Source organism: Falco biarmicus, chromosome 16 (assembly GCF_023638135.1).
Source record: "Falco biarmicus isolate bFalBia1 chromosome 16, bFalBia1.pri, whole genome shotgun sequence".
NCBI lineage: Eukaryota > Metazoa > Chordata > Aves > Falconiformes > Falconidae > Falco > Falco biarmicus.
This window is the reverse complement of record NC_079303.1, coordinates 8,187,231-8,329,531: the sequence shown is the minus strand read 5'-3', so window position 1 is coordinate 8,329,531 and position 142,301 is coordinate 8,187,231. Positions and strand designations below refer to the sequence as shown.

The following is a 142,301-nucleotide window of genomic DNA, read 5'->3' as shown; positions in this document are numbered from 1 at the left end:
CTCGGCTGGTGACAAAATGTTCCAAACACACCCCATGCACAACTCGACCGGGGAAGGTGCCAGTAAGGAGTTCTTTGGTAGTTTTTACATTGCTATGGTAGGCAGCTGAAAGGCACCACAAAACTTGTTCTATCTGCTTTCTTGGGTTAGATGGGGAACAGCTGAGTTTTGGACTCGGCTGGTGACAAAATGTTCCAAACACACCCCATGCACAACTCCACCGGGGAAGGCGCCAGAAACGAGTTCTGTTGGTAGTTTTTACAGTACCCCGGTAGGCAGCTGAAAGGCACCACAAAACTTGTTCTACCTGCTTTCTGGGCTGAGATGGGGAACCGCTGAATTTTGGACTCGGCTGCTGACAAAATGTTCCAAACACACCCCATGCACAACTCCACCGGGGAAGGTGCCAGAAACGAGTTCTTTTGGTGGTTTTTACACTACCCCGGTAGGCAGCTGAAAGGCACCAGGAAACCGGTTCTATCTGCTTTCTGGGCTAGAGATGGGGAACGGCTGAATTTTGGACTCGGCTGGTGACAAAATGTTCCAAACACACCCCATGCACAACTCGACCGGGGAAGGTGCCAGAAAGGAGTTCTTTGGTAGTTTTTACATTGCTATGGTAGGCAGCTGAAAGACACAACAAAAGTTGTTCTACGTGCTTTCTTGGGTTAGATGGGAAACCGCTGAATTTTGGACTCGGCTGGTGACAAAATGTTCCAAACACACCCCATGCACAACTCCACCGGGGAAGGTGCCAGAAACGCGTTGTGTTGGTAGTTTTTCATTGCTCCGGTAGGCAGCTGAAAGGCACCACAAAACTTGTTCTACCTGCTTTCTGGGCTGAGATGGGGAACGGCTGAATTTTGGACTCGGCTGGTGACAAAATGTTCCAAACACACCCCATGCACAACTCCACCGGGGAAGGTGCCAGAAACGCGTTGTGTTGGTAGTTTTTCATTGCTCCGGTAGGCAGCTGAAAGGCACCACAAAAGTTGTTCTACCTGCTTTCTGGGCTGAGATGGGGAAAGGCTGAATTTTGGACTCGGCTGGTGACAAAATGTTCCAAACACACCCCATGCACAACTCCACCGGGGAAAGTGCCAGAAACGCGTTGTGTTGGTAGTTTTTCATTGCTATGGTAGGCAGCTGAAAGGCACCACAAAAGTTTTTCTACATGCTTTCTTGGCTGAGATGGGGAAAGGCTGAATTTTAGACTCGGCTGGTGACAAAATGTTCCAAACACACCCCATGCACAACTCCACCGGGGAAGGTGCCAGAAAGGAGTGCTGTTGGTAGTTCTCACACTACCCCGGTAGGCAGCTGAAAGGCACCACAAAAGTTTTTCTACCTGCTTTCTTGGCTGAGATGGGGAAAGGCTGAATTTTAGACTCGGCTGGTGACAAAATGTTCCAAAAACACCCCATGCACAACTCCACCGGGGAAGGTGCCAGAAAGGAGTGCTGTTGGTAGTTTTTACACTACCCCGGTAGGCAGCTGAAAGGCACCACAAAAGTTTTTCTACCTGCTTTCTTGGCTGAGATGGGGAAAGGCTGAATTTTAGACTCGGCTGGTGACAAAATGTTCCAAACACACCCCATGCACAACTCCACCGGGGAAGGTGCCAGACAGGAGTTCTTTTGGTGGTTTTTACACTACCCCGGTAGGCAGCTGAAAGGCACCAGGAAACCGGTTCTATCTGCTTTCTGGGCTGAGATGGGGAACCGCTGAATTTTGGACTCGGCTGGTGACAAAATGTTCCAAACACACCCCATGCACAACTCCACCGGGGAAGGTGCCAGTAAGGAGTTCTTTGGTAGTTTTTACATTGCTATGGTAGGCAGCTGAAAGGCACCACAAAACTTGTTCTACCTGCTTTCTTGGGTTAGATGGGAAACAGCTGAGTTTTGGACTCGGCTGGTGACAAAATGTTCCAAACACACCCCATGCACAACTCCACTGGGGAAGGTGCCAGAAAGGAGTTCTCTTGGGAGTTCTCACACTGCCCCGGTAGGCAGCTGAAAGGCACCACAAAACTTGTTCTACCTGCTTTCTGGGCTGAGATGGGGAACGGCTGAATTTTGGACTCGGCTGGTGACAAAATGTTCCAAACACACCCCATGCACAACTCCACCGGGGAAGGTGCCAGAAACGCGTTGTGTTGGTAGTTTTTCATTGCTCCGGTAGGCAGCTGAAAGGCACCACAAAAGTTGTTCTACCTGCTTTCTGGGCTGAGATGGGGAACCGCTGAATTTTGGACTCGGCTGGTGACAAAATGTTCCAAACACACCCCATGCACAACTCGACCGGGGAAGGTGCCAGAAAGGAGTTCTTTGGTAGTTTTTACATTGCTATGGTAGGCAGCTGAAAGACACAACAAAAGTTGTTCTACCTGCTTTCTTGGGTTAGATGGGAAACCGCTGAATTTTGGACTCGGCTGGTGACAAAATGTTCCAAACACACCCCATGCACAACTCCACCGGGGAAGGTGCCAGAAAGGAGTTCTTTTGGTGGTTTTTACACTACCCCGGTAGGCAGCTGAAAGGCACCAGGAAACCGGTTCTATCTGCTTTCTGGGCTAGAGATGGGGAACAGCTGAATTTTGGACTCGGCTGGTGACAAAATGTTCCAAACACACGCCATGCACAACTCCACCGGGGAAGGTGCCAGAAAGGAGTTCTTTGGTAGTTTTTACATTGCTATGGTAGGCAGCTGAAAGGCACCACAAAACTTGTTCTACCTGCTTTCTTGGGTTAGATGGGAAACCGCTGAATTTTGGACTCGGCTGGTGACAAAATGTTCCAAACACACCCCATGCACAACTCCACCGGGGAAGGTGCCAGAAAGGAGTTTTGTTGGTAGTTCTCACACTACCCCGGTAGGCAGCTGAAAGGCACCACAAATGTTTTTCTACCTGCTTTCTTGGCTGAGATGGGGAAAGGCTGAATTTTAGACTCGGCTGGTGACAAAATGTTCCAAACACACCCCATGCACAACTCCACCGGGGAAGGTGCCAGACAGGAGTTCTTTTGGTGGTTTTTACACTACCCCGGTAGGCAGCTGAAAGGCACCAGGAAACAGGTTCTATCTGCTTTCTGGGCTAGAGATGGGGAACAGCTGAATTTTGGACTCGGCTGGTGACAAAATGTTCCAAACACACCCATGCACAACTCCACCGGGGAAGGTGCCAGAAATTAGTTCTGTTGGTAGTTTTTACACTACCCCGGTAGGCAGCAGAAAGGCACCACAAAAGTTTTTCTACCTGCTTTCTGGGCTGAGATGGGGAAGCGCTGAATTTTGGACTCGGCTGGTGACAGAATGTTCCAAACACACCCCATGCACAACTCCACCGGGGAAGGTGCCAGTAAGGAGTTCTGTTGGTAGTTTTTACATTGCTATGGTAGGCAGCTGAAAGACACAACAAAAGTTGTTCTACCTGCTTTCTTGGGTTAGATGGGAAACAGCTGAGTTTTAGACTCGGCTGGTGACAAAATGTTCCAAACACACCCCATGCACAACTCCACCGGGGAAGGTGCCAGAAACGAGTTCTGTTGGTAGTTTTTACACTACCCCGGTAGGCAGCTGGAAGGCACCACAAAAGTTTTTCTACCTGCTTTCTGGGCTAGAAACGGGGAATCGCTGACTTTTGGACTCGGCTGGTGACAAAATGTTCCAAACACACCCCATGCACAACTCCACCGGGGAAGGTGCCAGAAACGTGTTCTGTTGGTAGTTCTTATACTACCCCGGTAGGCAGCTGAAAGGCACCACAAAACTTGTTCTACCTGCTTTCTGGGCTGAGATGGGGAATCGCTGAATTTTAGACTCGGCTGGTGACAAAATGTTCCAAACACACCCCATGCACAACTCCACCGGGGAAGGTGCCAGAAACGAGTTCTATTGGTAGTTTTTACACTACCCCGGTAGGCAGCTGAAAGGCACCACAAAAGTTGTTCTACCTGCTTTCTGGGCTAGAAACGGGGAATCGCTGAATTTTGGACTCGGCTGGTGACAAAATGTTCCAAACACACCCCATGCACAACTCCACCGGGGAAGGTGCCAGAAACGAGTTCTTTTGGTAGTTTTTACACTACCCCGGTAGGCAGCTGAAAGGCACCAGGAAACCGGTTCTATCTTCTTTCTGGGCTAGAGATGGGGAACGGCTGAATTTTGGACTCGGCTGGTGACAAAATGTTCCAAACACACCCCATGCACAACTCCACCGGGGAAGGTGCCAGACAGGAGTTCTGTTGGTAGTTCTTACACTACCCCGGTAGGCAGCTGAAAGGCACCACAAAACTTGTTCTATCTGCTTTCTGGGCTAGAGATGGGGAATCGCTGAATTTTGGACTCGGCTGGTGACAGAATGTTCCAAACACACCCCATGCACAACGCCACAGGGGAAGGTGCCAGAAACGAGTTCTGTTGGTAATTTTTACAGTACCCCGGTAGGCAGCTGAAAGGCACCAGGAAACCGGTTCTACCTGCTTTCTGGGCTAGAGATGGGGAACAGCTGAATTTTGGACTCGGCTGGTGACAAAATGTTCCAAACACACCCCATGCACAACTCCACCGGGGAAGGTGCCAGAAAGGAGTTCTTTGGTAGTTTTTACATTGCTATGGTAGGCAGCTGAAAGACACAACAAAAGTTGTTCTACGTGCTTTCTTGGGTTAGATGGGAAACCGCTGAATTTTGGACTCGGCTGGTGACAAAATGTTCCAAACACACCCCATGCACAACTCCACCGGGGAAGGTGCCAGAAACGTGTTCTGTTGGTAGTTCTTACACTACCCCGGTAGGCAGCTTAAAGACACCACAAAACTTGTTCTACCTGCTTTCTGGGCTGAGATGGGGAAAGGCTGAATTTTGGACTCGGCTGGTGACAAAATGTTCCAAACACAACCCATGCACAACGCCACCGGGGAAGGTGCCAGAAAGGAGTTCTGTTGGTAGTTTTTACATTGCTATGGTAGGCAGCTGAAAGACACAACAAAAGTTGTTCTACGTGCTTTCTTGGGTTAGATGGGAAACCGCTGAATTTTGGACTCGGCTGGTGACAATATGTTCCAAACACACCCCATGCACAACTCCACCGGGGAAGGTGCCAGAAAGGAGTTCTTTTGGTGGTTTTTACACTACCCCGGTAGGCAGCTGAAAGGCACCAGGAAACCAGTTCTATCTGCTTTCTGGGCTAGAGATGGGGAACAGCTGAATTTTGGACTCGGCTGGTGACAGAATGTTCCAAACACACCCATGCACAACTCCACCGGGGAAGGTGCCAGTAAGGAGTTCTGTTGGTAGTTTTTACATTGCTATGGTAGGCAGCTGAAAGACACAACAAAAGTTGTTCTACCTGCTTTCTTGGGTTAGATGGGAAACAGCTGAGTTTTAGACTCGGCTGGTGACAAAATGTTCCAAACACACCCCATGCACAACTCCACCGGGGAAGGTGCCAGAAACGAGTTCTGTTGGTAGTTTTTACACTACCCCGGTAGGCAGCTGGAAGGCACCACAAAAGTTTTTCTACCTGCTTTCTGGGCTAGAAACGGGGAATCGCTGACTTTTGGACTCGGCTGGTGACAAAATGTTCCAAACACACCCCATGCACAACTCCACCGGGGAAGGTGCCAGAAACGCGTTCTATTGGTAGTTTTTACACTACCCCGGTAGGCAGCTGAAAGGCACCACAAAAGTTGTTCTACCTGCTTTCTGGGCTAGAAACGGGGAATAGCTGAATTTTAGACTCGGCTGGTGACAAAATGTTCCAAACACACCCCATGCACAACTCCACCGGGGAAGGTGCCAGAAACGAGTTCTTTTGGTAGTTTTTACACTACCCCGGTAGGCAGCTGAAAGGCACCAGGAAACCGGTTCTATCTTCTTTCTGGGCTAGAGATGGGGAACGGCTGAATTTTGGACTCGGCTGGTGACAAAATGTTCCAAACACACCCCATGCACAACGCCACCGGGGAAGGTGCCAGAAACGAGTTCTCTTGGTAGTTTTTACACTACCCCGGTAGGCAGCTGAAAGGCACCACAAAACCTGTTGTACCTGCTTTCTGGGCTGAGATGGGGAACAGCTGAATTTTGGACTCGGCTGGTGACAAAATGTTCCAAACACACCCCATGCACAACTCCACGGTGGAAGGTGCCAGAAACGCGTTGTGTTGGTAGTTTTTCATTGCTCCGGTAGGCAGCTGAAAGGCACCACAAAACTTGTTCTACCTGCTTTCTGAGCTGAGATGGGGAACGGCTGAATTTTGGACTCGGCTGGTGACAAAATGTTCCAAACACACGCCATGCACAACTCCACCGGGGAAGGTGCCAGAAAGGAGTTCTTTGGTAGTTTTTACATTGCTATGGTAGGCAGCTGAAAGACACAACAAAAGTTGTTCTACGTGCTTTCTTGGGTTAGATGGGAAACCGCTGAATTTTGGACTCGGCTGGTGACAAAATGTTCCAAACACACCCCATGCACAACTCCACCGGGGAAGGTGCCAGAAACGAATTCTTTTGGTAGTTTTTACACTACCCCGGTAGGCAGCTGAAAGGCACCAGGAAACCGGTTCTACCTGCTTTCTGGGCTAGAGATGGGGAACGGCTGACTTTTGGACTCGGCTGGTGACAAAATGTTCCAAACACACCCCATGCACAACTCCACCGGGGAAGGTGCCAGACAGGAGTTCTGTTGGTAGTTTTTACACTACCCCGGTAGGCAGCTGAAAGGCACCACAAAAGTTGTTCTATCTGCTTTCTGGGCTAGAGATGGGGAATCGCTGACTTTTGGACTCGGCTGGTGACAGAATGTTCCAAACACACCCCATGCACAACGCCACCGGGGAAGGTGCCAGAAATGAGTTCTGTTGGTAGTTCTTACACTACCCCGGTAGGCAGCTGAAAGGCACCACAAAAGTTGTTCTACCTGCTTTCTGGGCTGAGATGGGGAACAGCTGAATTTTGGACTCGGCTGGTGACAGAATGTTCCAAACACACCCATGCACAACTCCACCGGGGAAGGTGCCAGAAATTAGTTCTGTTGGTAGTTTTTACACTACCCCGGTAGGCAGCTGAAAGGCACCACAAAACTTGTTCTACCTGCTTTCTGGGCTGAGATGGGGAACAGCTGAATTTTGGACTCGGCTGGTGACAAAATGTTCCAAACACACCCCATGCACAACTCCACCGGGGAAGGTGCCAGAAACGCGTTGTGTTGGTAGTTTTTCATTGCTCCGGTAGGCATCTGAAAGGCACCACAAATGTTGTTCTACCTGCTTTCTGGGCTGAGATGGGGAACAGCTGAATTTTGGAGTCGGCTGGTGACAAAATGTTCCAAACACACCCCATGCACAACTCCACCGGGGAAGGTGCCAGAAACGCGTTGTTTTGGTAGTTTTTACAGTACCCCGGTAGGCAGCTGAAAGGCACCACAAAAGTTGTTCTACCTGCTTTCTGGGCTGAGATGGGGAACGGCTGAATTTTGGACTCGGCTGGTGACAAAATGTTCCAAACACACCCCATGCACAACTCCACCGGGAAAGGTGCCAGACAGGAGTTCTGTTGGTAGTTTTTACACTACACCGGTAGGCAGCTGAAAGGCACCAGGAAACCGGTTCTATCTGCTTTCTGGGCTAGAGATGGGGAACGGCTGAATTTTGGACTCGGCTGGTGACAAAATGTTCCAAATACACCCCATGCACAACTCCACCGGAGAAGGTACCAGAAACCAGTTCTGTTGGTTGTTTTTACATTGCTCCGGTAGGCAGCTGAAAGGCACCACAAAACCTGTTGTACCTGCTTTCTGGGCTGAGATGGGGAACAGCTGAATTTTGGACTCGGCTGGTGACAAAATGTTCCAAACACACCCCATGCACAGCTCCACCGGGGAAGGTGCCAGACAGGAGTTCTCCTGGTAGTTCTTACACTACCCCGGTAGCAGCTGAAAGGCACCACAGAAGTTGTTCTTCCTGCTTTCTGGGCTGAGATGGGGAAAGGCTGAATTTTGGACTCGGCCGGTGACAAAATTTTCCAAACACACCCCATGCACAACTCCACCGGGGAAGGTGCCAGAAAGGAGTTCTGTTGGTAGTTTTTACACTACCCCGGTAGGCAGCTGAAAGGCACCACAAAACTTGTTCTACCTTCTTTCTTGGGTCAAATGGGAAAGAGCGGAATTTTGGACTCGGCTGGTGACAAAATGTTCCAAACACACCCCATGCACAACTCCACCGGGGAAGGTGCCAGAAAGGAGTTCTCTTGGTAGTTGTCACACTGCCCCGGTAGGCAGCTGAAAGGCACCACAAAACTTGTTCTACCTGCTTTGTGGGCTGAGATGGGGAACCGCTGAATTTTGGACTCGGCTGGTGACAAAATGTTCCAAATACACCCCATGCACAACTCCACCGGAGAAGGTACCAGAAACCAGTTCTGTTGGTTGTTTTTACATTGCTCCCATAGGCAGCTGAAAGGCACCACAAAACCTGTTGTACCTGCTTTCTGGGCTGAGATGGGGAACAGCTGAATTTTGGACTCGGCTGGTGACAAAATGTTCCAAACACACCCCATGCACAGCTCCACTGGGGAAGGTGCCAGACAGGAGTTCTCCTGGTAGTTCTTACACTACCCCGGTAGCAGCTGAAAGGCACCACAGAAGTTGTTCTTCCTGCTTTCTGTGCTGAGATGGGGAAAGGCTGAATTTTGGACTCGGCTGGAGACAAACCGTTGCAAGGCACACCCCATGCACAACTCCACCGGGGAAGGTGCCAGAAAGGAGTTCTGTTGGTAGTTGTCACACTGCCCCGGTAGGCAGCTGAAAGGCACCACAAAATTAGGACTACCTGCTTTCTGGACTGAGATGGGGAACCGTGGACTTTTGGACTCGGCTGGAGTCTAAATGTTCCAAACACACACCATGCACAACTCCACCGGGGAAGGTGCTAGAAAGGTGTTCTCTTGGGAGTTCTCACACTGCCCCGGTAGGCAGCTGAAAGGCACCACTAAAAGTAGGGCTACCTGCTTTCTGGGCTGAGATGGGGAACTGCTGACTTTTGGACTCGGCTGGAGACAAACTGTTGCAAGGCACGCCCCATGCACAACTCCACCGGGGAAGGTGCCAGAAAGGAGTTCTGTTGGTAGTTTTTACACTACCCCGGTAGGCAGCTGAAAGGCACCACAATATTAGGACTACCTGCTTTCTGGGCTGAGATGGGGAACCGCTGACTTTTGGACCAACACGTTGCTGTATCAGCTGCAAGGAAGATGACAGTTAACACGCCACCAAAGGAATGGGAAGCAGGAGTGCTCTTCTGGCATTAGCCCACAGTTAGAGCAGCCCAAGAGCACTTCAAAGCAAGATATTCTCATCTTCCTTACACAGCGCCAACTATAAAGCTTTCAGGCCGATACAAAACGTTTGGAATAATCCTGAGGGCTCAGACTTGTCTTGGGAAAACTCAGATCCCCTCAAGGAACGTTAGAAAGAAAGAAAACACGTTCTAGGTCTTTTCAGCAGTATTATTTTCTAATTGGCTCTCACCTACTCATGCAATCCATTTAAAAACTGCGTAGCTTGTGAATTCTTTTTCAGGATACAACTGACAAAAATCTTACTACCAGGTCTTGCCTCCTTTGCACAAAACTAACAGAATACTCTAGTTTATCACTTCACATGACTCACTGTTTTGCACACATTTAATGACAGCTTATTAAGCACTCCTACTGATGGGAATTCTTACTGACGGGCAAGAAGCATTAACGTTCATCTGATAGAGTTGTGTCAGCTCCACAGAGATCGGGCAAGGGCGTTCTTAGTGTAGTACGCAATGGAGACTGTACTATAGTCTACAGGCAGCCTGAAATACATGTGAACCATGCTACTCGTGCTTACTGGCAGCAGATCTACCTGCATAAACAACGACAGCTTCCCTACACCAGGTGAACTGAGATGCCACCGGCAAGGACAGGTAACCCTTCTCCCTCAGGGGAGTGCTGATTTTTGAAAGCCATGCCACCCAGCGCTTCTCAAAAACCCACCAAGGCCCCACATGGCCCACTCCGACTCACCAGGCCTGTTGGCATTGCTGAGTGTCGAGGGCAGAAGCAGTGGTTGCCCATCCAGTGGCATGCCAAGCAAGCGCTGGAAGTGGTTGGGTGGGCGGCTGGTCACATCCAGGCCCGCTGCCATCTTCGCCTTGTTGCCTTTCGTCAGGCGTTTCAGGTGGATGAGGAGGTCATGGCAGTCGCGGCAAAAGTAGGGGCTGCGGAAGTGATGCAGGGGCCTGGTGCAGTTGCCACCGTTGCCTTGTCCACCCTCTGGGCCCTGCCCAGGCCCGGGCCCCAGCACACTGCTCCCCGGCAACATCCCCACCTTGCGGAAGCCATAGAGATTGAGCTGTCGGATGAAATGCTGAAATTCTTGGTCTTGAAGAAACCGGCGGCTGCCGCTGCCCCACGGCCACCCGGCTGCGCGGCGACAGCCGGCCCGGCGCCCAGCAGCTCGCACTCACAGCGCAGCTGGTTGATGACCAGCCCCTGGCTGGAGGCATCCCAGCGAACGGAGCGGCAGCGCGGGCTGTTGACCAGCCGCCGCAGCCTGGCGGGGAAGGTGTCGGCACTGACGGGGACAGGCTGCTGCGACGCGTCCGTGTCGGTATGTGGCACCAATGCCGCGCTCAACCGCCGCCGCTCTCCTCCGCTTCCCCCGCCACGCGCCAAACGGCACGTGCCCCGCCTGCGAGGCGCTGCCCGCCGCGTGCGGCCCCCGGCCCTCAGCCCCGCCGCGGCGCTGGTCCGCGCAGCGCCCCGGTCCCTCGGCACGGCACGGCCGCAGCCCCGCCACCCCCTCAGCTCGCCGGTGCCCTCAGCCCCGCCACCCCCCTCAGCTCCCCGTCCATTCAGCTCCCCAAGTCCCCTCAGCTGGGCCATGTCCCTTAGCCCCCACCATGTCCCTCAGCCATCCCCCTCCGCCCCGCCAGTCCCCTCATCCCGCCGGCCCTTCAGCTCCGCTGCCACCAGCATCTCCCGTAGCTTCCATGAGCGACTGGGCGGCTGAGGCCCGGGGCCGAAAGTTGCCGCTTGGGGCAGCCCTGCTGCCAGCCCGGAGCCGTCCCGGCAGAAGCCTGGAGGTCCTTGAACCACGGTGTGGGTGGGCGCCAGGCCATGGAAAGCGGCTGCAGATGGGGCAGAGCAGGGAGCATCCATTCTGCAGCCCCGCGCCCCGCCACCCGCACACCGGGACCCGCGCGAGGAAAAAGGGGCAGGGCCACAGGGCCACATGACACAAAATCGAATCCCAGGGAGGGGAGATCTCGGGAAGGGCGGGGCGGGGGTGGGTTCTGCTGAGCAGCTGAACCTTCCCGGGCCGCTGCGCTGTCGCGGGGTGCGGGCAGCAGGGACAGAGGGGACGGACGGGGGCAGGGGTGGCGGGGATGGATGGGATGGACGGGGGCACGTGGGTGGCGGGGACGGAGGGGACAGAGCGGGGGGTGCGCGGGTGGTGGGGACGGAGGGGACAGAGGGGACGGAGGGGGGTGCGGGTGGCGGGGACAGAGGGGACAGAGGGGGTGGGGACGGAGGGGACGGAGGGGACGGGGGGGGTGGGGACTGAGGGGACGGAGGGGGGTGCGGGCGGCGGGGACGGAGGGGACAGAAGAGGTGGGGACGGAGGGGGGTGGGGACAGAGGGGACGGAGGGGGGTGCGGGCGGCGGGGACGGAGGGGACAGAGGGGGTGGGGACGGAGTGGACAGAGGGGACGGAGGGGGGTGCAGGCGGCGGGGATGGAGGGGACGGAGGGGGGTGCGGGTGGCGGGGACAGAGGGGACGGGGGGGGACAGAGGGGGACGCGGGCAGTGGGGGACTGGGGAGCTGCTCCATGTGCCGGGGGTGCACCGGGCTGGTGCTTACCCCGCCGGGAGGAATGCTGCCGGCAGAGCAGGTGTTGCAAAGTGTCGGCTTAAAAACCACTGGCAGTTCACAAAAGGAAAAGCAAATTTATAAGGAGCACAGAGGAACGTGGAACAAATCGGGAATTGTGTCACGTTTGCCCTAAACCCCCCCAGACCTGTGCAGTTCTGATCCCCACACCAGAACAGATCAGGTGGAGTTAAAATGGGGCAGAGAAAATCAGCAGCGAGGATAAGAGCTAGCTTCAGCGGAAGGAAATACTGAAGAAGGAATCTTTAGAGGGGCGGTTATTGTATAAAAAGATAGGTAGTAAAGTTGTAGTTAGTGTAAAGGAGGCAAGCACGACTAATGGAGGTTTTCAAATAGGAGAAATCAAATCAGGTACTTAATCACAGGGAAACCGGGGAACTAATTGTCACAGGATGTTTTGGGTACCACAGTGTTACTTGGCTAAGGGAGGGTGTGGGGGTGTGCGTGTGTGTGAAGAAAAAAAGAGAGGAAAAAAGAAAAAGAACAAGATTAGCTTTATTCACAAAGACCAGAACTCTTAAGTGGCACATTTGTCACTGCAAGTGCTTGCACTGTGCACTGGCACAGCTCTGAGGTGGTGCCTGAGCTGCACTGGTGCAGATCTGCCCTCTCCTCAGCCTTGTGCTGCCAGCTGTGACTGCAGGCAGACTGTAGGAACCAGCAGAACCATCCTTACCGCTGCAGAACAGGAATCTGCTATGAACCAACAGGCAAAGAAGAGCAGGGAGCCGGGGAAGGAAGAGTGCGGTGATCTCTCTCTCTGCTTGAATCTTGCCCACAGGTCACCAGCAGTGGCGGAAGAAAATGACATTCCTCTGTCTTGGCTGCCCTCAAAGCAAGACAGTATTGAGAAGACTGAGCACCTGTGTGTTTTGTGACCTCAAATACATTACCTTGGAGTTGTCGTAAGATTTCTTAGCAAGAAGGTACAAACCCAAACCTCTTCTTTAACTAAAGTCGTCCTTATTGCTTTGTTTTACAGCACAGCCCCTAACCACCAAGGCAAGTAAAAGGGCAGTAAGTTCCAGAAAGGTGGCAAAATTGAATAAACTGATGGGAAACTGTTCCTATTTTTAAACTGAAAGTAATATCCCTCTGCTCTTCCGCATAGCTGAATTGAGGAAAATGATGTTTGGGTGGGGTTGCTAACAGAGTTTCACACTTCAAATTAAACCAGAAGCAGAAATTTTGTCAATGTTGTCATCAAAGCTAAAATCCAGCACCACAGAAGGATGTTGCTTTACCCAAGGAATTAATGGCCTACGATTCTAGTAAGCTCATGCTGTCGTATTCCCAAGAGGCTTTGCATTTTTTTTCCCCTCGGTAATAATTTACTAAGAATTATGTTGCTCAGTGTAAACAGCCAAAACTTAAGTAAAGCAAATCTGAAAAATCCAGAAAAATGTCCACTTCACAAAAAAAATTCTTCTTGGCATTCCTGAGGTTGTCTTTTGCATTACTTCAGTGAAATGAATTTGGGTTTCTCTCTCCCTGTGCGGCAAGAGTGCCAGAAGACCATGACTACCTGATGGTGGGACAGGTGAGGTTTTTAGTGTATCATCCGTAACTCAGGGCAGAGCCAGCAATACGTAGTCCATAACTGAAATGCAGAGCATTATTCCCTAAAACCAACACACAGAAACATCGGTCCCTTTGGTACCACTGGCCATTCTTGACTTCAGCCACAAGAGCGGATTCATTTGCCACTTCTTGGTCAGTGGGTTAAATTTGGTCCTGAGGACTTTAGTTGTTACTTTACTGTCAAAGATTGTTATTAGCCAAAGGTGATGGGAGCTGCAAGAATAAATAGCGTATTACTAATTTGTGTCATTGACATATTAACTCAGTGCTTTCCTTCTTTTTCACCCATGTGAACTCAAATTGCTGTTAGCCCTCACGCCCCTGTTTGCCATGTACCATGGCAGTTACCCTCTGGTGTCTGCCTCTCTCACAGCTGTGCCTTTCTCTGCAGCTAGCTTTCTTCCTCCTTCCCTGCTGCGGGACACCAGAGATGTGCCTATTTTACAGATGAGAACGTGGGCCTTTGCCAGAGATTCATAATCCTCTTCTCCTGCCAGTGCTTAATCTCCATTCCAACCTTTTGTAATAACCTCCTAGTTTTCTGTGTTTCCCTTGCTTATACATATATATATAGTAAAAACCCCTACAAACTGAACAATGTAAATTACACATTTTGCAAACTGATTCTGCAGAGCTGAACAAAAATGTTATTGTTAGCTTGTCTACTGTATGTCAGGGCAAGGACGGCTGCATTTCCATGCAGTGTGCTGACCCTGACTACCATCCAAGGACATATTACTGTTAGTAAAGGCAGCACTTAATCCCTGGAAGGTTTTACCAGGTTAAGTGGAGGATTTTTCATCACCTGGAAAATTTAAATCGATGTGTGCTTTTGTTCAGCTACCAGTTAGTTGAGGAAGTGACCAGTTTACATTATCAAGCCTGTAATTTGCAGAAGGCCAGACACGCTACATACAGTCACCATTCCTGGGCTGAAAAAGTCCACCTCTAAATGCATAAGAGGAATGTACATATATAATATAAAGCTGGAAAATAACTGCTCTTACCATGATTATATGCATGTTAGATCTGTGAGTGGTAAGAAGTGTTGCTGTAATTATTTTCAGTTTTGTTATGAAGATAACAAAGAACAGTTGAAAAACATTCCCTAGAGAATTAACATTTTGGAAGAAAACATGATTTTTCTTACATTTTTTTTTTTCTAGCTAAAGAAATAATCAGCTAGTACAGTAGATTGGATATTATTTTCTTGTTGATGTATAGCAGTGTTGTGACGGAGGGAAGACACAGTCACTCAATATGAGTGATCAGCAGACTTCGTTTATTGTCTCTTACAGTCACCTTTTATGCCTTCTTATAATTAGCTCATACATATTACAAAAGTTAAGCTCATTATTGGTTAGTTGCCTAAATACCAAGCCCGCCCCTAGTTTCTCTTCTGTAGTTATCTGTTCCCACCTGCAACATTATTTTCCCACCAAAATCTTCCTGGTATTGTGTAACAAGAACAGCCAAGGACAGTGTATTTTGCTTTACTTCAGATGAGAGCGATGTGCATTTTTGTCCAGCCAGCTAGACTATGTTTATGTGAACTTTTTCAGCTAGCCAGTTATCCACATAGCAGTACAAATCTTTGAGCTCCAGACCTCTTGTAACACAGCTAAGACAGAGTCTCATACTACTACGTTTTACTTTGTTCTGAATCAACATAAGTAAACGTTGAATATTTCTATCCATGTCATCTTAGTTAGGAAGGAAAGAAGGACCTAGATGCTTTGCTAATAAGTTAAATAAGACTAAACTCAAAACTGTTTTCAGATCTGACAAATTTTGGCAAATAATCTCTATTTTTAATTATGGATGGGATTAGGTCCAGAAGCACAAGCATAGTACAAGACAACCAACTTTCTTACTCAGCTGACTCATCTGAAATTATGGAACATGACAATTTTAGAACATAAGCCTAAGAACATATCATCAGCCCATTTTTCTCAGTTCTGTTTTAAGTGTTCTTTGAAAAGCATAGTTAACCTCTGTTTCATGTGTTAATACCATATTAAATTGCCTTATTGCTTTGTGATGTAGAGAAACTTTGGTGTTGAATTCTGATTCATTTCAAGAATGTTTTTTTCTTGTAAGCTTGGAAAAAGAATATTCCACTGAAGTAAGTTGATTGCAAGCAGTTTCAGTAATTGAATCCCTAGATAATTGTCTTTATGCTGGGAGGTTTTGTCCCACTTCTAATGGAATTTTAATGTTGAAACAGTTTCATTTAAAACTGTTGCCATAAAACATGTTGGAATTTTCTATTTTTGTTGCAGGTTTTTTTTTTCCCCAAAAACCTTTTTAAAAGCTGAGGTTGAAGATGATATTATTACACTAAGAAATACTGCCAAATACATTCTGAGAAATTAGAAAGATTTCTACAAGATAGGACTGTTAAGACTATCATGCTGTCAGTCTGTTGCAGTGTTCACCAGTACTAAAATGACTGCATTTAAATATTACAAGTAACTGCGGTGTTTTTTTCAGTGGGAAGGCAAAGAGGGTCCCCCATGGAGAGTCGGCCAAGTCACGACAATCACATCAATATGGCTGTATGTCGTGCTCAGTTTATTAAATAAACAGGTCATATTTATAACTTAAACCGACCGCCCACCCAACTTTACACACAGGTGATTGGATAAAAGTCTCTGGCCGCGTGGGTGTCTGTGCCACTGATCGGGGGGCATGCTGCAGGCGCCTGATCAGAGTGTGCCGATGAGAGTGTGCTGATTTCGCGGTTCCCAGGACTTCTGCACCTGGCTTCTTGTCCGTGCATAGCTTGTTTTCTTTCTCACACTGCTTGTTCCCAGGACAATTTAAAGTTGCTCTGCAGCTTCAATTAACAGGCCTCGGTTGTCTAACCCGGACAATGGTAACATGTCTTCTCGGTACTTTAAAATTACCTCTACAGGTACCCAAGGTCACACACAAGCAGAAGTTTTCCTGCAGATCATGTTGGGGTGGTTGGCAGTTGGCACTGTAAAGGTGAAATGAGATGCCCTTAAGGAGTGCAATCCATGCTGTTCTTGGGACCAGAGACATGCAGGGCTGGTCTGTGCAGTGCTGGCAGCAGAGGGCATTGCTACCAGTGAATTCTCTGCAGCCACAGAAGACCTGTGGTGCAGGTGAACCTTATATCCAGGAAGGACAAAGTGCTTTGGAAAGTGTCCTTGGCTATGGAAATATCATGATACAGGAATACTGTGAAAATCATTGCTTTTTTCCTCAACTGTTTCACCACAGCGATGACTATCAAAAGTCCTGTCTAACTGAGAGGTCCCAGAACACTGAAGGTTTTTCAGAGTGGTGCCTACCTACAAGAAGTGTAAGAAGGAGGATCTGGGTAACTACAGGCCTGTCAACCTGATCTTAGCACCAGGGAACGTTGTGTAGCAGATCGTCCTGAGCGCCATCACACAGGAGGCACAGGAAAACCAGGATGTCAGGACCAGCCATCATGGGTTTATGAAAGGCGGGTCCTGCTTGATGAATCTGATCTCCTGCTGTGACAAAGTGACCTGTCTAGTGGGTGAGGGAAACAATGTGGATGCTGTCTACCTGGATATTAGGGAAGCCTTCGACACCATCTCCCACAGCAATCCCATTCGGCATTGGATGCCCACCTTCCATGGTCCCCAGGAAGGGCCCTGAGCCCTGTGTGAGGGACAGCACCGACCTTCCCACAGGCTGCAGGTCATGGCTTGGCCTTTCTGCTTCATCAAGCAAGCCAAGGCTTTGCTCAGCAGCAGAGCTGCCTGCACAGCGCCTTTGCCTACCTGTACTCAACAGCCTCCAAGGATGGGCTCTAACAAGGCCATGGGGCGGCTTTCTCAGCCATGGCCCTCAGCGGGGCCCATTAACGCTTCCAGGGACTGTGGGCTTTGCTCCTGACTTGGTGTTCTTGAGAGGTTTCTTCAGTCTCCTCTGAACACCTGAAGTCCACAACACTACAGACACCCTGGGCTCATGACGAGGGAGAACGCCCTGACAAGCCATGTCTCTTCCATCAGGGACATCTGGTCTTCAAGTTTGGCTTGTACACTTAATGAGATACGTTTCAGCAGCACAGTGAAAGGGAAAGGCAGGTAATGAGCACTTTGGGGAAATGATAGAAGGCTTTCCCAATTGCTATTGATGCAGAGTGTCTCCTGAGGAGGTGCGGACAGGTAGGAAAATCAGTCCCTGGAGCTAAACACCATGTGGACAGCCTTGCTCCTCAGCTCTCCAGCCTCAATATTTTTGTCCTCAGCCTCATGAGACTTACATCACTTTACATCAGACTTCTTCAACCAACTCTGCAGCTGAATATAGCAAGTGCTTGGCAGTAATTATTGCCTGCTTTCCTTAGAGAACGGGGTGTAAACAGGAATAAAAGAGGGATTACTTGTGTGTGTATGGGGGTGTATGGGGGGGGGGGGGCGTGGGATAGAAATTAATAAATAAAAAATACATTTCTCAGCTGTATAATTGTTAGTTCAAGCAAATCCCCATGAGGTCTATTGCCACAACTGAAGAGTTACCCATAGGGAAAATTACAGACACTACTGAAAGACAGTCTAACTTTTCTTCTCTGAACCTTAAAGCAGAAGCTACATAGGTAAAATGGATTGGAGTGGTCAAAGAGAAAGAGGAGAAAGGCATCTAGAGATGAACTTCTTAACCCAGAGCTGTAAACCAGGAAACCAGGACGTCAGTGTATTCCAAATGTCTTCAATTTCATAGAAGGCGTGAAATTTCTGGAACTCATGAGCAATATTGGGATGTGTTCTTTTATTTTTTTTACACATATATCTGTAGAAATTCTCCCACTTTGATCTACGTATATGCAACAACTGGTATTAAAACCAGCACAGACTCTGCCTTCAGATGCCAGCTTCATATCTAATGCCATTCCATTTTGCACAGCTATAGGGGCTATTTCTCACACTACTTCCTGAAAAGCCTTCATGGCACCTGCAGGGTCCTTGGCCATCTCTTCGATTCCTGTGCATCTCTTTGTCACTGCCTTCTCCCATTCAGGAACCACTAACCAAGGAGTAACCGAGGCCACAAGCAGACTGATGATCTGGGCTATCATTATGACATCCATGACATCTGAGAAGCTCATAGGCCACTAGGAGGCACGTGGCTATGAAGGCAAGTTTGAGGTCCCTGGAGTCTCCAGTTTCCTTCGGGGACTGGCCATCAGCAGCCCAGCTGGTTATGGCTGCAGTAAGAAAGGCACTTGGACTCTGAGACAAAGTGTCATTTCAAATGGCCTTGGTTAGAGCAAACTCTCCTCACACAGAGACAATCGTGTCAGCTGTATTCCGTCCCTTCCGACGCCGGGAACACGGAGTTTACAGCGTTGGGAGAGTGGTGCAGCAAGTTGTGCAGATCCTGCCTGCAGAAGGCTTATCCCACATTGTCTCCTGTGAGACCTTGAAGTGCTTTCTGCCAGGGAAACCCATTCTAGTCATCACTTCTCGTGTTCTAAGAGGAGATGTTCACTTGGGAATTGGTAACTGCCGTCCCAGGTAAAGCTAAGGGCGTGCAGTTGGCCATTCACCAGCAGCTTCCTGCAGATTTCTTCTTCCAATATGGCTTGTTCTGCAACCCAGGGGCACACTCAGCACAGCTCAGCCTGAAGGCCAAGAGGTACGTGGAGCACAGCACAGGCCTGCTCAGGTTTTCTGTGACACTCATCACTAACTCCTCCATGTACAAAGGTCTTCTGCTCAGATTCTCTCAAGCTCCTGATGAAGGTTAGGAGAACAACATCTCCTTTAGAGCACTAGAGAAAGGGACCTTTACTTGAAGGCCTTTGTTGAAGGGAAGGTGGAAGATGATCCCTGACCAACATAGTTCAAAAGCTCTCCTGGACTTGTTTTGAACAAAAAGACAAGGCAGGAGTGGTGAAAATGTGGATGGCACGTTTGAGTCAAGTATGGGTGACGTTGGTAAAGTAGAAATCAAGGGCAAGTCAACAAGACAAATTGTAGCAGGGCTGAGTAGAGAGGAAAGATCACCTCTACCAACCCTTGGGCAGAGCTCTTCCTAATGCAGCCCAGGATGCCATTGGCCTTATTTGAAAGGTGCAAAGCCAGGAGAAGAGGAGGCTTTGGGGACACCTAATAACAGCCTTCCCATATCTTTTTGGGCCATATCAGCAAGAAAAGGCAGCCAGGTTCTTGCCTGTTGTGCATGATGGGACTGTGAGGGCCAATGGGCATCAGCTAAAAAGCAAGGGAAGACAATGTCCTTCCCTATGAAGACAGTCAAGCAGTGGAGCAGATGTCCCACAGAGCTTGTGACATGTCCATCCTTGGAGCTTTTCAAGCCCCACTTGAAGGAAAGCCTGAGCTACTTGCTTCAACCCCATAACTGATCGCTCTCTGAGCAGCATGTAGGCCTGGACACCTCCTGACGTCCCTTCCAGCATGAATGATTCTGGATCTCCATCCACCATGGATCTTTCCTTCATAATGGGAGGGAAATCACTCAGGTTTCCAGTGGTGGTTGAAGCCTAACAAAAAGTTGGTCAGTGTGGCAAATGAAGAGATGGGACGCAGCTTGATGAAAGCAAGTTGTCGGTTTATTAGTGATTAGCTGCCCCACACTCCGCGGTCAGTTTCCCTGTATCGGTTGCCCCTGGAAGTCATACTTAGATCAACATTGATTAGCATAATGTCACCCTTTCCGACATTTCGGACAAACTCCAGGACCAGGAGGTTGTTGTCTATTCCCCGCAGCCCGAGCAAGACAATTTCTCTTTAGATGACCAGGCTTACCACAACCATAGCAATTCCCCACACCACGCATCGCTGCAAAAGCAGCAGCCATAGTTTCAAACTTATGGTCAACCGTACCGATTCGGTTACATGCTTCCACCATTTCCACCAAAGTGGGGTTCGGGTTGGGAAGAGACTTCACTAGCCTTTTACAATCAACATTAGCATTTTCAACAGCTGGTTTTGTTAACAGTATATCCCGAGCTTCCGCATTATCTACTTGACGTTCCAAAGCCTGTTTTAGTCTATCAATAAACTGCATATAGGGTTCTCGAGACTCCTGAGTGTTGTTAGTAAAAGCTTTTTGTGGGTTTTGTAAGTCAGGGGCCTGGAAAAAAGCCTTTTTCGCCTCTTCTCTAATTGCCTCGAGAGCCGCACGGGGGCAGTGTTGAGCCTGCGCTACCGGATCAGCACGTGCACCGGTGCCCGTACGGTGCTCTATTGTCAGTGCAGCTAATGCAGCATCATTATGATTAACGTACGTGAGCAGGAGTGCTTGCAGTCCCCCTCTCCAGTGCGACTCCCATAACGTGTACTGAGTCGGGGTTAGTAGCAATCGTGCTAAAGATTTCAAATCATGAGGAGTCATGACATAAGTATCAAACACAGAAGATAACAGACTTAAAAAATAGGGAGAAGAAATACCATGTTCCGTAACCGTGCCGCGCAGTTCTTTAACAACCGAAAAGGAAAGAGCCTCCCATCGTGCTCCCCCTGCCCGACCCTGAGAATACAAGACTGGAGCAACTATAGTTTTAGCCATTTCTAAATCCCCCTCCTTTAAGGCTTGTTTCTTTATTTTTGTCCACACATCACGCAGATCAGGAGGGTATAAATCAGGTTCTTGTTCAGGCTCTACTGGTCCCGGGTCAAAGGGGTCTTCTTCTGGCAGATACTCCACTACGTTAACACCCAGGGGTTTAGAGCACTGTGACTTAGAGGCTGATAAGGACAGGGCTATAGGAGCTTGCGACTCCTCCTCCTCTCCTTCCTCTGCCTTTTCTTTTTGTGCTTTCAGAGTCTCAAAAATAACTCTCCATGAAGAGAGCAGACGGTGGGACTCAGTTGCAGACTTTTGTTGCAGAATCCCACAATTTCACCCCTGTATCGTCCCAAAGTTCCCGTGTGAAAATTGTAGCTGCAGTCACTGCAGGCATATTTACTTGCACCCATTTGAGCATTGCTTTATGGTCATGCCCAGAAATACTTTTCTTATGTTTGTTAAGGAGACCTTTCATAAGCTCATATACGTCTCTTTCTGGGGACGAAGCCTGATTCCCCATTATGCATTTCCCACAGCTCATCTCTCAACTCCGGAGGGATTTCAGGCCGGCCGGCTCCCGCTTCCTTTCAGCGGATCATTCAAAGTTCTGTGGGATTTGCTGCATGTCGCTCAGTTAGGTGATTTGAGAGTCCCTCCACGTCAGATCCTTCACCGGATCACGTTTGGGTCACCAATTTGCGGTGAATGAAGAGACGGGACGCAGATTGATGCAAGCAAGTTGTCAGTTTATTAGTGATTTTCTTACAATTATATACGTTTCTACCTTCTACATATTACACACTGATTGGTTAAATCTTAAGTGTAAAAAACACTGATTGGTTGACATTTAAGGCACACCCTTAAAACAATAGGAACTTATTAGTTTACCTTGACATAGCAACAGTTTCTGTTCCAAAATTAGGGAGTTTCTTTCTACTCGGCTTTCTTGATTAACAAAGTTACATATCGGCGCCATCCGTTCCCTTATCTGGCTACTTGTTTCTCTGTCCGTCTGGTTGCCTCCTCAATTGTGACGGCTCAGGGGTCTGCAGTTAGCTTGTTCCTTTGTTCCCAGGGCTTGTGCCCTACAAGTTCTAAGAAGTCTCTATTCATCAGGCTATCAGTACTTGGACTCTTGTCCTTGAGGCCTTGTCCTACAGGGGAACACAGACAGACAGGCTGACTCTTTGCACCAGCACTCTGCTGCCTCTTGGCACAGTTCTTTGTGTGAATTTGTGGGTGATGCAAGGTGAGGGGGTCTCTCTGAGCCAGCTGGCATTTCCGCACCAGGCCAGAGGTGCAGGCTCTCTTTCGGCACAGCTGTTCTCTCATCTTCTGTTTGCTGCTTAGATGTAGTTTAATGCCCTGTCCTATCCTCAAACAGCGTGGCTGTAGCAAACTAAAGAGGAAATGCCCTGCGGTCCCTGGCTCCCTGAGCTTGTGAAATGACCTGTTGCTTTGGGGAGGGACTGAGAAATTGTTTTACATCATTCGTATGGAAGGTTAAAATGATGTTGGCCTAGGGCAGTTCTCCATACTGCCCAAGTGACATAAGAGCTTAATCTCACCGAGGCAGGCTTTGCAGAGGACGCTGCTTCCTTTAAAATGTGATTTATTAGTATGAATTAGCATTCATTTTGGGTGTGGAAGTAAATTGGTTCCCATGAAGGGCAAATTGCTGCTCTTCAACTAGAGAGAAGCAGCAGAGCAGCAGATGAACATCACCACAAACAGAAGTAGGGTGAGATAACTCCCAGGAGCACTCATGTCCAGTACTTTGTCCCTTGTCTTGCCCTTGAACTGGTGAGTGTGTGGCATTAGGGAGCTGTGCCAGCGAGGTCCTCTGCACAGCTTCAGCGACACCCTGGCGGTTTCTGCCAAACTGGGTTTTGTGCTCCTTGCAGGGCGTTGGGGGAGGGATGTGGGCTGCTTGGTGAGGAGCACATGGGGATTATACAGCAGAACCAGAATGTTGTACAAATCAGACTTTTTGTCTTGTACTTGATGGAGTGTGAGTCAGCAAAGTGCCGGAGTGCTGTCGCTCAGCTAGAAATGCATCAGTAGCATGGTCAGGATGTGCAGAGCACCTTGCAAAGCCCTTAGCAAAGAGGCAGGCTTTGGGAAATGGTTCTGTAAAGCCACCTGTGCTGGGCTTGCAGTTGCTTGCCTGCAGAGTATCTGTGTGTTAGTTGTGGAAGGCTCAGGAGTGCTGCCTTTGAACAACCTCTACATCCCTGATGCTGCACGATCCACAGGGACTGTGGGTAACCCAGTGAACTGGGATGCGGGTCTTCCTGATGAGGAGTTGGTTTGTATAATTCTCTTGCTTTGAATCTGTTCTTCCCTGGGGTAAGTCTGACTTCAGTGAAGTCAGTCCTGATTGAAAGGAGTAAAATTGTGGCTAAGCCCTAAGTAATAGGGCCATGTGAGTTGTTAGTGGCTGAAACGCCACGTAGCCCTTTCTTGGAAAATGAGCAGTTTCCTACTGTCTCACAGTCATTTGGGAATGTGCCACGTGTTGGACTGTCAGAAAAGAAATAGCTGGTGTGCCTCTTGGTTTATTGGCACTTGTGTTATAAATGAACTGCTAATTTTTCTGCTGGGCAACATTTCCAATTTGTTACTCTTGCTGCTTCTGATTTGCACGTTTCTGTTTTATGGCTCCAGTTGTACAGCGTGGGTGTTCTCGTGCCAGCCCCTGTTCCCATGTGTTCTTGCGTTATGGTCTGACGGCCTCTGCTGAATTGGAAACCATTGTGGCACTGACTGGCAGATAAACAACAGACAGAAATACTTCCATTCGTGCGTCCTACAGGCTTATTAATAGTTTATTGTGGAGGAAGAAGGAAGTAAGAAGCACATAAAAACAGCCCAGCTTATTCTGTGTTGTCCTCTTGCTCTTTTCACTGTAGCCATACATTATTTTACGGCAATGCCAGCTCAGTCTGTGAGGTTTGTGAAATTCATTACTGATGCTCGGTGGAGACTGAATTAATGCACATTGATTACTATGAAATACGACAGGACAGCAAGTTATTGCATTACTGAAATGAAGTCCTTTAAAATTCAGCCCAGCCCTGTTAGATGTTTTGTTGTGCACAGAAGCTATTCCACGAATACTTTTAAGATGACTCTTGTGAGGAGGAAAGGGGCAGAAGACCAAGGCAAATGGCCCGGCGCCACATGAACGTGAAGCCAAGTGACTCATTTCAAAGACTCCTGTGAACTGGCAGCTGAGGGGGGCAGGCGCAGGGGCACCCCCTCTGCTGCGAACCGATCTTCATCCTCCGGTCTCTCCTCTGTTGTCACGGCCCTTATTTTCCAGCCTTTCTGGTATCAGGGTTTCAGTGGGAACTTTCCCTGCTTGGCTTGCCGTGTTACCTCATGCTACAAGGATCTTTTATTTGCAAGTTGGCTGCTGCAAGGAGTTCAGTGAAGCATTTGGGATAGGTTATGCAGGGAAACTGACATCTGAGTTTGGGGTTCTGGGCAGTTAGGCTTGATATTGCTGTGACAGTAATTACTGTTAGCCTGAGTTTACAAAGAGCCTGAAACAACACCAAAGACGAGCAGCTGCTTAGTCTCAGTGGGTGCCAGTTCAGATGCCAGTGGTGATACCTGGAAGGCCAGAGCTTGTAATTTACTGCTTGTCACAGGGGAGCACGAGAAGGGGAACCATCGTACGACTGTCTGTATCTTCCTTGAAATTGAGAGGGGAGTTGTATGAAGGATGAAATCATATTTGCATGAAAACCTATAGCCTGAAGCTGTGTCTAAACACAACAAACTTTAAAGCATAGATGGGATGCAACCCCTCTGTCATCCAGGCACGTTTATTTAGAAACCTGGTCTTAAACAGTCTGCTAAGGGTTTGCAGTTGCAAAGCAGAACAACATTTTGCACTGGTCTCAACTGTGCCCCTAGGCTGCAAGCAAGTGCGTAGCAGGGTTAGTGCCCTCGTAGCACGAGGCAGTGCTGCAGTAGAGACTTTGCAACCTGTTGCCCCCAAGGGAGGGCAATTCAGCTTTCAAAAGCTTAAGGGACCATGGGTTCACAGTGGCACAAGCAGCCAGCTTCTGCCTAGCACCCCTCCTGCCTTGGCTTTCTCCCTGTTTGGGCTGATGCTGCATTCAGTCTGGTGCAAGGTCCCACGTTGGTGGGGTGGTAGAGCGTGGCTGAAGGGTCAGCCCGCTCTGAAGTGCTGAGTCAAGCCTTGCATGGGATGCCATGTCCCACGGTGTCCCTGGAGAGGGGGCTTGGAGCATAATGTGCATCTGCATGAATGGTGAGAGGCATCTTTCTCTCTCAAGGTTGTGGTTGTCTCTGTGAAACCAAATCCTTGCTGCTTTAGCCTTGACCTCAGGTCCCTGGAGAAATCCCTTGTGCATTGCTGTGCAGGTGGTCCCAGTGCCCCTCACCAGCAACGGAGCTGGGAAGGCTGCCTGTGCTTGCTTTTGGGGGGGGATTTATTTCTTGGGCTGTTAATTGCATTGCTGTTGATCCATTTGCTCCTTAGCAATGACAGCGACTTGACAATTACTTCCTTTTATTTCCTTCAAGTAGCTCCAGTTGTTGAAGTTCCTTTTTTCTTTATCCTCCTGCTGATCTGAACTTGCATCCTCCCCTGCCTACCTGGCACCTGAAAGAGGGAGATAAGTAAATAGGGCATGCCAAGACTTAATAAGGCAGGTAGCTTTCAATTGGCTTTGCAATGCCTTTGTTACAGTAGTGTGGCCAAAAGAACAACAACAACAAAAGCAAATAACATTCTTCATTTGCTAATGAGTTTCTGAGGATCTAAACAGTGCAGGACGTGAATTACCCAGATAACAGGTGCTTTAAATTCATATGGGCTGCCCATAGCTTTTATTTTAGAGGGCTTAGCTGCAAGATTGAGTACAAAATCGCTAATTCAGAATGACTTGCTGAAGATGAAACGCTTTCCTGAAATGCGGTATTAAATCATGCAGGTTGCTTGCTGCAGTTCCCTTCCTAGTATTTTACCTTCCAAATAGGAAAAGCAAAAGCCCTTGTGCAGTTTCTAGGGTGAATATCTGAGATGTCTAGAAAAAGAGATTATTCTTTTTGTCTTGGATGGGGCAGCATCTGTGTTGACAACCTTAAACCCCAGCTGAGCAGGTGGTAGGTGAGGTGCTGGGTGGTGGGTGAGGCGCTGGCTGTCAGCGCTTGTGTTAGAGCAATAGGTACGTGTCTGTGCCTGGGCTGCCTGCCTTAGGGCCCTTCCAGGAGGCAATGGGGATGGGAGCATAAATCCCAGCCGTGGAGGAGTCTGGATCAGTTCTGCTGAAGGGATTTTGCTGCTGTATGCAATTCCTAAATCAAAGTGCTTGCTGCTTCAACAATGATAAAAATATCAAATTAATTAAAAGCACTGAGGAAAAAATCAGGGCAGCCAGTGAGTGATGAGAAACAGAGCTTTTATCAGCTCATCAACAAAAGCGCTGCTGGGGGTAATGGCTCCTGGCCCTATGGCAGCAGTTTTACCACTGATTTCAGTGGGGGCAAGGTGATAGTTCCAGCGCAGCGATGCCATGCCATACATCTGGAGACTGCTCTGCTCATCTCTACAGTAACATGATTTTGGTAATTTGATTTGCCTTCCTGCTGCTAAAAGCCAGACAGCCGGGATGGGGGGGGGGATTGCCTGGCTCTTTTCTGAATGAGCCAGTGGCTGGGAATGCACAGCCGGCTTTGCTCTGGTAGGGTGTCTGAGTGTCCCCCGTGTGCAGCTCCTGATGCCACCTGCCTGGGGTGGGTGTGCTAAGCAGGCACCCCGTCACTTACTCCTCTAGAACAGACCTTACAGAGGGGTGTGATTAAGGCATCAGCCAGAGCTTCTCCTGTGTCCCCTGAGGCCGGGTGAGATGTAAATGGAAACTGAGTTCACACACAGGAAGTACTAACACCCTTTAACTCTAGAGCAGAGCTGGCGTAGGCTGCTGAGGGCAGGGGTGGAACTGTTAGCGCTTTTAAGTACTTGTGAAACCTCTTGCAAAAACAGTTTGGGTCTGGAGCTGAGCCAGCTCTGGTGTGGGGAGATGGATCAGATGGCTTTTGAAGGGTGCGTGTCCCCAGCCTTGGCCCTATAACGCTGTGAGAAGGGGCAGGAAATACACCCGTACCCTACACTGCCCTGACACTGCCGCAATTGTCTAATTCCGTATGTCACCAGCTTGTGAAGTATTTCACCAAAGACTGACCGTTGATCACGTATGTGGTGAAGTCCTTTTGAAAGTGTACCTGAGCATCCCCTGCCAAGCTTCAACGAGGTCGCCGCGTTGCTGGCATTGGAGTTAGTGCTGTGGCACAGCTGGGTTCTCAGTCGTGCTTCCAATAGTCTGCGGTGGCAATTGAAGCAGGTTGCGTTAGTGCTGTGATCCCTTGCATGAAGAGACTGTTCTGGTGTCTCAGAATCAAAACATCAGATAATTGTGGTGCTGCCAGCTTGCTGCGAAAGCAGGTGAATCAAGGGGGTTGTTTCTTCTTTGCAAGTTAACGACCCTGTGCAAGTCATGCTACTGGAATGAAAGCTCATGAAGGTAAAAAGTACTGTTGTGTTACTGAATGATACTGCTACAGTCATAGAAAACAGCAGTTTTCCTTCTGCCATGGGGAAAGTGCTAAAAGAATTGTGCTGAGATCATTTCTTTCCCTGCAGGATTATTTCCACGAGCTCATCTGCATCACAGAAAGGGAGAAGTTTGTTGTGCCTATCCGAGCTATAGGTGCCCGAGCTATCCTGGACTTCCCCGACCAGGTGAACTTCTCAGCCTGTCCAGTCAAGTACAGCACCCAGAAAACGCTGCTGGTTCGCAACATTGGTAACCGGGCGGCCCGCTACTGCATCAGCACGCAGAGGTAGGGAGCTCATCTCTTTTTGCGCAAAACACTGTGGTGTGATAATATAGTTGGGAAACAGCGACAAAAAGGAACCAGAGCATGTGAGCTGCTGTACTGCTGCCATGGCTGGAGATGGGCAGGGCACGTGGGTTTTGCTGTTGATTATAGTGTTTGAAGCATGGTGCAACCTCTGCTAAAACTCTGCAAGCTGCAGAGTGGAGTTTTATAGTGCAATGGTGTCTTCAGTGCACAGTCATGCAAGGCTGATTCTGTTAGACTGAAGGAGCAATTGTAAGAAGGCAGCTGGACTGCCCTTGGGCTGTGGAAGATCCTGCGGGGCAGACGACAGCTCTAGGAGCTCAGTTCCTGAAGACCAAAGGCAGTGTTAAGAAATGGGCAAGCTCTGAGCTGGTGGAAGAGACATTTAAGAGTTTATCAGCAGCTTTATCAGCAGTTTGTCTAGAGTAGCAAGTGCAATCAGAGATGATAGATCAAAGCAATTGGTATTGAGACCCTGACAAAAACACTGTGGGGTCCAGAACCTGGTTTTCCAGTAGGTTTGATCTGGTCCCTGGGATCAAATATTCTTCATTAGAATGAGCTCTTAAGTGGAGATGAGCTGGCAGCAGCTTCAAAACTGCACTTTAGCCCCAAACCAGAATGCCAATGGGCGCACAGGCAAAAGGTGCAGCAAATACCTGGTATGTGGGGTGGGAGCCTCTTGTAGAGCTTTGTCTCTCTCAGATCTCCTGGAAAGTGCTCTAGCACTTTGTAGTAGCTACCGGCAACCTCCTTGATCTTCAGTGCCTTCTGAAATGGGTATGGGCCCTGTTGGCCAAATATACACGTTCCTTGGGAGGCCACAAGCACGTGGTATTTCGGCAGACTCCTGGTCAAGCGCCCAATGTGTGCTGTGTCGTGGACAGCCTGTACTGTTCCTGTTGGTCTGAGAAGACAGTCACTGTTTTTCCAGTTTGCTGAACTGGAGAAGGTAATGCATTTTGGACACTGCACCTGCAAGGAAACCAGTTCAGCTGGCTGGTAGTTAGCTCCGAGTTGCTTGGTCCCAGAGGTTTTGGTGCAGGAGCTGAGGTCCAGAACGCAGCAAAGACGTGCTGTCTGCCTTAGTGCACCTGAGTTTCTTCAGTTTCTTCCCCAGGAAAACAGGGGTCAAGAGAAGGCTCTTTGCTCTTTCTCCTGGGAAGCGTGAAGGTCCAAGAGGCTCCCACCAAAGCCTGGCAAGGCTGTTGAAGCAGGCTTCCAGGATACTATTCAAGCAGGCTGCTGCTTTTCACTGTGGAAATACATAGGCAGGACCTTGTAAATCCCTGTACAGCTTCCCTCTGGGATTTCCAGATCTAGTCGTCACCACCAAAACAAGTACTCAGTCGTGTCTGGCATCTCTTGGCAATGTCCTTGCCAACTCTTCTATTGAGTGATCCAGCGTATGTTGAATCCTGCTTGATACGATTTTTATGCTGAACTTCAGCAATTGAATGTTTCAGTCCTGATTTGCAACAAAGGGATGGGAAGCGTTATGAAAGCTTTACTTCAAACTACACAAGAAAGTACAATTCTGAATAACTGGATTGCGTGTGTGCAGAGATCAAAAGCTGGTAAGATTTCCCATGTCAGCCAAAGGCATCAGTCATCTCTTCCATTTTGTTATGAACTTTTGAAAGCCAGTTTGAAATTTCAAACTGATGATCTTTGAATATAAGCAGCGTTTTATTTTTTTATTCTAATTAGGTCACCCCCACTTTCATTCAGATTTCTTTTTAAATACTCTGAGGTTCCTGTCTTTTTGCTCGGTTTTTTTTGGGGGGGGGGGTTTGGGGGGGTTTTTTTTTTGGCTTTAAGTGTTCAGCAAAATGTCATAATGAATCCCTCATTGGGAACTTTCTTAAAGGTTGAGTTCCTCTAATGCCTGTCTGTCTACCATCTGCCTATATATATGCACAGGTGTATAGGAAATATTGGAAATTTGGGGAACATGTGAAATGGAATTGGGCTGATGGAGAAGATAAAATCATAGAATAACTTTGGAAGAGACCTCTGGAGGTCATCTGAGCAAACACAGTGCTCAAAGCAAGTGTCAAAGTTTGATCAGGTGTGCACACAACACAAAAAGTAAGACCAAGTGATACCAACCTTTGTCTTTCCTCCTCCAGGCTGTGCAAAGCCATTTATCCCAGCATCTCCCTGTATGTGCTGTGCTCCAGCCCCTAAGCTCCCTTTCCGTAGAAAGGTTTTCGTGCCCACCAGCCTGTACTGCCAGGGATTCTTCCATCCCAAATACAGGTGTTTGCATTTCCCATCCCTCGGCTGCATGCAGTTCTGCTGTGTCCCCTGAATAGCAGCCCAGCAGTCCGGTATCTCGACTGTACTCCCCCAAGCTTGCCTGGAAGCAGATCTCAGTGCAGCACTGCCTTTTCCTGATGTTACATTGTGCTACGCTGTGCTACGGGGTTAGAGAGGATCTGTCTGAGAAGGTCCATTTAGGAATGTCCCATCAAGCTCTGAAAGCTCAGGAAAGGATCCTACATGGCACAGTGCTAGGAGCCGCCTTGCATCCCTCCCTGCAGTACCCATTATACTACATGGAGGTGTGGGATTGGAGAGTTACCATGGGATGTACAGGGATGTGACAACAGAGCCTACGTGCAGGGAAAGAGGGAAAGAGAGAGCTTGTCAGATGCTGGCTCTGTGCAGAATTTTTTCAGTATGGAGATGGAGTCTTGGATGCTTTGACCTAACAGACCGTGTTTACTGGAATGGTTACAGTGCTCAACTTTGGCTTTTATACCATTACCAAAACTTTATGTATGCCAAGATTAAATGATCTTTGGGTTTTTTTCCTGCAATAGGTCTTAGTTGACAGATGAGGCAATTCAAACCATTAATTTTATTGTCGGTCTTGGGGTTGGAGGCAGCTTTTAATGAAATCAATTCTCACAAACTCAGATGATTTTATAATGCAAATTAAGGCACCAGTGGACTAAAGGGGTTGTGGTTGTAGAAGACGAAGTATGTTGCAGCCTCCTTGCACACTGCACTGACTAAATGTATGGTTGCAGGAGAAAAGGCAGTGCGGTAGTCGGGAAATCCTGAGCCACAGAATTGTCAGCGTTGTTCACTTGTCAGTTGTGTTTCTGACTTGTCAGGAGTATTTTGCCCGTGGTATACTCATGGGATTTAACTTTTGCCCAGCTTTGTCAAGATGGGGAGCTGATGCCTGGTGAAAGCAAGCAAGATGTAAACACCAAGATAGATCACAATGAAATTGCTTACTAATCTGGTGTTGTTCCCTTTCTGAAGAGCAATTACGGGCAAGACCTCAGCAGGTTCTGCGGGGAAGGTCTCCCTCAGATTGGTGCAGCTAGATGAGTTTATACAAGCTGGGGATTGCAAGGCACTGCTGGGAGATCTGGACCTGTGACAGTTTAGATGTTGTACAACAAAGAAAACGTACAAATGGGCATAGTTAAAAAGGATGTCAGAAGAGAAGCTGTTAAAAAACCTCCAAACATTATCTTTCTGTTTTTTTCAGGAGCAGTAGTGATTCACTAACAGCGTAGATCTAACAGGACAAGAATTATCCTAAAGAACAGCTCACAATTAATGGAGAGAAGGCCAAAGTTTAGCCTGCCAGCTTCATCTCTTGGCAGTGGCTTTCATGTGGCTATTAGTGTGTCAGGGACGTTTCCTTAGCATCTCTTATCTGTAGGCTGCTACAGCAGGAACCAAGTTGTCCTGTGGGTACAGCGTGGGGTGGGAGGCAGGAGGTGCGGTGTCTGACTTGCGCTCTGTTTCTCAGTCCTGAGAATGAGTCCTGACCTCGGTGGGATCCTCTTCTCTGGTAATTTGAAGATGGGAAGATACCTTCTTTCTCGGGCATCCCCTGAAGTCATCCTCAGGAGTGTCATTCCCATCCCAGCTATCTGAGGGCAGGGGTATGCAGACATGGGGATGGAGTAGGAAGGGGATGGTATGGGAGGTAGTGCTGAAGTGTGGCCCTTAACCAGCAACTTTTCTGTTCCGGCAATGTTTCTGATAAAAACAACAAAATAAAAGAGGTGGGGGGGAATTTTTCTGTGCCTTTCCCACAGCAGGCAGTGATCCCAGCCAAGCACCAGCAGAGCCCTGCCCAGTATAACCAGGCACAACCCCCAGTGCAGGTGCAGGGCCATGGAGAGCAGTCCGGTTCTGAGGCTGGCAGCACCTTGGCTTTCCTCCTCCCTCTCAAAAGTCTCAGGTCCAGCACGTGAACATTGCAGGCCCAGTGCTTCCCCATTAGTCACTGGTGATGTTCTTGCTAGTTGTAATGGGAGCAGGTCAGGCCCCTAACTGCAGCAATATCTCCTTAATGAGCAAGAACTCCAGCAATTTCATCAGCTGTCACTATTTACATGAACGAAGCTCAGCTTGCACATGGCTCCAGTTTTTCACATTATTTTTGTGGGCTGCATTCCCCTATCACTGGGAAACTCTGCAGAACATATTTTTAAGGTTAATTGACCACCAGCAAAGCGCTAAACCAAATAACTTTTGCTTTCTAAGTGAGGCTGTACAGGAGCCACAAAGCCCAGCTGCTGTTGTGCAGAAACATGTTGCATCTGACTTTTCCCTGAGCATTAAAGGACTGAATTATGTGTCTGTCATCTGAGAGCTGTTTTCCTGGCCGCAAGTCATAATTGCTCTTGTTAAATCCAAAGTACACCAACACGTTTTCATAATTATTTCCAACACATTGCACAGAATTTCTCTAGTAGGCCAAGCAAACAGTTACCAAGCCTGGATTTCAACCCAGAGCCCCAGACTGCATTGCTTGTGAATACACCGAAAACCTCCTGTTAAAGTTGCCTTGATATGCTCCTGCTAGTGGTGCTTCATTTAGCTAGAGATTTAATTGTTCAGGCTGTAAATGGGTACTCCTTTTGTGTCTTGTTTTCTTGTTTCTGTATCACTCTAATCTGCCTTTGCACTCGTACAGATTTTTCTTGGCTTAGAGCAGCTTTCATTGAAATGCTGATAAAATGTGCCCTTTCTTAGGCAAAACCAGGATGCTTTCAAGGTTAAAAAAAAAAAAAAAAAATTAATTCTGCCAATTAGAGTTTAATTATTTTCTGTTCTTCAAGAATAAACTTCTGTTCTCCCTGTCTGATTTCCAGGCTGTAATCTCACTGGGACAGGTATCACCTTGACATTTGCATCTCTTGAGGTTTATAGGTGGCAGGAAAAGATGGATTCCTGAGGAACTCAGTGTCAAGTTGTGCACGCAAATAACTCTTGCCATCTCTGTGCCCTTCAAAAACCCTCCTCCGATCGTACCGCTAGCAGTCAGACTCTTGAGCCTTGCTGCAGAGAACTGGATGCAGGGTATGGGGGAGACGAGGTCATTTTATAGTTTAGGATTTTTATAGCTTAGGCTGGAGCTCTTCAGGAGTTGGGTCGGTGGCTCAGTTCCTGGTCTTGTATGTTCTCTTTTTCTGCTGCTGACTGTGGTTTCTTGGCCCCTTGCTAATACAGGTGAGCTGGAGTGAGCTAGACGGCAGAAGGAACGTAGTCCCCAAATGTCCCACAGTAATCCTGATGTGCCTCTCTGTGTTGCAGCCCTTTTTCTGTTGATCGCTCTGCTGGGACTCTTGGGATTGGCGATGCCATGCAAGTAACAGTGGACTTCCACCCAGAGAAGACTGGTGATTATTCCAGACCCCTGACAGTACACTACGACACAGGTAAGGTCTGGGCACTGCATGGTGCCCAGTCTCTGCGTCCTTCAAAACAGAGACCTTTCAAAGAAGAAAAATGTTAAGCTTGCTTTGCAGACTACTTCTAAAACCTTGTATTTCAAAACCTCAGTATGTTTTGGTGCTTCAAGTGAGCAGGTAAGGGACAAAGGCTGAGTGTGCCCTTGTTCTGTGTGGCTGTGTGCCGGTCTCTCCCTGGGGGATGCTGGTGTCGGCTCGGTGCTCTCCACCCAGCACCCCCCATGACTGTCATCTACCATCATTCCCTGTTGTCCTGGTCACCTTAACTCCCTCTCCAGGTGTATCTCCCCTGTCCCGGCTTTGCCTCAAAGGAAAGGGACAAATAGTTGGTGTTTAGGGGGCTTTTAAAGTGCATCCCCTCAAGCAGGAATGAGGTTTTTTGGAATCCGGTTTTGCTGGGAGTTGCTGAGTCGGAGGCGGGAGGAACCTTGATTCTCTGTTACGGTGTGCATATGCACGTGTGAAGCTTCATTCCTTGGTGGTGCTATGTTTGAAGCGCGACGTGGGAATGCGTGCCTCTGTCAGACTCGCTGCAATGCCACTGTCTCTTACATATCTGTCCCCTGCACTGCTTCTACATTGTTTTGCCGCAGACCCTTGTTCTTTCTTTTTGCCCTCTACCCACCTGCATCCCACAGCTCACGACATCAGGACTAATGCAGCCAGGACTTGAGGGCTCTTGGGATTTGGCAGGAAGAGCTCGCTGCCTCCCGAGATAGGTGTAAAATTTATATTAGGCTAGGAGAAGCCAAGATCAGGCCACAGAAACACCATCAGCTTTAAGCTTCACTTAAGAGTAAGTGGGGAATATCTAGGAAAAGGCGTCATGTTAAAATGCTTCTGTCAGCCTTGGCTCAGCAGGGGTATGTTGTGGTGCCGAATGAGACGCTTTCTCAGTTGCATGAATGCACTTGGCATGTGTTTCCTCTCGCCTGAGAGGGAGGTTTGTTTTGTCCCTGTTCCTCAGCGTTGGTCCTTGGAAGCATGGTATCCTAACCGAGGGGATACTGTGTGCTGCTTTAGCCCGGCAAAGAGCATTTTAGTTGTCTTGGGTTTGTGGAAGTTACAAATGCTCCTGTATCTTCCAAACGCTTATGTAGCCTTACGACTTATTGCGGCTTTGTCTAATGTTTTCCAGTTATTGACATATTCACGGAGAATGGTTTATGCTGACTCAGAGGAGCTTATTGTTTTGGGTAACAGTTTCTAGGAAGAATAAATGAAATATCAGCTAGGGAAGCACAAAAACGTGCCTTATTTGCATGCCTATACAGAATCTATAGGATAAAATTGAGAGGGCTAGAATTTCTCTGGGGCAGATGAGCAGTAACAGTGGAGACTAGGGCCGTAGGGTTTATACTTTGTGACGGAACAGAGTGAGTGAATAATTAGGGCCAGGATCTTCGTGGCTTGCTTTGAAAAACCTGAGAGTCTTGTTCTTACTGAAACAGCTGGTTCCTCCATAGTCAATCTTTGCAAAAGTGATTTGTGTGGGTAGGCCACGGAGATAAACTCTCTGCTGGCTCTGAGATGGGTGATTTCCCAGGAACATGTGCAGCTCCCTGGGAGAAGAACCCAGGATTTCATTCCTGCCTGCCAGTACAATGTGGCAGTTATTTTGAAATAAACTACAAATTGTGAAGGAGAGCAAGGGGATAATGAAGGGATTATCTCTCTAGCGTTGAAGCACACAGGTAAGTGAAAGGCTGCTGAGATGAATTGCTAAAGTGAAGCAGAAACGTTTAATCAATCAGTCTTTCGAGGTGTGGTGCAGAGCTTATTGCAGGCTTAGTGCAGAGCACCAGACAGTGTTCCCTGACCTTGCGTGGCGAGCCCTGGCTAATGTGTCCGGCACCACGGCAGGCTCCCTGTGATGCGCGTACAGAAAGCAACTGGGTTGCTCTTTTGGAGCCACCAACAGAGTGTTTATTAAGAAACAGAAGTGCTAAGAGCAAAACAGCAGTTTAAGGTGTTGGGAGGCGTTTCCCTTGCTTTGCTGTGTATCGGTACTGACTTGCTTGCAGGCAGCAGTAGTTCTCAATGGATCACACCCTTCTTAGGGTGACTTACGCAGGATCAGGTAAACATTGCTTAAATTTCTGCTGAAGCAGGGCCAGATCTCTCCCTAGCATTGCTTAAGCAAGCATGGAGCTCTTCCATGTGAACAAGTCACAATTTTTCCCTTAGCGTATGATTTGGTTGATTTAAATTGTGTGTCTTTTGGGCTGGTTAGGAGCACAGGTACTGTCCCCGGGATAGACTGTGTGTGTGGTGGCAGTTCTGTTGCTACAAATTTATGGATGAGTGTGGAGAAAATGTTTGCTGCTACGAGCGTAATGATTTACAATGAAAACTTGTCCTTCAGTGCTTTACATGCCTAAACTCCTCCTTTTCACCTGTGTACATGTGTCTGGGTGTGAAAAATCCCAGCTCGTACTGAAATGAGGGTGACTTGGGATGTTCTGGGCTCCAGCATATCCCTGCCCAGCACCTTAACATCAGATTATGGTACTTGAAAGGGTTTCTGAAACCTGCGTGCGAAACACTCGTACAGGTTTGGAAAAGGTTTCAATACCACTGAAAGTCCTGTTGGTCACTTGGCCTTTCCCAGATGACGTTTAGCCCACCCTGTGTGGACTGTGTGGATGTGGGAAAATAAGTTTATGGAGGTAAGTCCTAGTCTCAACCAAGTCAGTATTCATAAAGTTTAGATATTCTTTCAGCTGTCAAGTCCTGCTCAAGTGAGATGATGCCCAAGCTGCTTGCCCTGACTGCTGCTGATTGTACACCAAACCCAGTTTGCTGCAGTAACAACATTTATTGCAACCTGGCAGCGTAGCACCAGCTTGGTGTGGGAAGGTGAGCTTTGCTCAGGGACACGTGGCTGAGGAGATGCATGACGGGTTCCCAGAGGTGTGCCAGAGGTGCAAAGCAAATCCACCAGTCCAGTGCCATCCAGAAACAATAACGTCTACGGCAGGTGCTCCATGCAGGTGAAGAAGGCTGCCAGAGACAGGAGGTGCCGGAGAGATGCTTGGAGTTGTGAAAGGAGAATTGCTTCTCTACTCAGAGCTCCCTAAATGCTGACTCACATTAGACTCCTGTCTCCAAAGAGTACCTAGTATAGTATGATGGGTGGTCTTCAAGGTGTAGGACCAGATCCTGTGCCTGTATGTGGGTGCCAGCAGTGCCCACTGGCCCTTGTGGCAAGGCGCTACAACACGCTTCTAGCCCAGGGGATCTGTGGTGTGGTACTGAAATTCCTCTGTGCAGTTTTTCCCCATCGGTTGCTGCATCCCTTGGCATCTCTTTGTCAGCACAGAAAACTTCAGTAATTAGCAAAGCACCACTGAGCTTGTGCATGGCTGACAGACACTATATATTGAGATGCTTTTATTGCTGTCAGCAATAAAAGTAATGATGCGGATGGCTCTCTTTCAGTAGCTCTGTGAGTCTAATGCAGAAGCAAAAGCCTGGGGGCAGGATCTTACCCTCTTTGAGGGGGGAGATCAGAGCCCGTACCCATAGGAGTATTTTAGAAGACAGCATACCCAAGAGGAGGCAGCCCTCAAGCAGGACTGTCTATTCCATTACTCTTCTGTCTCCCCTTGCTTCAGAGCCCCAAAAAGAGGTTTCCCCAGAAGAGAGGTAATGTGTGTGGCTCAGGAGTAGTTCTCGGTGCTTTTAGTCCTGCTGGAAGCCTCCAGCCTTGTGCTAAAAGCCTGCTGAGGAACCATCTATGTGTTTGGCAGATGAATACCCTGTTTTCCCTCAACTTCCCACACAACTTGCAAGAGGGCTGACAGCTGCTGAGCAGGAGCTGTGCTAAAGCAAATCTTGGCTTGTTTGCTGTGGATGGCAGACCCAGGCTCAGAGCATCCTTTGTGGTTCTGCACGCCCAGGGCACAGATGGGGGAGTTCAGCCTCGGCTCCTCAATTACTTGCTTCAAGGGCAGGTAGAAAGTGCGAGCAGGGTCTGGCTCCGTGGTTGTTAATCAGAGTGAGTTTTCCTGCGCTGGCTCAGTTCCTGTCCCCATAGGAAGTGGATGAAGTCATGTCTCCCCTCCTGAGCCCTGGGCAGCAAAACTTGCTCTGTGCCAGATTCAGGTTATTCCTGTATGGCAGGAGGGAGCAGCTAAATAGGCTTCTTCAGTGCAGCACACGGGGAGCTGGATGTGGAGCAGAGCTTGCCTTGCCCTGGGTCAGGGAGGGCTCTGGCTGCCTTGTTCCCCCGCCGCTGAGCTTTGCTGCCTGGCCCTGACAGCAGGGGGTCCCCAGCACCATTTCGTCCCCATTGCTGCTTGCTAGGCGTGGGGCAAATGCCATCAGCCTCGTAGAATCATAGAATAATTGAGGCTGGAAAAGACCTTGAAGATGACCAAGTCCAACTTAACCCGGATTGCCAAGTCCACCGCTTAACCATGTCCCGAAGCACCACATCTGTGTGTTTGTCGAACACGTCAGGGGTGGTGATTCCAGCCTGCAGCGTGGAGAAGCAAGCCCTGCCGGAGCCATCTCCTCCCTGGCAGGGTCCTGCCAACCCCCCAGTCCCGAAGGCTGGCCAGCAGCTGCTGCTTAGGCTGCCCACACGCGGGGGGCTGCTGCAGGGTGGTTTGGTACTGAGCACTGGAGAGCTACTGGGATGTGTGGTTTGGGTTGGTCAGTAAGCGTGACAAGCTGGCGTCAGATCTTCCCCTTCCTCTAAGCCAGCACCAACACTTGCACGATAGACAAGATCTCCTTAGGGCAATGTAAGCATAAAAAATAATAACAGAAGAATTTCTTGGGTAGATTGTAGAAGAATGGCTGCAGAAGCGTGGTCATAGAATCCCTAAAGATCTGCACAATCCAGGCCTGGAATTAGAATAGGCCTGGAATTAGAATTGTGCTGAAGTTGTTGTGCTGAAGTTAACATGAAAGTGGCCTTGATCTATTCTTGAATCCTGAGACCAAGTAACTTTGTGGTACTAACAGGCCGTGGCTGTAACAAGCTGCAGCTGTTAGGGAAGACAGGTGCAAGGCCAAGGGAGATAGGGAGCGGGATGGGAATAAAGGGAGTAGCAAACCACAAGGCTAAAACATAGCTAACGCAAGTAGCTGCATGGATAGAATGCTTGTTCTAATCATGATAATTAGTGGTGTGAGAGCAGCCCGTGCTTAGGGGCTAATAACCAATTATATGTTTGCTTTGGGAACATGCTTGTGTATTGAGGCTATATAAGTATTAGAAGCCAATAAAGATGAGCAAGATGCATAACTCCTATTAAGTAATTTCTTGACTCCAGCAGACCCCTCTCCCAACAGTAGATCTGGAAGAACTGGCTGGGGATCACTGTATTTAGTGTGGCAGCAGTGCTCAGGGTGGCAGGGGATGTCAGAAGAGGATCTGGGTCTTCTGCCCTACACAGGACGGCCTGAGCCACTGCCCTGAGGTGCCTCAGCCCTTCTCGGTCTAACCACAGGCAGCTTCGCTGTGCTGCGGCAGCCTCTGGAGCTGTGACTGATAACCACCAGCTTGAGAAAACACCGAGGTTTCATCACAAATGGGGGGAAATGAGGCATGAGATCACAGGAAAAATCAAGGCATATGAAACACGATTAATTAGGGAGCTGATGTGGAGCTCTTCAGTCACCTGTGGCACGACAGAGAGTTTGATGTGGTGTGTTAGAGCCATTTGGATTTGGTGAAGATGACGGTAACTACAGAACTGGGTGTGCTCAGCTGGCAGCAGGGCAAGCACAGCCTCTGCATCTCGGCCACGGTGGGAAACTGCAGTAGGGGCTGCATCACGTTGCAAATGGGCCAAGGGGAATTGTCAGGGGCGTTACTGACTGCTCAGCTCCTGCACAGATCAGCATGGGGTTCCCAGCCGGGAATGTCGGTGTGTTGGGGTGCTGAATCCCTTTCTTCAGCTGAAATTGATGCTGGGCTTAGCTGAATCAGCTTACTTTGGTAAATGAGGCCACCTCTGCAAGGGCTTGGCGGTGTGTTAGTGGCCACTGTACACATGCAGGAAGCTCATTAAATCCCAGCCCTACGTGTTTATTGATGTTTGAGGCTGAACAAGTAACGGTAGCATGGATGTGCCATCACCTCTGGGCATCTCAGCTACTCACAAGAGTAAAATGTTACCTTGCTGTGATATTAGTCTGTGGTTTTGTGCAAACTTTGGAGAAGACAACCACCTCTGCATGCCTCTCTTCTCTTTCCTTTAAGAACCCCCTTTCTACCGAAGGTCTTGTCATCTTGCCAGGCTGGCACTGCCATCAGTAGCTTCTGGGAACTTGTTTGAAAACAAAATGAAAATCCTATTGACTTAGCCTCTAGATCAAGCCTTTTTCTTTGTCTTTTTTCTCTGAAAACCCACGGATGGATGTGGATAGGCAGCAGGGTTTAGCTGAGGTTCAGCCCTTGCTGTGTTGCGTTTCACGTTCCTGAGATCACTCAGGTTGCTGAGCCCTCGCGGTTTGTGCTGACTCCAGCCGGAGCGGAGGAGGCTCAGGACTTGCCTGAGCAAACCCTCTGCCTCGCTGCATATTGACCTGAGCTGTGCCTGTGTTGTGCAGGATGCCAGGGTGGGAATGCCAAAACCATTTCTGGTTTTAACCATAGTCTGGTGTGAGTGTTCACAGGGGCTCTGATGTCGCAGTGTGTTCGGTTGCTATCGAGCTAAATTCACGGCAACAGCCCCATAGCTTCTGGTGGCCACCGCTGTGTGCCACTGCTGGTCAGGTCTGTAGCTCTTCATCACCATGCAATTCTCCGATCCTTCAACACCAGGCAGGCTTGTAGTGGCTTCTTACCAGTGCTGAGAGGTGGGGAAACCTTCTGCTTCCCTAAGCAGCAGCCTCTCTTGGCTCTAAAGCTTCACTGTAGTGCGTGAACTGATGTAATTATTTCTGTTTAAGTGCTAGCAGACGCAGACAAACTTGTTTTGTTTGGTGAGTTTTTAAAGATCTTGTTTCCTGTGTTATCCAAAGGTGTAAGCCAGGCTCTGACACCGTGGTTATTACAAGAGGCTGCTCTAGCTTTCCCTTGGACTGCCAGGCATTTAAGAACTTTGCAAAGGGATTTTCCTTTCTGTTTGTCTCGGGTCGTGAGTGCATGTTGTGCTTTTCTTTCTTCACTTGTGAGAATTCCCAGCAGGATTGGCTAGTTTCTGTTGGACTTTTATGTTCTTGTATGTCTGCTTCAAAGCAAGTGCAGGGTGGCATATACTGTAGGCAAAAAAAGGTGTAAATAGGAGTTTGTGCAATTATATGTTGACTTTGCATCTTAATCACAGCAGCACTGCAATGGACTGAGGATTGGTAACTAATACTTTATACAAATAATTGGTTATATAGGCTTTTATAGTTCAAATCAATTAGATTGATGGGTGTGTATAATTGGTCTCCAAAGTGTTCCTTTATGTCAGATCAGCTAACAGTTAACAACTGTTTCCTGTCTTTGTTCCCCTTTTCCACAACTGCTTGTAACAATGATTTTTCTTTATATATACTGTTTTAGATAAGGTTGTTAAATTTCTTGCAAACAGAGTATGGCCTTCGCCCCTCTCCAGGGCCTTTTGTTTCAAAGCTGATGGTCTGTCGCTTTGAGGGTAGAAGAAGAGAAATTAGGTTTGTGCTTCATTTGCTTGATCTTTTTTTTTTGTTTTTCATGGCTTTATATCTCCAAAACTACGTAACACCCCTTCTGACAAAAACGCGGCTAAAGCAACCCGTGGAGTTGACTGCATGAGCACGGCTGGGGGGTGGGTGCTAGGAGGGCTATTTGGAGGTTAAAAGTCTCCTTTTGGCTGTTTTGTTCATCCCCAGAAGCAGACTTCCATGTGACGCTGCCTATCCCGTTCTTAGCCTGTGAAGGATTTCTGGAAGAACGTAGTTCTCATCTCTTTGCAGGGCATCCTGGACTGCAGCTTGTCTCTTCTATCATCAGTGGAAATCACTAGTATGTTCTTAGGTGCCATGAACCCTGGATGCATTTCGGGGCAGAACTGACCATTCATTAGTCTCCTTTCCTTGTGGATCAATCAGCGTTTGCTGAGAAGCAGAGGAGTAGCTTGAAGGGTGATTGATTTATGAAGTGGCGTATTAAGCATGTCTTTGCCAGGCAATCAGAATGAAGATTCCTGCCCTGTTTTTCCCCGTGGGCCAAAAGCAATGTTTCAGCTGATCAGGGACCCCAGCGTACCATGGCTGTAGTACCAATAATGATTAAAAATAGCCCACGGCATCCCGGATATGCGGCAGCTCTGTCTTGCGTTATCCAACAGTTTCATTGTCCTTTCAATCCATTCTGCGAGTCTCCTTCACGCTGGGCAGCACAAAGCCTCTGTGCTGGCTCCCAGATATTCCTGTCCTGGAGTATTTCATCCTGTAACAAAGCCAACAGCCCTTCCTAAGCACGGTGCGGAGGAGGTAATGGGTAATACTTTGGGTGATCCATTACAGGAGGATGCACAGCAAGGAGGCTGGTGGAAAGCAAAGTGACCCCTAAGTGCAGGAGAGCCGTCTGAAGAGCCTGCGACCTGTCCCGTAGATGCTGTGGCTGGTCATTGCTCTCCATCTCCCTTTTCCTCCCCATCTGTTGTCTCACGGTGGCTTGCAATGCTCTGGGTTAGCAGATCCTTTCCTTGCAATGGGCTGCATGGGCTCAGAGGGGGCTTTGCTGGGGACTTTAGCTGTTGACAGCATCAGCTGTGGCAGCAGTGATGATTAGGGTGCCCTGAGCTTTGTTGTAGCCTGGGCAATGGTCCTGTAGAAACCCCTGTGTTGGCAGCAGTTATTTAATGGTGAGGTTTATAAACAAGCTGCTCCTAGGGCTGGAGTAACCAGCACGATGGTTTTAATGATGTCTGAAGGTAGCTCATGAACACTGCCTCCAAGAAACACTTAAAAATGACTGTCACTGCCCTGTGTTTTGCTCTAGTGCTGGAAATACGAGCGTGGGCACTGACAGGTGGCCTTTGTCAGAGATCCAGCACACTTTGAAGGTGATGCCATTAGCTTCCTGACAGCAAAACAGCTCAGAGCAGCGCATAGAGGTAGCTCTATGGGAGGTGCAGCAAAAAGCATATGGTGGGGAGGGCTGGATCCAGCCACAGGGGACTCCTCTCACTTTCCAGAGATCGTTAGCCTGGTGAAATGACTCCCTTCTCCGGTGGTGAAGTGGCATCAGCAGACCTTTGCACGCTGTTTGAAAAACCAGAATATGCTGGTGGTGGTGAGTGTAGCAGGAGCAAAAGAACTGCTCAGAGGATCGATGTGGAGGTACAATGACACTCTTCTGAGTGAAGAGCTTGGCTTTCGTTGCTTGCTTGTATTTTCAGCGAAAAAGCAGCAGGACCTGTCTCTTCTAGAAGACGTGAGAGCCAGGCATAGTTTTCTGACAAACTGGGCAAATTAACTTAAACTTGCTTTCCCTGTTACCCAAATATTCTGAACCTGATTGTCATGCACTCCTAAAAAGGTTTAAAATCCAAATTCAGCAAGGAGAGAGTTACAGGGATAGAAGAAGAATATTAAGGTGAGGACTAAAGGCAGCAGAGTGCTGTTTTGTTTCTCTTCAGTCGTATCCATCTGGCTACCAGCTTCCTAATATTTAGAGCAGTAATCGATGGAGGAAGGTACTGGCTGTTGAATGCTAGGAACACATTCTTCATAAAACCTGAAATTTGTTTTGAAATCATGTTCAAGGGTTTGCTTTGATCAAGGGAAAGATACTTTAGCTCTTCTGTAAATTCCCTCTCCTCCTGCACAACAGGCCCCACAGAGGATGGCCCAGTGCTGGGTTTCTTACTTTCAGATAGTTAAAAGTTACCATGATGTGCTAAGATACCGGTGTCCATAGCCATGCAGATGGATGCTGGAATAAAACATGGTGGTGTTCCTGCTGTCTCAAAAAGCATCGTTCAGGAGTGCACAGCCCAAAGCACCTGCTCTACTGCTGTATAAGAAGCCTCTCTTTTAATTTCAAGTTCAGGTGTCGCTTTGTTCAGGTTGCAGAGTGAGCTGTGTTCTGCTCATGTAAGAATGCAAGAATGAGAGAACTGACAGCCTGTAATAAGATCGTGTTGTGTAGGTAGGTACGCTAGGGCAGGTACGTCTGGCTTCAGTAAATGTGCTTTCATGGCAGCAAAGCATCCCAAACCACAGACCCATGGACATTACCCCGTCAAGTGAAATACCTAGGGCTACATTGCTGGTACAGTACAGAGATTGTTTTGTTGTGGGTTGTTTTTTTTTTTTTTTTTTCCTCCAGACTTATATATTAAACAACCAAGAGTCTTAAATAAATGTCACATCTAATTTGGCACCCAGGACATGAAGCCTGCAGCTGCCCTGGGCCAACCCTGACAGCTCTGCTCTGTGTCAGTTTATCTGCCTGGCAGAAAGACCTGCTGCTCCTTCCTGACTCGCTGGCATCTGCACGCTCTTGTCTGTACCGGGAGGTTTGTGGGTTTACACAGTCAGCACGATGCCAGATCCTTCTCTCTGTGGTAGAAGGTGCTCTGGCAAAGCCCTCCAGCCTTCAGAAGCATCCTCGGTGCCTGCAGCCGGGAGTGTAAGTGCTCTCCAGGAAAGCAGCAGTAGGGGATGCTTAGCAAAGCGTGTAGAAGCAGGCAGTGCATGTGCTTTCTCCCTCGTGGGCCTTGGAGGCAGCATTTTTCTGTGCTGGAGGCTTTATTCACGTCTTTGTTTAATCGCTTTTGATGGTTTTACCTTCCAAGCCTTTGTCCAGTTGCTTTGTGGATTTATAGTGATGAGCGTCTGTAGGCACCTATGGCAGTATGTTCCAAAGGAAGGAATATTCCTCGGAAAAGTACTAGTACTACTTTTCTCTAATTTTGACTAATACTATTTCAGGCCCTCGGGTTCCTGTTTTATAACAAATGGTGACAATTTTTTCCTCGTTCACTTTCTCCCAGGCCATTCATACTTTTACAAACCTACCTATCCCCTATATGATTTCTAGGTTGAGGAATCCTGTTCAGTCTTTGTATAGAAGCTGCTCTGTACTTCGGAGAAGGGCAGAAAGAATGATTACATTTCAAAGGCTTCAGCTTGGTTTTTAAGATCAGAACTATACCCATTGTTTCAAGACCCACCTGTCCATGGGCCTAGACAGGGAGATCATGATAGTTTTTGTGGAGTTTATTTTGCAGTAGTTAGTTGTCTTGTAGAGCATTTTTCATGTCATGTTTCCATGAACCTGAGTTGTACATGCTCAAAGCACTGTGCATGTCTCCCATTTCTTGGGTCCTGCTTCCTCTGCTTGCCAATGTACGCTGAGGATTCAGCGGAGGGGGAAGGCAATGCTTATAAAGCACGCCTGCCTCTGTAACGCTTCTGGACCTTGGTTATTTTTGTACGCTGAGCTGTCTGTTATAGAAAGCAGGCTGTCCAGTCATTGGAGACGTTGCTGTTTCTTGCAACATAACTCATGTCTGGCCACGAATCCCTCCCACTCCTCCTCGGCTCCCTTAAGAGCAGAGAAGTTGAGGTTATACAGGCACAAAGGCTGAACTCTCCATGTGTGGAGGTGAAGGAATGGCTGCAGAGATCTGTTTGAAGGGTGATTCATTCCCCAACCTCCCTCCAAGAGAGGGGCTCTCTTTCTTCTGGCACGACTGTGATTCGCCGCATTGTGTCTGGCTTAGGGTTTAAGGAGTCCATCCAGTAAGCAGCCAGCTCTTCCCCTGTGCTGTTGCGTGGCAGCCTTGGAAAGGCAGGTCCATCCCCTGGCTGCCTTGCTGTAACCCGTGCAGCGAGGGGAAGGCTCTGCCTCGGCAGAGGGATGCTCTCCAGGGATGGCCGGGTCGCTGCCCTTCTCAGCTGGGGCTGGCTCTGAGGCTTTAAACACCCTCCACAGAAGTGCCATTTTGATGGAGAATGTCTCATGTTTGGGGTTTGCTTCTCACCTGGGAGACCCTCACCTGCAACAGGCAGAGTAGGCTCGGTGCTCAAGTTTGAGCTTAGTTGATTCCCGGGAGTTGCTTGGTTGGGAAGAATGAAGGTTTGGAAGCTCTGGCAGTGAGGGACGCTTTGGTGGGGGTCTCTTCTGGAGGGTGAAGGGCTGGCAGGTGCTCCAGCAAGACTCCAGGCATTAATTGGCTGCCGTGCGCAGCCAGGGGCTCTCTCCTCTTCAGCTTGGGCCGAGGCGGAAAGCAAAGGTGTGCTCGCTCGGGTTGTGGGACAGCTTGGGAATACTCGGTGTAGACTTGCACACTCGGGCATAGGCATCGATAGGCTCCAGGCAGAAGAAATGGGCTTGCAGGGCTGTGATGGGCAGGTTGGTGTGGGCCGTGCCCCACCAGTCTCATTCCGACCTATCTTCACAGACCCACAGCAAGTGAGGGCACTGCTGCTCCAACACAGTGAAGTTCTCATCTGCGTCCCATCCAGCCGTGGGCTGTCACTTTGCCTGTTTCTCTTCACCTCTCTCTTCTTCCTACATGCCCCAGGCACCTTCGCTTGTTGGCAACAAGGGATCAGGAGAGACACAACCCTGGTGGCATGTTTGCAGGAGACTCTGGGCGAGCTGTGACCGAGGTGGGGCCTTCTCAGAGTCACCTGAATGACTCAGATGCAGAATTCCCTGTGACCCGCGTGGGATTGCAACCCAAAGGCCACCTGGGCACATCTGAAAAAGTCTCCCTGTAGGTAGTGTCACCTTGGGGATAAATCTTTACAAGCCCACCCAGAAATAAGGTGCTTAAGGTGGTGTCCAGGACATCCTTATTCTGTACACGTGCAGCTATCAGGATGTGATAAATGTATTGATCTGTGGAACTGCTAATATAGCTAAAGGCTGTGACACTTCTGTTCCTTGTGGCTTCCTCTGTTCCTTGTACTCCCATCAGCAAGGGCGATGAGCAAAGTCTCCCTTTTGCTTTATTCCAGGTGAAGATATTCATGCAAGCCTTCATGGAGCCGCTGAAGATGTCAACATCAGGCTAGACAGGAACTCTTTGACAGTTGGGAAGACCTACATCACGCTGTCAAACCACAAATCCATCGTCATCCACAATCGGAGTAAAGTCATAGCCCACTCCAGTGGAAGGCTTTTGTTAGTCAAGAAGAGGAGGATCAGGAGAAGCTGAGGTTCACTGGGAAGATTCCTTTCAGTAACACACACTGCCCAAGGGTAAAACTAATGTACAGCCTCAGAGGGATGTTGATGCTTTTTTGAATGTCATAGGACAAGTAAACCATCCACGACATCAGGGTGTCCCCCTGGGCTTCAGGGTAATGGAGCTCAGTGCTTCCCATTCTGGTTCCATCCATGTTCCAGCTGATGTTTTGGGGAGGAAAGGTTGATTGCAATGACTGCATTTCCTCAGAGAGCAAATTCCCATCTGTGGGAGCCCTAAGTCAGTGAGGCCAGGTCCCTGGGCTTGCAGAGGGTCTGTGAGGCTGAGGAAAGTGTCGGCACTCCTTACCTGGGACTGCGTTGAGCAGTAGCACCTAACAGCTGCAGGCAGCGTACCTGCTGTGATATTCACTGCAGTTTCTTCCCCTCCAGCTCTGGTAGGATGGCAACCTCCTTCAGCCTTCTTTTGCAGTAGTGCGCAGGGCAGGGTGCTTTGCTGGCCCCGAAAGTAGAGGCCATCCGGCTGTAGGATGCTAGGTTGCCTTGCACTGTCCCGGCTTCCAGCACAACGAGGTATACCTGCCCCTTCTCCGGGGCTGGGGAGAGTTTGGAGGTGGAGGGTTCTGCGGGGAAGTCAGGGACAGGACTTGGAAGTGCCTTTGGGCGTCAGAACCTGTGTCTTCATGGTGCTGAGAGATGGGGCAGGCTCTCCAAAGGGTGTCTCTGAAGCTTTGAAATTCCATTTGGGGCAGCAAGGAAATGCTTCTGGCCCAGGGGGAGGCACTGGAAATGACACTTCAAAGCTGGGGTGATGTAGGGGGTCCTTGTGTGACTTTTCAGAGTTGGACGGCTGTAGGTGTATAGGAGTTAGTCTGAACCCAGAGCTGATCAGGAAACTGACTTAAACTGGAGCACTTTTTAAGGGCTTCTGAGAAAATAAAGTTCAATGTAATTAGGTCAGAAATGCCTTGAAGACCAAAACTAGTTTCCCACTGTTCTCTGTTTTTAATTGCACAGTGCATGACTTCTCTGCAAGATCAGTATGTTAACAGAAAAAGTCTGTAGTTACAGAAAAAGTATGTAGTCCCTGCATGCACAGGCTATCTGCCCTGGCTGAAACCTGACAGGATAACAAACGGTGATTGCTTCAGGCAGCTTCCCTATGCAGATGTCCCCGGAACCCCTTTGGAAGAGTAACCCAGAGAGGGTGCTTCAGGGAAACCACAGGCACTTCCAAAGCACGGAACTAATGAGCAGGACATGCATGGGAGAGTCTGTGTTTAGTAGCCACCTTATAGCTTGAAGTGAGCTTTCCAAATCCGTTTTCCTCCTGCCTAACCCAACTGGAAGAGTGAGTTCCACCGCATTTTTTTCTGATGTACTGAATGTATTCTTTTTTAAAAGCAGGTGCCACCTTCTTGGCTTTGCTTCATGCTTTGTGCTGTCCCCTTTTTCTATGTACAAGAAACTGCACTGAAGACAGGGCGTTGATGGTTCTATTCAGCTGAAGGGGAACTGCCATGGAGGCTGTAAGAGAGGGGCAGGGCCGGGCGCAGGCCGGGGGGTTTATCCGTTCTGAGCCCCTCGACCCTTGCTGTGCATATCTGAGAGCCCTGCCTCGCTCACAGCCGCTGTCCCAGAGGGAACAAAGCCCACGAGAGAAAGTTCTCTGTCGGCTCAGGGGAAGCACACATGCATGGGTGCAGCACGCTCGTGTTGCAGCCAAAGTGATAAACCAGCCTTGCTTAGCGCAGCTCTCCGTGCAAAAACCTCCATGGCTGCAAGGATCTCAAGCCTCGACTCTGAGCGCTCGATGGAGCTCCCTCCCAGCCAGCCAAGATTCCCGACCGTCCTGACGTGGCGCTTTCCCTCCCAGCAGCGACCATGCCCATTGAGTGCCTTTCGCTTGCAGCCGGCTGTAATGCCGGCATCACCCCTGCACTCCAGTTTTTGGCCTCTCTGAGTGTTGCTCACTAGAATAGCCCCGAGAGTGACACCCCCCCCCACCCCCCCCTTTGTGCCGGCTGCCCCCATTGTGTCCGTAGGGATAGCGGTTTGCCTGCGGGCATCGTGGGATGGTGTTTCTTCCAGGAACCACATGGATGGCAGGGTGAGCCCTGGGGGGGCTTGCGCCACCCGGGCTCACAGCTGGGGAGGCGGATTCCCCGCTCGCAGGGACTGGGGGCGAGGGGAAGTGTTTTAGGGACGAACTGTGGGGGCCGGAGGGAGGGATTTGAGGGACGGACGCCGAGGAAGGCCTCCTCTCTGCAGAGATGGCTCAGGCCCAGGGCAGGGCTCTTCTCTGGATGCCACGGGGTCGATTGCAAAGGACCAGGCTGCCCCATGCAGGGAGCAGGTGCGTGCCGGGGCTGCCAGGGGCCCTGCCTGGCTGTTCCCAGCCCAGCCCCGGCTGGGGCCAGCCCTGCGCTGCAGCCCTGGGGCCGAGGCGCAAGGAGCCGGGCATTGCTGAGGGTGCTGCACCCTGACGTGCCCTGCCGCCAGCTGCCGGCTGCCCTGGGCTGCCCCTCGCTCTCCCCAGCTCTGCCTGCTGCCAGCGCCGGGGGCACCGCCACGGGGCTTGCCCCCTGCCCACAGCTGCCCTGACCCACGTCTGCAGCTGTACGTGTGCCCACATCGCACAGCTGGGGCGGGGGTGGCAGGTCTCTCTGGTGGCGGCCTGCGACTGGGGGCAAAGCCAAGCCCATCCCTCACTTGTGATCTTTGTCCCCAGGGAGATGTGCTGCGCTGGAGAGCGTCCCGCGGGGAGGTGACGGCCGACTGCAGAGCAGCACTGAGACCCGCGTGACAGCAACGGCAGCCGGTGGCCGCAGAGCAGCCCAGGGGAGCTGGTTCCCTTGACGGGCCCCAAAGCAGCCTTCCTCAGCCCCTGCTTTTGGTGACCTGTGGAGCAGCGCAGGGATGTCTCTCAGGATTACAAGGTTATGGTATGCCACTGGTTAAGCGAGTAAAGTGTTAAAGCGTGTTATTGTTATGGACAGAATGTAGGTTTGCTGACCTGGGTTCCTGGGGTAATAGTAGTGTGATCTTGTGTTCTGTGTGTGTGGGGTTTTTTGTGGAGAGTGCCTTTTCTCAGCTTTTTGGCCTTTGCAGGGTTTGGATGGGGGCCATTGGTTTGTGTACAAAGTTTCTTCTGGTTGTTTTTCTGCTGTGCTGGTGGATGGTGGTGTTTATTCTGTCTTGAAACCATCGTTACTGGTCTAATATATCTCCTGCAGGTCAGGCAGTGTCACTTCTGGTGTGGTCTGACTCATTTCTGGTGAGCTGGTAGGTAGGTATGGAGGACTTGTGGTCCCTCCCTGGAAAATGACTGCTAGAGGACTAAGAGGCAGATCTGTGGAGGGGTGAGAGGACTGCTGGCCTGTAAGTAGTGACTGTCAGAGGACTAAGTGTACTTGAATTTACATGGGCTTCCAAATTCATGGTTATTTCTCCTGCCTTGCAGAAGAGCCATGGGAAGTCACCAGCCACACAGAAGGACAAGGGGTTTCCCAAGGCTACGTGGCTTTTTGGGTTTTGCTTTTGAGTAAGAAAGTCTTGTCTCTACATGAGTGCAACTGTGAACGGTCAATTTTGCTGACTTTAGAAAGCAGGGAGCAGCACTTTTCTGCTGTGCCTCACATGGCTGTAAGGATAGAGTGAGAAACAGCAAGAGGATTCCTTCCTGTCACCTTCTCCAGGGGAGCAGTGCTGCACTTGTCAAGGTGAGGGTGTTTTTGGCTCTATACAATTGCAAATGTGAGGGGTTCATTTTCAGAAGACAGATATTAGGGAGCAGAACATTTGTGCTGTGCCTCACATGGATGCAAGGACAGAGTGAGAAACAGCAAGAGAATTCCTTCCTGGCACATTCTCCAGGGGAGCCGTGCTGCACTTTCCCACAGTGAGGGTTTTTTTGGCTCTGCGTGATCGCAAATTGAGAGGTCAATTTTCTCACCACAGGAAGCCGGGAGCTGAACTTTTGTGCTGTTCCTCACATGGCTGCCCGGGCACCGTGAGAAGTAGCAAGAGAATTCCTTACTGGCACTTTTTTCAGGGGAGCAGTGCTGCAGTTTCCCAAGGTGTGTTTTTTTGTCTTTCTATGAGTGCAACCATGATGGGTCAATTTTGCTTACCACAGAAAGCAGGGAGCAGAACTTTTGTGCTGTGCCTCACATGGCTGCCAGGGCAGGGTGAGAAGCAGCAAGATAATTCCTTCCTGGAACCTTCTCTAGGGGAGCTGTGCTGCACTTTCCCAAGATTTATTTTTTCTTTTAGCTCTGCATGAGTGCAAAAGGTTTGGGTCAATGTTCTCACCACAGAAAGCAGGGAGAAGAAGTTTTGTGCTGTTCCTCACATGGCTGCCAGGGCAGGGTGAGAACAGCAAGAGAATTTTTTCCTGGTACCTTCTTTATGGGAGGCGTGCTGCACTTTCCCAAAGTTACTTTTTTGGGCTCTTAACGACTGCAACTCTGAAGGATTAATTGTGCTCACCACAGAAAGCAGGGAGCAGAACTCTTGTGCTGTGCCTGACATGGCTGCCAGGGCAGGGTGAGAAGCAAAAAGAGAATTTCCTCCTGGTACCTTCTCCAGGGGAATTTCTCTGTTCCCGAGAGACTCCTGGCACCGTCTGCAAGGGGGCTCCCAGATGAAGGGTGGGCCTGGGTGTTGTTGGGGTGGGAATTGGTGATGTCTCCTTTCCTTAGTCACATTAACACTTTGGAATAACAATTGGATGCTTCGCTCCTGTTGCTCTTTTATCATATCGCTCACAATGACTGCTACTGGTGCCTTATATCATATTGCATGCTATTCTCTTTTATTGTAATATAAGAAACTGCATTTGATATATTCCATTATTTGATATAATTGGTAGATTTGATTATATTTGATGTGGAGTTCATCTTTGCTGGGTATCCAGTCAGTCAGAAAAACATAATTTGCCGTAGTCGGCAGTGTACGAGGTAAAATGCTCTCTATTTAGGGAAAAAAAAAAAAAAAGTTCTTCGACTTGCTATTCTCAGGTGGGAACCATTGCCTTATGGTGTTTGGGCCAGAGTGGTCTGGTGGTGCTGGGCAGTTGGGCCATGCCAGGGACAGAGGGACGGGAGTAGGGGAGGGGGCGGGGGGAAGGGGTTTAGGGACGGACGGGTGGGAATCGATGAAGGTGTTTAGGGATGGACCGGGGTGTGTGGGGGTGGGGAGTGGGGCAAGGATGTGTGTTTGTGGGAGTGGGTGTGTGGGGTGTGGGGGGAGGTGGGGTGGGGGAGTGGGGGAGGTGGGGGTATGGGGTGTGTGTGTATTGATACACGGGGGGGGGGCGGGGAGAGGTGTTGAGGCTGTGTGTGTTATTTAGAGAACAGAGTGGGGAGTCTGGGGGAAGGGTTTAGGGATGGACGGGGGTTTGATGAAGGCCTTTAGAGAAGGACGGGGGGGGGGGGGGGGGCGGGGGTTGGGGGAAGGACTTCAGGGACAGATCGAGGGTGGGGGAGCGACTTTAGGGCTGGACCAGGGTCTGGGGGAAAAGTTTTAGGGCCAGGGCGGGGAGGTGGAGGTGGGGGATGACTTCAGGAACAGCCTGGGGTGGAGGAGGGGGTCAAGGGAAGTCTTTCAGGGTTGTTTGGGGGAAGGATTTTAGGGATGGTTGTGGTGTCTGGCAGGACGTTTGATGCCACCGTATAGATTCCACTGTATATACGTTTATGTCCAGGGATTCTGTTAAGGGAAAGCTGCTGGCTCGGCAAAGGGACAAGATGTCTGAGCTCCCCAGTTACCACGCTCTGATTTGCTGTGTAGCTCTACGTTAAACACACCTGCGCACAAAGGTTAGGCCAAGCTGACTCTCTAAAGCTGTTAGAAGTGACGAATTAAGGGACCTCTCATCCAGGGAGTCAGCCTTGGGAAAGATGGGGAACAAAGAATGAATGGGAAAAAGATCTCCGCTCTCTTCAGTGATGCAGAAAGAGCCTCCGGGTGAGGACGTTGTGGCCGCAGGAGGAGACAAGCCGATAGAGTGCTGCGATCCGCAGAAAGTTGGTTGGAAGTCGGGCAGAGGTAATTGTTGTGCGGGGAGATTGCGACCCCTGACTCAGATAGCCCCCCGAGAGAGGGCAAGGCCCCGCTTGGGGAGCACGGGGAGCTAGTAAAAAACCTCAGCAGTGCTGTCTGAGGGTGTGTGCTCGTTTGCATTAAAGCAAGCAACTTGTAACCCATCTCGTGCCTGACTGAAAATGCATGTGTAATGCGCTATGAGTGTGCAAGTGCTCTGCTGTCCATAGTGCGTGCCCTCGAGTAACTGGGTGAGCACGCTCAGAGGAAACATTCCCCCGTGCTCCCAGCACTGCCATAAAGAATGCCTGCCTTCTGAAACTTGCAAGCAAGTCTTAGAGGGCTTTTCTCCCTGACCAACTTTATGGTATCATTCCCACCATACTGGAGAAAGCATATCTTTTTCTGTTTGGTGGTGAAAGCAGCTTGGGGAGCGTCACAGAAGTGCAGCACTTTTTTAACCTCAGGTCTAAAGTGCCACCGGTCCTACCGTGGAATACATCCTTTCCTCAGGCTTTCAACAAACGGAAAGGATGCATCAAACCCACCCCACAAAGATGTCCTGCACTTTTTTTATCTTCCTTGGAACATGGGGACATGACCCTGCTGGGCCATCTGTGCCACCTGCCTGGGAGCCAAGAGGGTGCCTTTACATTCCAGGCTAAGAACTTACCTTCTTTTTTTCCTTTTCAGCGACTTTAGAACCATCCTTAGGGAGGCTGGTTAAGCTGGTTTACTGCACAGCTGGTCGCCAGTGGAGGGAAACGGTAAGCTCTGCTACTGCCTTTGGTGTTTACTTGTTACTGTGTTGCTCATTTGAGTGATCTTCTCATGCCCTGGCAAGCAGAAGCTATCATTCCACTTTAGGCCTTGGTCTAATAGTCATGCAAAGCAATACTGAAAGTCATTCTGAGATCTGGAACAGGCCCCAATGTGCATTTTATAAAAGTGCATCTTGGCTGTTCTTTATCTTTGTATGGGTTTTTTTCCCGTTTCTCCCGACTGTTGAAGCTCTGAAAGGCACCAATGAGCTGCTCTCCCTCAGTTTGCTCCTTTGCCTTTGGGGAGTGCTGTTCATGTTTTCTTCATGGCTTTGCAGAGGAGAAAATCCATGAATACACAATCTTGCTTGAATTGATCTTGCTGGAAAGTGGTTGAAAGCTTATTGCTGCCCCATCTTGCAAATGGCATACATTCTGGTTCTCATTTGATGGGCAGCGTGTCGGCTTGTCAGATAACTGTAGAACAATTCAGTTGCTCAAAGCAGCAATGCTGATAGGGAGAGTTTATGTACTTCTTTGCACAAAGCAGTACTGGGCTTTTTTCCCTCTGCGTGTGTTTCTGTGCAGACATGTGCATGAAACACAGGCGTCTCTCTGTGCCACAGGTGGGACTGATGACAGCTTTTCATCTCATTTCAACTAGAATTTAAACAAAGATTGTGCCTGCAAAAGAATTTGAGCGGCTGTCCTTGTTTCCCAGAGCAAGCATGCAAGCACTGGAGAGCAGTTTGCATGACAGATGGACGTTCCCACAACTCAACATCGTCTTTACATTCATGTCCCAATTGGTATACACTATGTCTGATGCGTTTAAACTTGTTACTTGTGTTAAGCATTTGATGGATACTAGGGGCAAATAATGTTAGTTTGCCAAAGTAGCATGGTCCTCCTTGTGCCCTTGCAGGTACGGCGGGCCAGGCACCATCTCCACAAATAAGGAATACTCCCAGAGGCAACATCTTTGTTTTCTCGTTTGTCTTACCAGACCATGAAACAGGCCAAGTCCAATTGTTACAGTAACTGGTGATGTTATAACGCCAGGGGGACCCAGGGGCAATCCAAGTATTATCATTTCTTGGTTTGTGGATCCTAAAATTACCTGAGTCAATGTCTTTCTTGTAAAATCCAAAAATCAAACAGTAGCTTCCCGGCATAGATCCTAAGATGTCAAGCTCCTGAGGTTCCATGCCGGTAACGTTCCAGCCCTGAGCAATTTTGAATGCTTGAGCCCCCAAGGGCTTTCTTGGAATACCAAGTGATTGGCACCAATCGGCTTGCACAGATCCACTGTTGATGGTCTAAAAGTCATTGGCTGCTTGGTCAAGGTAGTCGGAGTATATTTTACCTGGTTTCCAGTGCCCAAACTCCTTCATATGGTTTAAAGGGACCCAAATCAAACAAGTATAAAATGGGTCAGATGGGGTAGCTAACGATAAGCAAAATGAATTTTGCCCTGTCTTGTTGGCCCAGGTAACCCACATGGTCATTTGTGGTTGGGCAGGAACCCACACTGTTCCTTGTGAGGGTATTTTGATTATTCCTACCAGCCCTATAATCAAAGCACGCAATGTCATTATCTCACAATTCTTGTTTCCAACTGACAAAACAAGTACCACAAACCAAGAGCTTGTGTTTTCTTTGTATTTACAACCACAGTTAAGGCTTTGGTCAAGGCCCACCAAGTGATAGCTTCACTTATGCTGACAATACTTTCTGGCATCCATATTTCTGGAAAATGTTGATTTGGCTTAAGGTTCAAAATTCCCCTACAAGTATTTTCCAAAGTGATATTAACAAAGCTGTTTTGACAGTCTAAGCACAAAGCATAATCATTTCAGAAGCGGCTACAATATGTAACAAAATTCTGTCTACAGTTAACACAACTTAATATTATTGCTGCTGGTTCCCTACAATTTCCACAAACAGTATTCTTGGTATTACAAAGTTTTTTCAAAACAGTATTACAAGCTTGTGACCCGAATGATTGTCCTCTCGCTGCTGTCAACAGAACGTCTTCTATGGCACTTAGCTATTGTTCATGCACCATCACACACCATTTGATTGGTCCCGGTATGGTACCCACACGCTGCTCCCCCCTTGTGCAGGCATCCAGTTTTTTCTCACCTCTCTGTCCAGATCTCTTATCTCTCTGCGAATACACAGTCTCTTTGTCTCTCTTGGCCTTGCATATGTCCTTCACAACACCTGCAGCTTGTTACAGCTGCGGCCTGCTCGGCCTGCTATTACAACAAAGTTACGTGGTCTGCATTGCTCATAATACGTCCGTTGTCTTCCAGCCACTCCACAAATCCCCCTTTTTGTTTTTGAGCGATCCAGACCCCTTTTATCAATCTGTTCACCATTCTCATAAAGCAATTCCACACGCAGCCCATTATCACTAAAGAGATTACAATGGCAATTAACATCGTTATCCCATGCAGAAACAAGCCTTTTAACCCTCCAGTGATTCCTAAACTCTGCAGCCAGTCCGTTAACCCGTTCTCAACCTTTATGGCCTGTACGTTTTTTCTCAACTCTGCAAGCTGCTTATGAATAGAGTTTGAGTGATCAGTCAAATTCATACAACACGTTCCTTAGCGCTGTTCACTCTAGGCTACTCTCTACTGTTCATGCTGGTTCCTTATCTTCTAGAGGTGAGATCGCATTCCTCCTTTGTTTCTGTCGCATCCTAGTTTCTTCTCATACTCCCTCAAAGTTATTGAACTCCTTGCTGCAGGATCTCAGCTGCACATCGCCAAAGCAAGGCCAAAACTGCACATTATCAATGTCAAAACAACCCACTGTCTCCGTTCAGTACGATTCTACAATTACCAACACACACACACCCACCCCCTTTGGTTTCTTTTGTTTGTTTTTTGAACAGCTAGTACCAGGTTTGCCATGTTCTGCAGGGCCCTTGCAAACATGACAGCAACCAAGGCAATAGCAAAGAAACAATACTGCCCATTGAGTGAATGGATGCCAAAAAGGCTGACATTTTCTCAGGTTTTGATAACATGTGGCTGCAATGGGGCGCCTAAAATCCACGCAGCATGTACCATCAAAATCCTCACAGCCATGTCCTTGAGTCAACAACAAAAAGCCAATACTTGCTCTGTTTTGTATGTAATAGTGGTCAATTTGACTCACGTTCTTAACTGCCTAACAAACAAGGTGATTTAACTCTTGAATGCTTTCCCTGCTGTTACTCCGGAGAAGAGAAGAACCACTGCAATACGTTCCCGCCAGTTCCATAAATCAACTACATCATTACCTGCTTCATCCAAAGCTATATTGCGTTTAAGAGCATGATGCTTATCAACATGTTCACGTGTTGATTTATGTGGGTGTCATGGTCCCATCATAGCCTCCTACTACATTAGCATCTACATAAAGACAACTATCGACACTCAAAGTGCAAACAATATCAGCTTCTTATTGGATTAACATTATACAGAGGTAATCACTTATCCCCGATATCAAGGCTTTCTGTAAGATTCTTCATTCCCCACATACATTCACTTTTTTGCAACAATGTTTGTAAGTCAGGAAGGGCACACCAAGCCAGGACGTGTTCGGTTGCTGTGCTAAGGAGACCCACACATCAGTTGTTGGGTTGACTGGCGGCGGCAGCGCTCCCACGCTCCCACGGTCCCACGCTAAGCTCAGGCCGCACACAGCGAGCAGGTATCCATCGCGTGCCTTCATCTGTAGAAACACAAGCATCACCTCTCCCCCAAGTTAACAATCCATGCAGTCCTGACCAATGCCTGGTATGAGGGTCTTTCACGCGTTCTAAGACACCTTGGTGCTTTTGCTGCTTGTCACCAATTGACACAAAATATCGTACAATGGGAGGCACCGCATGCTCGACAGAGATTGTCAAAAAGTTCAAAATATAGCATACTTTCTCTGAACATTCCTCTGGGTCATTCCCCTCATTCCCCTTTTCTGTTTTTCAAGCAGGCGTTTAAGAGTATCATTCATGCATTCAGTGATGGCTTGGCCCGCAGGGGAATGGGGAATACCAAATTGCTGGGGATCCCCCGCCAGCATTGTAACAACTTACATCTGTTGTAACACCAGACTTGTTACACCAGACCTCTGCCATTAACTCCAAAACTGGGCACGGGGATACCGTTTGGACAGTCTGGACAGGCTGCAACAATGCTGCGTGCAGCAGCCTGAGAGAGACTCTTTTGGCCAATCTGTTGATACAAGCATCGCCAATTCTGATGATAAAATTGGTGGGCTAACACGACCTGCAGGTGGGCCTCAGGAACAGGCACCGACAGAGCCACAGAAACTGGAGCATCAACTCCAGCGTTGCCATCGATTGCAGAACCGCGTAGGGAAGTGTGGCAGTAACATGCATAACATAGAATGGAGAACGGCGTTTCCAAATCCCTTCCCAAACTACAGTCAAAATTGCCAAAAAGCTTAGGATGGTTGATATGGCCATGGACAGCCATCTCCAACTAGGAAAGGAGGGCTGCCACACAGGCTGAATCAGTAATGAGATTAACAGGGCCTGGGAAATAAGGAAATGCCAAGGCCGCAGCCCGCAACGCCATGACTTGCGATGATCCCTCCTGATGCACAATTTGGGAAGGCCATTGCCCATTTTTTTCCAAGCCACTGCGGCTTTTCCCACTTTTCCAGACCCATCTGTAAATACCGTATCACCTTTGATTGGTCGTCTCCAACTCAGTTGCCGTGGCTGCAAAGTTAGATCTACAGTCATTGTCCAAAGTGCATGAGGTGGATGATGGTACTGAACTTGCCCTTGAAAATTGCCAAGAGCCACTTGAAGGGCAGTAGAGTCTGACAGCGCCCATGCAGCACAAAAGTGTTGTACAGGGGCTATCACAACATGTGGAACACCTCCAGTCAACTCTAAATATCTTTTGGGGATTTTTATGATCAATTCAGTAACAAGTTCGTACCATCAAACCAGCAGATTTCATAGACTGCAAAGGCAAAGTGATCCCAGCTTCTGCTTCCACTCCTGCTTGGAGCCCCTCCTATTGCCTCCCCTCCCTACCCTCACCCCCCCGCCCCACCCCCCCCCGCCCCCCCGACACCACCACGCCCAGCACCCGGAACCAGGCACTCTGTGACATCAGTCCCACGTCCAAGGGAACCCTGGGCAACGGGAATCCTGCGGCCAGTACGTCAGCAGCCGTACTGGTGGCGACAAGCCCTCGTCCTTGCAGCTGCCACATGTGGCTGGCAGCGATGGATTTTCTGCGTCTCCTCGTTGTCCTGCTGGCCGCGTGCTGTCCTGTGCACGGCACATGGGACAGCTGTGGGTAAGTGGCCCGAGGCTCTGGGAGGGAGCTTGGGCAAGCCTTGGTGGCTTCACTGGAGGGGGCCTGCTTGTCCCCCGTGGCCACCCCCCAGATTTCTGAAAGCCATGTGGCAGGCTCAGTGCCTTGACAGCAGCCAGGCTGCCGGCACAACTCGTCTATGGGCTGAAGCAGAAAGCGGGGCGAGGGGAGCGGGTTTTGGCCCCACGGGTTTCCTCGGCTCTTCTGGCCACGCCTTGTGGGGAGGGAAGGCGGCTGGCCTTCAGCCGCAATGGCACAAGCCATCCAACAGCATAGTAAGGAGCTTCTGGTTACAGAGGGAGCTGCGGGCTTCGTCCCATGGCTTTGCACTACGGCATGTCGCGCGTCGTGGGTGGCATAGATGCCCAGCCAGGGGCCTGGCCCTGGATTGTCAGCATCCAGGCTCTCGTGGAAGGAGGCACGGTGCACATCTGCGGGGGCTCCCTCATCAGCCCACAGTGGGTTCTCACAGCAGCCCACTGCTTCATCGAGGTCAGGTAAGGAGGACCAGGGGTCGGGGCTAGCCCCACAACACTAGCAGGTGCCCTGAGCGCAGCAGCACGTGCTACTGCCGTCCCGTTGCCCTGCAGTACGCCCAGTGCCTGGGCACTCCGGAGCCCCGCCGAGGGGCTGCTCAGGAGAAGGCTGGGCTCGTGCCACTGCTTCCCAGCAGCCTCCCGCTCGACACTGCTTGAGCCCAAGGCACGCGAGGGCAGTCGCAGCCTCCCTAGCGCTGCTTGCCTCTCTCCCTCGTCGAGAAGAAGGCAGGGCAAGTGCCGGGCTGCTGCAGCACGTGGCTGCGCTCCCTCTGATCCCTCTCTCCATCTGCCTTCCAGGCACATCACCGTCTTGCGCGTGGTGCTCGGTGCCACCCAGCTGACTCAGCTGGGCCCTGAGGCTCAGGTGCGCGCCGTCAGGCGGCTGCTGGTTCACCAGCACTACTGGAACGTCACGCAGAGGAATGACATTGCCTTGCTGGAACTGGACCAGCCTGTCCAGTGCAACAGCTACGTACAGCTTGCCTGTGTGCCTGACGCCTCGCTGAGAGTCTCAGAGCTGACAGCCTGCTACGTCAGTGGCTGGGGTGCCAGGAAAGCAAGAGGTGAGTGGCCCAAACGCAGTGGCGGCGCCAGTGCAAGCTTGGCCAGCTTGGGGAAGCATGGCCAGCTTGGGGAAGCCGGGTGCGCTTCCTGGTGGCAGAGGCGAAAGCCAGAGTCAGGCTGTGGGGGCGTATGCCTCTCTCTTCCAGAGAGGGGCCGGCGCCATTGACCCAGAGCAAGGCAGAAAGGCAAGAGCGGTCCAGCGCCTGTCGGCATGCAAAGCCAAGCCCCGGGGGAGGGCTTCAGCCAGACGGGGGAGGAGAACTGGCAATGAGCTGCTGGGTGTTCATTCCTTTCTGTGCTCTTCACAGCTGGAGGATCGGCATACGCGCTGCAGGAGGCCCAGGTCCACCTCATTGATGCCAGGGTCTGTAACAGCAGCGGCTGGTACAGGGGGGCCATCCACAGCCACAACATCTGTGCTGGCTACCCGCAGGGTGGCATCGACACCTGCCAGGTAGGAGCGTGCTACAAGCCAAGCCCCGGCAGCACAGGCAGCCCCGCCACAACCGCCCAAACGTGCGCCATCACGGCCTTTTGCTGGCCACTCACACTCCCATGGCTGGGTCCCGACCGCTGAGGGCCTTACCCGCCCTTCCCCATGGGCAGGCCCTTGCTCAGGGCCTGCCCGCCTTGTCCCAGAGGCCTGGCACGCTGCCCAGAAGGCCCACCCGGTGCCCTTGGCAGCCCACAGCTCCACCATCCCAGCCATCTGACACACCTTCACCACCACCGTGCCGCGGTGAGAGCAAGCCCTGCCTTACAGGCCCACCGCCCCCTGCCAGGCAAGCTTCTACACAGCTTGGCTGGCCACTGAATGCAGCTCTGGCAGGTGCCGTGAGAGAGAAGGAGCCAGCCACCGGGCTGACGGTGGCCACCCAACAACCCCTTCATCCTCTCTCCCGCACTGCAGGGGGACAGCGGTGGGCCTCTCGTGTGCCAAGACGAGCAGCACCATGAGGAGCATCCAGGGCAGGCTGCAGCGCACAACGACCGTTTCCTGCTGGGGCAATTCCTGCTGATGAAAGGCAGCCTCAGTGACAAAGGCCTGCTCTGTCCTGCCCGTGCTGCTTGCAACGGCAGAACTCAGCAGGCTGCCTTCTTGCAATAAAGTGTTTCCGTTGGCATGGCTAACCATGCGCCCGTGCACTGCAGTCTCCTGTGCGAGGCAAGGACTTCCAGAGCCGGCACCTGCCGAAGGAGGCAGGCTGCCAAGTCGGGCACAAAGGGTCACCGCAAAGGGCTGTAGCTCTGCCTGCTCCGAGAGAAGCATGAGGGAACAGCGGAAGGAAGGAAGGCAGGTCATAGGAGGGCTCAGAGCCTTGGGGGTGGCAGTTGGAAGCAGAGAATGCCTTAGGCTGGCTCCTGCTGGCATCCCTGTGGGCTTCTGTACGAGGTGCAAGCCAGCTTGAAAGTGGCCTCTCAGGGCCAGCTGGGCTTCAGGGCAAATCCACGAGCTGGGGCCTTTGCTCATGCCACGGAGTTCCTGGGCTTCCCCAGGCTGCTCTGCTTTCACAGCTGTGCCACGTTTCCAAGCCCAAGCCTACGGCTGCAGTGGCCGCAGGGAGCGCCATGAGCTTTGAGTGGGAGCAAAGAGGCTGCTGCTGCTGCTGCTCGGCAGTTGCCCCCCTCCCTGGCTGCCTTCTGGCTGTAGTAGCGGCCACGCTAGAGGAGCAACCGGAGGCCTGGGGCATACCAGACCCCTATGGAGGGGTGCCGCGGGGACTCGAGTGGAATGGTCGAGACTAGGGGACCGGGCCCCCAGTCCGGTGTCTTTTTGAGGGCTTGAGGCTCTGCAGAGGGGTCTGGGGTGCAACAAAGGCCTCAGAAGGGGGCCTGAGTGGACTAGAGAGAGCCTAAGGCAGCCTCCGGGTAGCCAGGGGAAAGGGTGCCCAGTGCCAGGTGGCCTCCACAGCCATCAGGGACCTGGGCACAGGCACTGTCATGTGGGGAGGCAGGGAGCGTGGCATGGGCCTGTTGTGCTCATCATCTCCTTGCCCCTTTGCAGTGCCTTGATCTTGCAGCTAGCCCAGGCACTGCCCCCCACCAGCACAGGGACCCTTGCACAGCACTCCAGCTTAAGATCACTGGCACCGGCTGCCCAGAGAGGCCTCTGGAAACATTCCAGCACCACCTGCACAGGAGTTTGTGCAACCTGCTCTAGCACAGCCTGCTTTTGCAGGGCGTTGGACTAGATAATCTCCAGAGGTTCCCTCCAACAATGACCATTGTGTGATTCTGGGACTCGTGGCACTTTGGCTGAGGAAGAAGAGGTCAGGACCCTCAGGCCACCCGACACCTGACTGCCTTCCCAGTGCCTGTCCAAGAAACCTGCCAGTCCTCACTAACAGAAGTTGGACCTGCACACGTGGGCTTGCACATGTGCATGAGCGCTGCAGGGCAGCAGCCTTCTCTCTCTTCCCCGTCCTCTACCGCAGGGCGAGTGCAGATGTTCTGCCAAGGGAGCACCAGCCTGCACAGGCCCTGCCGCTGTCGCTGCCATGCAGCGGCTCTCCTACCCCCGGGCTCCCTCTACTGTGTCCCACACCACTGGCCTGGTGTGACGGCAGAGCCAGTGGCACTACCCGGCTCTGCACCTTCCTGGTCCATCAGGGCAACCTGGGTGCCAGTGGGGAAGCTGGGAATTGCCCTTGGCCAGGGCCTCTCACTGGAGCTGCCAGAGGAGGAATTCCTTGTGGATGGCAGGGATGCCAAAGCATGAGGAAGTCCCCATTGGATGGCACGGACAGTGCGTAGAGCCCCATCAATTTGAAGCCACCCCCAGCAGCCCCTCAGCCATGGCCACGGTCACACAGAACCTCACCAAAGGGCTCATCCATATCGTCCAGGGCACCCTCATAGTGACCAGGCAGTACCAAAAGTTTCTGCAAGTAATGATGGCCAAGTGGCAAGAGGCGGTCTGTAGTGGGACACACACCACACACACCACCACCCCACAGTTCTCTCCCTCCTCTGCCGCCACGAAAGATGAGCAGCAGAAAAGAGGATCAGCTCTCTCCAGGGCTGCTGGAGCCCAGAGGGTTTTTTCCAGGGCTTTCGAGTAGAGCTGCTGGGGGCAGATGCGCACATGGAGAAGATGGCAGATGGGGACAAAGACCAAGGGGAGGACATGGGGCCAAGCAGAAGCAGCCCTGTGCAGATGGGCAGAAGGAACCCAATGGGGATGAGGAAGAGGAGCCCCATGACACCAGACAGAATCAGCTCCATGGGCCTGGGCAGCACCATCCACGTGGGGCCGGGCAGCATTACCCCAGCAGAGCCCAGGCCCCAGCACCATGTCCCCATGGGCAGGGCACGTGGGCAGGCAGCCTCAGGACGGTGCTGGGCAGGATTGTGCCTGCAGGAGGGCTGCTCCCACCTGTGGGGGTACCCAAAGGCTTGGTGGAGATGCGACTGCCGGCACCACTGTGTCTGTTTCTGCAAGCCCCCGTGGTGGCAGCGCTGCTCCCAGAAGAGCAGTGGGTTCCCCTGCCAGTGAGCAGCTGGCAGAGTGCAGGGCTGGGAACCCTCTGGGGTGCACCCCCATGTGAAATGTTAAATCTTTCCTCTGTCCTGGTGCTGGGGCTCATCCATCCATCCCGCATATGGGGCTGTGTCACCCTCAGTGCCTGAACCCAGTGGGGATGTGGGCACTGCTGGCACCCACAAAATGGGAGGTGGGGGTGTCTAGTACCACAGTGGGTGTGCTAGAATGTGGGGACCAGGCTGGGCTAGAGAAAAGGGCCAGCATGAACCTCATCAGGTCCAACAAGTGCCGACTCTGGCCCCTGGGGATGAACAAGCCCAGGCCCCAGCACAGGCAGGGGCCACCTTGCTGGAAAGCAGCTTGGCAAAGAAGGTCCTGCTAGGCTCCTCAATGAGCTGCCTGCTGGGCAGGGGATCTGTGCCCCTTGCAAAGGGGGGAACTGGTATGTATTGAGACCCCACGGTGAATCCATACACCACAAATAGAAAGTCATGTTATCCCCAGGTTGGCATATTCAAAAGGCTAACAAATGGGGTATGGGCTTGGTGCCTTAAACATTTTTGTCCAATCTAGATAACAGAGTTGAAACATGGGAATAAATCCCCCACCCCATCAAACACTCCCCTCAGGAATTTTTTGTGAACCATTTGTTGTGAATTGTGGAATAGAACTATGGAGCATGGCATACCCCAGACTTGAGAACCCTTATTCCAAGCATGTGTCCTTGTTGGGGTTTTCAGGCACCAGGGTTTAAACCTGGAGATCCCACCTGTTATGAAAAAACTACCAGTCAAGGAAACACATTGCAATATGCAGTTTTGCTTACCCACAAAACAAAATGGAATTTTGTGTGGGAAGGAAAAAAACAAACTACAACCCATAACACGCTCCACTGTTCAATATCCAGCCCCTCAGGGACCTTTCTGAGCATGTTCGGATGGGAAGATGTACTTTGTACTAACTACTTCCTCAAAATTATTTACATATGCATAAGGCACTTGGGTATGTCACTTTGATCCCGGGGGCCTTTCTTGGGGTCTTTAGAGATCGTTAGTGGTCAACAACTTGGTGAACTTCAGCTGAACTTTCCTGGGGCACCTGCACTCTACTTGTTGTTCTAGAACTTCATTTATTCTCCGTGCTGTATGGTCTTGAAGGCAACACACCGTTACCCCACTTCCCTCATCTATTGGTATAGCCCAGGTGCCTCAGAAAGCTTGCCACCCCTTACTGAGCTTATTCAATAGGTCGAGTTAATCATTGCTTTAGTTGCAGCCTCTCCTAGTGATTCTTTATAACTTCATCCCATCAGCGAGGAGAAGCATCCAGCTGTGCCACTGAAGGCAGCAGCCTCGAGTCACCAGGCTGCTCCCTACAGGAAGCAATCCCGTAGGATCTCATCTGCCTGGATCTCACCGCTGAGAGGCTGTATTTAAGAATGAAGTGTTTTCCAGCAAGGGAAACAAGGCTTGAGCCCTCATACTCCGTCTGGTGACTCTCCCAGGCAGCTGCATATTGCCAGTCCCTCAGCAGGGCAGGTGTAGCCAGAGCTCTGCTGGAGTCAGCAGCAAAACACGCTAGTCCTATTCCTGCAGGAAATACAAACGCCGGGGTGGCTCTGGGGGGCTCTGCGAGTCGGGGTGCCCGCTGCCTGTGCCCAGGGCACCTGCCAGCGCCTCTTTCCCTCCTTAGCTCTCGGCTCACCTCCAGGGCTGCCCCGGCCGGGCCTGACTCCAGCTGCCCTGGGGGCCCGGCACACCGGGGGGTTGGAGCCTCCCCACAGAACCCCCAAGCAGCCAGCAGGCAGCAGATATCCCTGCGCTGGCCTAAGGGCTTCCCTCACCCCATGGCCGGCCACAGGCCCCCCTCAGCTGGGACACAGCCCCAGCACAGGCTGTGCCTGCCCAGACCAACATGGCTGCCAGGAGGCTGACGGTGGGCAACAGCAGCTCCCAGCATGCCCTGGGAACAACATGGCTGCCAGCAGCCCCGGGCCTACAGCTCCCAGCATGCCCTGGGTACAACATGGCTGCCAGCAGCCCCAGGCCTACAGCTCCCAGCATGCCCCGGGAACAACCTGGCCATGGGGCAGCCCCGGGCCTACAGCTCCCAGCATGCCCCGGGGCACAGCTTCTCCCAGCAGGCCCCGGGGTGCCCCTGCGCTGCAGTCGGGCCCTGTGGGGACACCAGCCCCCAGCCCTGGCCTTGCAGGCCGCACAGCCACTGCCCAGGGCTGCTTGAGCACAGGCCTAGGACCTGGAGCCCCCGTGGGACGAGGGGGAGAGAGGCACCGAGCGACAGGGAGAGGTGGGTCAAGGCGGAGGGGTGGACGGAGAGGGACAGTAGGCATCCAGAGGGGCAGGGGGAGCGGGAGGGGCTGGGCAGGGATGGAGAAAGGGCAGGGACTGGTGAGGAGCAGGCAGAGGGTTGGAGCGGGACAGAGACAGAGGGGCAGGGGGGTGCCAGAGGGAATGCAGGGTCAGCAGCAGGAGAGAGGGACAGGGAGAGGAGCGGAGGGGTGGGAAGGGGGACAGAGGCACAGACCAGCACAGACAGGGTGAGGGACCAGGATGAGCAGGCTGTGACTTTGGCAGTGGGCGGCAAAGCTGCTTCTGTGGGTCTTTCCTTTCTCCCTCTGCCCTTATCCCCTCCTCACCCTTCCCCTCGGTGAGGCTGTGTCTGTGGTGTGCCTGCTCTCATGAAAGGAGCTCCTGTACCAGCCTGAGGGCAAAAGAAGAGGGGCAAGGAGCGAGGTGTTGCAGTCCTTAGTTTGCAGGTTTCATGTATCGTCCCTTTTCAGAAAACACAGCGTGTATGTGGGTCAGTGGTGCCGGCAGATTTTTATTCTTTATAGCAATTTCTTTAAATACTGGGCTTCATGCAGAAGGTTCACATGGTGCTGTGCTTCTAGTAAACAGAATTGCTTTTATGCATGCTGCAGTCTGGAGGTGGCAAGTGCCAGGTGAGAGATGAAGATGGAAATGAAAGCAAGTGACGCACATGCAGTGGTGATCCTGCCACAAGCATGCTGTGTATTGACCTGGGAGAACGCTGCAGGGACTCTCAGAAGTCAAGGTTTTCAGTGCTGTTTCTGTATTTGAGACCCAAGGGATGGTTTCCCTCTGCGTGTGTTTCTGTGCAGGTATGTTCATGGAACATGGGTGTGTCCCTGTGCCATAAGTGGGACTGATGGCAGCTTTTCATTTCATTCCAACTCAAAAGTAAAGAAAGACTGTACCTGCAAAAGAATTCAAACAGCCGTCTTTGTTTCCCAAAGCGAGCATAGAAGCATGGGGGAGCGGTTTACAGGTTCAGAACTTCAGCCAGCTCTGGATGGTAAACCCTCAGGAGAGGAAAGAGAAGCCCCACTTTTTTAACTACAGCTCTGCTTCCCTTAATGTGTCTTCTTGTTAGATTGTGTCGGTGGTCAGTTTAAAAGGACATGATTAAACTGTGCTTGTTTATCAAGATATTTGAGGGTTATTTACTGTCTTAAATCCACTTACGAGTGGGGCACTCTGTGCCCTGTGGCACAGTACAATGTCGAGACTGGTATTTTTCCTTTTCTTCCCTAGTGTACGGATGCATTTATGAAGGCAAGTGTTGGGTCTTATTGGTGCCGCACAAGAAACCAACGTGTGAAGCCCAGACATTCACTGTTAGAAACAGGAAGAAGCTATGGGCCCTTGCTTCAGATTCTGCAAAAGATGTACCAAGGCTGAGGAAAGTGGCAAAAAGGGAAGAAATGCCGTAGCATAACTTTGGGATGGCAGGTGAGGTTTCCATCAGTGTTCCTCAAACGTAGCAGCCTCATTTTGTTTGCGGATGTGGTGTTGAACTCAAACTGCGAGACTAGTTTCCTTTATTGTGGGTGATACTATAGCGCACGTACCTTTCATGTCCCAAGTGAAGTTGCCAAGGCTCTAGTTAAACTACTGCAGAACCACCTCAAATTTTCCTTAGTGCATGATTTCCTTCAACAGTCAAGTCCAGGTCTGTGGCATGCAATAACCCCTACCCCATTTGGGATCTGGATGTGGCTGTTTTTTAATTTAGACTTATCTGCTGTTAGAAATTTTCTTTTTTTGGTCCAAATAGGGAAATGCTGATTGTGTGCATTCTTTTGCTTTTTCATAGTGTTGTTCCATGTTTAGTCATTTGTTCCTTACAAAAAAAAATGTATGGGTGTCTATGAAGCTGGAGGTGTTTACGTTCTTGTGGCTGAATGTAGCAGTGGAGCTATCTTGCTGTATTTAAATCAAGAGGAGCATAATGTAATTTCACTTAAAATCTGGTCTTGGTAGGCAGATCCTACCCTGATAAGCATTTAAAAAAAACAATACAAAAAAATTCAAATCTGTAAAGAGGTATAGGTGGAGCACCTGAACTGGTGCAAAGCAGGAATTCTCTCGCTGGTATCCACACATTGCAGAACTGTTGCCATCATGACCTTGAAATAGTGAGCCATTAATGTTAACTACTGGCAGCTTGTGAACCTAATAGTCAAGGTAGAAATTAATTTCCCACTGCCACCTTTCTTAAATTTTCTTTTATGTTTTAAAGTTTCTGATTTGATACTTTCTGATGTATTTGAAACCTGTGTCATATCCTGTGTAGTTTGTGACATGTGTGTGGCAGATGGGACTTTTCTGCTTGGAGAGGTGGTGAGATGGAGAATGGTTTTATGGCACAAGTGTAAAAGTATAAAAAGGGATTAAGAGGCTTGTGTACCTTGCTGCCAGTTCAGTGGCATGAGAATTCCTGTAATGACAAATTCCTTCTGGCTCTGAAGGAATGAACATGCCAGCCTGCTGAGTTTCCACCCAGAGCAACACTAGCAACGGATGTCGTTCCCAAATGGTGAGGTGGTTGTAAGCTTCATCAGTAGTAGAAGCTGTGGAGAAAGTCACGAATCATCTGCCATTCTGCAAGTCAAGTGCTTGGCTCTTTTGTCACTAGTGTTGATTTAAGGGTACATTGCTTATAAATAGCACTTGACCTTTGTAATTCTTCATACTGCTAAGTTCTCGGTGCCATAAGAGAAACATTGTGCTGTGAAGGCCCTGTAAACATACGGCAATGTTTGTGTTTATCCATTTTGCCTTCCCTTAGATGATGCTATTTTGTAATTTGAAACCTTAGTGGCAGGATTTGGGGCTTTATCCTGATCAGCCATCTAAGGGCCAGCTCTCAGCTGCAGCTGCAGCATAAATATTCAGGTAGTTTGAGCACCAAATGAAACTTCCACTTGGCTGTCATTTTGGCTTTTCCCTTCCTCTTAATTTTTATATTTTAATAAAGAGTTTTAAGTATTTGGCTTCCTTACAGAAAAAAAAAACCAACCCAACAGTGCTATCCTTGTCCTGTTATGATAGACCCCTAATCTGGAGGGCAGAAAGCTGAGACCACCAGGAAGATGTTTAAAGGAAGGGGAAGAATGTTAGAGCCATGAGTTGGGTGTTCTTCAGCTGGCCAGATCTGAGGAGATGGAAAAGGTGCCTCCCAGGTAGCTACAGGGAAGCGCAGGAGAGCAGCTGGGAGCCAGAAGTGTGGTGTGGGCATATGGAAGTGCTACGCTGTGGTGTGTCAGGTAAATTATTTTCAGGAAGTTTCACATTTGTTGTCATTTCCCAGGCTCCTGAGGTGCAGGAATGCTGGAGGCAAGCAGCTGCCAGCATCAACTATGTGGAGAAAGAACACTTCTATCTCCATTTTACTTTCCTCACTTCTGTGTTGCAGTGGCAGGGCAGTAAAGACCCAGACCCTGACCCGGACCCGGACCCTGACCCGGACCCAGACCCTGACCCTGACCCTGACCCTGTGAGTACGCAGGCAGCTTGTGTGGCCAGTGCCGGTGTGGTTCTGGCACAGAGGATCAAGCGCTTCATGCTTCAGAGCTGTCAGGCTGACACTCTTCAGCACTCAATGAAGCTCTAAATTACAGCTAAAGGAAGACAGAAATTTTGCTTCAGAGCTTGATAATGTCATTCTGATCCATCCTTTTGCTTGTTCAGTGGCTACAGAAGGGAGCCACTGCCTTGGTAGGAGCATCCATTGAGTTCTTCCTGTGTGATATTAGAGAATCATTGTGTCTGTTTATGCATGAGATCATTACAGTAGGTGTTTTGATGATGTTCACATGTGGTACATAAAACCTTTGCCAGTTAAATAGTAAATCCACGCAGTGGGGTCTAAAGCACACAGATCCAATGCAATCCTCCAAAGAGCTTTGAAAGTCTCTCCCCGAGGGTACAGACCTGGCTGTTGGTGATTCTGTTGAACTGCCTTTTATAGCAGGTTGCTTGGAGAAGTTGCTGTGTCAGAAGTCGTCTTCTGCGGGCTGGATGCTGCAAATGGTAGGATGTTTAAGGAAGCAAATGAATAACCTTCAGACTTGGTTTTATTCTTTTAACAGATTGTACACAAATGAGTAGGCTGCTTTTAGCAGGGAAACATGACCTGACTGCACAGGAGGCAAGGAACTCTCTTCTTCTCACTGACCATGAGCCCTCAGTTTCAAGGCAGATCTGAAGAGGAATATTTGACCCGTGGGAAATGCAACTTCAGATAAGTAGCTCAGGTGGGACTGCCGTGTGTGCCCTGTGATAGGAGCCGTGTATCCCAACCGTGAACATAGAGACTGGCCCCGGTTTTTAGCTTGGTTCAGTATGAACTGTGCTGACTGATTCTGTGATCAAGAGCAGGCAAGTCTGCCCCCTGAGAGGATGCTGTCATGGGTGGAAGGGTTGAAGTGCAGTGACTGCGTCAACAAACAGGTGGTTTGAAAAGTCTTTTGGGAAGGATCTGGTACGCTGGTGTAATGCCTTTTCCCTTTACAAAGGTGTCCAGTAAACACAAGTGTTCCTGCCTGTGTCCAGTAGCGCAGAGACCTCTGTACTTTCTTTGGACTGATTGTTGTGTAAGATCTGGGGGTTTTTGGACAGCTCTGAAAATTGTTCAAAAGATGTCTTGTATGTTGGGTGAAATGGGTCATCACTTCCATAAACCTCTAGCCTGTAAAGAAGAGCCGTGGAAGTAAGGAGATTTTCTTTTTTTTTTCTCTTTTTATTGTTACTGGGAGGAAAAGAAGTGATTAACTATTTGACCTGTAATACCCCCAGATGCAGGCTGTGCAGTGCATTTGAGGTGGATCACTCCTGTACTGCCAAGGCTGAGCCCAGACTCCTCAATGCTTTGCACACTGGCAGTGGAAGTCCTTGTGCAACTGTGGGTACTGGCTTTCTGTGCTGTAGCATGAAAAATACAAAGCACTGGGGTTAAGGTTTGCAGAGAAGTGGGAAAAAGTTGATTATTTTGTGCTAGGAAGAGAATGTCCTGTAGTTTTCAAACTTTGAATGTCTCCACTTGGAATTTAAAAACTGCTTTTAACTCTGCTGCTATGTTTCAGTGGGCGGGAAGGTGTCTTGTAGTTACAGATGATCTGTTCCCTTAAGAAGGATCTTTGCCTTCTGAGTTGAGCTTTGTTGGCTTTACATGAAAAGTGCCTCAAGCTGTACGATTTCAGATGGCAGTGAGGGAATTACATCTCCGTGGGGATTTAGAGACAAATCCAGAAGTATGTTGCCTTATCGTTTCAGTATATGAACTTTTCTAAACAGGATTTGCTGGGTTTTGAGCAAGAGACCCACTTCCCACGTGCCTACATAAACCCCATTTTCTCAGACAGACACATGCATTATGGTTTGTGATGCAATATTGACTTGATTCGTAAGCCGTACTGTGCTGTGCTCTTCTGGGCTTGTCGTAGTCCTTTGAAACACAGCCCTGCACATCAAAGGGGCAAGTTGCTTTCCCCCACAGCATAGAGCAATGTAACTGTCATAAGTACAGGCAGAACAAAACTAGTTGAGGGATTTGTGGGCTGCTGTTCGAATCATGGTGGGCCAGGAATCAGCCCATGCTTACTAATAAGTTTAATTGTCCTACGCCACCTGAGGGGCAGGGCAGTGTCAGGGCATTTCCCCAGGGAATAAAACTGGACATGTCTGATTCTCTCCGAGGGTCCCCTATGTAAAAAAAAAATCCTTCAGCACCATCTGGGTGCTTGGTGTTCTCAAAAGGACCCAAAGGGATGAAGTTCACTCCTGCTGCCTGCGTGACAGCAGGAATTATGTCTGCAGCTGTGCTTCTGCGCACTTCGAAACTGCCTCCGTTTCTTTGCTTGGCCAACCAGAAAAAACCAAAAAAACCTAAGCTGAGTTGGCAACAGTGTCTTGCTGTCCTCTCTGAAGGAAGTAATTTACCATCATCTCGCAGCTTGTCAAACGTGCACTAAGTGTGCAGAAGAACATGACGTGCACTGTCCTAAGCTCTCAGCAGGTCAGGTTTTGCTGTCCTCTGGAAACTGTCTAGCTCTTCAGCTTTTCTCCACGAAGGTCACATTGTTTGGAGTAGTGATGAGGTGGCCCCCCAGATGCCCCAGCTTTGTTTCTAAACGCTACTAAAGTATTTTGCCTCCTGAAGAGACTGTGTTCCTCATGAGGAACGGTTACTTCTCAATAAAGTGACACCCTTCCCGTCTAAAGGGATGGAGCTTGAGACTGTGGAGGTGGAGGTGCTTGGTGAGGGAGGCAGTCAGGCAGTGCCCGTCTGGGGTGCCCAGCTGCGCAGGGCAGTGACGGCACCCATGTGCCTGGTGAGCGCTTCTCTCGCAGTGTTGCAGGGAGAAGGTGTGAGGGTGCTGGGAGAGAGCCGTCGCCCCTGGGAATGACAGCAGCTAAAGGTGAGGGCTGGCTGCGTGGGCAGCAAAGGGTGAGCCAGCCACTCCCTTTGCAAATGCAGTGGAGAGGGAGGGAGCCCCTCCACCAGCACAGCAACGTCTGCTGGGGCAGGGCCAGAGGCACCGGCACCCAGGGCAGGGCTGGCAGGGGGTCTGAGAGAGCCACTCTGCCACCCCCTTGCTTACTGACCCTGTGGGGAAATCACTTTGGGGGCAGCGATTAAAAAGTGCGTGCAAAGTTTTTAGGTCCAGTTGGAACACTGAGAAGGGGTTCAGGGCCTTTCTCAGAGCACCACACGTTGCATAGTCATGTGTCATACACAGGTTTGGTGACTGGTTTCTCGCTTCTAATGCAAACGCGTACGCATCCTCAATAGCACTGCTGAAGTGTTTTACGGACTACGCATGCTCCCCAAGCGGGATTTTGGCCTCTTTGGGGCAGAACTATTTCAGTTAGAGGTCACCATCTCCCACTACCACAATTATCTTTGTCCTATTTTAAACTCATTTTCTGTTGATGTCAGTGGATCCCAAGACCTGATCAACTTGTGTTCTCTTGCAGCCAGAACTTTCCTCATTGGAAGTCTTCTTCCTGGGCAACTTAGATAACGGTGCTCTTTTCGCTACCTGGTCTTTGTTTCTCACCCCTGCCAAGGCTGCCTCCCTTGATGAAAAGTCCCTTCATTTGTAAATACTTTCAAGAGTGGGTCAGCTCGGTGGAGGTGTCACCTCGACAGAGGGGAAGGTGGAGGGTCCGATCTCTGCATGCGGCAGGGGCTGCATTAATCCCTGTCTCCCACTGCGTGAATGACTGCAGGCAGAGGCACTGTGCAAGGAACATCAAGCCTTTAATGAATTAAGACAGACAGATCTGGTAGAGGGCCGGGGCTGCAGTGGGTGGGTGCAGGTCACACGTCAGAGGGATCTGTGCCCCACACCTTCTCTATCAATATATCAACGGTGACTGGGGCAGTGTGGAGCACTTTGTCTCCTGGTGTTCCTCAGGGTTCTGGCTCGCTTGGTGGGCACATAGTTGCTATTGGATGCCCTCTGCTTGCTGCTGCCCCCCTGCTCCCCACAACAGCCCACCGCTGTGGCATCCCTGGCGTGGCATCCGGCTTCCCCTCCCAGAGGGTTTTGGAGCTTTTTGGCACCGGGCACACCACCATCTTCTTCCTCTTCTTGGGTGGCATGCTGCCCCGTGGGGACGTCTCTGGCATCCTGAGGGTGTCAGTCAATGTGGGGCACTTGCCCTGTTTACCAGCAGCCTTGCCTGATCTGGGCACCACCCGGCAGGAGGAGATGCCCGGTGGTGGTGGCGGCAAGCGGGTCAAAATGACCCGGGGCTGCCTCTGCAGCACCTCCTCCACCACCCGGCACGAAAGGACGCCCGGTGGTGGTGGCAAGTGGGTCAAAATGACCCGGGGCTGCCTCCGCAGCACCTCCTCCACCAGTTGGGCCATGCAGGGTGGATGATGCTGGGGTGCAGTTGGGGGGCTGGCCAGGGGACTCTTCAGCAAGATCTGCTGAGGACTCTCTGGGAGACCCTTGTGGGGACCCTCTGGGCATCCCTTCAAGGGGCTCTCCTCTGGAGTGTCCATAGGACCCTCCTGAGAGGGCTCCATGGGACTCTCTGGCAGCCGGGTGGGGAAGACCGCTGCCAGCCCACCCTGCCTGCCCGTGGTGTCCAGCAAGGGGGATGTTGCCACCCTCTGCCAGGAGGGGTTGGTGTCCTCCTGCACTGCGGCCACCACTTGGTCCTTGGGACAGTCGCCCTCCATCATGCACTCTTAAGAGGTCAGGGATCCTGTTGAGGGTGGTGGTCAAGACAGGACATCAGGGACACCATGGCTGGTGTCCTCGCTGTCCCCCAGCCCTGCTGCCAGTGATTGCTCCTTAGAGCAGCCACCCTTTGCCACGTACTGTGAGAGCTCTGGGAGCTTGTTGAGGATGGTGGTCAAGCAGGAGCCGCTGAGAACTTCAGAGAGCTCCAGGATGCTGTCGAGCCAGGCGAGCGGGTCACTGCTGTCCATGGTGGCCGAATGCTCATCCTGAAACTGCAGATTGTCCTCTGCCAGCTCAGGAAAGGCCTTGTTGAAGGCATCTGGCCCCAGCTCGGGCAGGTCCAGGAGATTCTCTGGGCTTGCCAGGGTGGTCACCACTTCTGAAAAAGCAAACGAAGCCAAGCCACCCCCAGGGTGATGCAAGCCTTCCTTGGTGCAGGTCACCCCCTATGGGCTCTGCCACCCTGCAGACCTCACCTTGGTGCTTGGTCCTGCTTCTGCCAGAGAGCATATCCAGGGTGGGCTGGCAGGGGGTGGCGGCAGGGATGCCATCCTCACTGGCTACCACGTCGTTGTTAAAGGCCTCCAACAGCTTCTGGGCACTGCCAGGATGGGTGCAGAGCACAGGGGGGACCTGCACGCAGTGCTGAGCTGCAGGGTGTTGGGGTGGCAGGGGCCCAGCATGGGCAGGGACGTTCAGCACAGTGCAGCTAGTAGGGTAGAGGGGCTGCCCCTGGCCCACGTCCCATGGGCCCAGCCCCACTGGCTGGTAGGGCACAAGTGTCCCATCACCACTTGCTGTCCCTGGCCATAGGCAGGGGGACAAGGAGCAGGCAGAGGGGGCAGCTGCACACCACTGGGGAGCTGCAGCACGTGTGGCAGCTGCACGACCTGCCCCGAGTCCCCCAGGGGCCCCTGCACCCCCTGCCAGGTTGCCTGGGCGGGCTGGTGGGTGATGGTGTGGAGCTGGGAACGCCGAACGGTGATCAGCAGCCCCGGGACAGAGGGCAGCACACCAGCAGTGACCGGTGGCGGCATGGTCAGGGTGGTGAAGCTCATGCCGGGCCCCTCTGATGCCATCTGCAGCTGGAGGGGGAACCTCTCTGTTGGCAGAAGCGAAGGGGGTGATGGGGTGAGGTGCTGGCCGGCAGAGCTGGTTGGGGGTTACCCGGAGGGCAGGAGCACCACAAGGAGCGTGCTGCTCTATGCCGTGGCAGTTGGCCAGCGTGGCGTTTGTTGGGGCAAACAGTGTTCTGGGGTTCCGTCTCCATGGCGATCATTATGCCAGCACCTGCGTCAGCCAGCGTTGTGACGGTTTGACTTTTAATGACAGAACAACTTCCCATCTCAATGGTTTCCCATCCTGCTGATGCTTTCCTGCCCTCAGCGCTGATTTCCCACCCCCACCATAGTTTCCCATCACAACTGTTTTTTGTTTGGGGAGTTGAGTTTCATGTGAAAGGGGAGTTTTCACCTAAATTTCTGTTGATGTCAGTGGATCCCAAGACCTGGTCAGCTTGTATTCTCTTGCAGCCAGAACTTCCCTCATTTGAAGGCTTCTTTCTGCCTTCTTTCAGCCAGGGCAGGGCTGGGAGGGAGTTTGAGAGAGCCACTCCTCCACTGCCTTGCTTAGGGACCCTGTGGGGAAATTGCTTTGGGGTGGGGGCAATTCGAGAAAAGTGGGACCTCAGAGAAGCATAGTATTACAGGAAGCTTTTTAGGGTAAAAGACAGCTGTCGCTTTCAGGATGGCCGGCATTCACCATCCTAAATGTGTGTTGCCACGGCTCCCTAAGCAGCGCAGCCTGCAACCTCAGCACGTGCTGACAGGAGTAACGGAGGCTGGAGCGGAGAGCCCGCGGCCAGGCTCTGTTATGCAGGAAGGGGAACTTGACGGTACCACAGAGCTATTGAGATGTCCACTGCCATGATTTTCCCTTTTATAACAAATTATACCAGGGACGAGCAATGACAGAAAAGGCAGGAATATGGTTACGCCAGTACTTCACAGTCCCTTGAACTTGTTGTAGTTCCAGCGTACTGGATGGATTGTGCCCAGATTCTTTCTTTTCCAGTGTGTCTAGTGGAAGAGAGGCAGCTCCTGCAACCCACCAGACTCCTTGGAATTTAACTTCTCATGCTGGCCCTTGGCACTTTGACTCTGGGACTTCCAGTCCCAACTTGATTAGTGTTGCCCAAATGGTTTTCATTGCATCTGTAATGCTTTCTGGCCCTTCTGCCCCGCTGAGGATGCCATCAATGTATCGATACACTGTGAGGCCAGGTGGAATGGTGATCTGTGCTAAGACTGTGGCCAGAGCATTGTGAGCGATAGTGGGGCAGTGTTTGTATCCTTGCAGAAAACTGTTTGAAAACATACCGAGTCCCGCTCCAGGCAAAGGCAAACTGGGCTTTTTCTTGTGCGTGGAGCAGAATCACGAGAAATACATCTCTAACATGTAAAGCATCTAAAGCTAACCTAACATCTATGCTAACCCTAATGTCCCACAAAAATCACTGGGTAGCTAGGTTACTGACAACGAAAGGAGAGGAAACAGCACTGTGAGAATGAAAATACCCCACTAAGCCAATTTTTTTGTCTACCTATATGACAGAAGTGTTCTTTCATGTTAAAGTCAGAGTATGTTCTGATTTGCACTGCCCCACTAAATGGTTTTATGCTGTAAAAGTTTACTAAGAAATAATTGTTAGTGTTCTTCCTGGTTATGCACCCACATCTTATAATGAAAAAATTGGATGATAATGCCTTTGCTGTGCTACACTGTTGTATAAGTGAGAGTTAGGTTGTGTTTCATTTCAAACATTCTCAAAAAATACAGATAATTACAGCTTTTACTAACAGCACTGCGGCAAATGTGAATACACTGGTGGGCTTTTAAGCCTTTAAGCCTCACCTCAGCATGTTTGGTGTAGGAACAAACATAACAAGTACTCTAGTATTTTTGCCAATGCTTTCCTGCACAAATTGTATTAAAAGCATAGATTCTTCTGGTCTTCCATGCAGAAAGTATGGTGAGAATAAATCTGATATCAAAATTACTTCTTCAGGTGTCAGAGGTTTATTTAGAAATGTCCACTACCTGTATTTTTTCTTATTTACTTGCAGTGGGTCATAACAACCTGCAGAGAAGATATGCAAAGTATGTCATCCCTATTATTTCCATTCCTGGGTTATGATAGAATTTGGCACAGAATTTTAGATCAGTTGCAAAAAGTAATGCTGGGCCACACATATTCAGATTGATCCATGATCCCAGGCAGCTGTATGGGATTTGGTAATTTTCTTTAATAAGCAAAGGAAAACTGCATGTATTATGGAAATGAGAATTTAGTGAGACAAAGCGCAGGTCCAGTTCCTTTTTGACTACTACACAGAGATATTCTAACATATCAAATGAGAAGAATTTCTAAAGAAGTAGACCTTTCTGAGCTGGAGAAGAGATAGATGAAATAGAAAAGAGAGAACTAAAATCTGCAGCAAAATATTGCCTCTAAAGGAAGATGTGGTGTTTTTTTTTTTCTTTCACGGAAACAAACCAACAATTACTGTGCGATTCTCCAAACTGGAAATTTGCAAAAAGCTGTGTAGCGTGGTTTTCAGTAGTATAAAAAGCAAAAGCTCTTCAGGGTTTCAAGTACACCTTTGCAACAGCTGTTAAAAAATGTAAACATGCAGATTGTTCCATTGTGTGAAAACACCTTCATTTACTACTTATTTGTCATACAGGGAATAAACTAGCAGTGACGACTTGGAAAATTTTACATGAATAAAAAAATCCTCCAAACCAGGAAAAATACTGTGTTATCAGGTAGCTGCAGCTTTGCTGTGTGAGCTTATTATTCACATAGTGACACATTTAGAAAAATGTGTCACTTAAGGCAGGGATGGCTTCTTATTCTAAAAAGCCATTTGCCTAGAGCAGTCGCTCATGTGCCACATATAGGATTTTTATGCTAACACTATTAACAAATTTCCCTAGAAAATTTTCCACCACCTTTGAGTAAATACAACCGATGTCCCTGACTGTCTCCGTTTCCTATTCCACCATAGGTTGCTGTATTTCAAAGACAAAGTTAACCAACGGCTGGTTACTAACTGAGGGCTCAAACCAATTTTTGGAGCAGTCAGGTAGAGAGTTGCCATTTAGTCTGGACCCACTGAAGTGCCAATATAAATATAAACAAAATAAGGTATATCAAACTTTAGATTCTCTAGCAAAACAACAGAAAGGATATGAAGAACTACGTCTTGTCTACTGTCTGTTTCCCATATGTGTGGAAAACAAGAGGCTGTGCTGGTCCTGGCTGTGCCCATGAGCTTGCCAGCTGAGTGCTAGGTGGTAGCGAGCAGAGCACTAGAGAAAAGCACAGACCCATTGACCCAGCACCACCGTTCTCATGTTCTTCATGCCTTTGAGGCCTGTTAGCCATTGTACATGTATTTATTCTAACATGGGACATCAGTCAACTGTCACAACACCGGTGGATTACCAGCACTTCCGTCATATGCTTCACATATAGTGTTACAGGAGAAATTTACACAGATGTGGGTACCACTAGGTTTGCTTTAATCGCTCCTCAGAGCTGGGCCACCGCCCCAGCGAGTGGCAGAGAGCAAAGGGATACAGCATAGCTTATACACACTTATCAAATCATTAGTCAATGCCCGAGGTTTTTAGAAGTTTCCTTTGGTCTTGTCTGTTCTGCAAATCCATCACCTGACCCTGTCCCTGTTGATTCATCTATTTGCTTCCAGTCTCTGCCTCTGTTCCAAGCTCCTCCTCGGATCGTGATCTTTCTGCCTGCTTTAACTCACACACTCCTTCAAGCACACTTAGTCTTTGAACAAGCAATTCCTATTCACATATACTGATTTTTTTTCTCAAAACATCTGCATGTCTGCGAGCACCTGTGTGCACAAGTTGATCATCTGTTGTTTCTCTGCTCTCCCACTGATTAACTGGACTGGGTGTTAAACCAGCCTTGGATTAGGGCTACACTAGGGACAAGGCCTGGTTCTGCCACTTTAGCTGCTTTAGCACTTTAAATTTCTGAATTTAACACACATTTTCTTTAACAAGCAATACCAGAACAATGGAGAACAATTAATAATGGTTTGGTCACTGCCATGACAAAATAATGACAATTATTATTTCTGGTGTAGGTTGCTGTATGTCATATTTATGAAACTAGGATTTGCCGGAAGAAAAATGTTCTATTTCACACCCACAGATGAGCTCCCTGAGATAGGCATCCACGTTTTAACAAGCCTTTACATCAAAGGCTGTAAACGAGTGTCAGTCTGCACAACCAGCTGGGAATCTTGTGTTGTTCCAGGCCCATATTTTTGTCCCATTCAATACCTTGTCTGTGTGATTTGCCTTTTGTCTGTCCTCTGCTTTCCTGCTAAAGACTTTATAGGCTTCAGTCTTCTGATACTGCTCCAGCTCCTGCATCTAATGCTCCTTATCTCTATCTGCTCCATCAAGGTATTGCTGAAACAAAGAAGTCCAAGAGTACCAGGGAGTTGCCTCCCCTTCAGGAGGAAGGGAAGAGAAACAACTTGCCAGATGAAGTGCTGATCCATTTCACCTATGCAAACAGGAAAGGAGCGAAGAAACAATGAGAATGTACGTGAGATGCAAAGACACAGGATTTCTGGATAATATTACTGTATTCTGGCGTGTGTCGTGTCCATGTCTCACCACCACCACCACCACGGGTTTTTTTTAAATTCAAATCACTGTTCTGTTAACCCTTTTGTTTTTAGATCAAGCTTTAACGTTCAGACCTGTAACAGTGGGGTTCCAATACGCCCTTGGTTTTTTGCCCCACAGACAAAAATGCACTACCATTCTACAAGCACACACTTTTCCCATCTGAGAGGTGAACAAAACATCATGGCTATTGGAAAAGAGTAGCATAAAGATAAAAGAGCCTAGGTTATATCAATTTAAGCTATCTACATTTAGGTTAAAAGAAAACTTCAGGCTAGGAAGAAAAAATATATTTCACACGTACATAATAGAATGAGCTGAAGTGGAGAATTCTTTAGGGGGACCGATGAACTGAAAACCATTTAAGGAGTGGTCACAACCCTGTCTAAAGGGATCATTTCCAGGGAAAAAAAAAAAAAAAAAAAAGTTGTTGAGCAAGTTTTTTACCCAATGAGTTTAAAATTCAATGGAAATAAGTATTCAATCAGAGTGAACAGTAGTCACTGGGTATGCCTTTTATTTTCATTACATCATCACAACAATACATGCAATAGTTATACATTTCATGCATTTGCAAACCTGTTTTGATGCTGCCGAGGACACAGTTAACATTCTAGATTGGGGTGCAAATTTAGTGGTGCTGGGTTTGCATTTCTTTTGGACACTGTATTCTTCCAGAAGACATTAATTCTTCTCTTCTGTCTCCAGCAATGTGCTGCTGACAGAGTACAGTAACCGACTCAAAAACAGCAGAAGTTTTTCCTCAGCTTGTGTCTTGGATGGATTGTTTTGAATCAGTAAGAAGGAGTTCTACTGTACTACCTGTAAGTAGATGTCCTAGGTTTTCTAGCACAGACCCATACAGTTCTAGAAATATTTCTTTATATTTATATATATATATATATATATTTCTTACAAAACTTAAACAAGAAGAATGATTTTTAGGGGTTTTGCTCTATGAGTATAGTAATGGTCTTTTTCTAGGGGAGACTCACCATTTGGTCAGCTCAACCAGTCCTTATTTCAGTCAATTCTAGTCAGCTCAGTGGTCCTTATGCTCACCACCCACAACAAGAAGTAGCAGGACTACCAGGCTGGAAGAGGGGAAGCGCCAGACCTTCCCTTTAACTGTTGTATCGGACAACTAGTTTGCTAGTTGCTGCAGCTCAGACACTTTTCCCTTGGACTGTGGGACAATAACCCACACACGGTAGTATACTATGACTCTACCACTTGCTTCAGGAGAACGACTTCATATTCGTTAGCTAACCAAAACCAAGCTTACTCAGCTTCAACAAGAATGTTGGGCTGTTGTATTAGGGATGGGGGCTGCCAAGCAGCAGTGGCCTTCAGTGCCACCTCAGTTGCCCGCCCCTGAGAGCTCTCTCTCCAACTTTATCCTCTTCTGCCTGGCTGCCCGCCCCTCCCCTCTTCACAGCCAATAATACATTCCTAATACAAAGTCCTGCCTTCAGTCACCAGAGTAATATTTGCAGTCAAACTATGGCTCTTAGTTCACAACAGATTTCTTTGGGGTTTGTTAGGAAAAAATACCTGATTGCAGTGTGTGCTTGTGTATTGTTCAAGGAAGAACAATACCTGAGCCTTTTTTATGTGTTAGGAAACAGAAATCCTCATGAACAGCTGCTGATAGTTGAAGGTGTGCAGCTGAGAAGGATGACGAGAGGTCATCATCCATGCAGATGCCTGCTGGTGGCAGGCAAAATTTCATACCTTTGGGTTCAATCTAAAGACAGGTCTAATTGTATAATAAAATAAGTTAAAGGCGTATTTCATGTTCTTAGAACTTTCTTCATGCTCATTTAACTGTTTTGTTAGGGCATGGTTGCACAACTGCAGCAGGAGCTTGCTGATGCACCTAAAAAGCAATCTATGCCAGAAGCTTCACTTGAAGTTACTACATGCTACCGCAGTGACCTGGAGAGAGACAAGCTGCACTTGCAAAAGGATTTGGAAAAAAAGTTGAAAACTAAGGTACTTAATGTCTGTAACTATATGAATAAATCTGAGTGTAGCTGTTGAAAGTAGGAGCGAATGTTGTCCTTTTGCACCACCTTTTGCAGTGTTCTTACGAAAACTGAAGTATAGAGGGAACCAGAGGAGCTTTGCAGGAAAGCTGTAGGGTGATTTTGTGTGTGCGTGGACACGTCATCTTGCCCCCCAAAGTTGTAACCTCATCCTGTCGCTTCTGGAGTATTCCTTCTTCCCACCAGCTCCAGCTGCTGTTCTTGGTTATGGTTCCTAAGGTGTGTTTTACACTCCACATCAACCTTGGCCATAGGTCTTGGATGGGTGGAGGAGAGTTAGGCCTGTTTCTGTGTAAGTTACTGCATTCTCCTGCGCTCTTGTCTTTTCCGGCCACCTTACTTTTTCTTCTGCCACGGTTGCTTTCACAGACGCAGAAGCAGAACACGCTGGCTCTGACATCCAAGGACTTGCACAGCACGTGGGAGGAGCACTTGAAGTCAAGATCCCACCTTGAAGAGCGTGTTGCTCATCTTGACAAGGAGAAGGCTGAACTGTTGCAACAGGTGAGCCCAGAAAATTCTCCGGGCACCGAGCCAATACCCAGGAGAACCATGCACCTTCTGGTCAGGTTCTTACATACTCATTGTTTTCTGTTATCCCTGCCATTCAGGCTGCGAGTACCTTATCGTTTGGGGGTCATGGAGGAAGCCAATCAAAGCTAGATGGGTATCTTTGTGTAAGTTCTGTAGTGGCTCTGTTGGGAAGAGTTCCCAGTTACTCCCTCTCGGAAGAGAGGGGAGTAACGCCACCATCACTCGGAACAGCTCTGTGCAGTTGGCCTTGCCCAAGGTCACCCCCTGAAGCCTGTCTCAGGCACGAGTTGAGCAGGAGGCAGGTGGGGGTTTGCTTTTCGGAATGGTGTCTTTGCTTCCCAGGGCACAATGCAGCGTGAGGTGATGCATAAAAAATGAATGCAGTAACTTATTGCTTACTAGTAGCTGACTCAGTCCGTCTTTCCCTTGTCATGGAGACCCAGAAGCAGAGTTCCCAGAAGTGCTTTTGAGGTTGCTCTGGGTGATAGATTCTAGTTTTTAGGTTTGCATCCTTTCTGGCTAATAATAAACAAATAGTGCCTGTTGTGCCCATAATACTATATCCACAGGACCCATCAGCAACCTCTTATCTTCAAAGCCTGAAACTGAATTTCAGCCCAGCCAGCTACCAAGTCCCTGCCAACTAAAACTGGGTAATCATGGGGGGGTTTAATACCATTCTGAAACATTTAATATTGCACAGGAACTGTAGAGTCTCCTGGTCTTGGTTGGGGAGTGACCTGTAAAAAACCCAAGTTTTTGTGGCTGAGCATGTGTGCACTTGAAAAAGGACTGGAGAAGAAATACTTCCTCCTGGAAAGAGCAGAGATGGATTGTGTTTACTCTGTATTGCCACCTTGTAAATAAAATCCTGCCTTTCTTCTAACGTCTGGAAGAAAAAAAATACACTCAATTAAAAAATGCATTTTGCTCTCCATTCCCCCATTAAATGGTCAGACGGATTACAGAGTTGCTCTTGAAATGGCTGCTGCTCATAGCCATTTCCCAAAACTCATAGAATTCAGGTTTTGCAGCCTGAATTTACTTGGCTGTGTTTTCAGCAAAAGTCTTTTTTCTGTCTTTTAAAAAATATTATTATTATTATTATTATTATTATAGCTCTTCCTTCTAGAGATCACGTCTGCAATAACGGAATGCTGCTAATACACTGAGCATCAACTAAGGAAAGTGACTGTACATCAGCCACTTTGGTCGGCGAGAACACTGCCAGAGCGAACAGGCTTGATAAAGCTGTGAAGGCTCATTCCAGAAAGCAAAATGAAGGTTTTAGGAGCTGTACCCTTATTAGCGATGAAGGAAGAGAAGGTATTTCAGAGGGCTGAATCTCCTCCCTAAAAAGTGGTACTAGATTCCTGTCCTGTTGTCATCAATATTTTCAGCGCTAATCACAGTGAAGTGTGTCCCTCTCTCTGATTTAGGTTTTCTTTGCCATCTCTCCCATTTTTCACAAACTCATTGGCAAGAGGCAGTTTCTAATAGGAAGTAGTGTGCTGGCAAGGTGTTCCATGAGTCAAACCATCTAGGGTATACTGGACTGTGACATCACCCCAAAACCATATGGTACTTATAGTAAGGTTTCACCACGCTGAACTACTTAGTGCCATCACCGCAGCAGTACAACACGGAGGATGGTTCCCAACTTATCTATACCAAAGGCACAACCTGTCTTTTGATTTCTGGACCACGTTTCCATACACTCAGTGGCTGCTTGTGTTCTTTTGTGGCAGTGCCAGCTTGGCCACATTTACTGGAAAGTAACTTTCTGACCCTGTCATGGCAAGGCAGGTAACTAGATGATGCCTACAGGCCCCCCCCCCAGCCCCCCTCCCGCTATTATTAACCCTTGCTGTTTGCTCCTTTGGCATCCATTTGCCCAGGGCTAACGATGGCACACAAGCAGGACTGCTCAACAAACTAGGAAGCGAATTGCGTCGGAGAACTGTTTTGGCCATAACTCCCTGACGAGACTTCCTTGCCCCGAACAACAAGCGCTTTCCCAGTTTGAGCCATTTTCTTTTAAAACCAACTCGCCCGAGCCGCCCCGCGAGCTCACAGCACGGGCCCCGCCGGGGCCAGCGGGGAGCTGCTGCTGCCCGGTACGCCGGCACCCCCCGGGCTTCCCGGCAGCGGCCCGAGTGCTCTGCGGGGGGCGCAGCGCCGCCGCCACCCGCCGCGCCTCTCGCTGCCCCCGGCCCCGCTCGGCAGCGCCGCGGCCGGGCACCGCGCAGGAGCCGCCGGGCACCGCGGAGCAGGAAGTGACGTCACTCGCGCTGGACACGCGCCGGAGCAGACCCCGCCCCCGCCAGCAGAGCCCGCCGGCCGTTTAACCGCCGCGCTCGCCGCTGAGGGAGGCGCTGTCCGCCGCTGCCGCGCTGAGGAGCAGCCTGTGCGCTCGGCTTCCCGCCCTCTGGTGGTTCGCTCCGTAGACAGTCGTACCGATCCCCCTGCCCCGGGGCCCCTCCGATCCCCCTGCCCCGGGGCCCCCCATCCCCCGGCCCTGCCCGGGGCCTGCCGCAGCCCGCCGCGTGCCTCCCGCCACCTCTTCCCTGAGGCGGGACCGTGCCGCGGGTTGTAGAGGTTTTTCGGGTTCGGGAGGAAGAAGAAGGGGCGGCCGGCAGCGTCCGGCAGCTCCGCCAAGCCCTTCCCCACCGGTGCCTACGAGCTCCGGCTGCAGGACCTGGGCAAGCTGCACCGTGCGGCCGCCCGTGGCGACCTGGGTCAGGTGCGGCAGAGACTGAAGAAATACAGCATCGACGAGCGGGACACGGCGGAGCGGTAAGCGGCGGGGGGCAGCAGCGCCGGGCGGTGCTGGGGCGGGGTTTGGGGGGGTTGCGGGCAGCGCCGGGACCCGCAGGTGCAGCTGCAGCCGCCCGCAGCTCAAGGGTGCTGGGAGCGAACGGCAGCATCGCTGCGGGGAGCCTCAGCCTGGGCGGGGAGCCAGGCCTGTGCTGCCAGGAGCCCTTGGAGTCGGCCGAGCATCCCCCGTCTTGCCCCGGCCCGCTCCGTGCCCTCGTTCCCGGGGGTGCTGCCTTGCCTGGGGGCACAGGAGCGGCAGGGGGCTGGCAGCAGCCTGGCCAGGGCGGGTTGCAGAAGGAGCCTCAGGGCCATTCTCCAGGCACCCTTGGAAGGCAGAGTGCATGCACCTTGGAGGCCTCAGCGTGCGGGGTTAGTAGTTGAGCTGAGCAAGCTGCACTGCCTCAGCTGGAGTAAAAGAGGGTAAGCACTGCGTTTAGGAAAGGGTAAATGTGCTGTGTATTGGTGCTGTGTGGACGGTTGCCTGATGTGCCTTTTGTGACTGTGATGTTGCAGCCAAAGCAACATCAGTCTGATTTTAGGTGGCAGTTACTTTGCTGTTTGCTCTGTGGCCTTGGTACAGCTAATTAGTGCCTTGGTTTGGAAGATCTGGGCAGTGCCATGCAGAGGAAGCTGCTGCTTCTGGCAGGTGTTAGGATGTGTGCGTTTGAGTCAAGCACAGCAAGTACTTGGCAGTTATATCTTAGGGAGAAGCCCTGGGCTGCAGCATAGCTCCTCATGATCCACCGTAAGCATAAGGGAATCAGCTGAAGTTTTTGGGTCTTGGATGTGTCGAGCTGTTAATGCCTTTTCTGAAAAGACCGAGTCAAAACATTCATGACATTCAGAGGAGATGCTGGTTTAATCGGAGTACTTCAGCATCCTGGGCTGTCTTTTCTGAAGACTGGACTTTTGCCAGCCAGCTAGCTTATTGCCCTGAAAACAGCTAAAACTGTCTAGATTTGTAGGAAGGCGATGAAGAGTGCAGTCAGTCAGCCTGTGGGCTGTGTGCCTGAGTGTTGCCAGCCAGTATTTGTTTATGCAGCTGCAGGTGGGGGATGCCATTTAAGGTGGCTTGAGTGCACTTTTGTGCATAATTCAGCTGCCAGAGTCAAAGTGCCCGATGGCATTTATGGAAATAGTTCGGAAAGTTTCTCTCTTTTTCTTCTTACTGCTTCCTGATTCAGTCAGCAGTCAGTCACCAGCTCTTAGCAGACCCTGGTATGAAATTTTGCTAGTTTTTGCGTTTCAAGTTCATCTTGTCTAGAAAGCTTCTTTTCCTCTGAAGGGTTTCCTTCTGTGTGCCAGGCAATTATCAGTGTTATAACAGGACAAATAAAGTCACAAACTGTAAAAAACCAAGCCGGGGAGGGGGGGGGGGGGGGGAGAGGGAGGGAAGAAAGAAAAGGCAGCATACTATGATGAGCACTGTGGTGGGTTTGCCATGATAATGCCCAGTGCTGAAAAGCGAGGCTGAGAGCAATTCAGTGGACAGAGCCTGCCTACTTGCTGCAGCCACTGCACTCTGTACCAGCCATGAGGGTTGCAAGGCCACCTGTGCCCTCTTAGTGCTTGTGGGTGTGATGTGTGTTGTGAGTGACCACCAGATGCAGTTGCATTTCAGGGCTTTGTGTTGGAAGACTTGGTGTCATTGGAAATAGAGGTGAAGAATAGGAAATAATGCAAAGTAACGGCAAAAATGTGTGCATTGGTTGTATGAATATCTCAGTTTTGCTGCTCAGGATTTCCAAAAGCAAAATCCTGCACCAGGAACATGGCAAGGATCACACCAACAGGTTCCTTCCATAAAGTGGGTCCTGTAGCCCATAAGACCTCCCGAAAGTGTGCTTGATACAGCATCAGTTAGGAGCAGGCAGCTTTCAGAAGTGGTCTAGCAAAACCTTCAGCCTCACTGACAGAGACAGGCAAAACTCTGTAGTTGGAAGCACTGTGGGCACATTGCCAGCTAGTCATGGATCCTGGGTCAGAGCTCATCGCTAAGGGAGATTTACCCTGTCAGCTGCCTGTCAGACTGAACTCCAGTGCTTTCATTGCTTGGCTTGTAGCTGCTGGGTTGTCGGCTCAAGGGCCATTCAAAGTGCGTACTGCCAGCCTGGTGTTTCCCAGTGGGGTTGTTTCGTGGCTGCTCAGGCATCAGCAGTTCTCTTCTACTCTGTAGGTGATCAGCGTAGCAGCAGCAGGAGCAGGAACAGAATCTGGGCAGTGTCCCCAGGGCTGGGTGGCAGAAGAACTTCGGTGTTACTGGAGGCCTCTTGCAGGGACAGGCAACCCTGAAACACTGATGTTCTCTGCCAGCCTGTTCCCTGAAGTGGATCTTCTGTGGAGCACAGCAGGCCTTGCTCCAAGCAGAGCCGTCTCCTGTTGACAGACTGAGAGGCTTGGTTGAGGAGGACAGCAACAAGTCCAAGTTTTCTGAAGGCTTTTCTGTTTGCAGAGCTGATAGTGACTACTTCACATCTGTCATGCTTCCTAGTGGTTGGTAGTAGCAGCTTTCAGATGATTGTGGACTCCTTCATAACCGGTCCTGGTTAGCTTTCAGATAATCTTAGTCAGTCATTTCTTCAGAGATGAAGAATCCTGCATGTTTCCATGGAAATTTCTCAAAACGTGGTGGTAGTTGCTCTTGAGCTACTCCTCTGTCAGTGCTCCAGTCTGTTCCCTGTCTGTAGCAAGACATTACAAAGTCTTTGAAGTTTTCTGTATTTCTCTCATCCTCATCTTTGTTGCAGTGGAGGAGGATGTCAGCTGCCCTGTAACAAGTATCTGTGTTACAGATTACTGTGTTTCTGCATCACCTGCCACTGCATTTGTGTACCTCTCCCTTTCTATTCCCCCTTAGCCAGGGAGCTGTTGTGCTCCTGTCTCAGCAAGGTACCAAAACAATTGCAAGGCTAGTTGAGCTTTCCTAAATACAGAGAAGGACCTACCTACAGCAATGTGGTTCAGAACTAGTTCTGGTGTTCCCCTCAGTTCTTGAGGAACTGTGGGATTGTTACTGCATCACCTTCAAGGGAGGAAGGTCCCAGCTGTTTTCTAGCTTGTCTTCTGCTCTGTTGGGACAGGTGTCCTGCAGAGCAGCAGGTGCTTTGCTTTTGCACAGAGTGAAGCTTGTGCTGATTTGTGCCTCTGATTTAGGGGGAAACACATGTAAGGACTTTCTGGGCAATTTCTTTCAGTATAAGTAGGCTGGTTAATTGACATCAAACCTAAGATGTTCTGTGGTTTGAAGGAGGGGTTTTTTAGTTTTTTTTTTTTTTTTCCTCTGGCAAGGCTTTAACTTGAAGAAAAGAGTTTCATTTTCTTATGCTGGTTATGTATTATGGAAACACAGTATTCCCTCCCTGGAGAGGACTTCCTCTGTAGTAGGCTTATTATGACTATCGTAGTTATACATATCTGAAGGATCGGGTATTACTTTCCTGTACTCAGGATTAAAGTGTTCTGCTGTCTGGTTTGCTGCATGTTATGGGGGGCACTTTGGTGCAAGTGAGTACTTGGTTTTGTTGCAGTAGTAAGCAAGCTAGAGAAAAAGCAGAAATCCTCAAAGTGCAGGGAAACGCTAATACTCTTTATATAAAGCCCATCTACATCTCTGATACACTTCTGGCACATGAATAATTATAGAACTTAGAGGGTTGCTTGCCATAGTTGTCAGATTCCCAAGCTTTGGTCTTTTTTGCTGTGCCACAGGTGTAGTCCTGCTGGAGTCAGTGACCAACGCCTGGGCACAGGAATCTGTGCAGATTAAGTTCTAGAGTGAAGGAAATGGCAGCTTACTAAGCAGATGCTGCGGAGGGGTTTTGCTGGCCAGTCTTGGGTGTTTGGTGCGCAGCTGCTGTTACTGGTAACAGAATGAGAAATCATTTCTTAAGCTTGCTTTGTGCAAAGTGAAACTTGTGGTCATATCAATTTATCAGAGCCTGAAATTATTTCTCTAGTTGTCTGTTTGTGCTAATTTAATATGTTTAATTTTTAGGACACCTCTGCATCTTGCTTCTGCGAATGGCCATGTGAATGTTGTTACATATCTCGTAGAAAACAAGTGTAAACTAAATCTTACTGACAGTGATAACAGATCGCCACTGATGAAGGTATGTGGAATATGTTATGCTCTTTCAAGTGGGGCTTGTCAACTGTGCATTAAATGAGAGGTGGCTGGTAGGATTCTTTACACAGCTCTGCATAGAAGCATGCATCTGGTAATCAGCGTGGAATAGGCTTATGTTAGCTCAGCTTTGAAGGTGCTCTTATTTTCCAGCATTGGGAAGCTGGGGCAATTGTAAGAGAGTGCTGGAAGTTCTTCCTTTTTTGCGTGTTGTTCCCAGGCTGTACAGTGCCAGCAAGAAGAATGTGTAGCTATTCTGCTAGAGCACGGTGCCAACCCACACCTGGCAGATGCTGACGGCAACACTGCCCTTCACCTTGCTGTCCGATCTCCTAATACAACTGTAGCGGGGCTGTTACTTGAGCATAATGCCAATATTGATGCTCGGAATAAGGTAAATTTTTGTATTTGTTGAAGAAGTTCTTTCAAAAAGTTGTATTAGTATTTCTCTTGTAGGGGTTTTTTTTTCTTTTATTTTTAAATTTATTTATCTGCCCTTTCAGGAGGGAAACACTCCGCTTATTCTTGCTTTCTCTGAACATCATGAAGATATAGCAGAGTTTCTTCTGCAGAGAGGAGCTGATGTGCATGCTCGAGATCACTGTGAAAGGTGAGTGGTTTGTCAAAACTCTGCATGGGTCTCTTTAGTATTCTTTAGGTTTGATTAATCGGAGGCATGAGAGTGAGCTCTGAAAAAAACCCAGGGAGCCACATAGCAGCTATTTCTGTGTGACTTGTGAAAGCACATCTGCGCTTGGCTGTTGTCATACCTCAGTGGGTGCTTTCCTCGTTGAGGATTACAAGAAGGCATTGTCTGTGGTGGCCCTTCTGGCAGGAAACATGCTGTTAGCTCAGCAGCACTGCCTCAATTTGAAAAAACATCTCCTGCATAGTGACATAGTTTGTATGTGAGTGTTGTCTATGTGGAAGCTTTGTCTGAAGATTGAATGTTTGGTTGTTTTGACTCCCTCTTGCATTTTATGGTTGCTCTTAATATTTAATGAAAACTGTTTTTTCTTTTGCTCATTCAGTAATGAGGAAAGTAGTTTTTGAGAGCAAACAGGAATAAAAATAATTACAGTGTCTGTGTCAAATGATCTACTTAATAACATATTTTTGGTGTTTCAGAACCCCACTTATGACTGCAGCATCTGGTGGACAGCTTAATTTAATAAAAGTTCTTCTTCGATATGGTGCTGATCTTTTCCATAAAGACACTAACGGATGGACAGCTGAGGATTATGCTGTTACTCATGGATATTCTAGGTAAATTTTTGACTTTATTGTTAGAATAGGTTGTCAGTTGTCAGTGTGGCTTTTGAATGTTTTTGGTAATAGCAGCAAGGTTTAACGGTGTGTTGAGAGCTGTCCTGAAGCTGTGCTCAGTGACGTCTTCTGATACGTATCGTTCCCTGTGTCTAGTATTAATCTGGATGTTGAAGAAAATTTCCGCCCCGAATTGTCTGTTAGATTTCAAGTTTTGATGCTAAACTTGCACCTGCCCAATACAAACTCTAAAACATGTCTGTATCCTACAGTTATCCAGATGTAGAACGTGGCAAACTGAAATGCATGTCAGTCCTCTCCTCAGACCAGCACCATTGTCCTTACTGACTTCCACTACAATCACCAGGAACTACCAGCCTTTTTTTCCCGAGATCTAACATATCCCTTTTGTTAAAATCTTGAGCAGTTTCACCCCTCTTATGGATAGCTTTGTACCTGTGCGTATCCCTTCTCTAAGGTGGTTATGTGTGCTTAACAGCTAGGCTGAAAATATTGTGCCGAGCTGGAGCTAATAGCTTCGTAGGTATGGCTATGCACCTCTAGAGTGAACATGACTGTGGTGAATATTGAAGTAGGTAGTAGCCGTGCAGTAAGTTCTGTGTGTATTACTCTCAGTGAATGCATACAAGCATATGAATTCGTACGGCTATGAATATGTGTAGGGTGGATAAGTGGCGGTTAACTGTTCTATTAAATTGTATAAGCAAGTATGTGGTTGTTTTTACCAAATACGTTTCTTCTCTTTCCCTATATAGTCTTTGTAAACAACTGGTGTCATATGCATTCCGGGGAGACAGAGACGAAGGTGGTGCACAAGGCGACACAGTACCTGGCATTCCTCACTGGGCCAGAGGTGCTGGCGTGACATTGGTGCACCTGCTGTGGACAGAGGAGGTAGGATCTTTAATCACGCAGGAGCTCACGAGGAAAATCACTGTGGCCTTTTCTTTAGGGGTTTTGTGTTGTCAGCGCTCACTGTGTTCGCCGTTGACTTTAGTGGAGGCATCAGGTGGGGTAGCGCAAGAAGCTTTGTGAATATGCTGACTTGTTGCTGGTTGGAGGTGCTTCTTGTCAGGGGTGAAGGCAGCTGCGGTTTGTGTGCTACGGGCCCACGTACCGGGTTGTTGTGTTCTGCCTGACAGATTGCCCATCTGTATAGGTTTTCATACCGAGAGAGAAGGGAGACAGGGAAGGAACTAGGTGAGAGTGGTTTTGGTTTTGGGGTGTGTACTTGTACTTGTAGATGGCCATTCAGATTGTGAAAACAAATTGCAAAAGGTTCATCCTAAAGTAGTTGTTCATCTTCCTGTAGTTGGGAAGCAACAGATGAGTTAGCAGGACTGTACATGTCTTGTTAATTTCCACTGAGTTTGTGCAGTGGTGTTTTAATATTTTCACCTGCACTAAGCTGCTTTTAGTGAGTTGTCTTATTTCTTAGCATCAGTTACGATTGTTTCTGTGTAGGTGCTGTAGAGACATACTTAGGAAAAATCATCTTGGAAAAGTCACTTGGTTAGAAACAATAATGCAGCTTCTGTGTGTACTGTATCTTCATGGACATAGTTTGATTTCCAGTAAAAATAAATAACATTTTTCTTCTACTTCCAGTAATTTTATGAAATAAACATTAAAAAGTCCATATTAACTTGTGATCCAGAAAAACAATTGAATTGCCTTGTTATCAAAAAATTGGCTCCTTCAGTGATTTCATTTTAAATTAAAAAAAACAACAACTCCTTAATTTTTAAGATCCAGTCTATGCTTATGAGCTCATATAGCCCTAGAGGAATCTTAGAAAACTAATCTTTTAATATAGATCGAACTTCTTGTACTTTTACATTTCAGGCCCTACAGTGGGAAGTGCGGCGAATGAAGAGACGGGACGCAGCTTGATGCAAGCAAATGTCAATTTATTGTACAGAAGCACGCGTTTTTATACACTTTCAGAAGCTGCGCATTTTAAACAGATTGGTTCTTGAAGCTAAGCCTTGCATACTAGGCAATCCCTGATTGGTGGTTAACTACCAGCAATTAACAGCAAGGTGTTACCTTTCCTTGGCGCCATCCTTGGCACCATCCGTCTCCCACTCCCCTGTGCTCTGCAAACATGCCCCATCATGTTAATTGTTGTCTAGACAAGCTCGAGCACATTCCCCTCAGCTAACTGATTGCCGCGCATGGTCCTAGTTTCCAGCCCGCTCCTGCAGGGAAGTTCTATCCTTTCTGGTTTTTTTAAGGGTGTTACATCAGAACTTTGTGGCAAATGGGCAGCAGACAGTGTTCAAACACAGTTTATTACTCCTTTTTTAAATATGTCATGAAATATGAGCAAAACACGGGATATTTTTCCAACTTCACTTTTCCCAGATAGGGGAATTTAATTTAGAGCCAAACTTCGTTCCTTTGACTTAGGAATAGTTATTTTGATCTAGTCAGCAATGTGTAAAGTTTCTGGATAGACTGAAGGAAGATGCAGAGGTTTTTATATTTTATTTTATTTTTGGAAAGGGCTTGGTACAGGTAGTTTAATCAACAAAATGTTGCTTTTACCCAAACAGCACTCTGTGGCTGCCTCCTGTGCACCTAGATAATTGCTGTGGTACCACATTGTGATGACTGACAGGCCTGGGTTATTTTAAAATATGTGGCTTGAAGAATAATACTGTTGTGTGATTCCAAAATTAATATGCCCTCAGGGAAATATGGGTTCTTGAACCAAGTGATTTGCTCGGTTCCTTGAAGACAGTAATACTACTAGCATAAGTCCACAATGTTATGGGAAATCCTCACTTGAAGAGGCATAGTAAGTGTGAAGAGAATATTTATGTGGGTTAAGGACTTGGGAGGAGAAAGAGTGTGCTGTGTTCTCAGACTGTTCATAGTAGGGCTTGTTTTTCTTGAGTAGTACGAATCTTTTTCTCCTTGTGCTCAGTCTCCTGGAAAATGACCCCGGCCTGTTGAGTGAGAGGGATTAGTCGCATGCAGGGAACACTTGGTGGCATTGATTCTGCAGTCTCTTGCTTGCATCCACAAAGCACAGGTCCTGCATCCTGAGTCCCTTTTATAGGCTGCAGTAAAAGCTTTGAAGCCCCTGTTAGAGGAGAAGCTAGACTGATCTTGAGACAACGGAGGAATACCCACTTTGAATTCTTTGTTTTAATCTTGCTCTTCATTCCTATTTTTCTGGGATCTTCAATGTAGTCCTTCCTCCTTTTGCTACTTTTGCACTTGTTGAACATTGTTCAAAATACTTGCCTCTAGTGAGCAAGTCGGTATATTTAAGAAGTTGGCTCATGCTTATTTGAGTGTTTACTTTTTGTCAGAACATGAACCTTTTTGTTGATGACAGACAGACTTGCAAAAACCTCCAAATGAATGGCTTCCACCTCTAGCATATCGAATGACAGACTTTTCAGATTTGAAGTTGAAATTTCTTTGGCAAAAAGTAATTATGCATTTTTTCTAAAAGCGAGGGTTCAGATTTCTAGTATGTCTTCAGTGGCAGCTTTTTTTAGCTGCTGCACTGCGTATTGGTGTATTGTTCCTACAGAAACCATTGGTTTTTCGTCATAGAGCTCTTGGAAAAGAAACGAGTGATATCTGCTGTATCACCTTTTAAGAAAATTGAGAAATGGAGAAGGAATGAGAAACAATCTTGAGGTCCTTTTTTTAACTCTTACATGTGTATTTTTGATAGGAGTCCTCTTGGCACATCCATTCCACGTATTTGTGGTAACATCAATATAAGCAGGACTCCCTGTTGCTCTGAGGCAAATGTTATGGCCTTGTCACACAGACATTTGGTGTTGGGTAGCTGCAATAACAACCACACCATTCATTAATATAAAAAATAAAATTTTTCTAAGTAGGATGGGTAGAGCAGGCGGATGGTGATTTATATTCTAAAGCTTCTGTTCCACAACATGTAGACACGCGTACACACACAAGCACACATGCATGACACACACCAGTCAGTGCACCCGTTCTGGTCCAGTTGTGGCCTGCCCTATAGCCCTGGGGGAACAGGGTATTCACTCTGACTGCTTGTCAAGCCTGCGTTCTGGCTGGTGGCATAGCTTCTCTATGTGAACAGTTCAGCATGGTCAAATCAATATATGCAGGGCTTTTACCTTCAAATTGAGGTAGGAGGGGGCTGTGTTTGCATCAGGCACCATCTGACACAACTGGCTAGCATATCTCCAAAGTTTGTTGGCACCTACAGATTTTTGGGATGCTTAGACGGAGGGATTTTAAGTGTGCCATACGTATAAAACACTCTACAAATATGAAGGAATTGCATTGGCAGTCAGTGCTGGGCAAGGACTAGTCAAGCTGAGAGAAATACAAAGTTGGCAGTACAGTAAACTTCCAAGAATCTGTTTCAGTGTTTCAAAATATTGGAATATAGGTATTTTACAATGGAGCAAATAAATTTACACTGTTTGACACTGTCCCTTAAGAGTAGAGTTCTGTAGGTTGTCATAGGTTTGGCTTCTACTTCTTGTAACTGTAGAGTAGGCTGATGGTCACAGTACATTCTCCATTGCTATAGCTTTGTTAATGTACTGGTTATGTTTTCCAAATTTCTGGGAATTCACATTTATTCTGGCGTCCTTGTTTGGTCTGTCCTTGACATGCCTTTCCCTAAATGGATATAGGAATGCCACAATCTCCTAGCCAGACATCAAGAACAGGAAAACCAAAGAAAGGTATTCTATACAGTAGCATTTCAACTGTTGTGTTGTGAAACATGTTGTGTGATGTACAAATACTAACACACCTGTGATGTTTATTATCTTGGAGGTCTCTATTCTGATGGTTTTGGTTTTATAAATTAGGTTTGAGAGCAGGCTTTGGGTGCTTTTTGTTTGCGTGTTTTGCACGGGTCCTTTATTACTGAATTGAGTGATTGCTTTGTGTCATTAGTGATAATAACTAATATTAAAAAAAAAATATGCTCTTCTGTTACTCCAAAATGAAAATGGACTTCTATTAAATTAGAAACAAGTGATCCCTAGATACTACTTTTCTAGATCCCATTTCTACGGTAGGGCATCAAGATCTGTCTGAAAACTAGCTCATAAACTTTCTCTCTTGCTTTTTAAAGGAGAATGGGAACTGGTTTTGATCACTGCTTAAAGTTACTATCCATGGAAAGCTAAAGTTCAGATAACTTACTCAACATGATATGCCCTTTGTTTTCTTTTCCTTTTAATGATTTTGTCTAAGACCTCAGTTTGGCTGTCATCATACAACTTTATGGAAGGCCACCAATCTCCTATTTATAAGCAACTTCATTTTGTGATGATAGTTAACGAGAACTAATTATCGAGGACTTGAGGAATGCTGAAATAGATACGATGTGGAGGCTCTATTTGTTTTTTTCCTTTCTGTCCTGGGAATTGAAGAGACCTTTTATTTCATCTTAGTTGTTGATAATTGAGAGGTTTTCGCACTCTTCAGGCTGGATTCCTAGAATTCGGGTTTCTTTAGTACATCAGTGGTGTGCTAGAGTGCGCTATTGTTGAATTTGCAACATGTGCATCTGGGCCACGCTGCCATTCAGAGGGATCTTGACAAGCTGGGTAAATGGACTGTCAGGCCTGTCTTAACAGAATTCAACAAGGGCAGATGCCAAGTCCTGCACATGGAAAGGAACAACCATTTGCTACAGCACGTGCTGGAGCTGCCTGGCTGGAGAGCTGCTTTGCTGGGAATAGCCAGAGGGTCTTGGCAGAAAGTGAGCTGAGAATGAGCCAGCAGGGTGCCCTGCCGGCTGAGAGGGTTAACGGTGTCCTGGGCTGTATGAAGAGCAGCATAGCCAGGAGACTGAGGAAGGGGATTGTACACCACTACTTGGCAGTCCTTGGCTTGTGTCCAGCTCCCTGGGTATAATTTTGAGCCCCCAGTGCAAGAGAGAGTGGTCTTTCATCCGTGAGCGAGTTCAGTGGAGGGCCATCAGACTTTGCCAGCAACAGGACTCCTTGCCTTTGGGGGAGAGACTGGGGGAACTGGGCTTGTTCAGTGTAGAGAAGAGATGACTTTGAAGGGGACCCAGCAGCAGCTTCCAGCACATATAAGGAGAAGACAGAGACAGGTGCCTCCCAGTGGTGCGTGACAGGAAGCAAAGGTACAAGAGGCATAAATGGAAACAAGAGAATTTCTAATGGAATGTGGGCAGCTTCACCATGGTGAGAACAGTAAAACAGAGAGGTTGTGCAGTCTCCCTCCTTGAATGGTTCAAGATCAGACTGGAAAAAGCCCTGTGAGCCTTATCTGACCTCAGAGCTGAGTCCGCTTAGAGGAGGCGGTTGGCTGAGAGACTTGCCGAGGTCCCTTGTGACCTGATTTATCCTGTGATCCTGTGTGCCAGTTGCTTTCTTAACATGGATGAAAGCTTGGAGCGTAGTATAGAATGCCCTGGTTACGCCTGTTTTGCCTGTTGAATACCCTTTTTGGTGCAGTGTAGAGAAGTGCTGGAGATTCTTCTACCTGAGGATAAGCTTTAGATCTTGGTTATGCTTTTTGATGTTTTTTACCTTCTCAGGATAACCTGTAACTGGGTAGAGCACCAGCTAGTATAGTATATAAACCAGTAAAATCTCTGTCAATAGTGTGTGCTTGTGTGTGCAGTATGAGTACTTCAGCAGTTCATTTATTTACTGTCTTGCTAAAGCACCAGTATTTTGTTAACTGTTTACTAACACAGCATATTCATGCTATGCTGGGCTTTTTTTAGTTTAGAGGTAGTTCTTAAACCTTTAGTTATAAAAGTTCAAAGGAGATAAAACTCTAGTCTTTTTTGCTTTGTCAGTTCAGTGTGACTTGAAAAAGCAGTTGTTTGGAAATGCATGCATTCATTCATGCTGTCTTACGTTAAGTTGACTCCCCAAAGTTTCATTCTGCTATGACATGTAGAGTTGTCCAGGTTAAATTTTTGTATATGCTGGTTGATTTTTGGCATGCCAAATCTAATTTCAACATGTCAATTAATGTTTGAACAGCAATAGACAACTTGTCACAAGGAGACTCAATCAGGTAAGACTTTAAACATACCCAGCACATACCTGAGGAATAATTGGAGAGACACAGTACTCATTTTGCTTTACTTTTTAAGAAGCTTGGAGAAAGAGGGGAGCGATGTCAGTTGGCATACTTCTGAGGAAGAACTCGATTTTTCTCCCAAGGTATGGTGTATTTACAGTAAGTGTCCTGTAAAAATAAGTGATCTGAAGGCAAGTTTTCTGGGGGATTGAAAGAAACTACAGTTCTAGCCAATATTTTTTTCTCCTTAGAAGCAGTCTCTGACCTGCCAGCCTTTCTTCTGCTGTGAGTGTTTCCTAAAAGACCTGTAGCTGTGGCAGATCATGCACCAGATTTGTGGTTTGAGACAAAAGAGCAATAGGCGATGAGATAAACCACCACAGTTTTATTTGTTCTTGGTCATTTGAGTCAGATTTTAAGTTTATAAGTTACTAATATAACCTGTTCTGTTCTTCCTCAAACACTGTTAATGTTTCCTGTAAATTTCGTGATAGAATCCTAACCAATAAAGGGCACTTTTAAATGAAGATGTACTGAAATCCTTCATCACCTAGTTCTCCTTTCCTCCTCATCACTTACTCAAGAGTGCTCAGCGGATGAGTTACTCAAATGGGTCATCTTTTTTTCTTCTATTGAGATGGCATTCTGTGCTTGCATGTAATCTCACACTGCATGTTTTCCCTCTTTTTTGAATGCTTAGGTAGTATTCTTTTTGTCAGCTACAGGCTCTCAGGCCTATTTTTTTTGCTAGTGTTCTGAAGAATAATTAACTTCTGCAGTGATGTCTGGAGCATCTGTTCTGTTGCTCTGGGATTCTGCAGCGATGAGAAACCAGTGTTCTAGTTCAACCTACTCTGTAATACTGGAGGTGCAAGCATGTTTAGTTTTAACATGATTTAATTTTCTTGCACTGATTTAAATATAAATTATGCATTTTTTGGCATGTTTTTGAAATTTAAGGATATTCTGGTAAGTGTACTTGCAGGGACTAATTAATGCATTAAACCTAGGGTTCTTAACAGTTACTTCCCTTGTGCACACTTGCAAGTAAGCATCCAGAAGCTGCGATCTTAAATATAACTGAATTTTACTGAAGTACTACAAATATTAAACCCAGATTTTTTAAAACTGCTATGCATGTAACCATAGTTTTGGAAATGATTTTCAGAAGGGTGCGTGCATGGTATTTTGGGGGTGAAATACTCACTGAACTGCATATGTGAGGAGTGTTTTTGTAGTTAGAAGTATAGGATGGAGCCAACACCTGACCACTATCAAAAGGACAGCCTGATTACATTTAGTGTTCAAGATTTGATGTGACCAAAGGATTTGTTGTTGTCGTTAGTGTTCTAAAAAAAAAAAAAAAAATTATTTACAGAAGCTGCAGAAGCCAAATTTGACATGGTTAATGAATGTTTCCCAGCAGTTCAGGAAAAACAGTAAGCTATTTGGAAAAGATTGCCTAGTATACTAATACATAAAAGTAGATTTGCTAAGTAGTTTTTTAAACAATACTTTTCCTATGGTAAATGAGAAAAGTAGCATTTTGAAAACACAGCACTTAGGCATTTCAGAAAACATAAGTCATGTTGTTAAAATGAAGGTATTATTCCCCTCCTAAGCCTTTGTCCCTGGCCAAGTCCTTCCTCCATCCTGCCCATCCTTGACTTGGTTCCTTTTCCAGACATTCTCAGATTACTCCATTAATCTGGTAACATTCCTGTTGCCATTTCCATAACTCCTTTTGTTGTTTTGACATAACTGCCATGTCTCCAAAGACGGTGAATAATGAAGTATCTTGCAAGTCAGTATCAAAGCAAACTGTCTTTCAAAATCTAAATAATTTGCAAGATAAACAAGGAAGTTGGAACAAGAAAAGCATGATTCAAGCGAAGTTTCACAGAAACAATGACTCCCTTTTTGCAGAATCTAAGATGACAAACTGGAAAAAAGAGACACCTCAGCTTCTCTCAGATAGTTGTGGTCTTAAGGAGAAAAAGTCAAGCTTCAGTAATGGCTTTGAAAGTGATAATAGTTCTTTGTCACCAGGAAAAAACCCAAGGCTTGAAAGTCAAAGACCAAACTCTGTCTTTCTTGAACATGTGGATGATGAAGATACAGAAGAAGAGCAATGTGAAGTAGATAATAAAGTCTGTGAAGCACTGAAACAAGGAAGTGAACACTTGTGCTTGAATAGGCATGAAGAAAATGTAAGAGCAGCATTTCACCCAGGCACCAAAGTAAGTTATATAAGGATGATTCAATCACAAAGGTATTTTCTAAGGGTAATAAAGGTAAGAAACAAAAGGTAAACTGGATTTCTGTTAATATTTCACGTATATCCATCTTTTGATCACCCTTTTTTTATATTAGAAAATGCCTTTACTCCTAACCAAAGCAGTTTCTTAGGTATAAGAATAATATTGGGCAGTATTTTCAATATTTTTTTATTGGTTGCAGTGGTTTTGCAGGAAAACTAATAGGCAGTATAATTTTTCTGAAATAAATTCATTTTTTCTTAGTTGTATGTACAGTTTTTATCTGTCAAGATTTATTGCCATTTAGTAAAATACCTGGTGTGATGGCTGAAAGTGAGGAACAAAAAAGTTTGAGTAAGATTGAGAGCAGGAAGTTAGTGATTTTCCTGGAGCAAAGTAGAGGAAAAGGAGCGTGTTCCAAAACAACGTAACTGCAATGAAAGCTAGAGTTAGGCTGACATGAAGAATTGCTTCTCAGGAGCTTTGCAGAGCCAGGGCTAATGACTTAGGGCTAATGTCATTGCTGTCTCCTCAGAGATTCCCATGGAAAAACTGAAGGCGTTGTAAAACAAAGCTCAACAAAGTTTCCCTGTTGTCTTACACAGGAAAAGCATTTTTAAAGTTGTCGATGGGTGGCTGAGAAGGTGCTTGTTTCTGCTATTTCCAGCTGTTTGATCAATCTCTTTTAGGAAAAATCACCTGAACAGGAAGAAGAGGAGAAGGAGCAGGAAAAGGAAGACACTGGTGAAGAGCTACGAACTGCAGTTGTTGAGGGTGTGAGAAACTCTATTTGTAATGATAGCCATCAAGTCCACAGTGCTTCCAAAGACAACACTGGTGAGAGAAGTGAGTTAGTGAATACTGATCTCAGTTCTTCCTCTATAAATATTAATGCACAGTAAATGAACTGAAATGGTGATTGACTTCTGAAACAGTAAGTTTTTCCCTTGCCTGTGAACCCTAGTGGGCATTGGCAAGGAGGAAAGTAGCTTTTGTTCCTTTTCGTTCGTTACTGAAGAACAAATTGTGGCCTTGGATTCCAAATGATGCTACATGGAGCAGGTGTCATTCTTGGTTTTGTTGCTGTGTTCTCCCTGAAGTGATCAGAACAAAATGCACAGTTGAAAAAGAGGAGGATTAGAGTGTCTTGGTGTGACAGTAGTATTCCCCTTTCTGGCCCGTACTGTCAGACTGAAAAGTTGTGATTGCTCTTGGCTGAAGCCTGGGAAAGATTTGAGTCAATCTGAGAGAAAGCTGTTCTGTTCCAGTGCCTCACCTTGTCCAGTTTTAAAATGTAGAAAGTCTCTCCAGTGCCACGCTTGAGTGTGCTCGAAAGCATTGCCCCGTCAGTCAGGGCTGAGCACTCCGGTACTCACCTCAGGTCTTGGAGCAGGAGGAGAAGGCACGCTTTCCATTGTCTGTCTCCAGAGAGTACTGTGGTATGGTAGATGTTACCAGAGCGTGTGTAGCTGCTGATCAAATGCTACAGAGCGGGCCTGGCAGAACCTGCTGTATTCCAGGTGTTGTGCCTGTACATGCTCTTCTGTTGGTGCATTTTACCATAAGCCTGCATTTGGCACAGTGTAAGTAGTCCTAGCTGAGGCTGGAACCAGCAGTTCCCCTCTGCTAGGACGGGTGCCCTCACTGGTCTCTAGCTCCTTTCCCGTTTTTTGTGTGCATGTCTCCACAAGAGCGAATCCTGAATCAGTTTTAGCTAATGGACTAGCTTAAACCAGAGAAATTAAGATAGTTTAATCTGGCCAGGAACCTACTGAGACTGAGCCTTGCGTGTGTCTAGTAGAGAAGAGATTCGGATGTTAGCCCCCTGAGATAGAGACAAGTTGTGTGTTTGGGGTGAGTTTTTGGGCTGTGAGCCTCTCCTCTTTTTAAATGGCAATGCTTAGGTGTCTACCTTCTGGGAAGGTGCAGGGTAAAAACTGCTAGTCAAGGAAGATCTTTTCTGGTAGTGCTACAAATGTAGCATTGTTTCTTGGTGATCTTAGCATGAAGATGTGTCGGATGGTGTTTCTGCGGTACTTCTTGTACAGTGGATAGTGGTAGTCAATGGCAATTTCTGGAGCTGTGGACTGGAGAGCAGGTGACCTAAACACTGTAGGCCACAGGGCTGCAGCGTGCTGGAGCCTTTTCCTGAGTGTGACCCAAACACGTCTTCAGTGCTGCTTGTAGCTGTGTCAGCTGTTGTGCATAGCCATCTCCTGCTGGAGAGGAGGCAAGAGAGGTGGCGATCTAAAGGAAATACCATGATGTTGTGTGCTGGGTGTGAAGAAACCCTTGAATAACACTCACTTCTTAGTTTGTCCTCAGCAACAGAACCGCTGTGCGTCTTTTGGGCGCAGGGGTGATGGGGAAAAGCAGAGTGAAATAGAAGGGCTCAGTGTCTCACCTCTTACTGCATTTGTAGGTGCCCTGACTGCAGTGGGAGCACAGGAAGAGGAAGATGCTGAATCTCCCTGGGATTCTGAGGTATTTCCTGTGAAGGACACCGGGGTTCCAAGTGGTGGGGGTGGGGAGTGAGATCCAGAAGCACTCGGAGCTTGGGCCCTGCCGCGGCTGAGGCTTATTTCCCCTTTTCCTGGTTCTGCTGTATGTTTGTAACTGGGGGCCCTTGAAATACTTGTGCTGTGTGCTAGCTGTTCAGCAAGGCTTGGGGTGAAGGTAGGTCGAGCTAATGATTTGGGTCTCATGGCAACTGGCCCTTGGAGTTTGGTTTCTAGTACAGTATTGCGGCAGTGAAGTTTCTTGCTGCTTAAAATACTCTGAGCTCCTCATGGGGGCTGGTGGGATTGTTGCTTTTTCACCACACAACTCTATTCCGCTGACGTGTTCAGTGGTTGCCCTTAGGATCTGCAGCCTAGATGATTAGCTGCTTCGGAAAAGAGCCTTTCTACCGTTTTGGCCCTTTTTGAGAGTAATGTTCAACAGAAATACCACACGCGCTGGCTGTGTTTGCCCTTTTAGTTCTTTCTGTCTGTGGTAATGGGTTAGAAGAAAATGAGCTGAGTCTGTAGCTTACGCCCTCTGACTTTTCTTGTGAGGAAGAAGGAACTCTTCCCCATCTCCTTCTTACAAATACAAGGCTAAAATATTATTGGGGGGGTTTAGGTAGCCTTGGTTTCTGTAAGCTTTGTCTTGCTCGTCTTTGTTCAGCCCAAATAGTCTTTGTTCAACCCTTGCAACTGGGAGTAGCAATGTGTTTGCTCCCCACTGCAGGATGTGTGCCTGGGGAACATCAGCACAAATCTGAGTATCGGGTACCAGTTCAGTCCGAAAGTTGGGTCCCCCCCAGACCTGCAGTTACCGTGTTAATTCTCTCTTGCGGCTGTGCAGTTTGCCAACGTGACAGAATAGTTTAGAAGAGTTGTGAGGTTTTTGCCTAAGATCTGAAAACACACAAGTCTGCTGTGATTTTCCAATATACTGTGTCTTGATGTGCCCTTTCCAAGGGGCTTATCAAAGGCTTTTGTGATTCCATGCTGTGCAAGTTGGCTTAGCAGGAACATTTTGCATAGAAATGAGTTGAGAATTTGTACCGATGCTCACGCCCGTGTGTTATGCTCTACAGACGGATTCTGAAAGTCTGGAAGAAGGATCACCTGGTGTGTTGCTTCCAGCTGCAGACAGACACGGAGCACGCTCGCGGATTGTTTCAGGGGAGCGCCACACTGGTAACTTCCTGGTGGACTAAATGTTTGTCTGTAAACACGTATAGGCTGAAGTGAGCTTTTATTGATGTCTGCCTTAGGAATGCACTTACGGTGTGGGTGTGTGCTATAGCAATGGAGTGCTTAGTATTTGTTAATTAACACCAGCTATCACGGCGCTTGCTAGCAAGTTGTAAAGGAAGTTACCTTGTTTGCGTTGCGTGTGTCCTTTGGATGTGTTTGTATCTCTTTGGGTTCGGGTTCTTGTGGCATAGTGCTGAAAGTGTATGTGGTTTAGGGCTGACCTGTCTGAACACCTGAACATTCTTGGATGATAACGTAGCAGAAGAAAGCTATGATCTGGCCAAGCACTTTCTCCCCGTCTTAATTTTTGATACCTTACTGTTATGCTTTGCCTAGGAGCTAAAATGTGACTAAAAGTTCAGGGTTTCTGCCTGTACTTTGTGATGCTGTCTCTTGAGCATCTGGAGTGTAGAGTGGCAGGGAAGTTTTGCTGTTGAGGTAGAACTCTTATCTGAAGGATTTCTTTTTTACTAAATGGTCAGTCCTGCTTGTAGTGTAAGTACAATAGAATAGCTGAAGAAGCTAATCCACTCTTAGTTTAGTAAGCTGGAAGCAAAACTTTAAAAGCTCCTGGGAGTTTGTAAATCTACTTGTCGAGTCGTTGCCATGAAAGTCTGCTTTGTATGAACCTACTAAGATGAGTTTAAAATCAGTGTAAAAAGGGGATAAAAGGTGATTATGATAATCTTGCTAAGGTATTTCCATACTGCTAGACCACCAAGTTTCCTGAAATCAAATGCTGTTTGTTTTTTAATTATTTTTTTAAATACAAAAGTTTTGCTATGGAGCCATTCTTAATAACATTTCATACACTTCTTTCATGAGAGGACTCAAACTGTAAGATGACTAAAGCAGAGGACTTGAGAAATACAGGTGGGCCAGTAGATTGTGTGGGTTTGTAAGTGATTTAATGTTGGAAAAAAATCTTAAAAAAAAAATAAAACTATTTGGAACTGTGCTATAAATGCAGATTACAACCAATTGTAATTTGGGTTTTTTCTTTCCTTCCAAGCTGAACCAGAACAACCTGATAAGAACTAGTTTGATTATTCCTCATTGAATGATGTGTATGAGATTTCTATGTCTGCACCCATGTTTTCTCTGTCCTATCGATGGAAAGGAAAATATCCCTCAACATCACGGTCATAGAGCTGTTATTTTATATAAATCGTAGTGTTATTTTATGATAATTCATTACAGCAGACCAGCTTTGGCTTTTGAAATAATCTTTGTAGAAAGCAGGATTCAGCTCCTCAAAATAAGTATTTTGATCTTGTTTTGTTAACAAGCAAATCCTTATTGCTTCCTATGGATTGTCCTAGTTCTGTGAGTATTATTTCTTAAATCCAAGGTGCATGATGGGAAGCATGCATTGTCCATTTCTTGTATACTGATACAAATGCTGGATGATGAGGTAAATTGAATGTTAAGTATCGCAGTCTCGATGAAATAATGCTTGCAACTAATACTTAGTTGTAGAAACTACTGATGTTGAATGGAGTAAAAATTTTATAAATTAAATAAAAATTAAATCAAATAACACTTTCTAAACCATTTTTCACTTCCAGGCTTTTTGGAGAAACCCAACAATTCCCAGGTAAGTATTTGTTCATGTCAGACTGACTACTTGTTCTGCTCATTAAATATTATGTAGTTACTTTAAGTGTGATTTTTTTTTTTTTTTTTTTTTTTTGTCATTGGATTGTCTTTCATAGCTGAAGGCCCCTGAATCTGTTTTGGAAAGGAATGAAACCTCTCCTAACAAAAAGCAACAGAAATCGGGTAATGTTCACTTCATGTGGTTCTGGGTTTAGCTTCATAATCTTTCTAGATAGGAGTATTTATTAAAGCATCTGATTTGTTTTGCAGATCTATTGGAGGAATTTGGCTTAGGAGATGCAGAAGATGTTGAAGGTATTCATAACAATCTCTTTGTAGTGTTCTTTTATGGACAGACACTTTGTACTTGCAATTTTCTTTCTAATGTTAAATTAATGGCTCTAGCAAGGCATCCCGGGAGCAGAAGATCTACTGAAATATACCTCTGTGTATGTGCTTGCTCCCTCCTCTAGTCTGCTGTTCAGCACTGTCCATACCCTTCCATGATGTACGCTTCCTACACCGTACTTGCTGTCATTTCCCCTTTTCAGGCAGTCCTGAAGTTTGCTTCTCTTTCACTTTCTCAAACCCCCCCTTCCTGACTTTCCTGGGTCTCTGAGCATGTGCTGTGGCTGATTCCAGGCTAGGGATCTGTAGGCTAGGCTGTCCAGGAGCTGCAGGTGAGCCACAAAGGGTAATTCTTGGGCTCGTGCCGTAGCTGTAGTTTTCAGGAATTATTACTTGCCTGGCTTTATCTCTACCTGTCTGGCTGTTGTTTTGAAACATGTACAAACACGTTCCTCTGAGGCTTCCCTCTCTTGTTTCATGGAAAATGACCAGCAGGCTCAGAGGCAGGGGAAGGAAGTGAGGAAGAGAGACAAGATGGGAGGAAATTAGTGTCAGCGTGTTTCAGGAATTCTCTTTTCTTCGGAAACAAGGCTAAAGTTGAAGCGGCTAGCTGGTTCGCTATGTATTGGAGAGAGGATATGTAACCTTAATGGGGTTTTAATGTCTTTGTTCTAATGTTTTTTAATTTGCATATTTGATAATTTGTGTTGTATTTTGTATTAATCACACTTGTTAATCAGATGAGAAACAATTTGCCACTCAGGTTTTAGAGTTTCTACAATTGGCTACTGACAATATAAACCAGAGAGAGGTGAACAGATATGTAGACAAGTAAGTGGACTTGTAACTTCTAAGTATAGAATACAAATAGTTCCAAGTTCTTTGGCGTCTTCACTTTAGGGGAAGAAAAAAAAAAAAAGTACTGTTCTTTTTGACAATAATAGAGGTGCAACTTCTCTCTAGAAGTATCTCCCTCCTTCTCCTCTCGCTCTTCTCCCTTTCATGTGTTTGCAATGGGTAAGCAACAGGTCCCCTTTTGCCCTTTATTTTGCAGTGACAGTGTTCTGGTAAGACACACAGATATTTGTTAGAGGTTGTTCAGTTAAAACGTGAGTTTTCGTTATGTCTGTATTCCACAGTAATGTGGAGTGTAGCCCCATAATGGACCAGTACGTTACAATTTTACAAACGTGGAAAGGAAAGGTTGCCTTTTCATGGCTCGTTTCATGTCAGCTGTTTTTCCTGTGTGGCTTTATTCATTTGCGTCATGCTGGTTTTTACCCGTATGTTATCTTGAAGGTCAGGTGCTAAGAAGTAGATGTAAAAATTTCTTTCTTTCAAACATTTTATGTTTGGATTGGGGTTTAAGCAATTTAGATTGCTTCAGCAAAGCATCATCATTCCTGCAGCACAAATATTTCTGACTCTAAAGGGGTTGAATGCCATCCTTGACAACTTGATTTCATAAATCTGGAGAACAGGTACAGTATCTTGCATAATTAAATATCCAATGAGAGATGGAATTTCCTATTCTATTTACTTTGTTACTGACTCATAGTAATACATTCTAAAAATTATTTTTGAGTCAAAATAAAATAGCAGTGTTCTCATGTTTTCTGTATAGCAAAGTAGCTGCTGTCCACTGTAATCTGCAAAAAGTCGTTATGTACATTATGTACAATTTATGAGGAGGGAAGTCTCAGAATAGAGTGGAGAGGTAAAGACTAATTGGAAAGAACTACGATGACTAGAAGTCATCTTTCAATGCTAGCTAGAGAGCAGACAGAGTAAAAGGTGGGGGAATGACAGGCAAAAATACTGGAATCTGGTTTACCCTGTGAATTTTTTATATACATTTTTTTTGAATGACGGGCTCTTCAGAAGCCTTGGAGTAGGGTTCTACCAGTGTTTTAACTAAGAATTTCTCCCTGTGCTAAAAGTGAAGAACTCTTGACAATGAGGAGTCATCCTCTTTCACAGTGTTGACAGAAGCCAATAACACAGAAAATAGACTCATGAATTACTGCTCCAAGAAAAGAAGAAATTTTACTTGCAACAGCTAGTGGGAGAAGTCCTTAACTTTTTAGTTGATGTTTTTTGAGTTATTTTTCCAGTGGTTGGAAAAATAATTACTGACTAGAGTTACTGACACGATGAGAACTGGAATTTTGCAGGTAGAAGAACACTGTAGCCTTTCATCTTTCCTGCTTCTTCCTTGTTCTGTACCCATCATACAGAAATGTCAAGTTTGATTAAACCCTATGGAAAAGGATTCTTAGGGGCTCCAATGTTATTAAAATCTTATCTAAAAAGGGAGACTTCAGACTCAAATAGCTGCTGCTGAAATCTTTCCTGTTGACCGTGATGGGCAAGGCTGAACAGGAGTTAGGGTTGCTTTTCATTCTAGCAGCATGGCACCTAATTTTAAAGTGACTGCACTCTGAAACAGAATCCAAAAGACGAAGACACCTACGTACTCTGAACAGAGAATGTGACTTGCATCCTTAGAAGGGCAGTACAAAACTCTGGGTGCTCGCAGATCTGCTTTTATCCAGTTTTCAGGCGGATACAGTTGACCAGAAAAGCTTATTCAGTCTGTGTTGTGCAGACAAGAGAGGTGTCACAGCTCTCCTGCATCCACAAAATGTCAAAGTCTATCTTCTAAGCAAAATTGTGGTGCCCATGTTACGTGATGGGGGTGATGACGCATATCAAATTGTATGGTAGGAAGCTGCCTGCATTTTGCTGTTTGTGACCTGAATGAACATTGGTGAAGTGACAGAAGAAATCTGGTAAACGTACCTTCATGGAAGCAGAGTAGGAGCAGCCCCGTCTGTCTGACTGACTGAGCACCCGCTGCTGTACTTGGGTGGAGAGGCTTCTAGGAGTAGCACGTAGGCAATGAAAGTTTGTAAAAGGAGTCACCTACAGGAGAAAATGCCAAGAGTGAGGTTGGCCCTGTGACTCATAAATAGTGGACCCTTTTGTATTTTTATGATTTTATCTTATGTTCTTCCTGTCTTGCTCGCTTTTCTTGTGGGAAGAATGTTGTGTCCCTCTCCAGCAGCGAAGCTTTGTGTATTGAAAGGCTATTAGGTAGAAGCCATAGGATTATGGAGCAGGAAAGGAGATTAAGTGATTGAGGTGAAAAGAATCCATCTCTGGTTTTAGATGCCACACTTGACCTGCTGGGACTTGTTTCTTTCTGAATACTTGTTCCTTCAAAATGTTCAGTGTGCCTTCCCACAAACAATACAATGAGTTGCTGCTTCTAAATTGTGTCTGGAACTATCTGGAGTCTAGTTCTCAGATATAACAGGGATTCAAGGTAGGCACCCCATAATGGGGAGCCCAGACTGAGTGAGTGACTGCTTCCGAGGAGTTTGTGACCTGTCCAGTATTATGCAGAAATTCTGAGAGAGGAAAGGATGGAGTCCAGTTTTCAACAGTAAAAACATCCGGATCATGGGTTATTTCTCCACATTTCACAAGCCTGTCTTTCATTCAGTGGCCCGTCCATGTCTTCTGGAACAGATGGGGCACCAGTCTGACTGAAATACTCTGTCTAGATCCATGTCTAGAGACAGATTTGTGTCGTGCAAGGAATAAAGCTGGGGTCTTCAAGATTTCAAGCCTGTGACTTTGTTGTTCATGATTTTCTGTGCACAACACATAGGGAAACTGAAATTGCTGGAGGAATACTGTGTGGCGCACAGTGTGTCAGAGATACAGAGGTGTATATCTACGTATGAGAGAGAGACATTGTGCATGTTTAAGAAACAGGAATGGCCTCTTTGTGACCGTATATAATGATTTTCAGCAAATTTCCCTTATATATTAAAAAGTAGAATGCCCTGGAAGAAAGGAATTCACCCAGATGCATCTTAAATCTGTATTATGATAATTTTCTCTCGGAGTGCACAAATTTGAGGGGATGTTTTATTTTGTGTTAAGATTTTTGTCACAAGTAGGATGATTCAAGATGCACTCTAGGTGTAAATAAGTAGTATTAAGTCATGCTGGTTATAAAAATGTGTGGTTTTTCACTGCAGGTGTGTGGATAACTGGCTAGCTGAAAAGGGTCACATAGACATAGTCCAGCTGGCTGGACAGAAATGCACATCCCTCTCAGCTTATCTGAAGTAAAGCAAAAATACACTGTCCTTGGCTGTTCTTGTTACACAGTAACAGGAAGATTTCGGTGGGAAAAGAATGTTGCAGGTGGGAACAGAAAACTACAGAAGAGAAACTAGGGGCGGGCTTGGTATTTAGGCAACTAACCAATAATGAGCTTAACTTTTGTAATATGTATGAGCTAATTATAATAAGGTATAAAAGATGGCTGTAAGGCACAATAAATGAAGTCTGCTGACCACTCATATTGAGTGACTGTGTCTTCCCTCCGTCGCAACAAATGGCGCCCGAACAGGGACCCTAGAGAGGGCTGAACCTGCGAGCCACGGTTCGACGGAGATTCGGGTACCGGTCCTGAAAGCAGCGCAGGAGGCGGAAGGGCACAGTCCCCGCTCCCAGGAGCACCTACAGAGGGTCCCGCCGGCCACGCGTCGCCGAAGTCTCGCAAAGGCTGCAACAGCGCTGACGAAGGTATGGAGAGACAAGCGACGTATGATTCGCTCATATGCTTTTTAGAAAAGCGGAGTGTTCAGGACATAGATTGTAAAAAGGAATTACTCGGGTTATTAGCGTATGGGATAGCATCCGGGACCCCCGCGGCAGCGGCGAGTGGCGGCGCAGCCCGGCAGGCCCCTTCCCGGCCGCGGTTTCTCTCCAAGGCGGCACCCCCCCTCTCCGATCGGCGCCATGGCGATGCAAGCGGCCAAGCAAGCTAACATCTGGCTGCCCCCAGAGGTCAATCGGATCCTCTATATTCGGAACCTGCCGTATAAAATCACAGCGGAGGAAATGTATGATATTTTTGGGAAATACGGACCTATTCGACACATCAGAGTTGGAAACACTCCTGAAACAAGAGGAACAGCTTAAGCTTCTCAAGGAAAAATACGGACTTGATTACAAACCCACCAAAAAAAAAAAAAAAAAAAAAAGTGCTTCAGTCGTCCCCTACAAGAAATGGGTTTCTGCCTTGAACTAGCAAACATCCCTGTGCTTAAAGAGAAGCCTTTTTGCCTTGATGGAGATAATTTAGTCTGTATTCTGTATTTATGCTGTATTCTGAATGTGGAAATTGGTTGGGACTAGGAGGCTGGCTTAAAGGCATTTTGCAAACGGGATTATTATTTTTGATCATTATTGTAATAATAGTTTTTTGATCAAAACCAGCCAAAATTATTTGTAAGCATTAGGCATATCTGAAGAGAATGCCTTTATTTGAATCAGCAGTTAAGGTGTAGTTTAGTCTGAGGCTGTGGTTTTATCTGCTTCTGGTGAATTTTTGAAGTGATGAAATCAGAGATACAAGGTATACTAAGAGTTATGAGGTAATAAGGTAATAATCTAAGTAAGGGTGCTGTCTTTTGTATCTACAAGTGCAGCATGCTTTTATGTAGCAGAGAGAAACTTTAACAATAATGTTGCTTGAGCGAGATGTGCATGTGACGACTTGGGAAAAGGGATATCACAACTGGAGTGCAACAGTGTTTCTACGTCTGGCAGAGTGAAATCTTTCAAGACCTGAGTTTAGACAGTCTAAAATAAATTGTTAGCATTCAGAAAACCCATCTTAAGCCTCTTTTGCTTACATAGTGTTATGGAAGTCAACTGCTATTGTAGAGAATTAATGATTTTTTAATACTTATTAACAAATACTACTATTTTAACTTGAGGCAGTTGAGTGAGAAATACTCACGTGTAGCATTTGAGGGAATGTCAGCATAAATCGCACTTACAGTAAGACTGCATTTTTAATTACTGTACTCGTTAAGATTCGATGATGCCATAACGCTAAGGCCTTTTATCACAGATTGGTTCTGAACTAAAAGGTGTGTGCACATGTAGATATGCACATTTGTGTTATTTTCCTTAATTGGCTACAAAATAATATAATTAGGTTGGGGACTAGATCTTTGGAATTTGTCTATTATACTTCTGTTTGTTAAGGAACGTGCATAACATACAGCACCCATGTAGGCTTGGCTTGTGGCATAGTTGTCAAATTTAGCATAGACATTCAGACAGATAAGCAACGTACTCTTCTTGTGTGTATCACCTACAAGCCATTATGGCTTAGTGTGTAAATCTGTATGTAACTATTGAAAAATCCACTTATGAATGTATATAGCTTAGAACTAATTTTTTCCCTTTGTTAATTCTTTGATATCAATGAGGTATTCTTCAGAAAATGTATGGACTGGTTGGTTGCATAAGGGCAGCTGTTATTTGGACAGAAAATTGTTAACGGTCAGGGATTTTCCACTAAAATATTTGCAAATATTCCTAGTCAAACATCAGTTTGGTTTCTTTTTGGGTTTTGAGCTTGCATTAGTCCATGTTCAGAACTTTAAAATTACCTTTGAATTTTTTAAACTTTTTATATTACTGGAACAGAAAGAACATCTAAATTAAAGCTTCAAGCTAACTTTATTTTTCAAGTATTTCAGGAATTATACTTCTGAACTGAGATTTTATAAGTTGGCTGTGTATTTTCCTGTGTTAAAACGCTGTTATTGAAAATGGTCAACCAAGACTATGTCGCCCAAAATAAAAACGGGGGAATTGTGGATAACTGGCTAGCTGAAAAGGGTCACATAGACATAGTCCAGCTGGCTGGACAAAAATGCACATCCCTCTCAGCTTATCTGAAGTAAAGCAAAAATACACTGTCCTTGGCTGTTCTTGTTACACATGAACAGGAAGATCGCGGTGGGAAAAGAATGTTACAGGTGGGAACAGATAACTACAGAAGAGAAACTAGGGGCGGGCTTGGTATTTAGGCAACTAACCAATAATGAGCTTAACTTTTGTAATATGTATGAGCTAATTATAATAAGGTATAAAAGATGGCTGTAAGGCACAATAAATGAAGTCTGCTGACCACTCATATTGAGTAACTGTGTCTTCCCTCCGTCGCAACACAGGTGAGAACTCGGGATCTACCTTTCATATGTCATCATCAGCTGAAAAAGACGTGAAGGATGCCATTGAATATTATGGGGTGCAGGTATGTAAGCCCAAATATTTTGGATTACAGTCTGATTCAGTAAGTTGTATTATACACTAAGGTAAAGAAAACTTACCAGTCAGTGAATAATGCTGAAGAGAGAGTCCTGTAGGTGAAGGCTGTATTACAGTCTGAAGGAAAGTTGGATACAGTCGTCTTGTGGTGGGGTAAAATCCTTGTCACTATGTCGGATGCTTGCTGTTACACTGATCTGTTTTCAGTTGGTTTGCTTAAATTTTGAGGGGTGTTTTTCCTCTTGTGCAATGCTGAGAAACAGTGCGGCCAAATGCGGGGCTTTTTGCACAGGCAAAATGCACATTCAAGTGAAGAGGGAGATTTGTCTGTAATAGGCTGATCTGTTTGATGAAACATGCTGGTCTTCCTCTTTGTAAGCCAAAGGTCAAAGAGAACACCTTGAAATGTGGTGACCTTTCTGAGGCTTCCCCAGCCTCTGCAAAATATGCTCTTGTTTAGCCACGTGAAGTGTTTGAAAAGGGTTTTCTCAGAGGGTATCCTAGAGGGGAATAAGGCAGGTGTCCCGCTTGTGTTGGGCGTGCGGGGCAGGGCTGCACAGTGGGGTCTGGCGTCCTCTGGAACACCCGAAGGGACAGCGTAGCAAATGATTTCCAACCCACAGCCGGGCATCACGAGAGAGGGACGTGCCTAATTCTAGGAGGCAAAGCGCAGGACTTAAGCCTGTTGCAAGGTGGTAGTAGTTGGCCAGTGAGCTTGGGAAGGGGGAGGGTGAGACAGGTGGTGTCTGGCTGAGGTGCTCCTTCCCTCTTGTGAGCGGAGGGGTCTTTGCCGCGGGAGAACAGGGCCTGGCTGACGAGAGGAGCGCGAGGAGCGTGACGGTCTCAGCCCGCTGGGACACCAAGGCTGCAGGCCCTGTTCAGAAGGCACCACGAGCCGAGGAGGCGTGTGGGCAGGACTGTGACACGGGGCAGAAGCAGTCAGAACTGTTGAGAAACAGAGCGTGGGGACAGGGGCTTGAGGGGGCTGGGTAGGGTTAAGGCATGGTGCGGTTTTCCTGCAAGCTTGGGTTCCTGATTCCTGGGATGAGGGCAGGAGCAGGCAGGTTTCCCTAATAAATCCTTTCCTTTGCATCTTGGAGTGGAATTTATTATTTCTGAAGCTTGGGTGAAGAAATAATCCTCCCTTAGCCAGTTCTCTGTGTGGTGAACGGTAAGAAGCTTGTCATGTTCGTTCCCGTTGGGTTAGCTTAGGTGGCCGGGGACTATACAATGCCAGATGGTAGAGCGAGATGGAGGGAGGAGGGTGGGTGAGAAAATGTTGGCAGTTTAATGAAAAGTGGTATTAAAGCAATAAAACATGAAAAATAAACATGCTCTGTGACAAGCGCTGGCAGTTACAGAAAGCAAGCAGGCTAAAAGGTAAAAGCAACCCTAATGCCTAGGCAAACCTAACCCAAGAAACTGCTGTCTCTGAGTTCTCTTCTCTTCTCTTGTTAAGAAGATGGTGTGCAGTGAACCTTTCATTTAGTATCCCTTGATTTTTCTTATGAAAATGGCTTTCAAAATGCCTTATTTCTATTATAGGATGAGTTTGCAACAGTAATTGCATAGATCAACTGTAATGTTTTTTTCTTGATAATCTTTCTGTCTGTACCTGTTTACTTAAGGATAAATGTATTTTAGAAACTATCAACTTGATACAAAAAACAGCACATGAAAATCACACTGATAAGGCAGAAATTTCACATCAGAAATTTCACATCAGAAAATGAGGAATTGCACAGTGCTGACAAGCAGTTCTAAGTCCAAAACCTTGGAAAGAAAGAGATGCAAGATTGCGGGTTGAAAATGAGAAGAGGGAATTGAAAACAAGTTTTAAAAACGTTACAGCAGAACTAAAGCAGCTGCTTGGTGAAATTAATGAAACTGGGAAAACTCCTTGTGGAAGAAATGTCAGAAGATGGCTTCAGTGCTGAGCTGAAGAGTTCTCATGTTGTTTCGTCTCATGCAACAGAATCAAGTAACAGCTTAGAAAGTAAAGGTGAATTTGGAGACATTAAACTTATGCTAGGTGGAAAAGTACCCAAAATGGAAACTGTAATCCGAGTCTTGGTGTCCTTTCTGATCAAGATAACTGAAATGCAAACATGGAAGATACCTGGAGTACAGATGAAGAAGATTGCACAAACAATATCAGTGATACAAAGGTGCCTCTAGCAAATGGAAGTAGTAGAAACGTAGTGGGAGGTCCTGAGTACTCCCTGAGATACAGCTTAAAACCCAGTCTTTTGGATGACATTTCTAATATTATTCCTACAATAAGACAGTTTCTAGACGTGGTGAAAATGCACTTTTTGTAACAGAGAGGGAACTTGGAAAAGACTCTAGATTTAGTGATGATTTTCCCAGGGACAGCTTTATCAACAAAATAGGAGAAACAGAAATGGAAGGTCTTTTTGCAAATGCTCAGCAATCATACGCCATGCTGAAAAGGAATCTTGATGAAGAACTACAACAAGATACAGGAAGATTTAAGGGTAAGGTAGGAATGCTGCAAATAGTATTCCTGGCTTTGGAGAAAGAGAAGGTACAGCTGCCAGAAGAGGTGGTTCACCTGCTACTCTTTAATCTCACTCCGGATCAACGGTCCTGTTCACTTTAGCTATTCATCATTAAAGGAAGATGCTTCCTACAAATTGGGTTTTGTTCTAATGGAAATATGTTACTTGTGAACAAAGAGAGCAGTGGAGAGTTGTCTTTTTCCCCATTTTTGGAAAACGGAATGTAGTATTGCTCGAGTTTAACAGTAGGTGGCACTTGATTCCAGTGCAAGTAGTTATCACTTCATTGCCTTAAAAAGAAATCCATACAATTCTATCGGTTCTGATTCTGAATCAAAGAATGAAAATAGCTTCTGAACAGGGTCTTGACTAATAATTCATGTGCTGTGCTATCTGCGTGGTGTGTCTTCATTGCCTTTCACTAAAATTTGTCTTCCCTGTGAAACCAGTTGTGTTTGTGGGTTTGGGATCTTTTTTTTTTTTTTCCTCCCCTTGTTCAGGGAGCAGTAGCCCAGCACAGTTCCACTTGATATTCTTTTCTGGTGGTGTTACAACTGACATTGTGCAGTCCTCCTAACTCTTTGTCCATCGGTAATGCTTTCACTTTTTTGTTGTTCTCATGTTTTAAGATACACTATTGTTTTCTTTCTAAGGGCCGTATTCTTGTTATCTTTAATCATGAGTGAATTCAAAGTACTTTCAATGACATAATACGCTTTGTAGTGTAATTTTGTGAAAATGCTTCTCTAATTTTATATTATTTCAGGGGTAAACCCTGAATTAATCAATCTTGGATGTGGTGTTTCTTTTAGAAATACTAAGAAATACATGAAGCTTAACTTTGTTTTTATAGGTTGAGAAGGAAAAACGCAAACGAAGAATTTCAAAAGTGCAGGCGGTGGCAAAACAGGAATGTCTTGGTAAATTAAATATACCATCACACGACATCACTAACTGGCAAATGAAACAAAAGATTACTGTAAGGAAGAATGACTGTTTGAAAATGGAGAATGAAAACACGATAGAAGAAAAAGGCAAAAAGAATTTTTCATCTGAGGAGAGCTCAAAATTGATTAAAATGCCAATGAAATGGTAAGCTAAGGAAATAATCTCTAATTCCTATTTGTAGTACTATGTAAGTGTCTTAGGTTTTCTAATATTGTAGTAGTTGAAGTAGTTTCCTCAGTGGTGAAAGCCATAATGAGTAGTCCACTGCTTCTCAAAAAGTGAAGAAAATGTCTTTTTAGAAAACACGACACTCACAATATTCAAATTTATTGCCTGCTCTACAAAAAAGAAAAGGGAAAAAAAAAAAAAAAACCAAACCAATCAAATTGCTGTGTTTTCCTTGTCAATACTGAGGCAAAATGCATCTTCAAAACCAGAACTGAAGACTGGAAAAAACAGTTATTTTTGTGAGAAATGGCCACCTAGAAAAGAAAAGTAGGAACTTGGGGTTTGCTACTACTCCCTTTTCTAGGTGATTTTAGTGATCTCCGTGCAGTTGGTGTTTTCCTTTTCATTAAGTTAATATGCCCTTTGTCAGGAGAGGGGAAAAGATGATATTACCAAGCCAATTTCAAAAGTCTAAAGAAGGCACACGTATTTTTATGCAGACCTAAGCAGGAGCTTTTTCTGTCTGTCCTTCAAAGGAATCTCTGCTCTAGATGCTTTCTGTAACGTGGCTATTGGATATAGTCCAGCTTAACCTGGATCTAGCTCAGATTCCACGTGTCCCCCTCACTCCTAGGGGAAGGGTTTTAAATACTTGGGCGTATTCCACGATCTTTACAGTCAAGTCTGTGATTTTATCATAGATATTTTTTGTCTCCGTTTTTTCTGAACATCATCTTAAGTATGTCTGTTTCACAGAAATATTTTTTATAAACCTAGTCACTTGGTGATTTCTTACTTTCTTTCTGTGTAATGCAGTAAAATTGCCCTGAATGCCAAAGGTGCAAAGAAAAGTAAAAGACAGCCTTCAAAGCAGAAGGCTCATCAGCAGATGAGCTCTTCCAGTGGCAATCATGGTCAAGTTCCGGATGATAGCACTTCCAGTGAAACATCTGAGGATGAAGGAAGGTATGCATATAAGGAATGTTGAAAATAATACTTACTTAATGATAAAAATTGGCCTGAGAGCTAGAGGCAAGTTTGGGTTTTTGTTGTGTGTTGAGGTTTTTTGTAAACCTGATGCATATGAAGATTCTTGTTCTTCCGTGTGACCACACTACCTGATGCACTTTGTGTTGACAAACACTTTGCTTTTGTTTAGAGTGCTTTGAGCATGCTGGCCAAGTTAACCATAAGGTCACGTGCACAAATTCTGATTAATTACATGAGTGTGTGCACAGGCATAGAAGTATTTCATGTGTTTAAAACGGGTGAGGTATCTCAGGTTTTTTTCACTGCAGGTATCTCAGGATTTTTTGCCCTGCTCCCCGCTCCACCTTTTCTCTTGCAGCTGTGTACCCTCCTGACTTCTTGCCCACCCTGAACTTACTTGTGTGGGTTGTGGCAAAGTGAGAAAGAGAAGTTGTTGACACTGTTCAGCACTAGCTAAAAATCTGGTGTGTTATCACCACTGTTTTGGTCAGAAATCTAACACTCAGCCCTGTGTGGGCTGCTGCGAAGACAATAAGCTGCATCCCAGCCAGACCCAGGACACCAGAGAATCCAAAATTACAGTTCTTTGACCTGTAGGAGAAGGATTCTCGGTACTGAAGAGAGCTAAACCCCTGGTATTAAACAGGGAATGCACGTAACCGTATAGCTACATCTCTGTAGCTGTAAGATTTCTGTCACTTTGCGTGAAGTTTAGGGAACGGTTATTTCAACTATTTGCTTAATATCTTGCGGAAAAATTAGCCTTCCTGTAGACATAATAATTGTTTCAGTCTTGAACTATATTTAGCAAAGTTACTATACCAGATTTTAGTTTAATTCAGTTCTGCAATTAAGTTTTCAAAGCAACTGTATTATTCATAACGCAAAGTAAGCATTTCAGTACTGAAATGTATTTCTGTTTTCTAGACCTGCAGCAACAACCAGGAGTGAAAAGAACGAGGTACTGTAAAACTAAGTTCTTGATAAACAGTTTCTGTCAACTTTTAATCACTTAAATGGGAGCAGTGTTTATGTAGTGATCAACCAGATGTACAATTGCTGCTGGTATGCAGCTTTATTGTATTTGAGACAAATCTGTGGGCTGTGAAGGAGAGAATGAATCATTCATGCATTTGTAATGGTCTGTAATCCTAGACAGTGGAATTACAGAAAGTACTGTATTTTTTGTAGATCAGCATACCAATGGAAGTAACTGATGACCCTGGTTTAACTCCCTCATCTGACCCAGCTTCAGAGGATGTGGAATTACGAACTTCAACCTACAAGGAGGCTATGCTGCTGTTAGAACAGCTTCGTGTGGGTCATACCGGTATGTTTTCAAGTCACCGTCTTCAGCTGTTACAAGTTCCCCTTAAAACATGATTTCTTTGTATGAATTCCTAAGTATTTTAGTTTCATATTTTGATATCTCTTTGTGACTAGAGATCCCCCTCAAAAGCTGTGAAACTATCACCTAACCTGAGATGTTGCCTGTATTACCAGCCAACGTGCCTTATGTTATCATTGGTTCTCTGTCTAGTCAGAGCTGGAGAAGCGGTTTCTTGCAAAGTACAGTTCAGCTCCTTCTAATGCGGTCATCAAAAGTCAGCAAGAGCTTTTTCTTCTTTATATCCCCTTGATGTGGTTTAAGCCCAGCCACACCTAAACACCTAAGCACCACACAGCCACTCACTTGTTCCACCCCAGTGGGGTGGGGGAGAGCATCGGAAAGGGAAACGTGAGAAAACTCATGGGTTGGCATGAAAACAGGTTAATAGCAAAAGCCACGCACGCAAGCAAAGCAAAGCAAGGAATTCATCCAGCACGTCCCATGGGCAGGCGGGTGTTCAGCCATCTCCAGGACAGCAGGGCTCCGTCACGCATAACAAATACTTGGGAAGACAAAGTGCCATCACTCTGGATGTCCCTCCCTTCCTTCGTCCTCCCCCAGCTTTATATGCTGAGCATGATGCCGCATGGCATGGCACATCCCTTGGGTCAGCTGGGGTCAGCTGTCCCAGCTGTGGCCCAGCCCGGCTCCTTGCGTACCCCCAGCCTACTCGCTGGTGGGGTGGGGTGAGGAGCAGGAAAGGCCTTGGCTCTGTGTGAGCGCTGCTGGGCCATAACGAACACATCCCCGTGCTACCAACCCTGTTTGTGGCACAACTGTAAAACATGGCCCCGTGCCAGCAACTGTGAAGAAAATTAACACTATCCCAGCCACAACCAGCACACCCCTCAACAGCTAATGACAAAGAGTACAGCAAAATAATGGCTTTGCTTAAAAATAATAAGTATATATATATAACAAATTTCAACTGTCATAAGATGCTTGCATATATGCACAAGGCATTATATAAACATAAGCATCACTTACTAGGGCTCTTAAACTATGCTAAAATTTCATTAGGCAAGTGTTAACCTTGGCCGAAGGCCAAACTCCCCCCCCAGTGCTGCCACTGCCCGTCCTTGACAAAACGGGGTGAAAAAGCTTGTGGGTCACTGTGAAGGCAGGGCTGTCACTTCCCAGTGACTGTCACTGGCAAAACAGACTCCACCGATTAAAATACATTTGGATAGTGAGAAACAAAGACCCAAAACCCAAAAAGGACACGTCGGCACCCCCCCTGCTCAAGCTCTGCTGCGCTCCTTCCCTGCCACCTCCCCAGGCAGCGCGGGGAGGCTGCGGTCTGCAGTCGGGACGTAGCAGTTTCTCTCTGCTGCTCCTTCCTCGTCCCTTTTCTCTGCTCCAGTGTGAGTCCTCCCCCAGGCTGCAGTCCTTCGGGGAAAATCTCCTCCAGCCTGGGCCCTCCTTGGGTCGCAGGTCCTTCGGGAAAGATCCACCTGCTCTGGCACGGTGTCCTCCGCAGCACTGCGCTGTGGGTATCTGCTCCAGGAAATTGGAGGATAAAAGGGAGGAGTCACAGTTCAGAGCGGAGAAGACTCAAGATTTGAAATTCTTATTGGCTCACCAAGAAGCAGAATGGAAAAGTGATATCCAAAGCCTTAAGTATGTAAATTGTGGTCTGATAATGTATTATCTTGTCAGTGGTTTTGTTCCGAAAGACACTGATGGTGCAGGCAACAGGATGAGAAGTTTCCAGTCTTTTGGGTTTGGGTTTTTTGAATCCCGTGAGCCAGTTATGCTATGAAGTACATAATGTGAGAGGGGAAAAACGTCTGGATACCAGCTCCATGTACAGTCTTCTGGATGTTGTTCTAACTTTGTTTTCTAGCAACAAAAGAGCAGGAGAGTGTGTATGGGGAAATCAGATTTATAAGAGAGATTTGAGAGATGGTTGGGTGTTTTTTTTTTTTTTCATTTTGTCCTTGCAGCTTCAGTTGGCCTATAATACTAGGATTTCTGGTAACTCCACCCAGTGCAAGTCAAACCAGAGCTTAGAGCATTTGTTTGCTTACCTGTTTGTTTGTTGGAAAGGTCAAGTTTGGGATTGCCCCTTTCCCCACACTCCTGAGCTAGACCCGGAGGTGTGAGGTTTCTCATCGCTGTTGACATCACGTCAGACAGGGGTGGCCAGCAGGCACCGTAGGCAGTTGAGCAAGGACAACTGCAGAGCCCTGGCCTGGGAGGGGAGATCTCCTTGTGGTGACCCCCGGTGGGATGACGTGGCTGGGGAGCTGGCCCAGCAGGGCCAGGCGGCCCAGGCAGAGAGCGAGCTCAGCAGGAGCCACCGTGAGCTGGCAGCTGGGGCGGCCCGCAGCGGCCTGGGCTGTATGGGGGGCAGCAGTGCCAGGGCACTGGGGGCAGTGAGTGCCCACCCCTCCTCAGGGCTTGCTGAGCTGTGTCTCGAGCCCGGGGTCCGGTTTTTGGCCGCCCAGCCCAGGAGATCTTGCCCAGCCCGTGTGAGGTCGGCAGGGAGATGCCGGGCTGGCCCGGGGGCAGGAGCACCAGCCCTGTGAGGGGAGGCTGCGGGAGCTGGGCCTGGGGGAGTTGGGCCTCCCAGCGCGGGGGAGGGGAGTACGAGGAAGACGAGGCCGGTCCCAGCTTGGCCTGGGTTTGACTTCAGCAGGTGTTCAAAATCCTCAAGCATCTGTCAAGTATAAAGAAGTAGTATTTTCATTCTAAGTGAATTCTCCAAGCAGCATTAAATTTTTACTTTCAAAAGTTACACTTTTTGCGAAATTACACTAGGAATTACATGTAAAGCTTTTTCCTTGCAATATACGCCATTCAAATACAAATGTTTCTGTCAGTCTTTCAAGTAATTTTAGTGGTTGTTGATTCTTGTTTTGCAGAATTTCTAAAGCAGGCTTTCAATTGGCAGTTCTTCCCTTACGTTGACACTTGATTTTATTTTTTTTCTTTTTTTTTGTTCACTGTTGCAAGTATATGGGAAAAAATAGTCAAAATAATGATCAAACACAAAGCTGCTTTCTTGTTTGGGTACCGCGGGCACACCATGGACCGTTTTTTACCATGTCAGTGCTTATTGCTGATTGTTTCAGTTGGTAAAGAAGCTGACCTTCCATAAGGCTTTCCTTATAAATCAGCTTCAAAATGAAATTGCTGTAGTTTCTCCCAGAGGTAGATCCAACTGAGGTTTAAAACTGTTCTTAATCGTATTCAGCTTAAACCCCATGCATTTCTGAATCTGGTTTTGAACACTGACATCCTTCTTGAGTAAACAGAAGCTGCTTGTTCTGTCTGTGGTCAGCAGTTGTTTTAGACTTACAGAAGGCTTGCTGAAAAATTGTTGGGTCTGCCATAGATAAGTGGCGTGCTGATTCACCAGTATTGCTTCTGGTCACTGAATCCGTAATATGTAGGCAATGCTCAGTATACTAAGAAAATGTATACTAACCATAGTAAAAGTTTGCGATGCTTTGATCTGATGAGACAACAAACTCCTTTTTCAACAAAATGGCTGTAATATGAAGATGGGTTTTTTTAATTTTATTATAGAAGTGTGCACACTGGTGTGTGTTTCCCTGTACAAACTTACAAATAACTGATAAATCACTCAAAGTTTTTTTTTCTGTATCTTGTACAACTGATACCACGCACAATGGAATGAAGTTAGAATTCTTTAAAAAGTTAAAAAGTACAGTAAAAATATGAACTCTGAAAACATTTAACATTTTTTATGGTTTGAGTTGTCTCTGCAAGTTCATCATGTGGAACATCTACTTTTATATCGGTGCTTTTGTTTCTCAAATACTCTGTTAAATCCCAGATGTTCTTTGAAACAAGAAGAGGCAAAGAGACTCAGAGTAGAAGTGCTGTGTGAGAAAATGAGAGAAAAACTGCAAAGGAAAGAAGATCAATATTGTAAAGAAATGGAGGAGGAACAGAAAATTGAGTTACACTCAAGGAATTTAGAAATGGAGTTAAGAACACTGAGAAAGCTCTTGAAACAGGTATATTAAATAATGAATTAAACTCTTTGTCTTATTTTCTGCTTCTTTTCAATTGTATTCCAGTATGCCTAGAGAAGGAGGCGCTTTGCTCACGGAAGAGGCGTTGGATAACAATTGTCAAATTTTGAGAACAGTAGAGTACAGTTCGTTCACAATTGGGCTGTTCTTTTTTTTTTTTGCTTTGCAGTTTATTATTCCTTTTTTCCTTTTTCAAAATTTAGGTTTCATTTGTATTTCAGGCAAAGCCTGACCTTTTTTTTTAATTACTACAAAACATCCTGTATTTTGCCTTCTTAAATTTTCATAAGAAAATTTAAATTTATTTATTTATAGGTGGATTATCATAACAGTGGGGAATCAAAAATGTTTTCAAGTATGCAAGGGAGAATGGGAAGATGTATTGCTAGCTCTGTTTTTTCTTAAGATGCAAGCAGTTTTATTGTATTACTGTAGGTTGAAGAGGAACGTGATGAAACACAGAGACAGCTCTCTCAGGAAAAGAGGGCCAGAGCCCTTCAAGAAGGAATTTTGAACAACCACCTTGGGAGACAAAGGGAACTAGAAGAAGAGACGAGAAGATCTATAGGAAAAAAATCAGAGGTAAGCAGATTTTTTTTCTAAAAAGTCAGATTTCACCATGTTTGTTTTAAAGTCATAATAAATTTTACATAACTTTTTCTGTTTCTTGATGGTTTGTTTACTGTTTATCTGGGTAAATACCTTTCTTGTTTTCTCTTATGTCTAAAAGTTCTGGAAAGCAGCATCACTCCTGTATGTACCTGAATTACTTGTGCAAGTAGGAAACTAATAGAAGACACTATTTACACCGTTTCTTAACCTATCTGTTATTTTCCATTTCATAGACATTTTGTCATCACTTTTTAGGCTTTCTAGCAATGAAACACCTAGCTACCTATGGCAAGGTTGACCAGGAAGAAAGTTGTTTGACAGTGTTTGTGTTTCCATTGCTTTTTTTTTTTAAATTAGTTATTCCCTTATTGAACTTACTTCAAGTATGCCTTTCTTTTCCACCTCACATACTAAAATTTTATGATCGAATATCAGCAATGAATCAACTCTCTGTAAGAGTTAGAGTAACTGGAGGAGAAAAAGCAACCATAAACACTGTATTAAAAAAGATCTTGAAAAGAGTTTACTGAATTTCCTAAAGAATGTGCAGTGCCTGGAAGCCTTTTTGTTCTTGGCTGTGCTGCCCAATAAATGTAGGGTGAATGTGTTTAAGTGGAAAAAAGTTATACATACAATAAAGAGGAAATATACAGGACTATTGCATTCCGGGGGTGATTGAGTTTTATAGCTAACTTTCAGTAATACAAAAGGATAAGTGTTCAGAAGACATTTGAGAAGGAAAATACCCTTTCTGGCCTTGTTTTTACCAGATCTGTAGCACAACTAATTCAACCTTAAAGGCAGTATTAGAAAGGCATGCACATACAAGAAGGCGCTGTCATTTTAAAAGCTTTGGTTGCTGGTTTAAGGGGGGAAAAAACCGTAACTGTATATTTGGGATGTTCATTTAGGTTTTAAGGATATGTTGCACTTCCGTTGTGTACGTACATTGTACATGTGCATGGGTTCACAGAGTAGCTTATTGCCTGAAACTTCATCTTTGAAGTCATGCTTTAGTACTCGAAATGTTAAAATGCAGTTTATTGCTGCAGGTTTTTTGTAGATTCATTTCCCAATTGGCTCTTTACTCATTTTCCCTGTCATTCAGGAATCCAGCACTGATAGAGAACAGGATCTGTTGTACAAGAATCAGTTACTACAAGATAAGATTGCTATGCTAAGGCTAGAACTCACTCAAGTAAGACTTAGGCACCAGGAGGAACAAGGAAAATATTTAAAGGAAAATGAGACCTTGAAAGAAAAAAATGAAGCTCTCAGAAAGGAACTTAAACTGAACAAGGAAGCATTAAGACAAATGTTTTTTCAGTTCAACGCGGAGCTGGACTTACTAAAGACAGAATCTGCAGTGCTGACTTCCAAACTTGAGCAGACAAACAAAAGCAAGGACAGACTAGAGACAGAAATTGAATCATTTCGTTCCTCCCTGAACACTGCAGTTCAAGAACTTGAACTTCATTTGTCATCAAAAAGCAATGCTGAACGAAGATTTCCCAGAGAACGTGATGAATGCCTTTGCTTGCAAGTCGAGCTCCATCGTGACCTCTCTGACGTGCAAGAAACCAACAAGAGCTTGTCTCTGCAGCTGTGTAAAGCTAAAAGCAAAGCTAATAGGCTAGAAAATGAGCTTCACCAGTTGAAGCAAATGCTCAGAGAAAAAGCTTTGCTTTTAGAAATGACAAAAAAGGATTAAGTCAAGGCCAGTGTCGGGCAAAGGAATGTGATCATGCTCGACAACTTGAGAAAGATCCAGTAAGCAAACTTGTAATAAAACAGGAGTCCTTGCAGGAGCGATTGGCCCAGCTCCAGAGTGAAAACCTTTTTACTCCATCAGCAATGGGAAGAGATGCAGAACAAGAGGATCATGAAAGAAAAAATAGTGGATTATGGGCAGGACCGGTTTAATGACATTTTCAACAAACTTAGAGCTGATACAGAAAAGCAAGTTTATCTAATAGAAGAGCGAAACAAGGATTTAGATGCCAAGTGTACTGATTTAAGGGAACAAGTCTTTAAATATGAGACTGACGTAGTAGAAAGACAGGTAAAGTATATGCGTAGAAAGAACAATTTAAAGTTTGTCCATTCTTGAAATTAGTTTGTTCCTACAATGTATCCGGTGTAAGTTATATGCATGGGACCAAAGAATACTGATTTGTTCTGGTTTGTTATGTTTCTCTCGGAATTGCGGAAAGTTTTGGCAACGGGGATATTAGTCCTCAGATCTAAGCAGAGAACAGAAAAAAGGTATCCAAGTCTAAGCTTTGATCAAGAAAGGTGATTCTTCTCTAGAACTTTTTTTCATCTATTTTCCTTAGTCCATGTTATGCCCTATAGAATAGTCTTAAGTATTTGATGGTTTTGATCTAAGTATTGCACTGATGACATGAATGAGAGTGGTATAAAAGGAGGAACCATCCAATACATGAGGGCTGAGAAATGAAGATACAGAGAAGTGAAGTGGTTGGCGATAGATTTATATGAAGCTTCTATAGAGGGGAAAAAATAGGTTCTCTGTAAGCTGCTATCAAGATTGAAGAGTATTAGTAATGTCCAGCTGTTGATTTCTGTATGTGTTTTGAGGGTTCTGAGGGGCCTGCCTGTTCCTCAAAGTTCATGTCAGATGGTGAGCTTAAGCTTTCTCTTTTATGATGTGTAGCCACGCTCCAGCAGTACTGTCAATCATTGTAAACTGTGACTTGCTTTGTATTCTTACTGCCAAAATAATGGGTTCCTTTTGAAGATCATGTGAGAGAGTGTGTGTGTGTATATGTATATAGCTATATATATATATATGAGCTATCCAGATTTTTGTAAACCTAATCTATCAGTACTTCTAAAACGAGCTGAGTAAGAAGACAAGAGGATGTGATTCAACATACCCTTAAAGTGTATCTCAAAGGAGCTTTCAGATATTTGTATTCGTTTAATTGTATTTGTATAGTGAAGAAACAGAAGAAAGAACAATCTAACACAAAGTCCTGCCTTCAGTCACCAGAGTAATATTTGCAGTCAAACTGTGGCTCTTAGATCACAACAGATTTCTTTGGGTTTTGTTAGGAAAAAAATACCCGATTGCAGTGTGTTCCTGTGTATTGTTCAAGGAAGAACAATACCTGAGCCTTTTTTATGTGTTAGGAAACAGAAATCCTCATGAACAGCTGCTGATAGTCAAAGGTGCTCAGCCTGAGAAAGATGACGAGAGGTCATCATCCATGCAGATGCCTGCTGGTGGCAGGCAAAATTTCATACTTTTGGGTTCAATCTAGACAGGTCTAATTGTATAACAAAATAAGTTAAAGGTGTATTTCATGTTCTTAGAACTTTCTTCATGCTAATTTAACTGTTTCGTTAGGGCATGTTTGGACAACTGCAGCAGGAGCTTGCTGATGCACCTAAAAAGCAATCTATGCCAGAAGCTTCGCTTGAAGTTACTACACGCTACCGCAGTGACCTGGAGGAAGACACGCTGTGCTTGCAAAAGGATTTGGAAAAAAAGTTGAAAACTAAGGTACTTAATGTCTGTAACTATATGAATAAATCTGAGTGTAGCTGTTGAAAGTAGGAGCGAATGTTGTCCTTTTGCACCACCTTTTGCAGTGTTCTTACGAAAACTGAAGTATAGAGGGAACCAGAGGAGCTTTGCAGGAAAGCTGTAGGGTGATTTTGTGTGTGCGTGGACACGTCATCTTGCCCCCCAAAGTTGTAACCTCATCCTGTCGCTTCTGGAGTATTCCTTCTTCCCACCAGCTCCAGCTGCTGTTCTTGGTTATGGTTCCTAAGGTGTGTTTTACACTCCACATCAACCTTGGCCATAGGTCTTGGATGGGTGGAGGAGAGTTAGGCCTGTTTCTGTGTAAGTTACTGCATTCTCCTGCGCTCTTGTCTTTTCCGGCCACCTTACTTTTTCTTCTGCCACTGTTGCTTTCACAGACGCAGAAGCAGAACACGCTGGCTCTGACATCCAAGGACTTGCACAGCACGTGGGAGGAGCACTTGAAGTCAAGATCCCACCTTGAAGAGCGCGTTGCTCAGCTGGACGAGGAGAAGGCTGAACTGTTGCAACAGGTGAGCCCAGAAAATTCTCCGGGCACCGAGCCAATACCCAGGAGAACCATGCACCTTCTGGTCAGGTTCTTACATATCATTGTTTTCTGTTATCCCTGCCATTCAGGCTGCGAGTACCTTATCGTTTGGGGGTCATGGAGGAAGCAAATAAAAGCTAGATGGGTGTCTTTGTGTAAGTTCTGGAGTGGCTCTGTTGGGAAGAGTTCCCAGTGTGGTTTGGTATCAGCTGAGCACATCGAGCAAGGCCACAGTTCCCAGTTCTTCCTTGGATTTTGTGTCGTCATCTTCTGACACCTTGGTTTCTGGGCAGGTTTAAAATGCTTGATGTTTCCAGTGCGTGTATGGAGGAGCTGCTGTATGTTTTCAGCGTAGCGGGAGCTTAAAAGCCTTGCAGGAAAACATACTGAAGGAATGCTGGGTAAATGAACGAGTGCTTGGGAAACAAGCAGCGCCTGCCAGTTGCCAAGGGACAGCCTTCCCCTTTTCTCCTTTTCTGTAGAGGGAAGATGGAAGTACAAAGTCAAAACAGCTGCCGGCTCTCCTCTGGTGTGGCTGAGAAAACACCAAGAGCAAGAGGAGGAAAACCAGCATGTGGCTAAGTAAATGCCCACACAGAAGAGGTGGAGGTAATGGCCGAGGGGAATAAAATGTTGAAGAACTCCAAAAGATCAGATTCCTCCACAAGCCCCTGCCTGCTGCTTGGTGGAAGATCCCATGAAAGCTTTGGATGGATCGATGTTCTCCCATGAAGTGCATACCTACGTAATCTGCAGGAGCGGGCTGGAAACTAGGACCATGCGTGGCAATCAGTTAGCTGAGGGGAATGTGCTCGAGCTTGTCTAGACAACAATTAACATGATGGGGCATGTTTGCAGAGCACAGGGGAGCGGGAGACGGATGGTGCCAAGGATGGCGCCAAGGAAAGGTAACACCTTGCTGTTAATTGCTGGTAGTTAACCACCAATCAGGGATTGCCTAGTATGCAAGGCTTAGCTTCAAGAACCAATCTGTTTAAAATGCGCAGCTTCTGAAAGTGTATAAAAACGCGTGCTTCTGTACAATAAATTGACATTTGCTTGCAGCAAGCTGCGTCCCGTCTCTTCATTCGCTGCAAATTGGTGACCCCGACGTGATGCGTTTAAGGATCTAACGTGAAGGGCTCTCAAATCGCCTATCTGAGCGACATGCAGCGAATCCCACAGAACTTTGAATGATCTGCTGAAAGGAAGCAGGAGCCGGCCTGAAATCCCTCCGGAGTTGAGAGGTGAGCTGTGGGAAATCCGTAACGGGGAATCAGGCTTTGTCCCCAGAAAGAGACGTATATGGACTCATAGAGGGTCTTCTAGTCAGATCAGAGAGTCCGTGCCTCAGTCTCCTCAAATGGTGACCCCTATGGTGGTGTTCCGAAGCCTTGGAAGAATAAGGACGGAAAAAAGACAGCTCGTGGAAGAGGGCTGCGTTCCGGAGGAGACGGCTTGGCTGAACGATCGTCTTGCTGTCTGGACCAGGCGGACAACCTAAACCCCGAGGATAACACCTGTATGCATCGAGACAGGTGAGCAGCCAAGAAACTTTAGAGACTTGGAAAGAATGAAAGTGTGTACATACAGCAGCCAATTGTATGATGCTGCCGCGGAGGGGAACTCCATGTCAGGAATGCATTTAACATCTTGGTGGCAAATTCTGACTACTCTTTGCCAAGTGTGGACGAATCTACTAACGGTGCTAAACCAGAGGAAGCTGTAAATTCCACTGACAGCGCGACTCTTCTCAAGACACGGTCAGCGATGGCGATTCTGTCCACACCTCCTCTGCCCCCAAAGCTTCTGTCACTGGTTGCAGCGACTCTCACAACACAGGACCAAGCACGGGAACAGGACAACTCGGACAATGATTTTATTGACACTGATAAACCTTTTGATCCAGGTCCTATAGATCTGGAAAAGGAGCTAGACCTTTTCCCCACCCCCTCATCTCTCCTGATGCACTGATTTTATTTTTGGGGAGGATGAAAGGGAGTCTGAGGGATTGGTGGCAGGAATGCAAGTGGGAAACACTTCAGTGATGGGTTTTGGGAGTCGCTAGGGCATGTTCAGTATTTTGTCAGACAAATCAACCTGCAGAGTGGCAGCCTGTGCAATACGAGGCTGTTAAAGGGTTAAGCAAAGCAGTGTGGGAAGGGAGGATTCATAATACATTTGCTATGTCCCTTCTTGAAGTGATGGCAGAGCCTTATACACTCACACTGCATGATTGGAAGTTATTGCTTTGTATGGTACTAACTGATACAGTATATGATGTGGTTATCTGATTTTTGTGAGCTATGTGTAGTGGCCTTGACTGAAAACCTTAATCCGGGAATTGCTGTTAACTATGAGCAGTTAGCTGGAGCAATTAACTGTGCCGATTCTGTGACTCAGGCAAGGTATCCCAGGGACAACTGTTTGCAAATGAATGAGATGGCTATTAAAGCAGTCAGGATGCGGGGAGTCTTGCCACAGTCTTGCAGGGTCCTAGAGAGTCACTAACTTTAATACTAACTTGATTGATTGGCTTCAGAATATTTTGCAACAAGTCGAACATCAGGAAGCTCAAGGGTTGCTTTTAAAACAACGAGCTGTGATAATGTCAATGAAAACTGTAAACGGGCAACTTTCACAATCGCAACCCCAACATGTGTCAAATGATTGTAACGCAGAACTCACAGCAGACTGTAATTCTCAGGCTGAGTTCTGGAATGCAGCATAACAGACTTTTGCTTCTCTAATCTTTTCTCTAAGAATAGTACACGCTCTTAACTTGGTTAGTAAATTAGGCTGCTAGCTTGCTAAACAAAGTAATACTACAAATACTGTTCTTTTTTTTCTGGCTTATTAACAGATGTTGATTCTGTCCATCATATGTTGCTACAGAACCGAGTTGCTATTGATTTTTATTATTAGCACAGGGACACAAGTGTGAAGACTTTGATAGGATGTGTTACGTGAATCTGAGTGACCACTGTGAATTAATTTACAAAAGTATACAAAACTCAAAAGCCTTAAAACAAAGATCTGCAACAGAGCCAGGGGCGGGATGCCTTTGGTCTCTTCTCACGGCTGGGAAACTTTGGGCCATGACTCAAAAGTATTACAGGATTTATTATAATTACCTTTAACCACCTTATTGATGTTTGCCTTATGTCTCCCATACCTTTTTTTTTTTTTCCTGTATTCAGTGTTTAGTTGATTGTAACATAAATCAGGTCATGGTCACCCAGCTACACACAACCTTTGCCTTGTCGCAATTAACAATCAAAAAAGAGGAGGATAGAGAATGTCTGAAGAGAGATATAGGAGAGGAAGCTGGAGAATATTTGACCTAACAAGAGATGAGAGAACAGCTGGGTATTGTGAAGGAGACTAGGAAAGATAAACATGGTTATCTAGTGAAAAATAGGTGTCTGCACGCTTGTAGAGATATATAGCTACGTAACTACATGAATGATTCCTGCCCTGAGCCTGGTGGAGCATACAGCTGCCGTTTGTGTCTGGGCTCAGATGTAAATAGGGGCTTCTCTGTTATGGTAAAAGTGTTTCTCTTTGCATTAAAAAGAGAAGGAATGAAGGGAATGACCCCAGAGGTATGTTCAGAGAAGGCATGGGATGTTTCGAACTTTTTGACTGGTGCAGTTCTTGTTTGGTGTGCCCTTCCACCTATGTATAATGTTAATCCAAAAGAAGCTGATATTGTTTAAACACTTTGTCGATAACTGTCTCTCTGTAGATGCTAATGGAGTAGGAGGCTATGATGGGAACGTGTCGCAGTGGTTCTTCTCTTATCCAGAGTAGCAGCAGGGAAAGCATTCAAGAGTTAAATCACCTTGTTTGGTAGGCAGTTAAGAATGTGAGCCAAAATTGCCACTGCTTTTTGTTGTTGGTTCAAGGACATGGCTGTGAGGATTTTGATGGTATGTGCTGCATGGATTTTAGGCGCCCCATTGCAGCAACATGTTATCAAAATCTGAGAAAATTTCAGCCTTTTTTTGGCATCCATTCACTCAATTGGCAGTATTGTTTGTTTGCTATTACCTTGGTTGCTGTCATGTTTGCAAGGGCCCTGCAGAACATGGCAAACCTGGTACTAGCTGTTCAAAAACAAAAAGGGGAAATTGTAAAATTGTACGGAACAAAGACAGTGGGTTATTTTGACATTGATAATATGTCTTAGTTAGTTTTTTATTTGTTCTATTACTTGTGCCTTGTTTTTGCTCGGTTTCAGGGGTTCTTTTGTGCAACAGGAAGGGGGAGATGCAGGAGCGGGCTGCAAACTAGGACCATGCATGGCAATCAGTTAGCTGAGGGGAATGTGCTCGAGCTTGTCTAGACAACTATTAACATGATGAGGCATGTTTGCAGAGCACAGGGGAGTGGGAGACGGATGGTGCCAAGGAAAGGTAACACCTTGCGGTTAATTGATGGCAGTTAACCACCAATTAGGGATTGCCTAGTATGCAAGGCTTAGCTTCAAGAACCAATCTGTTTAAAACGCGCAGCTTATGAAAGTGTATATAAACTCGTGCTTCTGTACAATAAATTGACATTTGCTTGCATCAAGCTGCGTCCCGTCTCTTCATTCACCGCAAGGGAGCTCTCAGCAGCCTCCCACCAAGGTCTGCTTTTGAGCTCTCCCTGCCTCCCTCCTCTGCCCCTCTGGGCTCCCTCCAGGTGTCCCTGGGGCTGCAGGGGAACCTGCTGGGCAGCAGGATGAGGCAATCCCTCATGGGCCTTGCCTCACCTGGGGACACACACTTATTTCCAGCAGTGGCAATTCTCTTAGGAGAAAAAGTTTTGTGCCTGAGTATCAACTTTTGTTAACCCATTACTAGACAGGACAGCAGGAAGACTGCAGCAAAGGATCCAAGTACTCCTAAAGGAGCCCGTGTGTACATGTGTGTCTGGTGGTTCTACAGGCAGGGGCAGGGAGGATGTCTTCAGTGCTTCAGTAAGCCCTGCAGAGCCCATTTCAGCAGTTCATTGCACAGTCCGAGGGCTAAAGACTCAGCTCTCCTTTGCCCAGGCCATGTCTCTGCTCTGAAGCAAAGCCTTTGCACCCACGGGCTCGGGGACACTTGGTACCAGGTTGCCTTATGGCCAGGCAGAGCTGGGCTGGTGCCACAGCTGGGGGGCTTCAGCCCACATGTGCAGCAGTGCCCTCAGCCAGGGGCCCACGCAGAGGCAGCTGGAGCCCGTCCTGTTGCAGACAGAGCTGTGACACTGAGGGAACCAAGTGCCAAGGCAGGTGGCAGAGCTCAGCACAGCTGCTCGGCAAGGACAGCAGCCTCCAACAGGTCCAACATTGACAATGGAGTTTATGCTTGTGAGGCAATTCCAGGGCACCCAAAGGAGTGTTCCCTCCTTCAGGAGCAGTCACAGAAGACACAGAGATACTGTGTGGCCGCTGCTGAATTGAGCAAGGGCAGGTGTGGGTACAGCTGAGGTTGTCTCTGTCCTCTTCTCCTCTGCCTTCCCTGGCCAGTTCTCCCAGGCCTCTGTGGCTGCAGGCAGGACTCTGGAGGAGAACAACCAGCACTGGGAGGGGATCAAGTGCCTTGACCTCCGGCAACCTTGAGCAGTCTGTGGGAGCAGAGGGGCGGTATCCCAGGGAGCTGAGCGAGCAGGCTGCTGTCACAGGGAGGCCACTCGCCATCCTCTGGGAAAGGCCACGGAGACTGGGAGAGCTCTCGCAGGGCTGGCAGCACCCACCCATGGCACGCACTTTTAAAACATGACCAAGGGTTGAGCAGGGGAAGTAAAATTCCCAGAGACTGACCACTAGTGTTATATTTCTGGGTGTATTAATGTGGTGAGTGGGTTGACCCAGGGGAGATTGTGCCTGGACATCCTCTCTGCTTTCTGCGGGGGAAGGACAGGATTGCTTGACTTAGACAGAGCCATGGTGGTCTTTCAGTGGAAGGCAGCAAAACTTCCAAACCATCATCCACAATATTCTTGTGCCCACATTAGGATATTGTGGCCTGCATGGGTAGAGAAGCAGAGGGGTAGAAAGCAAGGTGGATCATCAGTCTCTGAAATACATGAGCAGTGCCTCGTTCTCTGCCTGGAGGCATCCAGCTAGCAGGGTCCTGCTGGGGTCTGCCCTGCCATCTGCCCTGTTGAACCTGGAGAGCATGAGTGGGTGATTTTTTTATAGCATCTATATAAGACACCACAATCAAAACAGCAGCACCAAAAGTGGTTTGGACAATAAAACACTGGAGACTCACACACAGCCGTAACCTCTGGTTACAGCTGGCTGAATTGAATTGAAGCTCACTTTGCTTCGCCTGTATGGACTGTCCATGTTTGTGTCATTAGTTACCCACACAACGGTCTCCTCAGGGACCACAAGTTCTGGACGTCTTTTCCTCTTGGCATGAACTTACACAGTGAGGGTGGGTTAGCAATGGCTCAGTGCTGATTACACTGAAACAAAGAGAAATACCTGGTACCAATGCAGTTGTAAACTGAAACAAACATTAGTACATGGTAACACTTCTCCCCTTTGAGGCGTGTGATGTCAGAAACATGGTCAGTCTCACACCAGTCCCTGCTAAATCTGGGATCTACCAAAGGGAGCATGTTGAGCCACACAGCAAGTGACAATGATCAATACTTCTAGTAATAACACAAACAGGAACACTTGCTTCAGCCAATGCAGATTGGGAAGCAAAGAGAGTAACTATGAAAAGTCTAATCCTTTTTCCTTAATCCCTGAAAATCTTTCAATTGTTGACTTTTTCCTGCCACTAATTGGGAATTATCTGTAAGGTTGAAACAAGACATCCCTTTGAACTCTTCACACCCATCATTATGTCTCAATAAGGGATAATCAACAGCTGCTCTGTTTTCCAGGGTTGCTCCCCTTACCTGTGTCACCTCAGTCCCAATGGCCATAAGAGCCTGTTTTGTTCTTACGCCATACACAGGTGGTTCTGTTCAGCCTGTGATCATTCATTGCCACCCCCACTCCAGGTGTGAGTATTGCTGCAGCTGACACTTCAGGAATGCTGTGTAGAGTTACTTGTGAATGGCAGTCTTCTGGTAATGGTTGTACCTCCCTGCTAACTCTCCTCACTCTTTCCTGGGGTACTACATCCTCCTTCCTCAACAACGGAGCTGTTCCCCCAGTGGTGCAGGGCCCCCTGGGAGATAGGAATAGGCTGTCCTTCCACATCACGGGAACCATCTTGGAGCATGTCGAGTATGAGCCCAAGCACAACTTTGGGATTGTATATCACTCTAGTTCAGAGGGGGCTTTTAAGCATGTCAAACCATTATACTTTGGAAAACACCCTTCAAACACAACACATGGTTCTGCAGGGAGTGTCCCTCACACGTTTACCCTCAACTTTCCTCGTCCCTTGATCTGTCTTGTTTGCCCCAGATCATATATTTTTGCATAGGTTAAAGCAAAGCCAAAGCTCCGTAGCATAGTAGATTCTTGAGTAATTCTGAGGGGGTTGGTACTCCTGCTAGACAAGAGCTATGTATCCCTCCTGTTGAATTTTCAGCTGAAATGCTGTAGGATGACATGCTGGTGATTTCCCTGGCTGAAAGTTCCCAGATGTTGCAGTGTCTATCCCATTTAGTATCAAAATCTGACCATTCTCATTATCTATTGAAACTAGAAATGAGATTATTGAAGTCTATTTATTTCATCCTTCTTGTGGGATTATGGCATTTGATACAGTTTTTGATGTAACAGCTCATGAGGTCTAATCCTACCTTCAGTTGGTGGTTGTAGCCTAATTCTCCAAAGAGCTGATGGAAGAGCCTGTGGCCATTTGAAAGGAGTTTCCTGACATAGTTTAGTGATTTGTCACTTCAAGGTTTCATTCATTCTTTCTATGTTTCCAATTGATTGTGGTCTCCACAGAATATGTAAATCCCATTTGATAGTGAGGATTTTACTGAACTCTGAACAGTGCCTGCTACAAACTGTGGACCTCGATCAGAGGAAATCCCTATCAGTACCCCAGAACTTGGTGTTATTTCTCTGAGTAATGCCTTAGTTCCTTCTCTAGCTTTGTTGGTGTGACAGGGGAAAGCTTTGGCCACCCAAAGAAGGTACCGATCAATACTAAGAGGTACCCATACCAATTCTGTCTTGGTAGTTCAGAAAAATCAATTTGCCAGTAATCTCCAGGTGAGTTTCCCTGCTTCATGGTCCCTGGGGGTGGGCTTTTCCTGTTCATGGAGTCATTTTTTTCAACAAATGGGACACTTTGCTATTACAGACTTGTCTATACTGGTCATTCCTACACTTGCAATGGAAATGTGAAGGCTAGAGTTGATGGCCTCACTACTCCAGTGGGTTACTTCATGTCTGTTTTCTGCAATCTCAGTCATTATTTGTGATGGAATAATTACTTGTTTTGTGTGGGTTTATTAACCAGCCCTCTCTATTTATAGTTGTTTTTAAGGGCGATGCCCATTGTTGATCTCCATCCCTATAACTGGGCTTCAGAATTGGGAGCTGTGCCTGTTCTACTGGCACTAATGCAAGGATGCTTTGTTCAGCCACCTCCTTAGCAGGTTTCTCAGCCAAGCCATCACCCACCGTCACTGCAGTTTGTCCACATCAATGTGCTTTGCAATGCTTTATCACTGCTTCCTTAGTTTTTTCTGGTATCCCGTAAAAGTTGAAGAATTTCTTCCTTGTACTTCATAGGTGATTCTTGGGCTGACAAAGACCTCTGTCCTTCCAGATAGCCCCATGTGCATGGAGTATCCCAAATGCATATTTTGAAACAGCTCATATATTTACTCCTTTCCTCAAGCATCCTCACCATCCTTTGTAATGAAAGTAATGAATCATCTCCCATTCTGCAAGTCAAATTCTTGGCTCTTCTGTCACTACTGTTGGTTTAAGGGTACATTGCCTATAAATAGGACTTCAAATTTGTAATTCTTCATACTGGGAAATTCTTGGTGCTGTAAGAGAAACATTGTGCTGAGAAGGCCCTGTAAACACATGGCGATGTTTGTATTTGTCCATTTTTCCTTCGCTTCGATGAAGTTATTTTGTAACTTGAAACCTCAGTGGAAGGATTTGGGGCTTTATCCTGATCAGCCACTAAGGGCCAGCTCTCGGCTGCAGCATAAGTATTCAAGTGGTTTAAGCACCAAATGAAACTTCCACTTAGCTATAATTTGGGGTTTTTTTCCCCTTCCTCTTATTTTTCATTTTAAATAAAGAGTTTTAAGTATTTGGCTTCCTTACGTGTGGGAAAAAAAAGAAAAAAGAAACAAAAAAACGGACCAGTACTACCCTTGTCCTGTTATGATAAGCTCCTTTATTTGGAGGGCAGAATGCTGACACCACCAAGAAGATGTTAAGAAGAAGGGTCAGAATGTGAGAGCCATAAGTTGGGTGTTCTTCAGCTGGCCAGATCTGAGGAGATGGAAAAGGTGCCTCCCAGGTAGCTAAAGGGAAGCACAGGAGAGCAGCTGGGAGCCAGAAGTGTGGTGTGGGCATACGGAAGTGCTACACTGTGGTGTGTCAGGCAAAGAATTTTCAGGAACTTTCACTTCTTTTTGTCATTTCCCAGGCTCCTGAGGTGCAGGAATGCTGAAGGTAAGAACCTGCCGGCATATGTGGAGAAAGAACATTTCTGTCTCCATTGTACTTTCCTCGCTTCTCTGTTGCGGTGCAAGGGCAGTGAGTACGCAGGCAGCTTGCGTGGCCAGTGCCGGTGTGGTTCTGGCACAGAGGATCAAGCGCTTCATGCTTCAGAGCTGTCAGGCTGACACTCTTCAGCACTCAATGAAGCTCTAAATTACAGCTAAAGGAAGACAGAAATGTTGCTTCAGAGCTTGATGATGTTGTTTTGATCCATCTTTTTGCTTGTTCAGTGGCTACAGAAGGGAACCACTGCCTTGGTAGGAGCATCCATTGAGTTCTTCATGTGTGATATTAGAGAATCGTTGTGTCTATTTATGAATGAGATCATTACAGTAGGTGTTTTTGATGATGTTCACATGTGTGGTACATAAGACCTTTGCCAGTTAAATAGTAAATCCACACAATGGGGGTGTCCAAAGCAGCAAATCCAATGCAATCCTCCAAAGAGCTTTGAAAGTCTGTCCCAGAGGGTACAGACTGGTTGCTGGTGATTTTGCTGAACTGCCTTTCATGGCAGGTTGCTTGGAGCGCCTGTGAGAAGTCATCTTCTGGGGGTTGCATGCTGCAAATGGTAGGTTCTTTCAAGAAGGTAATGAAGAAACTTCACCTTTGGTTTTTCTCTTTTAACAGATTGTACACAAATGGGAGTCCTGAGCATGCTGCTTTTAGCAGGGGAACATGCCCTGACTGCACAGGATGTAAGGAACTCTCTTCTCTCACTGACCATGAGCCCTCAGTCTCAAGGGAGCTCTGAGGGGGAATATTTGACCTGTGGGAGATGCAACTTCAGATACGTACCTCAGGTGGGACTGCAGTGTGAGCCCTGTGGTTGGAGCCATGTATCCCAAGCGTGAACGTAGAGGTTGGGCCCAGTTTTTAGTTTGGTTCGATGTGAACTCTGCTGACTGATTCTCTGATCAGAGCAGGCAAGTCTTCCCCTGAGAGGATATTGTCATGGGTGTAAGGGTTGAAGTGCAGGGACTGCGTCAACAAACAGGTGGTTTGAAAAGTCTTTGGGGCAAGGATCTGGTACGGTTGTGTAGCGCCTTTTGCTTTTAGAAAGGTGTCTAGTAAATCCAAGTGTTCCTGCCTGTGTCCTAGTAGTGCAGAGACCTCTGGTCTTTCTTTAGACTGATTGTTGTGTAAGATCTGGGTTTTTTGGGACAGCTCTGAAAATTGTTCAAAAGGTGTCTTGAATGTTGGGTGAAATCGGTTGTCACTTTCATAAACCTCTAGCCTGGAAAGAAGGGCCGTGGAAGCAAGGAGGGTTTCTTTTTTACTTTTTTTTTTATTTTTACTGGGAGGAAAAGCAGTGGTTAACTATCACTCTATGATACCCCCAGGAGCAGGCTGTGCAGTGCATTTGAGGTGCATCACTCCTGTACTGCCAAGATGGAGCCCAGACTCCTCAATGCTTTGCACACTGGCAGTGGAGCCTTTGTGCAGCTGTGGGGACTGGCTTTCTGTGCTGCAGCATGAAAAATAAGAAACACTAGGGTAAGGCAGGCAGAGAAGTGGAAAGAAATGGATTGTTTTGTGCTAAAAAGTGAATGTCCTGTAGTTTTCAAACTTTGAATCTCTCCACATGGAACTTAAAAACTGCTTTTAGCTATGCTGTTCTGTTTCAACGAGAGGGAAGATGTCTTGTACTCACAGATGATGTGTTCTCTTAAGAAGGATCTTTGCCTTCGGAGGTGAACTTTCTCAGTTTTACATGAAAAGTGCCTCAAGCTGTACGATTTCAGATGGCAGTGAAGGAATTTCATCTACATGGGGATTTAGATACAAATGCCACATCTGTTGCAACTTTTAAAAAGAAAAACACAGATCTTTTAGCCCCAAGGCCTTTAACGCCTGCAGCCTTGGCACTTGTGAAAGAAGTCAAACACTTGATCTCTACACGACATGTTGTGTATAGATATCACGCTTCCATTAAGTGGTTTTCTTTTATTGGACCAATCTTCGCCTTATGCTATGTTGGCCCTGTGGAACCAGGCTTGGGAAGATCCACTGCATGTACGTGAATGGTTGGTTTTGCCTTTGCAGTCTTAGAAAAATAAATGGGGTTTTTCTCAGTCCCCATGTCTGGAGGTTGGGCTCTCCTTCCAAAGCTGAGCTCAGGAATAGGCTGAAGGAATTGCCCCCAGGAGCGTGCTGCTGGGCTTGGGTTCCCCATGGCTCAGGGGAGGAGGGCATGGGTCAATGCGTTAAGGAATGGGCCTGTGTTGAGCCTTCCCGTGTGGGTGCCCAGTGCCCATGGGAATGGTGGGTGACCAAGAGGGATGTGCCTGGGACCATCTCCCTGGGCTTTCAGGCACCACTGCCCTGCACAGCAGCACCGCCTGCTCAGGGCCATGCCTGAGACCACATCCCTGGGCAAGAGCAGGTGTCTCTCTGCACGCCCCAGCTGGGGCAGGCTGCTGTGTCCCTGGTGCAGCAGGAGGTGCCTGGGGAGCCCCCAGGCCAGCAGCCTGGTGCTGGGGACAGGGACTGGCCCAGAGGGGCTACCAGGAGTGGGCCATCAGGGTGTGTGTGAGAGAAGAGCAGCAGACAGAGGGAGACACTGGCCTCTGTGTCCTCATGCCGTGGCTGGCACCTGCCCTGGGACTGACTGGCAGGATGAGTCCCCTCTCTGCCCACCAGCATATGCTGTGCCCTTGTGAGGGTCTGCGGCCATGGGGTGAGTGCCCAGAGCTCTGCAGCCCCCTTTGGGTGGGCAATTGCATGGGGCCAGCCCAGCGTGGGCTGCTGTGTCTGCCTGGGCTGGGGAGAGGGCAGGGGAGGGGGGCAGAGCTGTGGGGGGGCTGGGAAGGGCCAGGGAGAGGGAAACTCCAGTGAGAGCTCAGCGGTGTGGGTGTGCAGGGTGGGGGCACACAGCAGGGTGGTCCTGGTGCAGATCTGGGTGTCAATGACGAAGGAAGCAAGGCACCGGGGGAGCAAGACTGAGGTTCCTCCTCTGTGTCATGTTCTTTGGAACCTAAGGAAGCCGTCCCAGGGAAATTTTCCTCCAAGAAGTCCCAAACAATGCTCATTTCCATGTCTGGTTATAGAACCCAGCCTCTATGAGGGTCGTTTGCTGCATGGTCACCTCTGTCCTCCTCTCTGCTTCAGTGATACCCAACTTCATCACCATTTTCAATAAAAAGCGAATCAATTTTCTACTGTCCCTTGTTACACACAAGTCACATAGCTCTTGCCACAGTTGGTCACTCACCCAAGGTGGTGGTCAGACACCTTCAGCCAGATCAGGTGCTCATGGCTTCATTTTGACAAATATTGAGGCAGGCATTGAATGAGATCCCACCAGCTGGCCTGGGTCTAGCACATCAGTCGAACTCTAAACAGCTTCTCAAAGACTCCCAAATCTCTCTCAGCCTTTCATTGTCTATAATGTCCTCCAGGTTCCAGCCATCATTCTGGACTGTGCAGGAATTGCTCCCATCTGGCAGGGTCTCTCTTGTGCTGGGGAGCCCCATTGTGGGCTCAGCAGTCCTGATGTGGTCCTGTGGTGCGTTAACCTTGGCCAGCACCTAGCCAGCCCTTAGCTGCTCATCCGCTCCCCTGACTCAACAGGACAAAAGCAGAAATTATACCAGAAATGCTCATGGGTCATGGCCAAAGATGTGTCATGATGTCAAAATTCAATTTTATTTATTGCCAATTCAAAAATACATGAATTGCTAGAAACCAGGACTAAAACATAAAGACCATTCCCCTCACAATTTCTCCAAGGGCCGAATTACTCCATTGTTCCCAATTCACCTACACACCAACACCCTGAAAGGTGCAGGGGCGATAGTGAAGAGCGGGTGATGGCACAGAACATCTCTGTTGCTCCTCGCTCCTCACACATTTCCTCTGCTCCAGCTTGGTTTCTCTCTATGGACCCTGTCACGGTCCACTCAGTGGACTCGTGATGGTTCGTTAACTATGACCTCAAAGCACAAAAAATCAAGGCGACCACGCCAAGGGGTTATGCTTCAATCAAACAGCACAATTTTATTGTTTGCCCATAAAGCGGCGTGTGATAGGTAGAAAGACAGAAACTGAATAAAAGGTAAAGTAAAAAGAAAAGGAAAGAGGAGAATAGCTACCACCACAGGTCCAAGGCGTCCCTATGGTCCCAGGTCCAGGCAGCGTCCCGCTGGTCCTTCCGATCGTCATGATCCTTGGTGGGGAAGATCTCCGAAGTTCAGTTGCTAAGAAGGCATCTTTTTATGCCAAGCAACACACCTTGCTCCTCCTCTGGTCCATGGACTTCCACCAGTCTCCGCCCTCTTGAGCCAGGGTATCTTGCTCCAGTGGCGGGTAGCTTCAGACCAGGAGGCGTATTCTTGTATTGTTTTCTGGTTCGTTGTTATGACCACGGTTGTGATCCATCTTCTGGACAGCTGTTATGTGGCCTTATTCAATCCCAGGTGGCAGGGAGCGGCATAGTACTCCTCGTACCGTGCAGTTCTCTTTCCAGGGTCTTTGTGTCTTGGTGTCCATGAGGACCACATTCCATCTCCAGGTCTCTGTTGACAATGTTGAGACAATATTGTTCTCTTTAGACCAACTCTTACACCACCCCGTGGCTCAACATTGTTATCAGGACCACGTGGCAGCAATATAATCCTCTAAGAGGGGTAAAAGAGGATAGGGAAAGAAAAAGGGGAAAGGAAAATGACAGACAGGAAAAGAAGGGGAAAATAATAATCTTTATCTCAAACAATTCACAATAATCAAATGGTATTCATAAAAATGACTAAACATAAATCCGTTTAGGTCTTATACAATTTTCCTTGTGTCAATAGATTTAGGGATGTCCACATTGGAGGGGATATTCAACAAGTTATGTGCGTTGATTACAGATGTCAGATATGTCAATTGCTTTACCATTATCCAATTTAAGACATACAATATCATTGACAAAATAAGACCAATCAAGACCAATATCAAAAGGACAACAGTGGGGTGACACAACTTGTTCAAGATGCCAGTAGCAGTTGGTGACCATCAGAAAAGTGTGTCCCACCATCCATGTTCTGCATCTTTTCTCACTCTTCTCAAGACACGGTGTATTTCTTCCACATTGTGATGGACAGTTATCAAGGTTTTATGTTCGTTTTCTCTAACCTTTTCCAGAATCTTTATCAAGTCTTGATGCTGTAACAGTTGTTTTACCAAGGTGAGA

The 142,301-nt window shown here is 47.2% G+C and overlaps 2 protein-coding genes and 1 long non-coding RNA gene across 4 annotated transcripts; all 3 read left to right on the top strand.

The window, feature by feature from the left end:
• Positions 1 to 59,268: 59,268 nt before the first annotated feature.
• On the top strand, positions 59,269 to 61,143 carry LOC130159843 (acrosin-like). Its single transcript, XM_056361878.1, has 5 exons — positions 59,269 to 59,429; positions 59,769 to 59,880; positions 60,182 to 60,248; positions 60,344 to 60,489; positions 60,946 to 61,143. Exons 1-5 carry the CDS (start codon positions 59,269 to 59,271, stop codon positions 61,141 to 61,143), a joined length of 684 nt encoding a protein of 227 aa, XP_056217853.1.
• Positions 61,144 to 66,399: 5,256 nt separating this feature from the next.
• Positions 66,400 to 83,270, top strand: LOC130159596 (uncharacterized). 2 transcript variants are annotated; one of them, XR_008825796.1, is made up of 5 exons: positions 66,400 to 66,481; positions 67,095 to 67,292; positions 69,265 to 69,339; positions 69,935 to 70,099; positions 82,198 to 83,270. It is a non-coding gene; the product is annotated as an uncharacterized LOC130159596 (long non-coding RNA). The 2 variants fall into 2 exon arrangements; XR_008825795.1 differs by lacking the exons at positions 69,265 to 69,339; positions 82,198 to 83,270 and adding an exon at positions 79,553 to 79,954.
• Positions 83,271 to 83,673: 403 nt separating this feature from the next.
• LOC130159841 (ankyrin repeat domain-containing protein 30A-like) lies at positions 83,674 to 125,724 on the top strand. The gene is given in 30 exon segments (XM_056361877.1): positions 83,674 to 83,688; positions 84,959 to 85,158; positions 89,174 to 89,288; positions 89,523 to 89,696; positions 89,806 to 89,912; positions 90,431 to 90,568; positions 91,345 to 91,454; positions 91,457 to 91,483; positions 99,362 to 99,873; positions 100,581 to 100,737; positions 102,314 to 102,375; positions 103,475 to 103,577; positions 105,206 to 105,234; positions 105,353 to 105,419; positions 105,507 to 105,551; positions 112,640 to 112,722; positions 114,365 to 114,451; positions 114,453 to 114,494; positions 114,497 to 114,633; positions 114,635 to 114,795; positions 114,798 to 115,022; positions 115,025 to 115,302; positions 116,112 to 116,350; positions 117,191 to 117,340; positions 118,292 to 118,325; positions 118,556 to 118,694; positions 124,285 to 124,313; positions 124,482 to 125,079; positions 125,082 to 125,212; positions 125,214 to 125,724. Coding segments are annotated over 30 exon segments (4,464 nt in total). The 3' UTR covers positions 125,484 to 125,724.
• Positions 125,725 to 142,301: the final 16,577 nt, after the last annotated feature.

What these genes read in the sequence shown, in the direction of transcription:
- LOC130159843 (XM_056361878.1), top strand. Translation starts at nt 59,269, where the DNA reads ATGTCGCGCGTCGTGGGTGGCATAGATGCCCAGCCAGGGGCCTGGCCC. An exon ending in CACTGCTTCATCGAGGTCAG is followed by an intron (nt 59,430 to 59,768) that starts GTAAGGAGGACC and finishes TCTGCCTTCCAG; the next exon opens with GCACATCACCGTCTTGCGCG. An exon ending in TTCACCAGCACTACTGGAAC is followed by an intron (nt 59,881 to 60,181) that starts GTCACGCAGAGG and finishes TCTCTCTTCCAG; the next exon opens with AGAGGGGCCGGCGCCATTGA.